We start from the raw sequence: 121,896 nt of genomic DNA on the forward strand, positions 1-121,896 counted from the left end.
AGATGATAAGGATAAACTATGTGTCTTAAATTTAGATGAAGTTATGATTAAGGAAGGTTTATTTTATGATAGATGTAGCGATAGAATATTAGGGTACGTAGTTAGTGGTAATGGTGCATGTGGGAAGGTCAATGCTAAGTGTGCTTTGGTTCTTATGGCTAGAGGACTATGCAAGCATTGGAAACAGCCCATTGGCTTCATCTTTGGTTCTGGAGCTTGTGAAGTTAATGCTGTCCATGGTATTTTAACTGAGGCAATAACAGAGATGGCAAAGGCTGGCTATTCTGTTGTTGCCTCAGTTTGTGACCAAGGCAGCAACTTCATCAAGCTTCAGAGGAAGCTGGGCGTTACTGTTAACAAACCATTCTATTATGATGAGGGACAAAAGATTTATTGCCTGTATGACTACTGCCACCTTCTAAAAGCTACTCGGAACAACCTTCTCAAGTACAATTTTGAGTTTGGAAAATTCAAAGCTAGCTGGAGGGATATTATGATGGTGTACCAGCGAGATATTAAGCGTAAGTTTAGGCAGGCCCCTAAACTTACCCCTGCTTGTGTGTACCCCAACAATTTCCAGAGGATGAAGGTTGCATTCTGCTGTAGGGTCTTCTCACACACTGTAGCTTCCATGTTGGAGGTGGCTAGTGAAGGGCATGACAGTGTTATTGGGACAGCCGAATTCGTTGGCCAGATGGACCAATTATTCGACTGTTTCAATAGCACTGTTAAGCCTTCAACGAAAGTGTTGAGAAGACCCATGGCTGAAGGCACCAACCACCTCAACGTATTAGCACGCTCTCTTTGAAAGCTTGAGAGCATACGACCAGGAGCATAATGATGTGACTGGTCGTATCAAGTGCTTCAGAGGTTGGAAGGTGACCATAAATGCAACCATCATGCTTTGGAATTATCTTCGCAGCAATTGTGGTGTTACTCAACTTAGTCTGAGAAGATTAAATCAAGACTGCCTGGAAAACTTTTTTGGCCAAATTCGCCAAAGAGGTGGTGGCTGCAAAGATCCAACAGCATACCAATTCCAACAGGCATACAAACATCTGAGTTACCGCTCAATGATCATGTCAAGTCCCTCAGGTAACTGTCAGTTAGACCCAGACCACTGTATGCTAGTTTTTAAGGACATTGTGGGTCTGGGTCAGCAGCCTTCATCTGTGTGTTCCTCAAATATCAGTGTTGTTGGACCTGATGATGCTGACAAAGTAGCTGAATTAATGCGATGGGACCTTGGTGAACGGCAAGCTTTTCTATATGTAGTGGGAGTTGTTCTACGGAAACTCTTGCTGTGGCACCACTGTCCACATTGTAGAATGCTGGAGGTATCTGATGATGGACTCATCAATGAGGATCAAACGTTCATCCATGCAAAAGCCTTTGATAAATTTTCTCCATTTGGGAGTCTTGCTGTGCCTTCAACAGTTTTCCTCGACTATATCCTTGCTTGTGAAACTATTTTTGTAAGTGTCAAGGAGGAGAGTGTGGGGGGCATGGGTATTCTTTCCAGTTCCCTTCAAGAAGCACTTACTACATTAAGTTCTCCTACATGTAGTGATGCACCATTGGTTAGAGTTTTAAGTTATTATTTTAGGATTAGGTTGTATTATACTCTTAAGTTTAGCAATAGAGAAAAGAAATAATGTAGTAGATATAAGCTTAGTATTACTGACATGGTTACTTCAAGTGTTCCTTCACATGTCGACTATGCCATATAAATTGATATTTGTCAATATTTATTGTAAATTGATATTTGTCAATATTTATTGTAAATTGATATTTGTCTATGTTTATTGTAAATTGATATTTGTCTATGTTTATTGTAAATTGATATTTGTCTATGTTTATTGTAAATTGATATTTGTCTATGTTTATTGTAAATTGATATTTGTCTACAGCTACCTCACTGTTTCTCTTTTTAAGGGCTACCATCCTGGGGTCAGTTCATCCATTAACCATTCTGTTATATTTCATGTCTTTAGGCTGATGTTAATTTAATATTTGGTAAAGTATAATGTCTATGAGGCCTATTACGAACGGCTTACCGCATGCGGTGAGATACCGCCTGCGGTATCATACCGCCCCGGAGCGCGTTTACCGCCCCCGAGCGATTACGAGTGGCCACCGGTCGGTATCATACCACGGCTTAGGGGTCGGTATGATACCACGGCCAGCTACCCCGGTGGTGAGATACCGACCCCCTAATGGCGGACGTCTGTTTACATTTTTCGGGTCGAGCTGGCGTTTTTAAAACAAAATATCCGACGATAGAAACTCGGAAGCTATCAAATTTTGTGTTATTTATAATATTAATGTCTGAGTAAGCGTATAAAATATAAAACTGGAGCAGTGGCACAAAAAATTTATAATACCCATATAACAATGTTGTAGTCGTCTGAGCCACGGCCGTAGGAGATGGATACGTTGATTGTAAGTTGACCCTCATTCATTTATTTAATTAGAACAATTTGGATGTTTTTTAATGTCCGCTATGTTTTTATATGCAAAAGCTTCTTCCATTTCTTCATAGGTACCGGAAAATTCGTCGTTAAGGACTGCCTGTGCTTGTATTTTATGGTGAATACAGCTGTTGCTCGCCGCTTGGAGATTTCTACGAACATCTTTTGTGGCAAAATATTATTTTTTTCAACGTGACAACTTCATTGTATTGCAAGGTGAATACTACTTTTGCTCGCTGCTTGGAGATTTCTACGAACATATTCTGTGCCAAAGTAGTGTTATTTTCAACGTCATAACTGCTTGAATTGTGAGATGAATGCAACTTTTGCTCGCTGCTTGGAGATTTCTACGAACATCTTTTGTTTCAAGATAGTGTTATTTACAATCACAGTACCAGTGGTTGTAATGCACAAAGTTTGACGAGGTTGACAAATATCTGCCAAGAGCTGCAATTATCACTGTTCCATTGTGGTTGGTTTGTAAACAGTGGTTTACGCTGTCGAGAAGTGTCTGATAGTAATGTAAAAATTGTCAGTGGCGTTTTTACCTTCGTCATTCACCGCAGAGATTACAGTTCACGACCAAGCTATCAAGTTCAAAGCCATGTGTGAAATTTGTTTATACTAGTATATCAATCGTACCAAGGAGTTTTAGTGAGAAATGTCACCTGTGCCACTTGCGTAGGATAATGTGAGGCTTAAAATCAGTGATTAAATAATTGTTTTCATCATAGCGAGCTCTTGATTGTAAGGTTTACGTGATGAATATAAGAATGGTAGTGACTTCCAGTTTTTGATGATCGTATTTGCCTATTTACCATTATTTATAATGGTGTGAGCTTGTATCGATTGTGGATTTTACCTGAAATATTGAAATAAGTTGTAGCCTGTGTGTGTGATTGCCGCGGAACCGATTCGCGATCTCACATGTTTATTGTGGGCAGACTGTTTTGCTGTGGTTGTGTACCCGTGAATAAACCAAAGAAATGGTGAAACTCTGTGACATTATATTGAAATAAAATTTTCTTGTAACCAGTAGTGCATATCTTGTGTTTTTTAATTCTCCATTGCTTTTCATAGATAACAACCAAAAAGTTATTTTTCATTATTTTTAAAAGTGCCTTTCTTGTTCTCTGAATTGGCATTAGGTTTCCAAACCCCGTTACTTACACGAAAGGAATGCAGAGCAACAGATATTTTGTCATTTCACAGATGTTGAGTGTCATATTGTCTGTGATTAAGGGTCTCCAGCAAAGTATATTCGTGGTGGATTTTCATATATTTTTTAAGAATGGGCATTTCGGTCAAAGCTCAAATGGAATTGGTGGTTCACCTTGCCCGTTGGCCCTAAAAGTACTTCTATCGTAATTTTTCGATGGTCTGCCATGCAATTTGTCACTACCTGCGTCTGCTCATACGTGATTTTTTTTATGATATCTTCCGCAAGTCACTGCTAATTATTGTTTTATTCAACTTTTTATCCTATAAGTAAGAATTGAGGAGCAAAATTCGTTCATTTTTCAAACTTTTAAGGCGAATTAACGAAGGACTCATCCTTATTAATCCATATATACCACTAATTGTCTTTATCGACTGCCAACAACTCTTGCCGAAATATTCGTCTGCTAGGAACAGTTGCCGCGGAATTGGAACACCGCACGCCCTTGCCATTGGCTACACCATTTTCGGGCTGAAGGAGCTCAGAATTTTTCATACAAACGTCACTTCCGCCGCATCGCCCCTTACCGACCCCCTGACACGTACTCTCCGCCCGGCGGTGACTTTCCGACCGTCCCATTCGTAATCGCAAGGGACGGTATGATACCGTATACCGAACGAAAACTCCGCCCGGCGGTAGCGTACCGCCCGCTCGTTGGTAATAGGCCCCTATGTCCTCTCATGTTTAGTTGTTCATTTGTTGTCATTGTATGCCTGTGGTCTATGTTGTTTGAAATTAAGAGCTTTGAATGACTATGTGTTTTTGAATGCCCTTCCACTGATGCTGAATGAGTTAGTGCCATGTCTCCACCATCTTTCCTGTGTTGTATGTTCCGTTAGACCTGTGATTAGATATCTTAGTGTTTTTTCATGACTGTTGCACCTTACTGCTACAGTTATTAAGGACTGCTATCATTGTGCAGCTCATTCACCATGCCCTCATATTTCATGTCTATAGGCTTACGTAAATTTAGTATTTGGTAGTTTTTTATGTCGTTGTCTTATGCATGTTTGCTTTTACCTGGCATTCCATTGATACTGTCATGCCATTCCATGTGTACCATATTGCCAGTTTTTGTGTGTTCTTTCATTTTAATATGATTTATGTTGTAGAGTTCCAACTCTTAGCACAAAAATCATCATAGTTTTTAAATGGCACATCGTTTTGTCAATTGGTACACATTTGTGTGTCCTGTCATGCTGTTCTCGTGTCAATGTGTTGTCCTGTGTTCAATCAAGAGTCGTGTGCATGCTTGCTTTTACGTGGCATTCCATTGATGGTATCATGCCATTCTATGTTACCATTGTATGTGTACCATATAACCAGCAGTGTTGTGTGTTCTTTCATTTTAATATGATTTATGTTGTAGAGTACCTACTATTAGCACAAAAATCATCGTAGTTTTTAAAAGGCACATCGTTTTGTCAATTAGTACACATTTGTGTGTCCTGTCATGCTCCTGTTCTCATGTCAATGTGTTGTCCTGTGTTCAGTCAAGAGTCGTGTGCATGTTTGCTTTTACGTGGCATTCCATTGATGGTATCATGCCATTCTATGTTACCATTGTATGTGTACCATATTACCTATGTTGTGTGTTCTGTCGATTTAATTCTCCTGCATTGTCGATTATAATTCTAATGAATGTACTTCTTACATCTACTTGAAATGTCACTTTTTTGTTTCCCTGAATAATAGAATGATGGATGAAATATAAGTTGTTTCATTTTCGTTTTACATCCCAGTCATCCTTACAGTTGTGCTGCAGTATAAAATGGTAATCAAAAGTAAGTTGCATTTTGGAAACAATTCAGGGGCCAGCATCATCAGTCTTGTTGATTGTCTCACTTTCCCGAATAGAAATCAAAATACTGGTCCTAAGTAAAGCTTATGATCCCTGTTACTCGGAATATCTCGCTTATGGTCAGGAGTGAGAGCAACCCAATTCCGCCGAGACTCGTATTTTAAATATCCCGCTCACCAGTACTGCCAACCTTTGCCGGCGAACACCGTACATTTGGTACCCCTGCTTACTCTAGCATCCCTTTGGAGTAGGCTCGCCGGCCAGCTGATGCAGGGACTCGTTTCCCATAGGCTTTATGGAAGTAAGCAGACTGTGGCCCGTATCCAGAAACCTCACTACTGCTAGAAACGTCATCAGATGATGACGTAGCCGCTGTAGCGGCCGAGCATCGCTACGCTCACCGCTGCAAAAGTCTAGTGAGGTCCATGGCATGCTACTCGCTACAAGTAATATGGCCGCCGGGTTTCGTCTGCTTATCGTCTCACATTTATTATTAATAATTATTGATGTTTGGAGGGCTATAAGCTCATGATAATTATTAATTATTACTTAAAAATATAGTAAGAATGCTTCAATAACCAGCTTTTATCCTAATGAGTAAATATTTTACCTAATTTAACTACCAATAAATACTGTCAACAATACTGTGATGAAACCTCTTAGGCTTCACCGTTTTAATTGCAATTAACTTCTAAACGGGCCCTGTCATGCCTTGAAAACCATTTATAATTAAATAAAAACAAATTAGGGACATAGTAATGTCTCGCCTTGATGCTTTTGAAATACTTTTTTACGAAAAATAACCATTGTCAACGCAACTATGCTGAAACCTCGTCGACTTTGCCATTCTAATAGCTATTAACTTTGGTATAGACCGTGGCTTTCCTTGAAAACCACAAATATAATATATATAAGTGCCCAAATAAAGTTGCAATCACCAGCTTTGTGCCTCTGACATCCAAATTTTGCGTAAAATAGGTACTCAAAGCAACAAAGCCGTCTTACAGTCAGCTACGTCCATACTCAGTTACTGCTAGTTTAAGTAATGTCAGTTCGGGGCCATTGAAAACCATGTTCAATTACGTGAAAACTTACCTATAATGATTTATGCCGTCACAAAAATGATGAGGTAAAGTTTAAGGGAAGGGTCGATGGAAATGGCATGTTGCTTCTCAGTCCGTTTACAATAGCACATGATATTCATCTCATAATGAATGTCACGTATATCTTTGGATGTTACAATATAATACATGTATCTATTATATTACCTAAATGTCTAAAATATCCAACTACACCAATACAATCGACAGTTGTACGAGTATATTTGTCAACCACAATGACGAATTGCGCTAGTGACACCAAGGATTATTCAGCAATAAATACCATCACAAGAATTACTGAGTTCACAAACTTTTATTTATTAACGTCGTAAAATTCACTTTCAATTCAAAAAATAAAATGATCACACTTTCACTTGTCCAAGAAAAGTACTCACGAAGAAAATCAACATCAACACGACACGTACTGTTACTTCACAAATCTAATTAACACTTATTGCAAATAAAATTGTCCAGGAAATGTTCACACGAAGAAAATCGGGAGCGAAAACACACTTTAAATTCACAAATCAAATTACACACACATTGCGAACACAAGTAGTAAGTAATTAGTGCGAAACATCGGCAGCGACGACCCATACAACTTAATGACGGCACTATTTTTAAAAAATGCTCACTTTCCTTTCATTTCGCATTGTCAACAATAATTGTAACAGATGAAAACATTTTATTTAAAAAATCATCAATTAAGTCAGCACCGAAACTCGGGTGTCCTGAACAAAACTTGATGAGGTCACTCTTTTCCACCCAGCTTGGTATATTTTCGGGGTGCGAGGCCTAGGGCATCCACCGGCTTTCCCCGGCGGCAGAGCCGAGGCCAGCCGGCAATCATCGGCGATCGACACTGTCGAGACACTTGGTACACATCGCGAGATTTCTGAGCACGCAGATTCATCAGCATGTACCAGCTGGTTCTCAATGATAACTTTGCCGATTTAAAGGGACACTTTTCACACAATGAACGGAACCACATTCACAGAAGAAACTTGAAGGACGAGGAAAATCCCATGGAACGGAGAATAAATTCCGTGTGAGATACCGCATCTCCTTAGACACCATATTTCTATGAACACCACTAAAAAAGAGAAATTTTATCAATAATTTCCATTCAGGTTTTAAGAACAAGACAAGATTTTCCGCTGAAATTTTACAAATCATGGCCTTCTTATGTGCTTACCTTAGTTACGCCATCGTGCCGATTAAATTCAACCTCCACCTTCTTCCATTCCATAATCTTTAAAGGAAGACTCACAGCATCTGTTTTATTGCACTCCAATACAACTTTCCTATCAATAATTAGTTTTAAAATCAAACTCTTTCCTCTCCCAGGGCTACCACCTTATCGTGGTGGAGAGGTTTGAGTGCCCCAATGACCCGGAGAGCTATGCTGGCGGGAGCGTATGCTCCTGGTAGGGGACTGACTAAGGGGCCTATTACGAACGAGCGGGCGGTACGCTACCGCCGGGCGGAGTTTTCGTTCGGTATACGGTATCATACCGCCCCTTGCGATTACGAATGGGACGGTCGGCAAGTCACCGCCGGGTGGAGAGTACGTGTCAGGGGGTCGGTAAGGAGCGATGCGGCGGAAGTGACGTTTGTATGAAAAATTCTGAGCTCCTTCAGCCCGAAAATGGTGTAGCCAATGGCAAGGGCGTGCGGTGTTCCAATTCCGCGGCAACTGTTCCTAGCAGACGAATATTTCGGCAAGAGTTGTTGGCAGTCGATAAAGACAATTAGTGGTATTTATGGAATAATAAGGATGTGTCCTTCGTTAATTCACCTTAAAAGTTTGACAAATGAACGAATTTTGCTCCTCAATTCTTACTTATAGGATAAAAAGTTGAATAAAACAATAATTAGCAGTGACTTGCGGAAGATATCATAAAAAAATCACGTATGAGCAGTCGCTGGTAGTGATAAATTGCATGGCAGACCATCGAAAAATTACGATAGAAGTGCTTTTAAGACCAACGGGCAAGGTGAACCACCAATTCCATTAGAGATTTGACCGAAATGCCCATTATTAAAAAATATATGAAAATCCACCACGAATACTTAGCTGGAGACCCTTAATCACAGACAATATGACACTCAACATCTGTGAAATGACAAAATATCTGTTGTTCTGCATTCCTTTCGTGTAAGTAACGGGGTTTGGAAACCTAATGCAAATTCAGAGAACAAGAAAGGCACTTTTAATAATAACGAAAAATAACTTTTTGGCTGTTATCTATGAAAAGCAATGGAGAATTAAAAAACACAAGATATGCACTACTAATTACAAGAAAATTTTATTTCAATATAAAATCACAGAGTTTCACCATTTCTTTGGTTTATTCACGGGTACACAACCACAGCAAAACAGTTTGCCCACAATAAACATGAGATCGCGAATCGGTTCCGCGGCAATCACACACACAGGCTACAACTTATTTCAATATTTCAGGTAAAATCCACAATCGATACAAGCTCTCACCATTATAAATAATGGTAAATAGGATCATCAAAAACTGGAAGTCACTACCATTCTTATATTCATCACGTAAACCTTACAATGAAGAGCTCGCTATGATGAAAACAACTATTTAATAACTGATTTTAAGCCTCAGATTATCCCACGCAAGTGGCACAGGTAACTTTTCTCACTACAATTCCTTGGTACGATTGATATACTAGTATAAACAAATTTCACACATGGCTTTGAACTTGATGATAGCTTGGTCGTGAAATGTAATCTCTGCGGTGAATGACGAAGGTAAAAACGCCACTGACAATTTTTACATTACTATCAGACACTTTTCGATAGCGTAATACCACTGTTTACAAACCAATCACAATGGAACACTGATAATTACAGATCTTGGCAGATATTTGTCAACCTCGTCAAACCATGGTCAAACTTTGTGCATTACAACCACTGGCACTGTGATGCTCGTAGAAATCTCCAAGCAGCGAGCAAAAGTAGTATTCACCTTGCAATACAAGAAGTTGTCACGTTGAAAAAATAATATTTTGCCACAAAAGATGTTCGTAGAAATCTCCAAGCGGCGAGCAACAGCTGTATTCACCATACAATACAAGCACAGGCAGTCCTTAACGACGAATTTTCCGGTACCTATGAAGAAATGGAAGAGGTTTGTGCATATAAAAACATAGCGGACATGAAAAAACATCCAAATTGTTCTAATTAAATAAATGAATGAGGGTCAACTTACAATCAACGTATCCATCTCCTACGGCCGTGGCTCAGACTGCTACAACGTTGTTATATGGGTATTATAAATTTTTTGTTCAACTGCTCCAGTCGGCTCCAGTTTTATATTTTATACGCTTACTCAGACATTAATATTATAAATAACACAAAATATGATAACTTCCGAGTCTCTATCGTCGGATATTTTGTTTTAAAAACGCCAGCTCGACCCGAAAAAGGTAAACAGACGTCCGCCATTAGGGGGTCGGTATCTCACCACCGGGGTAGCTGGCCGTGGTATCATACCGACCCCTAAGCCGTGGTATGATACCGACCGGTGGCCACTCGTAATCGCTCGGGGGCGGTAAACGCGCTTGGGGGCGGTATCTCACCGCATGCGGTGAGCCGTTCGTAATAGGCCTCTAAGTGTAGCCCACTGGTCCTCCAGGTTGGGGGTTGTGCGACAGGCCGGTAACCTGCCCATGTAAAACCTTCTTTAACTCATAAGCTTCACAGAGAGCCTCGGAATAGGTTAGGATTCAACAGACGACGACTAGGCAAAAGTAAGGACATGAATACGGGTATAACGGATATATTAAACATAGCCACATGGAATGTACAAGGCTTAGGCAATCACGAGTTAGAACTTAACAACACCCTTAGAGAATACAAAGTGAATATGGCGGTCATCACTGAAACAAAGAAGAAACTCAAAGGGACAAAAGACTTGGAAGATTACGTAATGATATACAGTGGAGTTGATCAGAATAAAAGAGCACGTTGTGGAGTGAGTGTTTTAATAGACAAGAAATGGAAAAATAATATCAGGGAATACACTTTCATAAACGAAAGAATAATAACGGTGCGACTCAAATTTGATAGGGGTTATTTAACAATACTTGGAACATATGCACCTGAAGATGGGAAAAAGGAAGAAACGGAGATTTTCTATGAGCAACTGCAAAAAGAAATAGGGAAGTTAAATAACAGGGACTACTTAATAATAGCTGGTGATCTTAACGCTATAATTGGGAAAGAGCCAATTCCACAATTGATTGGAGTACATGGAGAAGACCATCTGAACCAAAATGGAAGTAAATTAAGGGAATTTATAACTTTCAACGAATTAAAAGTAACAAACACATTTTTCAAGAAAAACGATATCAATAAATTCACCTGGTCAGCCAGGGGTCACCGATCCCTAATTGATTACATAATTGTTAACCGAAAATTAGCCTCGAGGATAACTGATACACATGTATATAGAGGAGCAAATATATATAACAACTATGGGCAAGGTGGAAAAAGCATAACACAGAAAAGAAACAATGTCAAGTAAAGAAAATCTTCAAAACATACCTTTTGAAAGAGAGTAGTATTCGAAAACTGTACCAACACAGGATTACACAACTGCTCGAACAGATAAAACCAGAACATGACATCAATAAGGAATGGGAAAATCTTAAGAAAGCTATTTTACAAATAGCTAATGAAGTTTTGGGCACCAGAAATAAAAAGAAACGGAAAAGAGGTTTAAAAATCTGGAGCGAAGAGATAGCACAGGCCATCGAAAATAAAAACAAAGCATACAGAGAATACCTACAGAGAAAAACAGGGGAAACGAAAGAAAAATATCACAGGGTCAGAAACCGCACGAAAGCAATAATAAGGAATGCACATATGATATCATGGGATAGATTTATAAGTGGAGTAGAGGATGATATTCATGGTAGGCAAGAAATAGCATATAAACTGATGAAACAACTCAACAAATCAGAGAAAGATACTGCCCAACTAAATGTTATACCGAAGGAAGAATGGATAGAACACTATAGGAGATTATGATATGATCCAACATTAGATGATACGATCAACACTCCAGAGGAAACAATAGGAGTAGACCCTATTGATTTGAAAGAACTAGAATGTGCTCTGAATAAGACAAAAAATAGGAAAGCTGCTGGCATAGATGGAATTGAATCAGAGCTTATAAAATATGGAGGTACATCCCTACAAATAAGAATCCTCCATCTGTACAACATGTGTTGGAAAAAGCTTGAAATCCCAAAGGATTGGAATGTGGCGAAGGTTGTTTCATTGTTTAAAAAAGGAAAAAGAAATAATCCAGAGAATTACAGAGGTATAAGCCTACTAAATACTGCATACAAAATTTACAGTAGAATAATAAATACTAGACTACAAGCTATCTCTGATACCATTTTATTAGAAGAACAGGCTGGATTTAGGAAGGGAAGACCTTGCATCGACGATGTTTTTACTTTAAAACAAATAATTCAAAAACGAAGAGAGTTCAATCTAGAAACGCATCTGGCATTCATAGATTTTGAAAAAGCATTCGATCGTGTAAATAGAGAAATGTTATGGTCAGTTATGCAAAAAAGAGGGTTTCCTAGACATCTGATAAAAGCTTCCCAGAGTCTATACAGAGACACCAGAATTGTAATTGACACAGGGAAACAGATCACCCAAGAAATTATCATTAACCGTGGAGTTAGACAGGGTTGCAGCCTATCCCCAACCTTGTTTAATCTATACATAGATGACGTTCTAAGAATGTGGAAAGAGAATAATGTATCACCAGGCATAGAAATAGGACCATCTCAATACCTAAATACGATGCTGTTTGCTGACGATCAGGTTATAATACAAGATAAAGAGGACAAACTCCAGATGGCAGTACACAGACTACACGAGTTGAGCAAGCTATACAACCTGAGAATTTCAAAAAACAAAACAAAGACTATGGCATTTTTAGGAAGCAACCCGATAAGAACAAAAATTGTTATTGAGGATCAAGTCCTGGAGCAAGTGTCGCACTTCCAGTACTTAGGATGCGACATAACATATGACGAGGAAAAAGATATTATAAATAAGGTTAACACTTTCCAGAGAATATGTGGCACTATCAGAAGAACTTTTAAGAACAAAACAAGAAAAGAAACACAAATAAAATTTTACAAAGTGATGGCAGTCCCTACTGTACTCTACGGATCAGAATGTTGGGTAACAAAAAAGAAGGAATTAAGGCAGATAGAATCGTCTGAAATGAAATTTTTAAGATCAGTTAAAGGTTGCACAATATTGGATAAAATAAGAAACACTCAAATAAGAGATGAACTGGGTGTCCAAGCAGTCACTGACAAATTAAAAGAATACAAACATAGATGGAAAGAACATTTACTTCGAATGCCAAATGAAAGAATTCCAAAGCAAGCAATGGAATATCAACCATTTGGCAAGAGAAGTATAGGAAGACCAAGGAAAAGATGGTGATGTGGAGCCGGAACAGGCTTAGTAGCCTAATCCTGGAAGGAAGAAGAAGATCAAACTCTTTTCCCACGCCGAGATTCTACTTCCAACACGTTTTCATTTTGCTTGCAAACAAAGTCGCGTTGCGATATTCGTTATTGAATTGTCGCCCTTAGTTCCTCCCAAATGCCGGGTCTACACTAGTAACTTAAGTGACTACTTAAGTTGGCTCTGTATTTAAGTTGGTAGTGTAGGTGTCACCAGCTTCATTTAAGTACACCTCCACTTAAGTCATCTTAGAACCCAACTTAAATTGCGTAGGCAACTGTTTCCGCACGGTTGAAGCTCTTCATGTGTTGTAAATGGCACATAATACCCATCTCACATCATCCCGTTGATTATGTTCTAAGTTGTGCTGTATTGTCTGATGTGGTTATTGAGCGTTCTATTTCGTTAGTTAATTTCTAGTGTTGGGGATATTAATTCGACGAATTTATTTTGTAGTGTTTCTCATCTTATTGTTGCTATGCCTGTTGCTCACGGTGAAACTCGATTTATAAAACTTAGAAACGTTTTAAGGAATTTTAAGACTGACAATGAGACGACGGCAGAGGATCCGGTAAAACAGTTTATTTTCCATGGTGTCATAATCAAAAATAACGTAAACGAATGCACTCAGTAACTTCCCACACACTGTTATTGAAACTATTGCATAGGGCTTTAATGTTAGTCCTAGGGATGCCGAGGGAGATAAGATGTGGCGATTTCATTGGACGTGGGAGGAATTAATGGTTGAATTTAACATCAATGGTTTTAATAAAGCAGTGGAATTTGACTAGCAATAAGTGTTTTTGTTTACGTTATGAATATGTCATTCCACGAAGTCACGCTTAGTAATTCTAAATTCCTCTGGCTCCATCACCTCTCGCCATATAGCGTTCCCTCAGGAACTGAAATCGGTCTTTCCTTTTAACCTTCTGAATCCAAAATGGTTTATTCACGGAGTTTGGAAGTTTATTTCAAATAACAGTCGCTTTGGATCAAAGAATCACTAATTGCTCTCCTAGACCTTCATCTGTCAACATATTTTCCCGATTTAGACAATCACGGTGCTGAAGTCGACTTAAAGCTCAAGTGTAGCTACAGCACCACATTTAAGATTATATTTAAGTGAAGTCACTTAAGTTAAGTGTGTAGTGTAGACAAGGCAAAAGCCCGCATATTAGGGACTCAAAATGTCGCTAAATTCGTCTACGTCATCAATCCAGCCCAAAATAAATGTGGCAACACTGCCCCCACCCATTTGGAGCGTTTTGGGGTAGTGAGGTTTCTGGATACAGCATTCAGTGGAGCGCGCCGCTATAAGCTGAAGCATGGTTTCTGGATACGGTCTACATCTACATCTACATAATACCCTGCAAGCCGCCTAAAAGGCGTGTGGCAGGGGGTGTTAGGACACCAGCCGTTTACAGCTATAAAAAAAAAGTGCTATAACGAGGTTGGGACAAGCGTTTATTAAAGTCCTTTATTGTTCGGGGGAAAAACGAATTCCCATATCTATCCGTTCGGCAAAAAATCTCTCTTAATTTATCGCTTCTGTCGGACCTGGAAATATAGTGTGGCTCTAAGATTATGTTCTCTGTGTCGCTCTTAAAGATATCCATTCTTAATTGTTCAAGCAATCTAAGCCTAGCGCGCAGCCTCCGAGTCTCCAACGGCTCCCAGCCTAATTCGCTTAACATCTGGGTAACACTGTCTGTACGCCCGTAGCGGTTTTTGACGAAACGCGCAACCTTCCTTTGTATCTTATTCAGTTCGCGGATTAAGTCTTTCTGCACTGGATCCCATACACTCGCTGCATATTCAAGGTGCGGTCGGACGAGAGCGAAATAGCACCTTTCTTTTACTTTCTCATCCGAAAATCTTCCCACAATACGCTTGACGAATCCTAATTTCTTCAGGGCTATGCCGCAAATATTCTTTATATGTGTTCCCCACGTGAGGTTCGAGGTTATCGTAACTCCCAGGTACTTCACTTCGTCTGTTGCCTTTATGTTAATGCCATCCACTGCATAAACATTGTTAGTGTTGGATGAATTCCGCAAGAAATGTACCGCCATGCATTTGCTCAGATTGAGTTCGAGTCCCCACTCTTGACTCCACAAATGTACGTTGTTTAAGTCCGATGATAGAATTTCAGAGTCAGAGTGATCACTAATTTCGCGATAGATGACAGCGTCGTCAGCAAATAAACGTATTTTACTGCTAATGCGGGAGCAGAGATCATTAATGTATATAATGAACAACAGGGGGCCGATTACGCTTCCTTGTGGAACACCTGATGTAACTTTTACAACATCAGAGCTAATTCCGTCAAGAACTACTCTTTGTTTACGATCTCTGAGAAAGTCGCGTAAGTCCTGTATGTTTAGACTGTGTGCCCGTGCTTCGACTCCAACTGTGAGTTACTGAGTGAGTCCCTGAGTGCGTCCGAGTCCCAATAGCATCCCCACCGTGCCATTATATAGGGAAGTGGAACCAGGATGTTTTCGTTCAATAGGAAGGGGAAAGGAAGGGGAAGAGGAAGGTTAGGCGTTCTTGAAAGTGAAAAGGTGCAAATCCCGAGGCATAGTTTGTCACAGCTGGCTATTCTGAGACGTCACACCACAACATATTTATGCATATTTTGGAAATGGAAATCTTCCATTTCCGGATCACTACAATACTCCCTTCTTTATTAAAATTGATTGATCTCTCACGAGATCGATCACATTTCAACAAAATATAAAAAACAATTACAAAAGCAATTAACCATTAAAATTTCCCTTAGCACCAAAATAATTCACTGCTAATAAATTTGAAACACGTTAAATTGAAATATTCAACAAAAAATAAAAATATTTATACACAAGGAAACAAAGAAATACCATTATATCGTCCGTAATCCTAATTTTGTTTCACTTCTATATTTTCAATCCTTTTTTTTATCACTAAAATCGGATCAACACAAAAAAGAAATAATTCAATGTAAATTGGAAAAAAGTTTGTAAATGACAAAAATGTCAAGTCCTATGAATTAAAAAAAACCCAAATACATATAAATTTCAATATCACTTCTATTCCACATGTTCACTTCAATTTTTCACTTTTTATCACCCTCCTTTGCTGTGCTCTAAGTCCATCGTTTATTCACACAGATCCAAAGTGACTCTTCCTCGCTGTAACGAATATCAGTTCACTGTTTTCTTGAGGAACCAAGGGGGGGATAAGTTGAATTGGGGACAACATGTGTACTTCACTTTGTCACTAGACACATTACACGCTAAACACCAATTACTGTTTGTGTTATTTTTCAAAGATCATTCTTTCACACTCAATAAAATTATCAAGGATATGTGTTACTAATGCCTTAACCTTATCCCTAGCCGTCGTATGCTATATTATCTATGTGCTCTAATTAAACTTATGTTTTCAATTACCCCTTTTATTTACCTATCAAATGCAAAACTTAGGCCACTTTACGTTTTACACCCGTATACGGATCTCATGGATAAGTAAATTCAACTTTTAAAAATTCCTCACACCCTAGGGACCCATCACTTTTTTATGTCCCCTTTTTAATTTTTAACATATTCCCTCTTTAAAACCACATTTATCTATCCTCTCTCTCGTTTATTCTCTCTTTACATTTCTCCACCCGGGCTCGTTCTCCTGTTCGTACCATATCAACGTTTGATTCCCCCAAAAATCAAGCGTAGGTCAACAACTCCCGACAGGTTACGAGACAGTGCAACTGCATTATAGTGTTTTTACAGGCATGTGTGGGATTTGGAAAATTGTACTCGCTCAATGGAAGTTACCCGCGCCTCACGCTTGCGGATCGGTACTTCAGCGAAAATATCAATTCCAATTTCAATAATCAGCTAACCCATTAAGGCCTTTAAACTAAATATGTAACGAGATACTATATTTAGAACACTAGCAAGAGGCATTCCCTTAGGTGGCGCCGTAGTCTCACCCCGCTTTGTTTAATTACCGGCTGGCGCAAGTGACTACATGTGGCTTGTGGCATTCTAATGAGCCAATACTTGCTTCTAAAGCATGACTGATTTTGAATGCAAAAAAAAGGTTCAATGAAATCGGGGTACCGAAGTACAGGTCAATTACTCTAGAAGTCCCTCAATGTCGCAAACGCAGCGACGGCTTCTCTAGACCATTTCAATTCCAAACCTTAGTTTCAATATGCTCAATTCCCAATATTACTTTAATCGGAAACAATTGTTAGAGCAACAACTACCCAGATTTCGCTCATTACCCGAGCCTTATCTCTAACGGGTTTCAAAGGGACCAATTACTTCACTTGATGAGGATTCCCATACTCCTCGGGACAAATAGGGGCCTCAAAATTACTAATACTAACTATCGACTAAGAAAATTCAGAAAACTAATATATAATTACCGGCCAAGAAAATTCATAAAAAGGCATAGCAATCATTTCCTTGATATTTTCTATTCAAAGTTCTTATTAAGTGTCGTAATCACCAATGTCCTTTGTTGTCGGTGATGATCTTCCTTCTTCTTTCCGCCAACCACTTGCACTGCTTCGGTTGGTGACTCCGCCGCTCTGGAGGCGAAGTGAAAGTATCCCTGGGACTGTTTGTCTCTGCGATGACTCTGGCTCTGTAGGCGTTGGTCAGCGGTCGTTGTCCGTCTGAAAAGGTGCCTCCTCCGAAATACCGCATTGTTATGACAGCTATTTTGGTTGCAGCTCTCCCGGACTTTACCGTTGCTCGCGAAAATATATGGGCGAGCAATTGCCACTCGCATCCACCGTTTACCATCAAGCTCTACTTCCCGAGAAAGTGTTTCATGACATATCAAATATAATTTTTCTGGCGATTTAAAGTATTACGCGGACTTTATTATAAAAAAATTAGGACGCAAAGAATGTAAAGTCAGTGTGATTATCGTTCCGACGCATGTAAGGTGATCATTAATGAGCCTTACACTACCTAGGCAGTAATCCCACAGTCTTTGGGGATGTAATTACCACTCCCTCCCACAGAGGGGGCTTTGGCAAAACAATCCCACCGCTGCCTCGGTGGCTATACGGACTCCCCAAGATACACAAGCAAGGAGTGCCGCTCAGACCTATAGTCAGCCAAATTGACGCGCCGACATATCATCTTGCGAAATACCTGGCTCAATCCCTACAGCCACATGCTGGAAAAACTTCGTCTTATGTGAAGAACTCAGCTCACTTCATTGACATTATAAAAAATGTCTCCATTAAAGAAAGCGATATTTTAGTGAGCTTCGACGTTGTGTCGCTTTTCACCAACATTCCGATTCCAGATGCAGTTGAAGTTGTAAGATCGCTCACATCCGATGGCATTCCAAAGGACTTCCCGGAACTGGTCGAGCACTGCCTAAGGAACTCATTTTTTCTATGGAACGGTTGCCACTACGAACAAACGGAGGGCACGACGATGGGTTCACCACTATCACCAGTAGTAGCCAATCTCTTCATGGAGAAATTCGAAAAGGAGGCACTCGAATCCTGCGAAAAGAAGCCGAAGTTGTGGCTGAGATATGTGGACGACACGTTCGTCATCTGGCCGCATGGTGTACAAGAATTACAAGGGTTCCTTCGACACCTGAACTCACAACATCATGGAATCCAATTTACAATGGACATGGAGAAGGAGCAGTCATTAAATTTTCTGGATGTCCTCGTGACCAAAAAAGACAACGGGAGACTCGGCCATGCTGTCTACAGAAAGTTTACGCACACCGACCGATACCTAAATGCAGCATCTCACCATCATCCCAGTCAGAAGGCCTCACTAGTGGCTACATTAATTAACAGAGCGTATAATATCTCCGACGATATCTCCCTCTCCACGGAGATAAAGCACCTCACTACGGCACTGCAGAGAAATGGCTATAGGAGAGAATTGGTCCTTAAAAGGACCACGAAGGAAGAGGAAAAGCGACGCAAGGCCACCATTGAAAACCAAAGTGATGACGTTGGAGAAGAAGAATCGTCAGGGAAGCTATACGTCACTATCCCTTTCATTGCTGGAACGTCAGAGAGGATCGCCAGAATATTAAAAAAGCATGACGTGGTCACCAGATACAACTGTGTGACCAAGATAAGAGACTTCCTCCCCGGGCCCAAGGATATCATTCCCCAAGAACTGTATGACGGGGGAATACAAGGTGCCCTGCTCCTGCGGAAAATCCTACATAGGGGAAACTTGCCGCTCCATGCATGTGAGGATTAAAGAACATCTAAGGGCGACCAATAACAAGCAGTTTCAGCTCTCTGCCATCGCCGAACATGCATGGTCGGAACCTGGCCACGACATAAAATTTGAGGAGAAGAAACTTTTAGTTAAGGAGTGCCGATACTTCCCTAGACAAATCAGGGAAGCGATAGAAATTCAAAAAACACCTTTGAATTTCAATAGAGAAGACGGATACCTCCTTCACAGCGCATGGAAAAGAGTCATCAAAGAGAGAGCCAATCAGAGAGAAGCACCCAGTCAGACAGCCAATCACAGTGCAGCTCCCATCTAGCCTACAGTATATAAGCGAGGCAGAAACCAACAGCCGACACCTTCGACCTGAAGACGCTGGCAGGACAGCCAGCGAAACTGCTGTCAATCAACCAACAACCTGACGCGGAAGAAAACCCTGGAGAAATGCAGAGATTGGTTATTATCTGCTACTTGCACTCAGGCTCACCTCATTAAATGCAGGCCGGAGCCTGGGATTTGGCAACAGTGCTTTACGAGTGGTCCTTTCCTCTCATCTCATCTGAGGACTCGCTCTCTATCGTGTGACGCTAGTCAATCTTCCGCAAAATTAAAACGTAAAAGTTTAACTTCCGTAAAGTTGAATCATTCGAGGAGTTATTTAACATGTATTTCTTATTTTACTAGCAATCATTAAAGGAAAACGTGAGAATCGATAATGGCAAGGCGTACCAGAGATTACAAACGGACATTTAATTTCTAATTACATTTATCGACGGCCCGAAATTTCAGATCAAGGAGGAAATAAAGTTTAGCTAATTAATTGCTATGTCATCGAAGGTCTGTCCAGAGGAGCACTCTATAAAAGTTATCGGCTTCAAAATATGGAGCGGCATCTTCCATTATCTTATTGCAACTATCGCTCGGGTGTTTTTTTAAAGTATTCTACCGATTAAGGTAGTTTTCCATGGAGTACTTAGAAGAATTCTGTAATCCTCCCTGCCAATCAACCAATTCTCTCTTCAGTTCACAATAAGACCTATCCCCTTTCATTCTATCTAAAATCTATTTTAGTATCCTTCTTCTCCCTCTGCAGGAATATTTCTCGGGTTTCCCTCCGGGTGTTGTATCGGGTTGTAGTTCCCAACGTTTCCATGACTAAGTCCGTCATCGTCATCAGGGGTTAATGTTGAGCCAAGTTTTTTCTCCGGTATTTATACTCATGAGGGCCGTTCAAGTGGGCCCTGATTGGTCCTTTCTGAATTGGGGTGATTTATAGTGATTGATCACTGACTTCCACGTATTACTTAACTGGAAGCCTTTGTCTCTGTTTAGGTTCTTTTGGTGTATGTTGATTTGTATGGCTATCACTATAAATCACCCCAATTCAGAAAGGACCAATCAGGGCCCACTTGAACGGCCCTCATGAGTATAAATACCGGAGAAAAAACTTGGCTCAACATTAACCCCTGATGACGATGACGGACTTAGTCATGGAAACGTTGGGAACTACAACCCGATACGACACCCGGAGGGAAACCCGAGAAATATTCCTGCAGAGCATTCGCCGGGAAAAACTCAGATTCTACTTCTTCTCCCTCGTTTACCTAACATACTACACTGTTTTCAATATCCCCTCTCAGCTAAGTACCCCCTCCATCTATACTTCTGTCTCCTCCGTATCTCATCTAGAAGCTGCCTCTCTTCAACCACCATGTCCAGCACTTCATCGTTCCTCCTGCTCTCCGTCCACTTCACCTTCTCCATTCTTCGCCACACCCACATCTCGAATGCCTCCAGTCTTCTCTCGTCCTCCTTCCTAAGTGTCCACGTTTCTGCACCGTAAAGCGCTGCACTCCAGGTCAGACTCTTCACTAACAATAAGTAACCTTTTCTTTAAATTCTTACATTGCGATCCTCACAGAAGCTCCTTCCTGTTCATGAACGCCTCCTTTGCCAATGCAATTCTATTTCCGATATCCTTACTCTTATTTTCTTTTTCCTCTAATGTGGTGCCTTAATAGTTGAATTGCTTTACCGCCTCAAGTTTTTCACCACCTTCTTTTATCTTGAGTCTTACATTACTCGCACGCGATGCTTTAACCTTGAACCACCACAAGGTTGGTGGGTTGCGCCTCAATTTCTACCACCAGAATCCTATCGCTTGCCTTGTCTATACCTACCACACGCTTACCCTTCTTCCCGTTTAATACTGAAGCTTCCCCTCGCTAGCTTTCCTCCCCACCACTATGTATAACCCTATACCAATCACTCCAATAGTCCCCCCCATCCCTCCACCTCACCTCGCATAATCCTAAGATATCTATCCTCCCTTTATTCATTTCCCTTTTGATATTTTGTAATGTCCCCGCCCTCATCATGGTCCTCACATTCCACGTCCCTACATTTATAGCCGACTTCTTCTTCTCCATCTTCTTGGTCTTTTTTTCTTCTCTCTTCATTGCTGCTGCTGGAGTTGATGATAAGTCTCTGCAAGTATTTCGCATGTGGACGACCCCGAGGACCTTGCCAACCTCGCTGCCGTGAACGACACCCGCCCTTTGCGGACGGGTCCCGGACGATGAAATTCCGAGGCTCATCTGGTTGTACTCCATGTTTTCAGGAAAGAGATAGTTGGTAAGGTTTCCCACTTCCATTCCAACAGTGTTTTTCGCGTGACACCATCACGTGGACTACCTTTCGTCTGGCTCCTACTCTTCGACCTATCTGGCATAGGTGGCCCTACCGGGAATAATTGCGAATTAATCCCGCCAGTGCAGCTCTAGGGGTCATAGGAACGCGCAAGCCTTTCCACCGCGACATGGTGGTAGCCCAAGGAAAGGGATTATAATGACAGGGAGATGTGATAGTCCCTTTGCGGGAAAGGGCAGACCGCGAGGGTATAAGAAACCGTGTGACATTGAACTATGTGTGAAGGTGGTGGCAGTAAGCAGGCAGTAATACATTTAAAAGAAATGCAATTTATTGCCACAAAATGAACTCAAGACAAACCAAAAACCCTGCCAAAAAGACGACCACGGCACACGGAACAAAGGAGAAGGGGTGAAGGGAATAATTTTGAAAGTGGGAAAGAAAGGGCTCCCAAGCTTACGTAGTTTGGCGAATCTGGCGGCGAGGCAGCCCCGGAGCGGCGTTGAGGTGAGAGGGCACAACATACCACAACGGGTGAATCCCGAGAAAAAAGCCAGGATCTTCTTGCTCTCCCAAATATATAGGGAGCCCGCAATTAGATTCCTTCCGCAGCGACGGACTGGGACAGTCGACTTGCTAGGGCTAGTCCGAAAACGCAGTGAGCAGTACTTCCACTGCTTACAATGGCCTGTTCTCGATGTAATAGAAGATTCCCACGGATCGGAGCCCCAGTAGACGGCTCAACATCATGGTGCATCCCTGGTGTTCCTCAGGTGACGCAGGCTGTTGGTGCGGCGATACGGGGAACGAAGTGTTCATGTTGGCGTCAACGACGCCATGGACCGTGGACCCGAGTAGATCCTGCAGTCCTTCAGGGAATTGGACTCCGAAGTGGTGCCGAGAGGGGTCCATGTGTCGCTGGCGATTTGTAGTCTCGTCCCGAGGATGGATCGTGGACCCCTGATTTGGAGCCGAGTGGAAGGCATAAACCAGAGGCTGCGTCGTTTCTGCACGGACATCGGAGCCTCCTTCGTGGACCTAAGGCAGGCAATCTGATCGTGTTGGACCTAGAGCTATGCGAGAGTCTCTTCTCGACGGTCGAGACGAGAATTTCATTTCTCGGCATTGTCGGGACGGGACTGTCGGCGCGGCGAGACTCTCACCTGGGTCGAGAGTCTTGACGAGAGTCGAGAAGTCTCGCCCCTTCGAGATTTCTCGATACTCCCGGGCAAGGAGAGAATTTCCTCTACCTTTTTTATGTATAAATATTGTGTATCTTTTTATTCTCTGTATTTTATATTGTTCACACTTTTTCTAACATAGCCCTGAAGATGATTTAAAAAATAAATCGATACGTTGGCTGAAACTTATTTTATAAATGACCTAAATTCCAAGAAATACTATATTATATAGAACTTTATTGAAATAGATATTTTTTTGAAATGTTTATTTATGGTAACTAAGGTTCATGATTACCAGTCAATTTTGCTTGATTGAATCATAAAATATGCTTAAATTGTCAATGTCGATCTTATATTACAACTATTTTTAGTTTTGGAAATATATTTGATGTCTTAAAATAATCTTTTTGCTAAATTATTTTCAATGTCTAAAATAGAAATAGTGTTATTTTTCCGGGGAGCCGGAAGTCTCGACGGGTGTCGAGAAATCTCGAAGGGGCGAGACCTCACGAGTCTCGTCAAGACTCTCGACCTAGGCGAGACTCTCGGCGCGGCGAGAGACTCGTCCCGACAATGCCGCGAAATGAAATTCTCGTCTCGACCGTCGAGACTCGGGCGGTCGAGAGTCTCGCACAGCCCTAGTCGGACCCCTCTGAACCGTTCGTGAGTCCATTGCACGGCCGAGTCAGCTAGTTATATAGCGAGTAGTATATTAGAGCACTGCACATCTTTTTTAGAATTGTATAGATTGTAGAACTTATAGTGGGTAGAAAATTATGTGGAAAATTCAAACATTTTCAGCAATAAAAATTCGTCCATATATCAGATAGAGTAAAAGAAAGAAAAAGCGGAGTCTCATTGTCAGAATCAGCATCATCAATTTCAACAATAAATTTAGTAATCTTGCGCTTTATAAACGTCAGTGGTCTCTTAATAAATCAATATTTATCATAGTCGTTAATTGCCATGGCATCAAAAAAACAAAATCGCTTATTTTCATCATTGAGCACGGAGGCTGCTGTTGTGATGAGCATTGGGAGGTGGTTCTCGGGTGAAATATAGATGGCGGGATATTTCCTAAATCTTACTCTGTGTACAGAAAAGCCGGACGAAGATAGTAAGTAAGTGGAGGGGTGCTTGCTTATGATATCGAATAGCTCTAAAAAAAGAGATTGCAAGTTGTGTTGAGATTGACCCAGGCAGCGACGTAGAAAGTATGTGGCGTTCCATTCAACACTCATCAAAAAGAATTTTTATAATACTGACCACGTGACTTAATTAAAATCATGCACTTTCACAGTGACATTCACAGGCTAAACATTTCGTGTTATAAATATATATCTCGCCTCATTTGAATTCCAGCCGTCCCACAAGGGGCTAGAATCGAAAAAAGCTGGCCAAAACCTCAAAATCGATTTTTTTCAGCTAGGAAATTGAAACATATAAACAAAATACATATTCTCAAATTAATTGTGCATAACTTTCCAGGTTATTTATTTCCTGTGTTTTCACCTTAAGAACACATGTGAGATCAAAGTTGAACAATTTTAGCGAAAAACGACCAACCTCGATTTTTTCTGAAAATTGCTATTTTTATCCTCGTGCAGTGGTTTCATGAATAGTTTTATCGACAATACTGTTATACCATCTTAATTGACATTTCTTTTTTCTTTCGTGTCAAGGGTTTTTAATGATTTTGTTTCATCAATAACCGTAGATATACGAGTCGTATGTTTTCGGGGTTGTATCGAGAGAACGAAAAGGAGGAAAACCAATGCAAAAGGAAGATACATTGACCATCCTCGGAGGCAAGAAGGACCCTTGCCAAGTGGATAAAATGCAACCCCGAGTCTTATGTGATATCAGATTAAGAGGCCCTCTTACTAAGTAATTGTGTCCATGCAGCTCACAAAATTTCAGTTCAAGCGTCTTCGAAAATCTGAAATGCTATGGATATAATCTTAATCATAACCAGTTATGAGAGAGTGAGTCGAGCATTCGATTCCATTTACGCGAGTGAAATTATTGTAGCAGAGGCTATATATGAAGTTTCCAAATGTGGTTCTGGACCATACCGCGTCTCGAATCACAACGTGCATTTCAACAGATCCAAGTCTCGCGTCGCATATAAAGCGCACTTTAATTTGCAAACACGGCTTTGAGAGCAGTTAGGACATGCTCAATATAATCACATGTTGGAACGAGAGCCTATGTCTCATGAATTCTTGCTCGTGAGCACCCTTGTGCCTTCTTGTTTTGGTAAAAAATGCTCTTCGTTCGGTAAAGGAAATAGGTACGAGTATTCAAAAGCTATCACAATTATTCTAGATTTCCTCTCTAAATGGCCATCACTGACGCTCTAGAAACAATTATTGTACGCCACCGGAAATAAATAATCTGGAAAGTTATGCACAATTTATTTGAGAATATGTATTTTGTTTATATGTTTCAACTCCCTAGCTCAAAAAAATCGATTTTGAGGTTTTGTCCAGCTTTTTTCGATTCTAGCCCACTGTGCGTCCTGGCGAATGACTAGCAGTCACTTCACAGTGACATTAAATATTGTGCCCATGTGTTTAAGTTTTGAGAGCAGTGTGTTGTTTGTGCCAGCAGACACTTAAACCCTAAATTTATGACATTTGAAAACGCCGTAAATCATAACCGAATATTCTCTTTTTACAGTTTTCTAATATTAAACAGACGGTTATAATAAGCTTTATCTGATTGAACTCGCTATCTTTGCCAATGGCGACGGGTAGTGTTTGGTCAGTGCGACTAAAATACCGACAATTTTCAGGTTTCTGGGAGCGGGGAAAAAAGGAGAGGAAGGCGGGTTGTTTAGCGTCATGAAGAGTGGTCGTAGGAGAGGGATTGAGGAATTGAAGTAAGGGAAGAAATGGTCTAAAATATTTACAAGTTTATCCCAATCAGTAGCTTTAACGTTTGATGGAGAAACCGATTTACTGGACAAGAGAATTGAAAAATGAAGCAGCCAATGATCGGAAGTGAATGAATAAGAGAGGGAATGAATTGAATGGGAAAATCCAATAACAATTATGAGAATAGTTAGTTGGGTTTAACGGAGAAAGGGTTAGGAAGATTTATTTATTTAGTTAGTTGATCCAAAAACAGTACGAGGCCAATTACAGAGGACTGGAGAAACAATTTCATAATATTAAGCAACGTAACCAACAATAACAAAAAATATTCAACAGTATTTACAAATAAATAACAAAGAATAGTCATCGGGTGATGCGAGGAATAGGGGGAAAATTACGATAGTGAAGGTGCAAGTTGGATGAGGGATGAAAAAAAGGATCAAAATTTGGAACGCAATTGGCATAGGAGTTAATGGAAGAAGGAAGTCTGAATAGAAAAAGGAACACGAAGCGGAATAAAGGAAAGAAGGTCAGAGGATCTGTATTTGCCATTAATGGTATTTAAGAAGAGTCAATTTAAGAAGGTCATTGAGGATACGACGATCAGCTAAAGTAGCAATACCAAGAGAGGATCTAATCTTATAGAGGGAGAAGTTACGAAAAGGCAAGTGGCGGTAGCGGACAATAGAAAGGAAAAAATCAATGGGCGTTCCAGGAGCTTTAATGAAGAAGGTGGGGCCGTAGACCAGATTTGGCTGCTGTATTCTAGGACCGGAGAGACACAGGAAAGGAAGAAGGTGCGTAGAGCAATTAAATGCAACACCTAACTGTGGCGATACATCATACCCACCAAAGACATAGCACGGGTGGAAATGGATTTAATGTGCTCAAGAAAGAGCAGCTTAGAGTCAAAAATAACCCCTAAATCCTTCTGAGAGGTGACCGAAGGAATATGATGTCCAGATAATCGGTAATTTATACTCAGGATAGACTTGCGTAGAGTGAATGGTAGAATGGTAGACTTGTCTGGATTAATTTTCAGACTCCAAATCTCAGACCATTGGTCTATGGCATCAAGAGCCTTCTGCAGAGCATGGCAGTCTTTATTATTAATGTAGGAATCAGGAGTTTTGCCATTTATATCAATCTTATCACTGTTCCAGTAGAAGTGCTTGGCATTCCACTCGTCGAAATAAATGAACGGAACGGAAAACAGGCGATCCTGATGGTCCGTGGTGATGAGTTTAGTTGGAATGTGATGAGCTGAAGGGACCGGCTTCGCTGATAATAATCGATATACCGAGAGCTCGAAGAGATTTGGAATTGAATGGGGAATGGGAAAGGACGCTGAATGTCAGTGTGGAGAGTAAAAAGAACGGTTGTGCCTTAAATGCATTTCTTGCAAGAGTAAAATGTCGATGTTGTCTTCGACGGCGACCTGAAAGAGTTTGTGTTAATTTATTCAGCACGCCGCTAAACTTCCAAGAAATGACGTTTGGAGTGTTTGTAGTGTAGTGTGTGTTCTTGTAGTGTGCGAATATCGCTTGGCTTGAAGGAGTTGTATTCTGGACAAAAGAAAGATATTCCGCAACAGATCGGAAAGGCCGTAAAGCACGTAAAGCAGCGATTTGCGGGCGGACAGGGGATTTTCAGGTATTTTCAGGTGGGTGGTGGGAATTCGGGATTGTGAATGAACTCCGCTAACTTTCTGCTGATTACTAATAGACTTATTTTACATGATCTCTTAGCACTCTCCCAGTTTATGGTGTGTCATTCTCTTGAGTGCTTGGGCTGTGTGTCAAGCTCACTAGCACGTTTCTGCCTAAGGCCGGGGTGTCACACTACGCATGCCACACACCCTGCTGGTGGCTTGCAGATGTATAATTTCAAAAGAGTATAATTCATTATTCCGACAATTAGCCATAGAAAAACAAATTTTACCGCAGTACTCTCTCCGTCGTAGATCCTCAGCTAATTTACGGTATGGAATCTTTCAATATCAGTCACAACATGCATAGGATGAAAAAGTTGAATTCAATTAGTTAATGTTGAAATATGCTTGGGAATCAAGGTATTTCTGGGTCCAGAGTAGAGTCGAGTGATGGGATAATGGATTTTATTTTCGGCGTCGCCAACTTTTTTCGAATATTTATATTTTATAGTCTTGAAAAATCTTTAGTTACTACTCTGTCAAAGTATCCCATTATCCGTTTCCGAATGAGGGTTATGCTATCTACTTTATACAAAAGTTTCCCTAAAAAGGTCCGTCGTGGTGTGACGTAAATTAAAAAAAAATATTCTCAGAGATATCTAAAACTTGTGCATCGTATAGATTAAGGAGATATACTTATGAGCAATTCTGTGGCAGCATTCGAGAAACATTAAGAATTATACAAGTTCGCACGGATTATTTTACGGGCCATTTCTCTTTCATTTAAAAAATAAATACATTCGTGCATCACCGGCAAAAGGTAAATAAACACTTTCCGATTGATCTAATTGTTTGAACGACCCGCTAAAAATGCATCGGATAAGATGGTATAAAACGCTTATTAGGCCATCAGAAGCGAATGTTTGAAAATGTAATAATAATCATTTAGAAATTTACGGTCCAAAATCAATATTTCCATCCGAAACGACGTCACAAAAGAAAATTTTCATTGTGTATTGTACAAGGACGGATATAAAATCGGGCGTACTCGTTTGAAACAGATGGCAATCGAAATCCGGATACACAATGTAAATCTCGACTTCACACCCATCGTTACACCTTTCTTTGTTTGCGGTGGTTTTGCTGCAAGGAGACGGTCGGACGACATAGCTCACGCACGGAGAGATTTGTTCAGCGAGTCGTAAGTTTACACCTTTTTTAGCTGTGCTCCAGATTTTGCCACGGCCGGTCACTACCATCATTTTGTACGGCACTCGAGTATTATTAGTCGTCGCGGTTTTATATAAGAGGCATGCTTGTGTCATGTACTCCTGCGAACGCACGCTGATCCCGTTGATGAAAAAGCGAAGCTCCAAGCGCTCTTGAGTGATGAGTGGCCCTCTGAGTGCAAAGTGCGCTCTCTGGGTGACTAAGTGTCGCCGCTGCCTTCCATGAATGATATGATATGGTGTGGGGACAAAGGCCGATGCGATTGAGTCGACGGCGTTTCCTCACTCCACTGCTCTCTCTATCTCTCTCGAAATATCGAATGCATCATTTTATAATATATAGGAATGGAGACGGAATGGCTGAGACAGAATCGTTTGTGGCTCGCAGCGCGTCGGACGCAGACGGACCTTGCACAACAGGCGGAGTGAGCACAAGACAGGTAAGCACTCCCACCGGGATTCGAACCCTCGCCCATCAGTGGACATGTTTGTGTTCGTCCAAAAATTGCGCCTTGACCTGTACGAGTGGGTCAACATCGCGATCGGCAAAGTGATCATTGTCATTCAAACGCACCGATGTTCAAGGAAGACTAGGGTGCATACCTGAGGGGGGGGGGGGACTGCAAGAAAAGCCAAAGGCTGCTCCCCAATGAAAGATTTCATGGAAAAATAATTGACTGATGTCCGAGAGCCACTTGTCTACTTGTGTATCAGTCGCATTGTCGCTGGGAGACAAAAAAAGAGCGCGGCCCACCTCAATCCGTCCCGAAATGAGAGAAATAAAAAGTCTAGTAGCGATAAGTTGAATGTGTCGATGAACTCCATCACCATCTATCAAATAGAGCACATTAGGTGGGAGCGAAGGCCAGCGACTGGGACGACAGCATCCGGGTTCGAATCTCGAGTGAATCCCTGCCTTGGCGACCAGTACGCCCATTGCCGGAGAATGAACCCGTGGACTAATGTGGAATTACCTTTAGCCTCCCTCAACCTTAGTGGAGTGATTGAAGGAGGCGATGGAAAAGTGTGCATCAAGAAAGATGTCACAACGGCGCTAGATAAAAGAGCGGCGGACGAAGGCCGATGGAGAGCAGAGCTCAAGTGATTCCCTTTTCTTCAATAGATCACCATTCCTTCTCAATGGATGGCCATGTCTCGACTTGCAGATGATGATGCGTTGCTTATGAATCGTAAGAAATTCAAAAATGTTCATTGCTAAATTAACTTAATTAGCGTAATGATACGGTACACGATGAAGTCAAATACGTGCGGTTAGAGAACTCGGAGCGAATGAAAGATATCGTGAGTGCGATTACTGCGTCGCGAATCTCTTTCAACCGAGGTTAATGCCCGTGGCTTGTCCTCTTTTATTTGCAGTGGTCATTTAAAATTTCCGGCGTTATTGATAGGGACATCGCCTCTCTGGAATTCACCATTGCATGCCCTCATGTGCATGCAGGAGACGCTTATTCCAACAAATTTCAATTATATATATTCAAGGCTATATTTCCCCATTGTAAAAGGAAAAAAAAATGCTCAGAACGTTAATATAACAAATATTCCTAATTACATCGTCAATGTTATATTTAATTACTATTTGAGAACTCACACTTCTTCACAAGGGAACACATAATCATGATATCGCATCCGTGCAGGCAAAGAGAATGCAAGAAATCATCACTTACTAGTATTTCTCTTCTATATTGCGAAATAAAATTGCATGATAATTTTTATTGAAAGTGAAGCGGAAAAAATATTTGGTTTTGCTACGAAAATTGTTCTTCAAATTTCCCTCGAATATCTCTCACAGCCTTGAATGCGATTAGATGCGGAGGGAGAGTGGGTGGGCCTGGTTTCGAACTCGACCTCTAACGAAATCCTCTCCCATTGTATTGAGGAGATTTCTTTCTTTGTTTTGCTGTAAGGAGACGGTCGGACGCCATAGCTCACGCACGGAGAGATTTGTTTAGCGAGTCGTAAGTTTACACCTTTTTTAGCTGTGCTCCAGATTTTGCCACGGCCGGTCACTACCATCATTTTGTACAGCACTCGAATATTATTAGTCGTCGCGGTTTTCATAAGAGGTATGCTTGTGTCATGTACTCCCGCGAACGCACGCTGATCCCGTTATATCGAGCCGAACTTTAGGCTAGTTAACAGTCTCAGGTTCATTCAAAATTAAAAAATGTTTAAAGTACATTTCTAGTGCGGTTCAAATCATCGTGCGATTCACATTCTATATAAACTGAGGCATCTAAGTCCTTCGGAATACGCGAGGAAGAAATTTTAATTAAAATATGGTCACGTTCAAAAAGATATTCCTCATTGGCTTTCGTAATCTTACCTCCCCCTCTCTCCTGGCTCTGATTCGCGGACAACACTCTGCACTCGAAGCGGACATCAAATCAATCCAAACGCGCATCACTCCTCATTATTTTTCCAAAAATCTATCACTCTTATTCCAAATCTTTTTTGCTGATATATTTATAAATTGCTAGATGTAGGTTCTTCAACTATGCGGTTTCTCTGTTTTTCTGCGTGTAGCTTGAGGGGGAAATGAAGCCGGTAATGAATACTGAAGAGTGTTCACATTTTTACCTCTTTCCTCGCATGATTTTTCTTTTCTGTACTGATTAAAATCGCAGTCAATTTACTTTCCAATGACAGACTACACAAATTACTACTAACTTTATTTTTCCTATAAAATTAAAGTAACCTTGCAGTGGAAGAGGTAAGTTAGGAAAATTATCTGCATTTCCACTGAAATTATTGGCAAGAAAAAATATTCTGGGCAACTACACCGTGACTGTCCTTCGGCACACACTTCAACCACGAATACTGAAGGGAGACTGATGATGAGCACTCGACTACGAATGAGCGAGCCAATCAAATATAAACGGCATACTTTGGGAAAACCATTTTTGCAAAATGCACGTGATAAAAGAACAAATGTGGTTGCACAAAGGGGCAGAGGACAAAGGGCGCGCGAACCGTTAGGTTTATTGCCGTCCGAACGCGGCTTCCAAGCAGAGACTCAAGTGTAACACCATCAGAAGAGGGTACATACGATAAAGACACCGCAAATAATGAGAGTTCAATTCACTCAAGATCCAGTCTCTTACAAGGACATCACGCTAAGTTCCCGGGTGCTTGTTCCCATTTGTGGTCAAAGGATGCGAGAACCGCGCGACATCATTTTGATTTGCCACGAAATAATCGGAGGGGGGCGAATTGGGGAAGCATTTTTCGAATGAGAATTAAAGTGAAAATTTTAAATTAAAAAAGAAGAACTTTGTGATTTCACATTAATATTTATTCATGACCATGGTTTCAACGTTAGACGTCATCATCAAGTGATAATGACGTCTAACGTTGAAACCATGGTCGTGAATCGTTAATTTAATTATGAATCGCTTTCACCAAGTTACGCCTCAAACAATCAATTTTATCTAGTGGACATTTTGTTTTATTATGTGGTGTGAAAAACTTTGCGTAGTAAAGAGAAAGTTTTCGTGTACACTGTGTTAAAAATAGTGTTGGCGCCGCGAGACTGGAGACTTACTCGTCTCGGAACCGAGAAGAGATTCGAGACGAGACGTTACTACTGCCACGAGACTCTCGAAAGTCTAAATATAGATTAATATCCTTAGTTAGTAATTAGTGTAGCTTTATCCTTAAAATTATTTCCTTCCTCTGAGGCGAAGTAAATTTTACATTTTTCTTAAATATTAAATTTGAAATATAATTCAACAATAACTTATCGATATATTATCTAACTATGAAATAGAATTTTTACCGGAAAAATAAATTTATGAATGCATGAGCGTGACTTTTGGAGCCAGGTATTAGTTAGCATAGCCAAGGATATAGTTAATTGTAATAGGAGTGACAATGGCTGATTACTTTTCATTGTTTCAAGTTTCCATGCTTGATGGAGATTTCTTTGTTTGTTTGCAGTGGTTTTACTCTAAGGAGACGTTCGGACGCCATAGCTCACGCACGGAGAGATTTGTTTGGAAATTTTATCCAGTAAAAACTGAGGTACTTTCTAAAGTGTTACTAATCAGAGCTCCCTTCCACAAAAAATATCTTGGATCGAACTCGCACACGTGTAAAGTGGCACTCTTTATAGTTTGCATGTTAGGAGAACATGATGGCGCCATTTCGAATTGCGCAGAGCAAATCACCTCGGCGGAAACACGAATGGTAATTGAAGCAACCTCTTCCTGCATTATAGATCTTCAGAGGTGATGTAGTGAGAATATTTAGCATAATGTCGTTGGATTGTTTTGAGGATGTTGCAATAAATACGGATAACTGCACTTTGCTTTCTATTATTTTCTTTCGTTTTCCTTTATTTTGTTAACCAAAAATCCATTTAATCAAAAAGGCCACTACTTTATCATCTGACCGGCATTTATTCATCAGCCACTCAATCTAACTCCATTCATCATATTTTCTCCAGAAACACCTGTTAGCGGCAGCTAATCTTATTTTAGCAGCATACCTACAGCCCATTGTAAAAGGGGACAGAAACCTAGAGAAAAAATATCTTTTTGTAGACTTGTGCGAAATTTGAGAGAGGAAAATTCTTTCGTCATGACCGGGATGCCTCGAATTGCAGCGGCGATCTTCAGCTTGAATGGCACTCGGCCGAAATCCAGTGATCCCGAATGACGCCTATGGAACTAAATCATAGAGCTGGCTAGTCGCCTGTTTTATTCATGGTCGTCTTTTAGCTCGCATAATTAATTAAAGGGATGACATTTTGAGGTGAAATCTCTACTGCCATTTTGCAGAAAAGTTGCTTTATAGATGCAATGCATTTGAACTCCTTTTTTTTTTAATTTTCCTCGTTATCATGATGTTATAAATCTTTGGCCTCCTTCGTAGGTCATGGCTTCCCGCCTGCTATCGCTGCAGGGACCTTGCCTCTTGCTTTATAGCCACTCGTTGATCGTCTTCGAAGTGCATCCTTCTAATATTGCTTATCAAAGATTTTTTTCGTGTCCGTATTCATCTTGCCTAAGGATAGGAAGCACGCTCAATTGAGTCCGCCGCTTTTTTGAGGAGTCAGACCTCCCCAATGATATCATTACGTCGCCATGTGATCGACTATTCGTGAGAACATATTACTTACTTTGCTATCAATTTTGTTTTCAATGACACCTCATCCAGATTCCTCACGAGATTCGTCGGCAGCTTACTCTAGAATATCAACCGTCCCTGTGCTTCCTTCGTCCGTCAATTGTTTGTCTCCTTTGTCATCTCGGTGGAGTTGTTTAGTTCTGGCGCTGTATATATTCCTTCAAGGAGATCCTCTCACATGTTTACCGCAGTTTTATTCCAATAATATTTATTTCCTGTTATTGTATGAAATATGACCCTAATTTTTCAGGGAATGTATCGAATGAAATGCCATCATCTAGCTATGTGCAGTGCATCACGTGTAATGGTTATCAAAATTCTCTGATATCTTCTCACGATTAGTCAGTAGTGACTCACAGCCAAATGTTCTCATATCATTGTGAAGATCATTGTGTTGTCTTCAAACAGGACATCAAAATAAAAATGCTTTTATAAGATGACTCGAGAACCTCTCTGTTGCATTATGGAATGCATTGGGATATGCATCGCTTGGCATTTGTGGCAATTTGGCCCTTGAGACAATGGCCAAAAAAAGCCCAAAGTGTGATTGTAGAATTGACTTGAGGAGGTAAATCTTATTACCAACTGCAGGAATACTGCAGAATCAGGCAGGCAGTAAAGGCTACTGTATCCACTGTATCCGCTGTAATATAAGGCTGGGTAAAGACTAATCAGATTCACGAAATCATTAATGAACATTTTGCTGCCTTCCTATTCGTTAAAACGATCAGGAAATATATTACAACACAAAAACTTTTATAAAAGACAAAGAAAAAAACCCACACGTCTCCAGAACACATTAGCACCCTAAGAACACACATTCTTCCAGTTTACAGGTATCAAATGTAAACTTTCAGAATAGGAAACCCATTAATTCAAATTCAACAACAAGTTTTTCTAATTTTCTGTGACGCAATTATGCTTAGCTAAGTTTTCTATCTTCCTTTTTAGGTTTTCCTTTTCAATGACACTTCATGCATATCGATAGCTAAGTTATAACAACACGTATCTGAAATTCGGCCGCTTTGAGACAGGTATCTTAAACAAAGTGTAATTACATTTTAAAAAATAAAATACAAGCAAAGAACAACTCTTTATTTGCAAATGAATGCTTCTTTTTCAGTTTTATGAACTTTTGGTTTTTAATTTCAGTGTGCAAGGAAAATAAATAAATCGTTTTTTTATCTCTCCTGAAAAGTTGCTATTTTGGAGGTACGCGTTCTTAGAACGTAGCCATGGATATAGAGGCTCCTGTAATTGGGGTCAATTTCAGTGACCTTCGTCTCAAGGGGTCACACACGGCATTAAAATGCCTTAATATTGAACTATTCATGAATTCAGTGGCGAACGGCGGTGAATTTTACATGAATTATCATGAGGTGAAGGGACCGAGAATCGAACCATGGACATCTGGGCCACTTTGCAAACCATCCAAGATCCTTATTTATTGAGGCAATCGTACAAGACTCATTGAATCTACTAGACGTGATGACCTCGCGGTCCATCCGGTATAGCAAGTACAGCTCTTGTTGTTATACTATCCGCAAGAGGATAGGACTTTTCTTTAATAGGACTTATTGTTAGTGAAAGTCATTCATTCAGCGTCGCCCGAGGCTGTGAAAAATATTTTTAACAAAATTATTATAATAAAAAAAAATAATAAATTAACTAAACTCGCTGATTTATTAATCAAATTAATTTTTTAATAAACTTATATTGCATTATAAACATTCTTTAGTCTTCTCTGTATCATTTCAACGTTTGTTTATGCCCATATACAGGATAGTTCGCCTAATTGGGGTAGCCGCTTAATTGGGGCAAAGTGCACAAGTCCTGATATGTCCAAATTAACCGGAATCTACTGTATTTCCATGGAGCCACTATTGTGCACTAGGTTTTATGAACTTTTGGTTTTTAATTTCAGTGTGCAAGTAAAAGAAATCAATCGTTTTTTTCTCTCCTGAAAATTTACTATTTTGGAGGTACGTGTAGCCATCGATATGTGCTTACGAGGTTACAAATTTTTTTATATATTCATTATTATTTCTGTTAGATTCCTTTAAATCTTAAAAGACCTCAATAAACGTTGGTTACTTCCGAAGGGACGTTTCTACCTTATGGGTCACCATCGTCACGATTTCAGTCTACAAAATGCTTTGCGCAAACTTGAAATTTCCCTTGTGAATCGCTTGTTGTAAGGCGCTAAGTTTTTCACGAACCTCGGGGACTCTAAGAAGCGAAACCCCCGAAGTTCACTGTGGTACCACACACGTCTGCGGCAATTCCCATTTTTCAGCATGAATATCAAACGTGAGTATTCTTCCCTATATTCAGCTATTTGCATCCACGTAAAATTGAGGTGGAAAATAAAGAAAACAATGCAGAAAACTAACACACGAGAATACATTTTTTAATCTAAATTAACTGCAAACATAAACATTTCCAATCGCCAGAAGCACACGATTAACGATCAGTAAATGAACATACGCTGTAATGCTTGCCCTTCTGTACGCATGGCGCCGCCCCGACAATCGCGCGGCTGGTTGAGGAAACGACTTCAATAAAAGACCCTGGGCTCCAATGGGTTGGGATTGCGAGTTTCATTGGGCCGGCCTAAAGACTATGTTCAGCTACCAATTGATCCCCTAGTGATGTGAGCATATTTACATAGTGGATGTCAAATGGGACTACTTTTTCGGTGCTATCAAAAATGGCGATAGACTTCCTCAGTATTTTTGCTACATCTGTTGCAGCAGAAAGGTTGTTCACAAGAGCAGCCCATTTTACAATAAGGAAGCATAGAAAGCGCTGCTCAGGTCACAAATCAACGAGAATTTTACTCTGGGTGAACTCGTGGGTGACGCGCAATATGCCCAGTCAAATTAAAAACTCTTGTTAATTAATCTTTTTCAAATCTGAAAATTATTAAACCTACTTTATTAAAGCGAAAATTATGTCTTGTTAATAAATTATAATCTAAACTATCACTCACATTGTTTTTGAGATTATTTTTCTTAAACCTTTTGCAAATTTCTATGCAGTAAATTTGTTTACATTCCCTTTTCAGATTTTTAAAAATTTATGTTTCTAGTTTGTTCTTGGAGTAGTTATAAAAACAATGATTCCACTAGCAGTTTGATGTAATTGGTGTCCAGATCAATTTATATTTTAAATTTATAGTAACGGCTCTCCTATTTCGAGCGTACTGATTCATCGATTAAGTACGCAAAGGAAATGGCTTTTAATGGTGATAAACTTATTTTTGGGGATGTAACTTTTGGGGAAACGAGACGAGAGTCTCGTCCGATACTCGAGACGATACCCGAGTTCGCGGCTACACTAGTTAAAATACGTGAAAAATAGGACATTTTACTTCTTTAATAAAAATAGTTTAAACTATGAATAGAATAAAATTTTTCTCTACAACGGATTCTTAAAATGTTCATTTTAGTAATGACATGCTTTTAATTTAGGCATTTTAAAGCAAAACGCAACTGCTGCAAAATTCTTAAGTCGATTTTTTCAAAAAATAGTCAGGAAAAACTTTCGAGATAATTTTGTATAAACTCCCCAGACGTCTACCACTCTAAAAAAATGACAAAGAAATAAAATTATTTTAGCAATGTGTTCGTTGATTATTCTTTAATTAGAAATATAATTGTTTTTTTCCTAAATTAAAAGTGAAAAATAAATAATTTTTGGCCAGATTTTTTCGATTTCAGCCCACTTTGCGACGCTCATCAATAAATGATTCTGAACGCTACTTCATTCGTGCCTTCATTTACGCCGGGAGGGCTGTCCAATTCGACGCTTATTCCGTGAAAACAAAGAGCATCCGTAATGAGTCGCCCTTTGCCTAAAGCTGAAATATCACTCAGCTGTTGTCCGCCTACCGAGTCTTGCTTCCTTCATGCTCTCGTCCTTAGTGCACCTACGCTTCCTGCTTATTTGTACTCCAATTTAAGTGGGACGTATACATACTATTCTGACGTGAAATAACAGAATTCCGTGAGGAGGCGACTGGCTTGTAATAGCAGCCCTTATTTCAATATAAGACGGGAGAGTGCCGATCGAAGTTGAAAACGCCCGGACCCACATCTCCATCTTTCATCTCAAGCAGTGATCAAGATGGAGGTGTTGTTGACTCACTCACTGATGGCTCCCTGTGTGTGTCAGGGGTGGGAGTCGAACCCAAGGCTGCTAGCCTACATATTCCCTCATGGCAATTAGCAGCTCAACATTTTAATGGTATTCACTTCCACTAAACATTGAATTAGAATTTTCACCATTTTTCATTGATACGGGCCACTTATTTTGACTGTATGTGATGTAATTGGCTGACAGTTGAACAGTGAACTGGAACGTATGCACTGTTTGCACAAGGGAGGAGGACCAATGAGTCTTGCACTTGAATTCGGCCTCTGCTCTGGCTGGAAGCCTCTGTTGACGCCGACGTTTCGGAAAGCGACTCGGTTCAATCACTGGCATCAATGAAGACTTCCGCCCGGTGAGCAGCCCGAGTTCATCATTCCCCGGAAAGGAAGGATATCTTCCTGAGACGCGATTTTATCCGAAATGTCCGTCAATCTAATCTTGCATTTGCATCGGCCTTGCCTGCCTGGGCGTCACACATTTGAGCACTGATAAAGAGCTGCTGTTCCATTTTCAGCTCCCATTGAGAGAACCATTCTTCCGAGAATTCATTCAGGTCATTACTCGCGCTTTCTCCGCCCACCAATCACGTCGCGACACGCGATTGTTGCACGGAGAAAGCGTCGCACAGTGGTCCGGATCGCGAAAAAGTTGGACAAAAATCAGATTTTCGTTGGATGTCTTTGAAAATTGCTCTCGTTAATGTTTTTCGGCATGCTATTTTCATTTCTGCAGTTATTTTCACGAAAAAAAAAACATTATTTTAGGCGATATTGTGGAATTTTAACTTATTAACTGGCCTATTGTAACGCTGACTGCATAGACAAACGCAAATCATGATAAAACATGAAAATAAATGATAATTAGTTATAAAGTATGAGTTAATGATCTTTGAAATTAGTCAATAAACAAAAAAGGCTAAAAGTAGGGTTGTTGGGTTCATTGACTTACTTGAAAGAGGTGCGATTTCCAGATTTCGTGAGGTTCTTCTGTAAGGACTAAAAGTAATTTTTACATAAAAGTCAAAATAGTATTTAAGTGACTCTTTTATTCTCATATAAGCATGGTTAATGCTTTATAACTTTACGAATTATGTATTATAATTATTCATCATCAGATTCTTCTCAATCCCACCCATCCCTCTCCTCTTCGCATTCGCTCGCAGAATTTTGAGACTCTTGCAAGACCAAGAGATCACGAACCTCGTGCGAAAGATCTTTAAGGCCCCGACATTTGTTCAGTCAGTTCCTAATGTGCTAATAAAAGGGTCCGATGTCAGGATCAGTCACCGGAAAATATCCTCATTCGTATGAATTCGAGATATTTTTCTCGCGTGATGCTCGCGGTATTTTCTAATATCTTTATTGCGAGATTCCTGGGCCTTCTGCTATAGTTCTCCAAAAGGAAGAAGAGCCGACTCGATGACATCTGCACCATGTATAAATACTTTGTTCTTTGTAGGTGGCATGTAAAACCATTCATTATGTCTCACAAAATTTTCCACTGTATCCAAGCAGAACTTCTTAAATTTTACTGGATCAATAAAAAATCCGCAAGACAGAGATCTCAAAATTGTTGAGAATTGAAAGATTAACTCTTCTTCTACTCCTGTAAATTAATTGACTTCAAGGAACTTCATTTTCCTAATTTTGGAGCGCGTAGTAACGTCAGTAAATTGTTTATTTGGCCTACCCCTTTTTATATCGGAAGTACCCGTTCAAAAATAAGACCGCTAGAACAATATCCCAGGGGACCCCATGTCACCACTAGGAAAATACGAACCTGAGGTGCTTGGAAGATTGCGAAATAGTTTGTCCTTCTATCATATACTTCCCAACGGGCCTTCCCCTTTTCGATGTTTTTTTTCATCTCCGCATGTATTTTGGGATCAAGCATCAATTTCATTTTATTTCGAATGCGATAGTTCACGAATACATATATATATATATATATATATATAACACATTCTGAGCCTTAGCTATGTGGAACCGCATCGCGATTTATAGAATGAAATCACACTGTCAAGCTCCACAGGTATTTCTTTATTATACCGACCGAGATTTCGATTGCAAGGGTGATTATCACGGACTTTATAGCTAAAATTTTCATAATGTCGTATGTCTACAATTTTACATCCTTATTAACGTGTCCTAAGAAGACTAAGATATTCGTAAGCATACAGAGCCCGTCGTCCTCTTCCCGTAACTAAGTGTTTGTCTTCATCATGTTGGGTACCGACTACATGCTAGTAAGTTGTTCTCCATAAGAAGACTTCCTTTTTCTTCCACCACTCACTCGTGCTATCAATTTCTCTTCATCATCCTTCCACGGCACCGCATTTCGAATCACTCCACTCTTGACTTCAATGCCGTAGTGAACATTTATGTCTCGCCACTCCAATAAAGTAACAAATTGCAGCGACTAATGAATTGTTTCTTTCCTTATATACTTGTAGTCTCAGCCTCAATGACATTCTTCCTCATGTGCAATTCGCCCTGTTGGCGAGCTCTACTCCACAAACAATTTTTTAATTTTCCAAAAATGCTTCTAAATACGTTCCGAACAGACAGGAGGCAGGAGGATTGTCATCGGTCCAAGGACAAGGTCGCATTGGACATTGGATCTCTCTCTCTCTCTCTCCCTCTCTCCGTGTTTATCAAGAGCAACTGCCTCTCTCTCTCTTGCATTATGAGTGAGCCTCGGAACCATCTTATCTCCGCTCTCTTATCCACTATTACGCAACCTTTCAACCTCCACTTCCACTTACTTGTGTCGAGAATCAAATCAAATCCGTGCCTCAGTATCGTTTTTCATTTTCTGAAGCGTCGTGCCGAGAGCCCATCTATTTCGGAATGTATCACGGGGACCGTGACTTGGTAATACAAACACACGCTCTCTTCATGCACTTCCCCGCAAGCTGGCGTGTTGGTGTTGTCAGCCGTTAACAAATGAGAACGAAATGCTCTAACGAAATTTCGCCTAGCATTTATTTAAGTCTATTTATTAAAAAGCGAATTCCCATACATATCCGTTCGGAAAAAATATCTCTTTTAATTTATCGTTTCTGTCGGACATGGATTAATAGTGGGGCTCTAATATTATATTCTCCATCTCGCTGTGAAAGCTATCTATTCTTAACAGCCCAAGCAACCTAAGCGTAGCGCGCAGCCTCCACCGGCTCCTAGCCCAATCGTTTAAAATTTGTGGAACGCTTTATGAACGCCCGGAGCATATTTCGACTATTCGCGTAGCTCTAGCGAGTGCCGTACCAGACCCGTGGGCTATAATATCTACGTAATGCCCTGCAGTGAGAGCCACTCATGGGGTGTTTGGCAGGGGGTGACCAATCGCCATTATATGTACAACTGGATACCCACGCGCACTCCAGGCGGTGATAAAAATGAACGCGCACATCACAGTTATGCGCCACCAAGCACTCACACTTATTGACTCACACTCGATGCACTTCACTAACCGTAACCGTAACTTGTCTCGCTATTGATTGTTCTGAAAAATATACGGAATAGAAGCTTGGCCCGTTGGGAGTTCGCGGTGCACGAGCACAGAGTCGATCGTGAGTCGTGCTATCAGTGTGCATACTTATGATCGGGTTGGTGTGGTGGCTAGAGTGTTGGCTTCCCACCCGCCGGGCTCGGGTTCAAATCCCGGCAGTGGCAGAGAATGTTCAGAGAGTACCCGATCCCTGCTTGAATGTTGTGTGGAGGACATTGCAAGCGCAACACTCCGTCCGTCGGATGGGACGTTTGTGGCGGAGTTGTCGCATGCGAGTGACAGGGGATGAAAACTAGCAATTTGACATCTACATAGAAGCCTCATAGGCCCACCTCTGGTGCGTTTGTTATCTACCTCTAGTATGCAAGAGGATTCCCAAATGCACACACCGCGAGGTCATGAAAATGTCACGCATACCAGAGGCGTGACTAGGAATGTGCCTTTTGGGGGTATGCGATGGCCTGGAGCAGCGACTCCTTCCCCCTCGCAAGTTCCGCTTCCGCCTAATGTTTTATAAAATGACCTGGAAATACATTTTACATCATTTTGGCACAAAAAATTGAACTTTAATCAGATGCAGTTTTTATATGTCAAAACTAGACAATAGTTTAAATTTTTTTTAATTGCTCTGAGGCTTTGAGGTGGGGGTTCTATCTATCTATGGCTATCTATCCCCTCTTTCCCCCATAGTTACGCAACTGACGCATTCTAAAAAACTATACCTCAGCATTCATGCGAAGGCAAAACTTGCTAACTACTCATGAAGGCAATCTGCTTATGAAACTTGGTAATGCTAAACATGCTGTCAGAATTACAAGGAAACTTCATAAACGTGTATTTTACACTGAACGTCAATAGGCTACACTAGACGTCAACAACCTATTAGTAAGTCGTAGCGCTGCCATTATAATCTTATATCGATGGAGGAACAAACGACATTCTGAATGTATCTGTTTCACATTCTATCTCTCTTATTTTATTTATATGATGTGATCTACCGTAGTATGTTGGCGTTCATAAGATATGGCTAACTTTGTCGGAAAATACACTGATCTTGAATTTACCTAATAGATCGAGTTCATTTTTTAGTCTACGGTCTGACAGAGATTCCCATCTGAGTTTATCTAAGAGGTCAGTTACACTAACAAGACTATCGTAACGACCTTTCACATACCTGGCAGCTCTTCTCTGCACGCATTCTAACTCAGTTTTTAAGCCTATTTCATGAGGATCCCAAACACTTGCATCACATTCTAAATGGGGTCTAACGAGGGGAAGTAGCTAATTTCTCCCACTTTGTCGTCGCATTTTCCTAATATTCTTTTGATAAAATCTTATTTATGATTATTCCTCATAATTAAGTCTAACTCCTAAATATTTTACAGATTATACAGTCTATAATTGGGCACCCGGAATGAAATAGCTCTGTTTCGGAGAGTTCTTTTTTTCCAGATATGCATGACTACGCATTTTTTCCAATTTTACTCTAACTCACCATGCTTGGATTGCAGCAACGCCGTTCGTTAATTCATCCCTATCTTTACTGCAACGGATTTCCCAGTAAACTACAGCGTCGTCTGCAAATGATCGAACTTTACCGTCTACCACTTCACCAATTTCGTTTGTATAGATAACAAAGGGCGGATCCAGGATTTTTTCCTGGGGAGTGCACAAAGGCGTGACAGGCTTACGGTCTTCTCATTAGTGACATTAAAAACAACAAATACTTTAGGGGATATTCTATTTATTTTAATGTGAAAGTGCTTGAAATAAACTTAAATGATAGGCTCCGTAACACACAAAACGAAACGATCTTGATGAAAACCGCACGAAGAGTCTTGTCTATTTTTTAATCGTCTGGGGGGAGGGGCACGTTTTCCCCCCCTAAATCCGCCTACGTAGAGAAGGAAGAGTAGTGGGCCTATGACACTAGCCTGAGGGACGCCAGAGGTCACTTAAACCTCGTTGGAGACTTCGCCGACTGATACTAATCTGTGCACGCGACCGCTCAAAAGTTCACTGATCCAGGAAATGACATCATTATCCAGGCCGCAAGATTTCAGTGCCATTAACAACTTTTCGTTGGACACTTTATCAAATGCTTTTATTAAATCAAGAAAATTCGCGTCTACTGGTATGTTGTCCTCTTTGGAGACTAAAATGTCGTGGGCGATAAGCGCTATCAGGGTTTCACAAGATCTACTTTACCTGAATCCATGTTGATTTCTCATTAACAAGTTTTGCGTGACTAGGTTTTTCATTTCGCGCGCGCTGACAATAACATTCAGTTGGCAATTTTGTTTCGATGATATTGATTCAAAGTTTAAAGTTAACTAACTTAGAACTAAAACATGGATATGATGAAAACTTTTTGTAAAAAAAATAATTTTTTCCTGTTCTAGGTACGTGTGCTTTGGGTTGGTGAATCTGAATCTTAGGTTTGGTAGCAAAAATTAGTTACGCAACATGGAAAGAATAAAAATAATTTTTTAATTGTACTTCTTTATTTCCCATGTGTCTATCGAAATGCTAAATTTTAAGGAAACTTTTTAAAGTACATAAAATTTCATGCAGTTTTATTTCACACACTTTAATTTTCCGACGGGCTTCATGTCATTGAATATTCCTAATTCCTAATCCTATACCTCTCCCTTGGCTTTCTTTTCATCAAATACGTATGGTGGAATGATTTTTTATCAACCTTGTTTCAAGGTATTTTCAAGGTATCAAATACAGTCTGTCATTGAAAAAAATCAGGTGCAAAAATTTAGAATTCCAGTGAAACCTTTGGAACAATTATTAATTGAAATTAAATTTGCTTTGAATGCATGTGCTTTATGAATTTGCAAGATTTTTCATAATTATTTTGCGTGAAAGAGCTCGCCAAGAGGGTATAATCCAATTAAAGTTAAATTCCGAGGATGGACTCTGATTTGGAGCAGAGTTGAAGGCATATATCAGAGGCGGCTTCAGTTCTGCAAGGATGTCGGAGCCTCCTTCGTTGATCGGGGGCCGGCAAGCCGATGGTGTCGGAACACTCTTGACCGTTCGGGAGTTCATCAAACAGCCGAGTCAGCTAGGTGTGTGGAGAGAAGAATCTTCGAGCAATGCAGGTCTTTTTTAGGTTAGAGAGTAGGTCAGAGTGTAAGGTTGATATGGGGATAGTTAATCATAGGGTCACGGGTTCCGTTCAAATAACAATAACGTATTAACCCTTGTGAAATTAGAGACAGTGTACCAGAAAAATCAGATATAGCATACACAGAGAACCTTCAATTTTTACAGAAAAGGTCATAAAAGAGCACATGAGAGAAATTTTATCGGTTGTACTTTCAGGAAATAGGATTATAGCGCATAAGAAAAGCTTAATCGACAAGAGTGAATCATGAATACCTACTCCCGAATAGCAATACTAAGTGTTCTGAAATAACAGTCGTGGCAATCGTTAGTTTCCGTAGTTTAAGGAATTAAATTCATGAATTCCACCATTTAATTCTTCTTACGAAGCGTGACGTCATTGTAGGAAGATAGAGGTGGTTAACAGGTGAGGACTCAGTCTTTCTAAAATCGTTCACCATTTCTAGAAGAGGTATAATTAACCGAGATGGAGGCGGAGTGTTCGTAGCTGTAATGAATTCAATCATTAGCCATGCGAAAATCGTAACGGATACATGCGTTGAATCTGTGTAGTGTTCAATTAAATGTCCTAAATCGAAGATCATATTCGTATACTCGTACTATGAACCACCCAACACACATATAGCATCAATTCTGAATTACGAAAGCCTGGTAAACAACAGAGAACCCAAATCTCCTGAAATAAATTTGATCGTAGGCGGAGATTTAAGCGTGCCTTACATAAATGTGAATACTTATAGCTTCACGTCCAGTGGTAGATATTAAGTCATTTGTGCGACGTTACTCAATGCTCGTTAACACATGCATTACTTCAAATAGCCTCGGTTACCAACAGAAGAGAAAGTATTTTTGGATTATTAGCGACAAGTATACCACATCAGGTACCTAATTAAAGTAGGCACGGTGGAAGTAGCAAGTGGCCATGTGGTAATAACAGCTAAGTTTTCTTTAAATATTGCTGAGAATTTTAATCAGGAACGGAAAGTTTTCATTTTTAAAAGAGCTGATTTTGATGGTTTTAAGAGTCATTTGAAAAATGCTCTCCCCGTATTTCAAGAATCAGTAATAGAGTTAAATGTGCCCGGTTAAATTCTCCCTTCGCCCTTTAATTCAGCAAAAACCTCGCTTGCCATGCCAAGATGAAATAATTCCGTTGTGATTTATTCGCTAACGAAGATGAGTTGAGAATCGAATCACCTGTACTATTTATCACGTTGATTGCCATTTGTTATTAAAGTTTCAGGTGATAATTAATTACATATTTCTGAAAGTTATAATGGTGAACATTTATTCTCGAAATGTATTTTCTAGGAGTGACACAATGTTGGTTCCTACTTTGAATATTTTAAAATAACGTAGAAACACTTACAAGGCGCTTTTACTGGAAAGCTAGATTTTCTACACCCTCTTAAAGTTCACAAACTTTGTTATTGGGACAATAAATTGGTTCGAATATCCCCCACGTGGCATTATTCTTAGCATTCGTCCTATGCTTCATATAATTCTTATCTAACTGTTCGTCTCAAGTTATCCAAAAAGTCTGTATTAAATAAAAATGTAACGATATATATTATCCACATAAAATATGTATTAAATAACTAACGTGGTTTCAACGCTCTGCGTCATCCTCAGGCGAGGAGTACATAAGTAAAGCATTATATATACTAAGTCGATATCTAAGTAAATATATTGCTTTTCAGTCATTTTCTTCTTAAAAAAGGTCCCGAGTTTGTGGTGATCAGCACTCGCAGAGTTACATTCAAGACAAGAAAAGTGATCCAAAATATCTTTGATAACACTCACTGGTTAGTTTATCGACTCTTTCACCGAGAATTGTGGAAAAAACGTTTGCTCCTGATGGTCCGCGATCACATTTTGTCATCTTCGATTTCTTTTCTATATCAAAGCTTCATTTAATATGGATTTTCTTGTAAAGTTCCTGGCAAAGTGAAGAAAGTGTGTGTATGTATGTATGTATGTTTTTTCACATAATAACTGAGCATACAGTATTAAAATCTCGAATTCCTTCTTCGTTCTATTAATAAAAACATTTCGTGTAACATCTGGATTGTATATGAAATTTCTTCACGCTGTCATTGAAAGCAAAAACTTCTTCCCACCCAAGAAAACAATATTTCAGAATATGGTATTCGGAGGGGGCGACCGACTGTGGAGGTCATGGCGGAAGGACACGTAAGGAAGGGTGGAGGGGAACCCGGCGCGCTTCCTGGGTCAAATATTGATTAATAGAGTATTTTTGCTCCATCCCAGTGACTTTAGCTTAAATCTAAATGATTACCAGAAGATTACAGTAATATTACTTTTGAAATGCGTCGTTAACTTTCCCAATTGATGCCATTTCAATGCTATAACTATGTATGCCGTGTTCCAATCCACCGTAAATGCACTCTTACGCTCTTACCTGCCCTTTTCGATGGTCTCATTTCGAAAGTGACGTCACGTAGTGCGATTCCAATCCGCCCTACGTTCTGCTCTGAAGAGCGCAATGTCGAAGAGCACGAGAGAGCGCAAGGATTCACCCTAAAGGAAAGTCGGGAATTATGCATGAATTTTTGATCCAACCCGGAATTGTAGAAGCTTTTATATCAAATTCATTTCACGGGTAATTTTTCCAGTTCAGCAACCATTTTTTTTTTGTTAAAATGTGTTTTTTTATAATTCTAAGTGCAATAGCTAAGAAGAATCATTTCAGCCGCAACGAAACGTGCAATGTCATACGAGACAACAGAGCCGAAATATCTATTAATATGTACTCTATCTGAATGTATGTAAATATCTAACTATGTACTCAAGTAAGATTCAAAAACACGAAGAATAGAATGCCAGGTGACGTCGACATATTTTTATGAGTTGAAGCAGCTCGTTAGGCTTGTTTTGAATAAATTCAATACTAACTAACGTATTCAATGTGTTAACTAACGTATTTCTTTTCCTAGTAAATACATGAATAAAATATGATTTAAGATCATTTAAGTGATTTCGAGTGTTTTAAAATTCGCATCTATCGCAGTAATCACGTAAGATTAACCTGGGAATTTGTAAAATTTCCCTGGAGAAGCTGGAATTATGCATGAATTTTTCTGCTTCGCTGGACGCCCTAAATCTGTCAACTTACTGCATTTCGAATATTATGACGGGTAGCTATTTACAGTGATTATTATTTTTCATTTTAACGACATCTTTAATAAATTGTTTTCAGATTTAAAAACTACTTCAATTCGTCTGAATGTTATGCTCACGAAATTAGTCGTCAACAATAAATTCAATCGCGTCAGGTGAAATTAGTCGTCTACAAATATAAATCTGTCGCCTTTGCCGTATTTTATTCCTTATAACTTCTGCAAAAGGGTAGTTTCCTTCATCAAAGAAAACGAAAGGCATTGATTGCGATTCGTTACCCACCATTAGTGTATTCATAATATACAAATTATTTGGTTTTAGAAATACCGGTTTAGACGAATGGCAAGGGTCAATTTTATCCTCATTTGAAAAAGGCCAGGTTGGCGCCCATGCGATGCCACTCCACGTGATGTCACAGGGACCTAGTTTCTATACGAGTAGATGGGAGTTTTACATCGTCTGATATTACCAATGCATGCTTGAGGCACAGAGATCACGGAAACATGTCATAATAATCACCTATTAAAACTGCCTAAGGTCGGAAAGTTTTCTTCGTTTGATAAGGCATTAATTATCATTATTTAAGCCAAGCGCTACCAGCTAGCAGGGTACTCTGCTATGTGCAAGCAGCCTGCGTCGTATTAGCGCTCAAAGCCTCGTCTCAAGGTCACCTCACAGGGCGGCAGCGGGAACCAGAAATACGTCACACGGAGTTTTCCTATCATTCATACTTATAGCCATCGCGTTTTCGCGCGCTTGAAATTTTTCACTTTTAATTTAATCGCTAAAAATAGATGTCGTCAATTAAAAATCTAAAAGCCTGAAATACGTACTCCAGGAGTAATAGTCTTTCGATTTAAGCAATAAAAAATAATAGTAAACCACCCTATTCCATTTATAAGTACATAAAAGCATATATATTAGTACATTTATTTATAGGGCAATAAAATATTGCAACACTCACTTCACAACAATAACAACAACATTGCACTGTTTTCTTACCCTCCAAATTTGCAAATGTTACTCAACTTTTTTCAGTTTCGAAATCTGCCACTTGACAGTGGTGGCACTACTTGCAATCAGAGCATAGATCTTTCATATACGTATAAAAGATCTATAAGATATATATATATATATATATATATATATATATATATATATATATATATATATATATATATATATATATATATATATATATTATGTATAAAAGATCTATGAATCAGAGCAGGAAAGAGCGAAATAGCCGTTTAGAGCGTAGAGTGCACCCTATGAATTGGAACACGGCCTATATGGTGTTAAATCCATTTTACTAATTTTAGCAACTGTTCTCCTTAGTTCCATACCCATTACAAATTCTTTGCTCAATAAATAGATTTACTTTTAATGTGATTAGCCTTGCTGTGGTACAGACTTGGCATTATTTATCGGACTCCAATTCAGAAGTATCTATCATAGAAAGAAGAAGTGATATTTAAGGAGGGACTGTTGCCTTCCAAAGCTCATGTCTACATTTCTAAATGCTGGTAGCATGCGTATCATGTTCACATTCACACAGGGCGTCAAAGACAGGGCGTGAATGTACTGAAATAAATACAAAAAGGTGATGATTTATTTCTGTGTCAATGTGTTCCTATTTCTCTGTTTCATCTTATATTTTTGTATTTATGTTCTTGTTTCGCCTATGATCCGTGTGATACACTCCCGATTTGCGTTATCGAAGGTTTGCAGAGTGAGATGCAGGCGAACTGTATTTTCGCGTTCAATCATTAGCACTTCCTCATCTTACATATCACTTCATCTCTTTTCCTGCACATCTCATTCCACTAGCACAATAATTCACTCCATTACTTCCGTCTCATTGTTGGTTAACTACATCCTCAGGATTTGAATGTAGGCCATTACAAGTAATTTAATATCAGATAATTGCGAACACTCATATCCCGGGTAGCAACTTTTGACCCAGACTGTCAGGTGATCGATCACCCAAGCGTCAGCTGAGGACCGCGATTGGGAAATGAACTGATCGCCTCTTTTCATTCCTCCTCACATTCTCCTCTTGGAGAATGCAACCATTGGCCATTTTCCTATCTGTACATGCCGACTGTTCCGCTTATAGAGCCTGTGAATAGTCTATTCGACAAAAGCAAATCAGAATTATTCCCGAATCGCAATATTACTACTTCCGAAGTTTTAATCGTGGCTGTGGTTAATTGCCGTAGTTTAAGAAATAAGATTCCCGAATTCCACCATTTAATTCATAGTACGAAGTGTAACGTCATTTTTGGAACAGAAAGTTGGCTAACAGATGATGATTGGGACAATGAGATCTTCCCAAAATCGGTCACTGTTTATCGGAAAGATAGAATTAATCGAGTTGGGGGCGGAGTTTTTATAGCTGTAAAGAATTCAATCGTCAGCCAAGCGATAACCGTAACTGAGACCAGCGTTGAATCTGTGTGGTGTTTAATTAAATGTCCAAAATTCAAAACTATTTTATTATGTTCGTATTACAGACCACCTAACTCAGATATAACGTCAATGTTGGATTTTCAAAATCAAATAAACAGCGTAGCATCCAAGTATCCTGAAAGAAACTTGATTGTGGGTGGAGATTTCAACGTACCTTCTATAGATTGGGAGACTTATAGCTTCATTCCTGGTGGGAGGGATAAAGTGATCTGCGAGGCTTTATTACACACCTTCACATCTAATTCATTGTTTCAAATAGCATCCGCACCAAACAGAGGAGAAAATATTCTTGATTTATTAGCGACAAATATACCACATCAGGTAATAAACGTTGGCACTGTCGAAGGAATAAGACACCATAGGGTAGTAACTGCAAAGTTTTCTCTAAATACCGCTGTTAACTTTAAAAAAGAGCGTAAAGTTTTCATTTTTAAAAGAGCTGATTTTGATGGGTTTAAGAGTCACCTGAAAAATGCTTTCCCCGAGTTTCAAGAATCAGTATTAAAGTTAAATGTAGAGAATACTTGGAAAGCTTTTCTTTCGCTCGTAACTTCGGGAATAAATAGCTACATCCCTAGTAAAATAGTAAAAGAAGGCAGCGAACCGAGATGGTACGACGCGGAAGTGAGAAAATCATTGAGGCGACAGAGAGCGTGTCATGCTAAAATGAAAAAAGTCAGCACGGATTTATCCGCTAATGAACGCGAGCTAATAATTAAAAGATATAGTATGACTAAAGCCGCCACGAAGGAAGCGTTCAGGAATGCGTTCACGAATTTTAAAAGAAAAACACTAGTAGAGCAGTTACAGGATAACCCAAAAGCATTTTGGTCATATGTTAGGGAAGTTCAAGGTAAACGATCTACCGTATGTTCGCTGAGAAACGACAATGGAGATGTGTTGACAAGCAGTTACGATAAAGCCAATTTATTAAATTCCTACTTTAAGAGCGTGTTCACGGAGCCTTCCGAAAACTCACCCGAGACCGATGACAATCCCTGTCTACATAAGATGCCAGCTATTGACATTAGTACGCTCGGAATAGAAAATATATTGAAATCGCTTAGTTCAAATAAATCACCTGGTCCAGACGAAATCCCTTCTCGCGTATATAAAGAACTAGCCTCAGAACTTTCCCCCTACTTGCAGTTAATATTCAGTAAATCCATCAAGCAACACGAAGTACCTAATGACTAGAAAATCGCTAATGTAACGCCTATATTTAAAAGTGGAGACAAGGAACAGCCATCTAATTACAGGCCGATATCTTTAACGTCCATCTCTTGCAAAGTCCTTGAACACATCGTAGTCAGCTCGGTAATGAAACACCTAGACGCGCAAAACTTATTAATGGGAAATCAACATGGATTCAGGAAAAGCAGATCGTGCGAAACTCAGTTAGCGCTTTTCGCCCACGATATTTTAGTCTCCGGGGAAGACAACATTCCAGTAGACGCGATTTTTCTTGATTTCAAAAAGGCATTTGATAAAGTACCCCACGGAAAGTTAATAATAAAACTGAAATATTATGGTCTAGACGAAGATGTCATTTCCTGGATTAGAGAATTTTTGAGCGACCGCGTCCAATGAGTAGTATTAGACGGTGCAGTCTCCAATGAGGTTAGAGTGACTTCTGGCGTTCCTCAGGGTAGTGTCATTGGCCGATTCCTATTCCTTCTTTATATAAACGACATTGGCGAAGTAGTGCAGAGTAAGTTACGATTATTTGCAGACGACGCTGTAGTTTACAGAGAAATCCGTTCCAGCAAAGATATAGATGAACTAACGAATGACCTTGCTGCTATCCAAGCTTGGTGCGATGCTTGGCAGTTAGAATTACATTTGGAAAAATGCGTCGTAATGAATTTCTGGAAGAAGAATAACTCCCTACAGCGTAACTATGTCATTCGGGGCACGCAGTTAAAGGCAGTTGAATCTGTGAAATATCTAGGGGTTAGACTCAATAATGATCTATCGTGGAATAAACATATTCGAGAAATAACCGGTCAAGCTAATCGTAAAATGGGTTTTGTTAAAAGAATATTAGGAAAGTGCGACGACAAAGTGAGAGAAATTAGCTACTTTTCCCTCGTTAGACCACATTTGGAATACGCTGCCAGTGTTTGGGACCCTCATGAAAAAGGCTTAATAACAGAGGTAGAACGCGTGCAAAGAAGAGCTGCCAGGTATGTGAAAGGTCGTTACGATAGTCTTGTTAGTGTAACTGACCTCTTACATAAACTCGGATGGGAATCTCTGTCGGACCGTAGATTGAAAAATAGACTAAACCTTTTAGATAAATTCAAGAGCAGTGTCTTTTCTGACGAAGTTAACCATATCTTGCGGACGCCAACGTACTACGGAAGATCAGATCATATAAATAAAATGAGAGAGATAGATTGCAGAACAGACAGAATCCGAATGTCATTTTTTCCACGATCAATAAGAGATTATAACGGCAGCAATAGAACGCGTAAATAGATTGCATGACTTGTAGTGTAGCCTACTAACCTATGTAAAACTGACTGCATGTTTCTGAATTTCTATTCTATATTCTATTTCTAACAGCATATAGTAGTATAGTTTGTTATTATACGGGACGTTTCTTGGACGGTGTGGTGTGCATGTGGGAGTCCAAATGCATGCTGCATGCTGGTGATTGATCACCCCCTGCCAAACACCCTAGAGGTGGCTCGCAGGGTAATTTGTAGATGTAGATGTAGATGAAAGGTACACGGCAGGTCGCGCGGCGTAATTTATACTCCACTGGTGACGGGTTCATCTTGCTGATCTAAAAAAATTAGCTACAATACCTCGAACTTTGAAAACTCGCCATATAGGCAGTCAAAGTACATTGTAGGAATACACGAGACCATTCTAGCCCAGAATGTAAGTACAATTTTGAAATCCTTGGTTTTCAAAGATTGACGTATTTTATACGCCAGCGCGCCCGGTCCAGGGTTATCAACTTTTATTTCATCCTATTTGTTAATTGAAATTATATTTCGGAATGGTTCTTTTAGCACTGCCCCTGAGGTAAACTGGTAGGTACTTCGAGTACAAGGTACTGAGTAAGTAAACTCCCTTTGGAGTTTACTTACTCAGTACCTTGTACTCGAAGTACCCTTTGGAGTTTACTTACTCAGTACTTACCTCAGATTCGAGTGTTCGAGATATATGGCATTTTATATTCGTTTTGTGTTCTTATTAATTATGTCTGTACGCATATGGTTTCTTGCCGCGAGCCTTTAATGGCATGTGCTCTTGCAAGAGTGGTTTTAATTTTTAATGTGGAAGTTGGTCAGTATAAGCAAAGAAAAAATTAACATTTTAGCGCACACCAACCCTTGTAGTCGTCGTATCTCTGCGTTTGTAATGACACTGCTAAAATACCTAAACGCCATTATTATGATAAAAAAATTGTCTCATGTCAATGATTGCTGCTATTGAAATTAATGATAAACTTGGCGCCGTATGATCACAATGAAGACAAAAAAATATAATGCAACGACAGAGTCTTGATCCGTAATCCTCCGGGTGGGAATCGCACACGCTACCACTACCCCAATTGACATATCGGCTTTTGCGGAGATATTTTAAATTTATATATATGACTTGTGAAAAGTAACGCATGAAAATTAATTAATTACAGCCTAACAAAGGCCCTAATTGAAAAAGACGGAGCAAAGTACGTGGTCTCCCCTTGTTAGCCTTAACGCCTCGCATTTCTATGGAGCGTTGAACCTGTCCTCCTTTTTCAAAAATTCAGTGACCGTAAATGCATCAAAGTTTGGTATACCATTTATAAATCGTTGGAATTTTCCTTCTCCCAACCAAGGTTAACTTTTCTTGAACACATGCTGGACAGCGAACCATTGCAACAACCAGCCAGCACGGAAATAAGGCTAACATCCCATGATTCTAGTTGCGAAGGGCGAACCAGGCGAACGTTCCGGCCGGCGTGAATACATACGCAACGAATAAGTCTTGCAGCAAACGTCTGAAATAGGTTTATTAGTTTGACTCAGTTCTTACAAAAAAGTTTTGGCATGATAAACGGCATTGTGCCAAAATATACCCAGCGAAAAATAAATACCATTATCTATTTATTAAAGATTCAATGAGCTATTCGCACTACTCTTTCCAAACTTCAAGTTGACACGTAAATGAATATTAATATATTACGCAATGATGAAGCGTACTCAAAAGAGAAGCAGCCACATATATATTCAAAAGATATTTTATGACAGCAAAAAACGGATTCCCTCAAATTCGGTAATTTTTCTGTGCAATAATAGTGGTAGAACTAAACGGCGTAGAAGCTGCCTTCTGCTACTGCCTTGTGACGTCACGGCCAATATTCAACATGGACACCCGTTTTAGCGGCCTTTGAATTTTTCCATATTTCGGACGGTCTTCTCGAATCAAGTATTCACTATTAGGGTTTAAACTGTGGTTTTACGACATTATGTTATTCTGAACTCTAATATTTAAAATGTCTTTGGTGCATTTGAAACACTAGTGTACTTCCCTATTTCAAGTTTAAATAACTATAAATTGATCTAAAAAACAAATGAATCAAAATAACTTAAAAATACTGAATAACAAACGGAATGCTTCGACCGGAAAGTTCACTCACCACATGCCTTATTAACTTCGAATAGTCAGTTCTTGAAGAAGGTGTACTTGAGAATGACGCCTCAGCGTCGAAACGCGTCGTACCAATAAAAATTTTTACAGTGAAAAGTTACCAAGGTTTTGTATTTTCATTTCAGTCATTTTCTATCTCCCTTTCTCGCTAGCTCAAGCTTTAACCACTGATAATTCATTATCACTACAACAACATTTATAAGATAGGTACCTTGGACTTGCCGTTTAATTTCTTGGACCGTGTGGTGTGTATGTGGGACTCCAATTGCATGCTGCATACTGGTGATTGATCACCCCCTGCCAAACACCCTAGAGGTGGCTCGCAGGGTAGTATGTAGATGCACATGTTACCCACAGCGCATTTAAATGGGTTTACAAAAGCCGCCACTCGCGTCGCTGACCGACAAATTGATCCGTGTTTCACGGTGAAATAACGTATAATAGGGAACTTGCATATATTTCAGATATAATCAATAGCCCCAAAATTATATAAAAATATATATTTGCATACCTCGGTGAAAGTTTTTTTTATTATTTTATGACGTGGTTTGCGATATTTAATGCATCAAAGTTCACGAGAATTTTCAAATGCAAGTGAGAATCGAGAACGCCCGATGATTGGCTGGTAGAAAAGTGACGTCATAGTTCAGTACGAGGAGGCACGGCGGCAAGGCTATAGTGGAGGTTGCATACTTGAATACAAGCGACGGCGTGGTTATGATTCATTTATTGAAGTGCAGACGTATCGGAGTTGTTCATTGTGACTTCAGGGCTATTATTTGATCTACTTCTCCTCCATTGAAAGCGATAGATTGCGTAAAGATGAAGGAATATGGTTATTCCTATGCTGATCCTAGCAAGCTTCCTGTTACTGATTCCATCATGATAACAGGGTATTTTAGTGAAACTGTAGACTTCGTCGGCGCCGAAAGTCGATGCCGAGAAATGGAAAGGTAGCTGATGTGCATCTGAAATGTTTTATAGTTCATAACAAAGTGAGACTTGCAGATAATATTGGCGAAAGCGTATACTCATGTGAAATGTGTATTCTTTTGGCAGTCCGGTAGAGAGTCTTATGGTGAACTTATTTCCACCTCGAAGCTGTCGATGATACTTTCAACTTAAAAATACCTTGCATGGAGGGCGACAGGAAGCTCTGAGGAAGCCAGACTATCAATGTTTCAATTTAGTAGCGATAACATAGACGAACTTCCAACACAATCTACCATCTTGTGACTCAAAAACCCTGAAGCCACTTCCTATTCTGCAGAAAGAATCGGTCAATCGCACTTCGATCAATATAATAAACACAACGTCTTCAGGTGTTAAGAAGTTACTTTTGTAATGAAAGCCTTCCTAAAGTAGCATTAAAATGTGAATATTTTCCAAACAGAGGCTTTAATACATTTTGGTAGCTTTTCTCACGATATATCTGAAACCTACTCTAAAGGCGAGCTCATCGTCATTGCGATCGGTTGTCACTTAAAAATTCCGTATCGGAAATCCTAGAGGGATGACCTTCGACGATGACCGTGATCACTTGCACTCTCACTATCACTGGAACCCGTGGTGAAAATATCATCCCAATCCTATTTCTATTTGGTTTTAACTGGGGAAAGAGCAACATAGAACTGCACATTCTTTGGGCAACTTTGGGTTTGACTTTCCCTCAAACACCCCATTTCCCCTGTGGTGCACATCAGTCCTATCTTTATACGATGGCCTGACAACCTTTAATATGGATCCTTGGTTTATCCTGACAACCAACTAAATGGAAATTGCAGATCCACACGTCTTATCCTCTATCTCCACAGCTTCCAAATCAAGGGCCGCGGAACAATCCTCTTGTGACTCAACTTTTTCTGAAAAGCAAGCAGCGGCGTAGAATAAAATCAAAGAATGCTGCGATTCATTTTTTGTGACCACCTCTGGATTCCATTCTTTTTCCATCTACAACTTCCTTTATCTTTCGGGGTAAACTATGGGACAAGATAATGTTTAAATATTTTCATTAATTTATAACAAAATATAAGTTCTAAAAATACCCAAAAGCCATTTTATTAATCCGCACTGATGAGTGTAAATTAATGTGGAAGATGAATGCTGTAGACGTATTAGTTTTCCCTAGGTTGAGTTGCAAAGTTCATGAAGTTGACAAAACGGCTAATTTTTCGGTGCGCGGAGTCATTTATTGCACTGGCCGTGTCTACATTTTTGAATTTTTTTGTAATAAAATAAATCAGAATTAAGGATAAAATTTCCTTAAAATGACGTATTGTTCATTATTATAGCATGCAGTGAATCCAGGATATAAATTTGCAAAGTACAGCGGCACATCATTTTGACGCCGACAGTAGAAGAAAACGCTGTCTTCTTGGCTGGCACTCGAATGCATGAGGATCAACGTTGCTCTGTATTTTCATATTTCCTCCCTTGATTTTAAACATCATGGAATTTCCTATGTCCTTCCGTAACTAAAATTGAACAAGTACCATAAATAATTTGAGTCCATCGTAACCATCGAGAAACACGTACCTATCTCGATTTTTGTTGAGAAGTTGAGTTTTTATTCTACGGCGGCCGAATTATCGAAAAACCTCAGTTCCAAGTGATTCAGTTGATGAAATATGGAAATATTATTTATATTAAAGTTATCTTCGCTCACATATCACACGGGTTTATCATTCCGTTTATTATACTCTTATTTTTCCCGTAACGCTCATCCCGACAGACGGCATGCATCGAGGCTTTTCTTTTAATTTCCTCCGTGGGAATGCAGACGACAATTTTTTCTGGGGTGTTATTGCACCACTTGTAATTTTTCCTTATTTCAGCCATCTTCTCCTTTAAACGCAACGTGGCTCTTCCAAACCTGCAGTTACTGGGCTTGGATCTTGGACTCCTACTGAACTATGACGTCACGGCCTAAGATTAGTGGGGGCGGTATTTTTTAGCCCGCGAAACTCGGGAGACTTTTGGGAGTCATTTTCTAGTGTACAAACTGAATTTTAAGCGGAAAAAAGTATATTGCGGTACTAAGTGTTTACTGTAGTATATCAGCTTACTGTTTATAAAAAGTATGCAATTTCCCTATTATGGGATTATACAGTATTTATGGATAAATTCAACAACTGGCGCGGATTATGGACTTCCTATGTTTTTTTTCGGCAGGATGAACGGCAAGCTGAGTGCGTTGCCCCGGGAGACATTCGCGGTGCAAGCCGGGAAACCTCTCGACGAGAAAACACAACGCATCGCGCTAGAGGAGCTTCGGGAGACGCCCGAGAGGAGGGAGGAGGCGCTAGTGGCGCTAAGAAAGTTGATTCACGGTGAGCGAGCCCATTGAAGTGGTGGGACGCCTTATTTTTCGTGCTGTTGTGGAGGACGATTTTAACTTTTCTCGTGAATCCGATGATTCGAGGGAAGTCTACGTAGTGCAGACATGTCCTTATTGGTAGCACATGGATTTCCTTTTTATGATTAAGCTGTAATGCGTTTTCTAGATGCCCAGATAATCATTTTCTCATTGTTGTATTATGCCAATCAACTTTAACTAACTCAAAGCTAGGTACAGTACACGTTGCAAACAGCGATACATCCCCCGTGTATCTCGGCCCTCTGCCGGCTATGTCTGGTGTACAAACACTTGACATACTAAATACACATCTTCCTCTTTTACAAATAAAATAGTGATACAAAAGACATAAGAGTACAGTACAGTGCAAAAATTCATAAATTATAACAAAAAATCCTCAAGCCTGCAATGTCTTCTAATCATTCTGCCAAATATGTATAGTCCTATTTACAGGATTACTGATTTGAGTATCTCTCCCCTTGCTGATACCTTTGTTTCATTCCTTTTGTTTATTACCCCTCCCTCCCCACTCCCAATCAAATAAGACCTTTCGAGTTTGGCTCATTTCCAAGATGCTTCCAGGGACCCAGGACCCAGGAGTTCGGCTCCTTTTGAAACATAATTTTCTCGCCAACCCTGTGTTGGACGTGGAATTTAGCAGACCGGTCATAATATGCATTTGAATCATCCTTATTTCCTCTGAGGACGAGACGATCCTTATGAAATGTAATTCTTGGAAGCAGTGTTTTAAAGCTACGAGGTATATCAGTCCGCTGCAGACCCATTAGATTAGACGCAAGAGCTACGTTGCCTTTTGCGGTGTTTCTAAAATTGAGAATCGCTTAGTATGGGTCTCCATTGACATCTAATGCCTTCTTAAAAATCTATTTAATGGACTTAACTCTCAGCTAAGATGTTTCCCTCAAGATAGTGACAGTGGCGGATCCAGGATTTATTTCTGGGGGGTGGGGGCACAAGGGCCTTACAGATCTTCACATATTTGAGATTAAAATCGAAATACATCAATTACTGTAGAAAACATTCTCTTTATTTTGGTATGAAAGTTATTAATATGAGAATAAATGATTGAGATTGCGAAACACACAAAATAAAACGAACGTAACATAACCGTATTTAATCTTGTTTGTTTTTCAACCGTCTGGGGGAAGGGGATTCCACCCCCTCCGCCCCTCCCCCGCCCAAATCCGCCTATGGATAGTGAGGACTTGATAAAATGTGAAGGAAATCCCACTCTTTCGTAAAATTGCAAAAATTTCAGAGTCAATACATAATGCTCCACCTGTATACACCACTAATGGAATTCCATGCTTGGCAAATATTGATTTTAATTTTTCCGCCACCGTAACAGTCCTTCAATTATCTACTGTAGCTACTTCCACATAGTTGGACAGAGCATCTACCATTACCAAGTAATATTTTGATAGAGTTCAAACATATCACACCTCACCTCTGACCAGAGTAATTGGGGTACGTTTCTGTAATTCTGTTTTTTTTTCTGTTTCTGCACCTCTAAACTCTTTATTTTGTTATTCTGAAATTTAAGGCAAGTAGAACAAGACTTAACAAACCTCTTAATGTCTTGACTAATCCCCATCCAGAACATGGATGTTTCTACACGACTCATCATTCTGTCAATGCCAGTGTGACCCGCATGTAATTTATTTAGTATATCATATTTCAACGAAGGAGGAACGGAAATTCTATCACCCCTGAGCACCATTCCTTTTATGAATACCAATTAATCCTTAAATTCAAAATAAGCCTTATAATCAGACACTAAATCTTCATGGTATTGGGGCCACCCATTCCAAATGTAATGCTTGAGATTGCTATAAACTGTATCATCGCGAGCATGTTCTGAAATCAAATCCCAGAGTTCTCGTGTCACAGGAAGATTTTCCAATAAAAGTGCCACTTGCAACTCTACAACATCATCATCATAAGTATCCCTATCACAACATTCAGGACAGAAATCCCCTGACAAGGCTTCAGCTATAAACAAGTACTTCCCTGGTGTATGGATTACTTTTAAACGGCATGGTTGCGGCTTTAGCATCATTCGTTGTAGTTTTGATGGAATTTTGTGAAGTGGTTTGTCAAATAATCCAATTAATGGTTTATGATCACTCTCCACCCGAACATAATCCCTTCCTATTATGTAATGGTTGCATTTTTCTGCACCAAAGCATATGGCTGACAATTCCTTCTCAATCTGGGAATATCTACTTTAAGTGTCTGTCGTAGCCCGAGAAGCGTAGTCTATTGGCTGGCCCTCTTGAAGCAATTTTGCCCCTTTCCTGATTGAACTTGCATTAACACTCAATGTTAGTCCCATTTTAGGATCGTAAAAGCCAAATACTGGTGCTTGAGTTAATGCAGCCTTCTAATCACTTAACGCGTTATCCTGATGCTCACAACAAAGAAAATTAATGCCATTTCTCAATAATTCCCTCAGTGGAGCATTCCTCACGGAAAAAAAACTTTATGTAAATTTGGACAAATAATTGAACATACCTAATATTTTCCGCAATGACTTTTTATCTGTAGGAGGTTTCCAGACATAAATTGCTTATAATTTTTCATTATCACGTGGCATACCTTGACAATCAAAAGTGTGACCCAAGAAAGTGATCTTTTCAGTCAAGAAAACACACTTATTTAGATTGAACATGATACCATTAGAACATGCTGCCTCCAGCACCTTAATCGACACTTACTTAACTTCCTTTTTAGTATCATAACAAAATATCATCTTGGAAAGAAACAACATGATCAATATTATCAAAGGTTCGACAAATAATCCTGTGAAAATTTCAGGTGCTCAATTGAGACCCTAGATAGCTTGTAATGTACATAATTTAGAGCTATCCTTGGGATTATTACGAACGGCTCACCACATGCGGTGAACTCCGCAAACGGTGTCGTAGCGTCCGAAAGCGCGTTTCCTGCCCCTCCGGTGGGAGGCTGCGGGGACGGAGGGACACCACCGCCGGATACCCTGCCTTTGTCTCTCCTACCCGCGGACCTTTGTCGAGCTGGCGTTTTCAAAGCAAAATATCCGACGATAAGGACTCGGAATATGTCTAATATATAACACCGTTGTAGCAGTCTGAGCCACGGCCGTTGGAGATGTGTAAGTTGATGATATCGATGGCACTTCATTAATTTGTGTAATTAGAAACAATTATTGTTTTCTAATTTCCGCGATGCTTTTTATATGCAAAAACTTCATCCATTTCTTCGTAGACACCGGAAAATCCGTCGTTTAGGACTGCCTGTGATTGTATTCTAAGGTGAAAACAACTTTTACTCGGCACTTAGAGATTTATACGAACATCTTTTGCGCCAAAATAGCGTTATTTTCAACGAGGTAACTACCGACAATCTCATTGCCAGTGCTAAAGTTTGACAAATATCTGCCAAGAGTTGTAATTATCAGTTTTCCGTCAGTGATTGGTTTGTAAGCAGTGGTTTTATTCTACCGAGAAATGTTACATTATCGTGATTCTGTCACATTATCGTGAAATAAAATTTTCTTGTAACCAGAAGTGCTTATCTTGTGTTTCTTTAATTCGCTATTTCTTTTCTTAGAAAACACCCTAAAATTTATTTTTCGTTATTTTAAAATGTGCTTTTCTTGTGCTCTCTGAATGGCATTAGATTTCCAAACCCCGTTACTTACACGAAAGGAATGCATAGCAACAGATGTTTTGTCATTTCTCAGATTTTATGTGTTATTGTCCGTGATTAAGGCTCTCCAAATAAGTATTCGTGATGGATTTTCATATATTTTTTAAGAGTGGGCATTTTGGTCTAAGCTTTGATGGAATTGGTGGTTCACCTTGCCCGTTGGCCCTAATAATACTTATATCATTATTTTTTTTCTTGACCTTGTTTAATATACGATATAATATTTCTTCGAGTTCTTGGAGTTTAGGTCATTTTTAAAACAAGTTTCAGCCAACGTTTCGATTTCTTTTTAAATCATCATCAGGGCTATGTAAGAAAAAATTATGAACAATATAAAATACAAATATTAAAACGATATACAATATTTATACATAAAAAAGGTACAATCGGGTTTTCTATACTATAATATGATTTAAAAAATTATATTATTGTATAAAATTAAATTAAAAATTATATTATTGTATTTAATTAAAAAAATTTTAAATTATATTATTGTATTTAATTAATTTTTTTTTAAATTATATTATTGTATAAAAAACCAGATTGTACCTTTTTTAGGTATAAATATTGTATATCGTTTTAATCTTTGTATTTTATATCGTTCATACTTTTTTCTTACATAGCCCTGATGATGATTTAAAAAGAAATCGAAACGTTGGCTGAAACTTGTTTTAAAAATGACCTAAACTCCAAGAACTATTATATCGTAATACTTATATCGCATTTTTGCGATGGTCTGCCATGTAATTTGTCATTACCTGCATCTACGTATATGTGATTTTTAAGATTTCTTTCGCAAGTCATTGCTAATTAATGTTTTATTCAACATTTTCTCATTAAAATGCGAAGAAAGGAGCAAAAAATTGTTAATTTGTTTCATTTATATTACAAATTAACGAATAACATACCCCCATAAATCCATAAATACCGCTATTGTATCTATCGACTTCCAACAACCGTAGCCGAAATATTCTTCTGCTAGAAACAGTTCCCGCGGAACGGGAACACTGCAAGCCCTTGCCTTTGGCAACAGCCGTTTTCGCCTTGAAGGAGCTCAGAATTTTTCGTACAAACGTCACTTCCGCCGCATCGCTTCTCTGCGACGCCCAGAGAAGATTGTTGAGCACTCTTTCAGAATTCTAAGCATTGAATTCCATTCCACGTTATCTAATTTCGTCTCTTAATCGACAATTGCTATGAAATCCGGTTTGTTCTTCTCCATTCTCTTCTCTATGAGCAACCTAATAGCCAAAATTGCATCTCTTGTGCCCTTGCTTTTACTAAATCCGGATTGGTCCTCATCCAGGAACTCTTCTGCTCTTCGTTCTATTCTCCTGTAAATGATTCTTGTTAATAGAATCTTCGACGCATGTGCCGCCAGGCTTATGGTCCTAAAGCCTTCGCACTTCTCTGCTCTCTTCTTTTTGGCTATGGGAACGTTGATGTTCTTCTCGAAGTCACTAGGTGAATGTCCATATAAGTACATATCGTCGATAGTTTTTTATACTTTTGATTTAAGACCTTTTCTCCTACATTTTTTATTAGCTCTGCTGGAATGTCATCTATTCTTGGGGCCTTATTCTTTCGCAGGTCTCATATTGCAGCGTCGAAATCCAATCTTAATGTACTCGCTCCCATGTAGGTAATGCTTTTCTACTTCACTTTACTCTTCGATAATTTTTGAGTAAAGTGTGCTTCCGTTGTACAATTCCTCCAGGTATTCCTTTCATATCTCGCCTTTGTCTTCGTTTTAAATTATAATATTTCCATTCTTGTCCCTTATGATATGTCCGCTTTCCCTTGCACGAGGTTATTTCGCACGTCCTCGCATGTGTTCCTCATCCACGCTTCTCTGGCTTTCCTCCGGCAAAGCTCGTTCTTTATTCTCTTGTAGTAGTAGTCTGTCCTTCCTCAGTATTCGTATTGTTATACTTTCTCCGCGAGCGCCAATACGATGCAGGCTGCTAGCAGATAGCAGAGTACCCTGCTAGCAGGTAGCGCTTGGCTTAAATAAGGATTATTAATACCCTATCAAAGGAAGGAAACTTTCCAACCATAGTCAATATTAATAGATGATTATTAAGAGATGTTTCCCTGAGCTCTGTGCCCCCTGAGAGCATTGGTAACCTCAGATAATGTAAAACTCCTATCTACTCGTATAGAAACTAGGTCCCTGTGACGTCACGTGGAGTGGCATCGCTTGGGGGCTAATCTGGCCTTTTTCAAATGAGGTTAAAATTCGCCATTAATATTCGTCTAAACTTGGATTCCTAAAACCAAATAATTTGTATATTATGAATACACTGATGGTGGGTATCGAATCGCAATCAATGCCTTTCGTTTTCTTTGATGAAGGAAACTGCCCTATTATAAACGTCGAGTTGTTGCCTGGCAAGGCAATCCGAATTCCACGCAATGATACGGTGTTCTATAATTAGAGCTGTTTACCAAAATTTATGCCGGTGATGATGAGATCAATTCTTTGCCATGCTATTCGTCTCCACCCCTTTTGATGCCTGGCCATTTCAGATGGGATGTACGAACACTGCCAAGGCTATTTTTACGCAATTAGCAACTTTTCAGATTTAAAATTTTTTCAGCTACTTATTTTTATTTAATATGTCTAGATTTTTTCCCAATTCTTAAGATGTATTTATATCTTATGACCATAGATAGATTATGGGGGTTGACATGAATTACAGCCGTTGAAAAGGTCACAATCACGAAAAAATAGTGAAATAAATGGGCCCCTGGCGGTTTTCGCTCAACCAGCGAGGGCCGGCAGCAGTAAAAGGGCTACTTCAAATGTTATCGTCTAAATACCTAGAATAAGTGTTGTGCACTCCTCGCAGCGGACAATTTCGAAAACTAATTGCAAAGCGTTTGAAGAGTGAGGTTTGGTTTTGGCTCATTTGTCTTTTCCTCTCCATTGCAGACGAGGAGAAATTCCACTTCCGGGACGATGACGACTTCCTGCTCATCTTCCTCAGGCCAACCAAGTTCTACCCTGAGAGCGCGTTCGCACTCGTAAGTCGCTCGCTCACAGTGTAGCCAACCACGCCAGCCGCCAATGAATGTGTTTGCAGTCACGTGGTCGGAACTCCAATGACGCTGTGATGATCAAGGCTGTTAAACGATGTTTATACGCGTGACGATTTCTCTCTATGGAGATCCCATTCTCCCTATAGAGTCTTTTCAGACTTTACAAGTATCGTTGTGGTCAAACTGCATCAGAGCGAAAGGAATAAAAGTCGAAAAAATCATGCCTTCTCGAGCAATTTCAAAAACCAAAAGGATGTTGGAAGAAAAGTAACTTTGAATACCTTTTTATACTCAACCAATCGAAGAGACTGTCAAAATTCAAGTAATTACTTGTGAAAAGAGTACTTATATATTATTTCCTCACAGAAACACGTATTTGCACTGACAACATTAACACATGCGATATTTAAAAAAAAATCACTTCGTCTTTCAGATTGGATGGTTGGGGAAGCACTCATTGGCCTTCAGTCGATGACGACACTCCCCAATTCCAAACTGTTCTCTGTTATTCCTATTGATTGAAAATACTGATCACGTGAGCTCTCTCCCACGCAACAATCGAGAGTGTGTGTGTGTCGCGAAATCCACCAATTGTTCGGATGAAAGAGGGATTGGAAGCGCAAACATTTTCTCAGAGCGATACACACGGCTGGCGGGTGGGGCCCAGGGGCGATCGACGTTTCCTTGGAAATCACAATCATTTCATAATAAATACAATAATTTTAATCACGGGCTAATGCCCATTTACATTGCTCATTACAAATTGCACAATTTCCAAACATTTAAAATGAACGCTAGTACTCCATTTCAATGGGAGCAACAATAGGATTAATATTACTACGGAGGCTTCCGCGGTTACACAGACAGTGACATTATTTATGCCAATACAAGACAATTAAGTAAAAATTATTTTTTAAATAAATAATGAATATTTGAAAAAGAATGACATGAAAAACGATTGCAGCCAGAGTGGCCATGCGATAAATGTAAGAGCAAATGTTACCCAAAATGAAGCACTATAATGTACGAATTCCACGATTAATATGGGCTCTTATGGAGATTCATTTCCCATGTAGCGTGGGGTTGGCATTAGCAGTATGACAACTATTATCTGTTCATTTTATCTCTGCGGGTCAACTTTCGTGAGATCCCGGACACTCTCGGAGGGCCTCGCTGACGGGGAGGGGCCTCGCTGAAGGGGAAGGGGTAGTACCGAGAGAGAGAGAGCAGGAGCGACCTTAACGTTGCCAAATGTACATAGCCGCCCTTGTGTCTCACTGAAAAGGTGTGACTCACACGTGGCCACAGATATTTTGGGCCCGGCGGCGAAACAATGCATACAATGTATTGAGAATAATCCCATCTCAGAAGCCAGGATATTGTCCGCTAAATGCGAGACCGCTGGTGAAAGGCATACATAGGCGTAACATTCTTAAAAACGGGGAGTGCAAGGGAAAGTATTTAGTAAGCTAATCGGGCGGTATGAGGACGGTTGAGAAGCCGGTTTATTGGATTTTGGAATCATGATGACTTTTGCCAATTTCCATGCAGTTGGAAAATATGAAATTTTTAGTAAACTATTGAAGAGCCGGGCCAAAATTTTAAAGATTCCAAACTATTCGAATCAATTATTCACATCCGTCTACGCAACTTCGTTCACGACAGCAATATTTTGCGTCCTGAGCAAACTGGCTTTCGAAACAACACGTCCACAACTCATCAAGTGCTGCGACTAGTTGAAGACATCACTACTGGCTTCAATTCAAAGCTTATCTCGCACTGCGTGCTGCTCGACCTTGAAGCTGCCTTCGATCGAGTATGGACCCTGGGCCTAATCAAAAAACTTACTGACCTCAACCTTCCTCCTTACCTCACCAAAATCATTCAATCTTTTACCTCAGACCGATCATTCTTTGTCCAAATCAATTCCTCAGCATCCTTTTTCCAACCCATCTCTTCCGGTGTCCCTCAAGGCGCAATCCTTTCCCCAATCCTATTTAACCTTTATGTAAATGATACCCCTTCCCTTCCTCAAACCCGCCTGTATCAATACGCCGATGATACCACTCTACTGGCCCAGGGTTCCGATCCGTGCAAAACGGCTGACATACTTCAAGACCGCCTTGATGACTACGAGGACTGGGCATCTGAATGGAAGCTTAGCGTCAATGCACAAAAATGCAACCACATCATCTTCAGCAGAAGACCAAGAGCCGGCGATTGCCACGATGTCTACTACGGCAACAAACGCATCCCAAAATGCGCCACGGCTAAATACCTAGGCGTTCTGCTTGATAAACGACTCACCTGGGCCAACCATATCCAATCAAGCATCAAGAAATCAAATGGAATATACGCTGCTTTATTCCCGTTGCTGAAGTCTAATTCACCGCTGGCGCTAAAAACCAAACTTCTACTTTACAATTCATCCATCAAACCACTTTTAACATATGCCTCTCCCGTATGGCTCCATGCTGCCGCCACTCATTTAAAACGCATTCAATCTTGCGAAAATAAAATTGTCAGGAAAATTATTGGAGCCCCATGGTTTATTAGTAATAGACAAATACGAAGAGACTTACGAATTACCCCTATTTTAACATTTCTAAAATCTGCAATAGACAAATTTCAATATTCTCTTGGCAAAACAAATAATGAACTAATAATGAATCTCTGAGATTACGTAATTCCGAATAAACCCAAACATAAAACTCCTAAATTTGCCCTTCCCACATCCCTTTACCCTAACCTAATGCAATGCATGGATTGAAACTTCGAAAGAAAAGCAAAATATAGTATATAAACCAACCCCGTTCCTGATTCGCTAAGAAGACAGCTGATTGGCTGGGAGCTTAGAAGAACATATATAAGAAAACTCCGGTGCGGTGCGGTGCGGAGTGCAAGGGAAAAGGATTTGGCAACACAGCTAGCAGATTCACGAAGTTGACACGACGGAGGTCTGAGAGCGACTGACGTTCCGAAGTGCTAGACCACGCCTACTGTCTGCTGATTGGCAGAGGGAAAGTCACGTGTAGATAAACTTTCCCTCCTCTCACCCCAACTCGGTTAAGCCACACCAGCTCACCCGCAAAGATAAAGTGAACAGACTTTAGTATTGCTCTATTCAGAGAAAGTGTAACCACAATTCGCACGGCCTTCATTCCATCTCCACGCCACGCTGCGTCACCCGTATGTTTCTTTCTCTTTCTTTCAAATTCTATTTGTAATTATGCTTGTATGTTCGCCTGTGGCGACTTGTGTAAATGTGAATTTGAAATGTTTGTAACCTCTATGGGTGATTTATTCACTTTTCTTCCTCACTTGAGAAAGATGGACTGCGTCCCATCGAAAATTCGAAGTTCCCTCCTTTCATCTTGCTGTTGCTTTCATCACATCCCATTCGCTCTCCATTTTCAGATCAAGAAGTTGTGCGAGTTCCGCGCGAACAACGGCTCGGTGTTGGACGGGTTGGAGCCCAGTTCGGAGGAGGGTTCGTTCAAGGAGGGGGTGGTCAACGTGCTCATCGATCGCGATCAACTTGGGAGGCGGATCATGGTCTGCAATCTCGGAGGTGAGCTAACACCAATTGCAATGGAGGAAGATTATGCTCTAGTCAGAACTAATCACACCTACACCTCTACACGGTGCTGCGATTTTTTTCTAACACCCAGTAAAAATGGTAAAACCATTCAATATTCATTGGTGCGTGATTATAAATAGTTACGAGAATATTTTACTGAATTTTGTTCGTATTCATTTTAGGATTTTGAAAATAATTTTGATGTACTGCCTATCCCTTGTGGTCCCTGACGTATATTTTACATTGTGTTTTATTATGACAGTAACAATTAAGTTTTCACGAAATAAATGCAAAATTTCAGCTGTATAGCCGCAGGATTTCCCTAACCAACTGCCAAATCCGTAAGATGGATTTAGGGGCTTGTGTTGAAATTATTTCGAAAGGTAATCGCAGCAATACATAGATAGATAAGGGAAAATGGTTCGAAAAATCGAGAAGACTATAGAGGGTTCCACATTTAGTTGACAGTACGGGCCTTTTGGATAACAGTGTTGCCAAGCTTCCGCTCCGCCAGCAGGCATCCTAACAGCGTATGCAACCACACATAATATGGCGCCAAAATGGTATAGTTCAAAAAGGAGTTAGGGATCGCACAAAAGACGGCGTAAATTAAGGAATTTTTTAGCGTAAATTACTATACCTTTACTGCAATAAAAAAGGAAAAGTCTTTTGTTATTTTATGTATGTACTTATCCAATGCACAAGCTGAATAATGAATAATCTGTAAAGTAAAAAATAACAATAAATTGAAGGATAATAAAAATTATCGCCACTCCTGAATGAGACAAAATTTCTATTCCTCCCATATTATGCAATATTTTTTGACTCTGGCTAGTATTACATGAAAGGCGATGTTGTGTAAGACATCATCAATCTTTAATTTTTCAAAATTTTCCCGTACTTGGTTTATTGTAAATTAAAGATCTCTTTTCAAGCTGACATCTTCAAAGCTAATTTCCTTAATGTTCTTTTTCCTCCACCTTGTAGTAGGCAAGGATTCCAATTTCCATGAGTAAGAAGAGGCATTAACTGCCACTATAATTGATCCTTCGGGTAGGTTTACAAGAAGTGAGTGCTCAAACCATCTCTCGTAACACTCGCCACCCACTTCTTCATGCTCATCCATTGACTTCTTTTTGTACAGAAACATATGCGATGCTCCTTTTATGAACCCATTTTCCGTTCCTGCGTGTATAATTGCAAATCGTCCTCCTCGGGAAGTGGGGGCCAAGCCCAGTATTTAGTCCAGCAAGGAAAGCTTGACGCGGGTTTTCTAATTGTTTGTTTCGCATACTAATGTTCACTATTTGTCCAGCATTAATCCAACTTTCGCCTGTGAATATACTCGTCCTGTGTTCGCGACGATATTTTTTTAGCTGCCTTAAATAATTAATGGTGCCACCAACGAATAATATCATCCCTTTCGATAAGGACGATTCTTTTCCCCCTGCGCTCGTACACGAAGCCTATGTCCAAAAGAAGACATAAAGTTGAAGATATAGTGTTGTCCTTTTGTAATATGGGAGAATACTATCCATATATACCGAGTCTAAGATGGATTTTAAAGTCGGAGGAATATTTTTCACGAAGGATTCATGTACCTTCCTTCTAATTCCCGATCTCACAAAATCGTCGAAAATCACTGCTCTCGAATTTTTGTAAGGCTGTCTAATTTCTTTAGTTTTTGAAGGAGTTAGCAATGGACCACGAGAGCTTTCCTTTCTCACTCTGTAAACAGTAGACTCCGAGCACCGAGTAGCCTTCGAAGTTTCTCGGCAGGCCTCACTACTGCTGAGAGATTCCCTTAAGTACGAGAAAACTTTAAGCACCGTCTTTCGCGGCTTATGAGCTTCTCACCTTTTCTCCTCTTCTTTGCATCGGACATATTGATTGGGCGTGTTACAGCAGAGATAAGTGTAAAATACATTTCACAATTCTCAAATTCAGCAGACCACACAACACTTGTTCACTCCAAAAAATGCAACGACAAACTGAACGCCTTCGTAAATTCTTCCCACGGCCCCTTCGGCTAGGGTCGCTTCTGGTGGTACCCTATGAAAGGAACTTCAGGAAAAACCCAAGCCCCCTTTTGTAAAAGGCGTGCACTGGATGGGGTAATGTTTCGCACAGATTATGAAATATTCTCTTTCTTGGTTTCCGCGGTGGGACTGAAACACCCAAGGCGAAAGCGTCTTATTTCCAAGCCGCTTGCTTACTTTCGTGTATCAATGTATTCAGATAAAAACACTGCTGTTACGACGTATGAGTATTCTCTGTTTAGGATATCAAACGAATATATACATATACATTTGATAGTATGCATTGACAAAAAAACTCCTTTTCCGCCCGAGAATTTTCCCCCTGCGCGCAAGAAAAAGCAAGAAGCCCGGCCCAGCGGCGCCATAAAACTTATTCTTAAGATTAAAACCTTGTAACTCGCTTCAGAACTGATGGAAGTTAATTATTTTTTCACCAAAAATAACTTAAACTGGAGATTAACATGGGAAACGATTCTCCATAAGAGCCCATACTGTCAACTAAATGTGGAACGCTGTATAGCTATTAACCGCAAGGGTTGCCGGGGACTATGATCGTCCGTAGCCAATCAAGTCCGTTCAATTTCTCAGTTGTTCGAGATATCGGTCGGACAAACAAGTCGATATAAATCGAACCTGGTCAACAATCTTCTAAATAACGTCGCTGCGACCACGGCGGACCAAAGGATTTGAGGAAGGCATTTCTTTCGTTTTATGACGTCCGTGGGTATGCATAAGAAAATGAAAGCTCCTACGTTTGAGTCGAATCACTTCCATGAAGTCCCTAATAACTAGGCGGACCACAAACTGCCAGTGTTTGGGACCCTCATGAAAAAGGCTTAATAACAGAGGTAGAACGCGTGCAAAGAAGAGCTGCCAGGTATGTGAAAGGTCGTTACGATAGTCTTGTTAGTGTAACTGACCTCTTACATAAACTCGGATGGGAATCTCTGTCGGACCGTAGATTGAAAAATAGACTAAACCTTTTAGATAAATTCAAGAGCAGTGTCTTTTCTGACGAAGTTAACCATATCTTGCGGACGCCAACGTACTACGGAAGATCAGATCATATAAATAAAATGAGAGAGATAGATTGCAGAACAGACAGATTCCGAATGTCATTTTTTCCACGATCAATAAGAGATTATAACGGCAGCAATAGAACTCGTAAATAGATTGCATGACTTGTAGTGTAGCCTACTAACCTATGTAAAACTTAATGCATGTTTCTGAATTTCTATTCTATATTCTATTTCTAACAGCATATAGTAGTATAGTTTGTTATTATACGGGACGTTTCTTGGACGGTGTGGTGTGCATGTGGGAGTCCAAATGCATGCTGCATGCTGGTGATTGATCACCCCCTGCCAAACACCCTAGAGGTGGCTCGCAGGGTAATTTGTAGATGTAGATGTAGATGAAACTATACCCTGGGTTCTCCGTAGGGTCCTTAATCCTCAACCCTTTCCTCGACGCGTTCGCCCTCGCTGGCCCGTGTTTGGACCCTCCCAGCGGGGGGCCTCCCTCCCGAAAAGTGACCGCTATGACTGCAATTTGGAAATCAATCAATCAATCCAATAATCAAAAAATAACTGTTTGCATAGTACTCCAGTCAATCGTGCGATCAAGTACGTCTTTGAAGCGTGATTCTGCGATGAAAAATAACGATTTTGTTAACTTTGCTAAACACGTGGCTGTGGACCACCGGAAAATGGCAACAGCGCTTTGGAATGGGCAAAGTAGCGGGCTGTTTGAATGAGTTACGAGCATGATTTGCCATCTGGTACCGCTCATTTGCACGCCAAAGCTTCAGTTAATTTACCTTCAGTTCCACATAGTCTCCGATTAGATAACCTGCGTCGAGATAAAGGGTCAATTATTCCCTAAGTCGGATATTGAAGGGTTAAAGCAGTCGAACTACTTCAAAAAGTCAAAAGACACCCGAAAGGTGGATAGGTTGTGTGAGTTTTAGACGGTGACTGCGAGTCCCTTTACGTATTATATTATTATGCAAAATACACCTACCAGGGGTAACAACAACCTCGACCTCTTGGCAGCGAGTGCGAATTCAGAACTGAGGCTGTTATTATTGACCACAAGGCACATATTCCATACCTCATGGTTCATCTACATCTACATAATACCCCGCAAGCTGCCTAAAAGGCGTGTGGAATGGGGTGTCAGGATACCAGCCGTCTACGTATAAAAAATGAAGTGCTCTACAAAGTTGTGACTAGCATTTATTTAAGTCTTTTATGGTCCGGGGGAAAAACGAATTCCTATATCTATCCGTTCGGCAAAACATCTCTCTTAATTTATCGCTTCTATCGGGCCTGGAAATATAGTTTGTCCTTGATATTTTGTTCTACGTGTCGCCCTTAAAGAAATCTATTCTCAATTGTTAAAGCAATCTAAGCTTAGTGCGCAGCCTACGAGTCTCCAGCGGGTCCCAGCCTAATTCGCTTAACTTCTGCGAAACGCTGTCTGTACGCCCGTAGCAGTTTTTGACGAAATGCGCAGCGTTCCTTTGTATTTTATTCAGTTCGCGCGTTGAGTCTTTCGGTACCGGATCCCATACACTCGCTGCATATTCAAGTTGCGGACGTACAATTGCGAAATAGCACCTTTCTTTCACTTGCTCATCCGAAAATATTCCCACAATACGCTTGACGAATCCTAATGTCTTCCGGGCCATGCCTCAGATATTCCTTAAACGTGTTCCCCACGAGAGGTTCAAGGTTATGGTAACTCGCAGGTAATTCAATTCGTCTGTTGTCTCTAGGTTAATACCATGCACAGAATAAAAATGGTTATAGTTGGTCAAATTCCGCAAGAAATGTACCGACATGCATTTGTTCAGATTAAGTTAAAATCTAGAAAAAATGCGTCAACTTGTCTTTTCGATTCACCAGATTTTAGAATATCGTTATGAAATAGCGCGAGCTGTGTTTCGCATGATCTACCTTTTCTGAATCCGTGCTGACAGTCATGGAGGAAGTTACGTCTGTCCAAGAAAGTCATGATATTGCTAACGACGATATGCTCAAGTATATTGCCTATGATCGATGTTATTGAAATTGGACGGTAGTTGCCTGGGTCATGTCTGTTACCCTTTTTAAATATGGGTGTAACGCTTGCAATGTTCCAGTTTAGCGATAACTTTCCTTCTGATAGTGACTTCTTGATATTATCTCTTAGTAAGGAGTGATCTGTGGAGCTAACTCCTTAGTTATTGAGCGTTGTGGAGCGTAATTTTCTTTAGCTTCAAGTTCCTTCAATTTATTACAGACGTAATGGACTTTCTGTACACATTGTATAAATTGCTCTGCTTCCTAAGTTCCCTTCTGAAATCGTTGTTGAATTTATTATTTAATAAATGTATTTTTGATTTTGAATTTCAGTGTACAATTAAAAATATGAATACTTTCTTTTGCTCTCCCGAAAGGTTGCTATTTTTGAGATAATTGTTTTTAGAACCTAGCCATCGCTCTACATAAGCAACAATACAAGTCATCTAATCATTTTGTGAGTTTTAACACTGCCGTTATAGTCTCTATTTGATCGTGGAAAAGAAGATATTCTGAATCAGACTGGTCTACAGCCTATCTCACTTAATTTATTTATATAATGTGATTTCCTGTAGTATGTTGGCGCTCGTAATATATGGCTAACTTCTTCGGAAAATACACTGCTCTTTAATTTATCATATATTATTATAGTATTCTACCGATTAAGGTAGGTTTCCATGGAGTACTAAAGAAGTGATTTGGAAGCCTCACTTTCCGTCGAGCGCTACCTTCTTCAATTCACTGTATGGCTTACTCCCGTTTAATCTATCTAAAAATCCTTTTCTTTTCCTTCCTCCCTCGTTTCCCTAGCATTCTACCCTCTAACACCATTTTCAACATCCCCTCCCCGCTAAGCACCAACTCCATCCATACCTTCTGTCTCCTCCGTACCTCATCTAAAAGCTGTCTCTTCTCGCCAACCATATCCAGCACTTCGTTGTTCCTTTTACCCTCCGTCCATCTTACCTTCTCCATTCTTCTCCATATCCACATCGTATGTGAAGTATGCAACAGTCACCCAAGACTATCCCAATGATTTTTTACGTACCTGGTAGCTCCTCTTTGCACGCGTTCTAACTCTGTTTTTTAAGCCTATTTCACGAGGATCCCAGACACTGGCAGCGTATTCTAAATGGAGTCTAATGAGGGAGAAGTAGCTAATTTCTCTCGCAAAAATGAAAAAGACACGTGTAGATCTTTCTTGTGTGAAAATAAAATAAATGCGGGACAGTTATTAAAATCGAAAAATGATACAAAGGAAACTCTTCTGGGGGCATCGAATGAATTCAAACGAAAAATAACGGGCAAATATGCCCTAATGCTTTCTGATTATTCGTAGGAGAGGTACAGTTAAATAGCGCTGTAATAATATCGCTATAGCAAATAATTGTTGAAAACCACATGCCAAACACCCTAGAGGTGGTTAGGCTGAGTGAGTTTTAGACGGTGATTGCGAGGCACTTTATATATTCTCCCCAGAGAAAGGAAAGAAATCTTTTTAAGAATACGTTAACCTCTTCCCTACGCAGGGCGTTATTTCACGGCCTGAATTTTCTGATGCTAAAGAAGGAAGGCCGGATTATCACGGCTTGACGTTTTCGAAGCAAAAGTCCAAAGGCCGTGTTTTCACGATTTCGCGGTCAAGAATGCCAAGTGGGTCCCAACCGCCATTAGGGTCTCTCGGCGTGAGAGGTCCGACCCTTTCCTATTGTCCGCGTGGGGATTATCTCGGCCCATCCCGGCACTTAGTGACCCACTCAAGGAAGGTGCTCATGGTCACTTATTTGTTTATAAGTTAAAATAACTAAAAACGTTCATGTTGCATTTATTGAAAATCAATGCAAAGAATTACATTCTGTATGTTCTGCTGATTGGTTCCAAATTTTAAACGGAATTCTAGCGTTCATATTAACGGAGTTGAAAATCACCTAGAACAATTTTTGGAGACGCTAAGGTTAAATGTTTAATTGTTATTTTTATAACTCACTAGCAAGTTTGTAGGAGCGATATTGTAATGATTTACATCTAAAAAAATACGTTATTTTGTTAGCTACATTCTAGATGTACATTTGCGGTGAAATTCAATAGAATATTCGATTTAACTTCTATGAAAAAAAGCCCTCGTAATGTAATAAAATATGATTCTCTCAGTTCTTTGTCGTGAGCCAAAATTACAGCGACTATTTTTAATAACCTCTTACCAACCTTTGAATGCAAAGGTATTATAAACGAATTTCGCTATAAATACTGATTAATGCATATCCTAAAAATTCGTAAATTTAATGTACGATAATGTATGATAAGGAATGTTTTACGTAGACACATGTTGTGAGAAGCATTCCATACCATTGCAGGAAAGACAACTGCTCTACCCAGGTAGTTACTCTCATATCTTGGATCTCTGGTCAGGTTGCACCTCACAGAGTTAGTTCGGGACACATTAGCGCATTAATGTTTTCTTGAAAAAACTTATTATCCTCCAACTGGAAGACCCAAGAGTATATTGGTGTAAGTATTCTCCTACTGAAATATGTACGTGGAAGGTGATAGCCTCACTCTTCTCGGAATAGGTCATTTTCTTTTCAAAATTTTCTTGGCGTGTATTCAAATTTAGCCGTTAACTATCTGTACGCATTCCGCTACCTATTGTGATGGTTTCTGTGGAACCCTGTTGTGCGATGCAGCCCATACCATGAATGAAAGAGAACTGCACCACCCAGGTAATTACTCTCATATCTTGCTTCTCTGGTCAGGATCCGGGTGGTCTGCTTTGTGCCCCTCACGGGCTTATTTCGGGACACATTAGCGCATTAATGTTTTCTAGGAAAAACTTATCATCCTCCAACTGGAAGACCCAAGAGTATATTGGTGTAAGTATTCTCCTACGGAAATATGTACGTGGAAGATGATAACCTCACCCTTCTCGGAAAAGCTAATTTTCTTTTGAAAATTTTCTTGGCGTGTATTCAAATTTAACCGTAAATGTTATGTATGCATTCCCCTTTCTCCTCCTGCAAGGATTTTTTTTTCAAATGATGTTTCGGTGGAATTACATTTTTTCTTGGAATTATACAGCCAGGATTTTTTTCTTGAAGTGCCTTTCGTTTCGCTTTCGTTAGTTTTGCTTACGTTCTCGACCTGTTCGGGGTTGCTTGGCCGAGAGGAGCGTTAGGCAAATTTCCTGGACTTAACTTGCACTGGGAAAATGTCCCGGCTAGTAACGGATCAATCGATCCTGGAAATACTCACACAAACAGACAGTGAAGACGAGGATGGTGGCTCGGATAGCGATGTGTCTGAAACTTCGCCGGTCCAAAGCCCGGATGCAAAAGAAGGATGGGAAATTTATTCTGTTTTGTATTTTTTCTTATTTCGTGCGTAATATGAATTTATATTTATGCAAGCAAATTTGCTTTAAAATAATAGATATTGAAAGGAACATTGAAAGATTTCATTCCCTTTAAAGTATTTGTTGGTCCATGATGTAATGCCGTTTTGCTGAAAACCATAAAAATAACCGTAGAACTTCGTTTAAAAGTTCTACAGGCATTGCAAAATGAAAGGAATACATTGATGAACTGACATTTAATGCAACAGTAACAATTTAAAAAAATTTAAATTGCACTGGTAACAATTAACTGACCGCAAAAGTACGCCGGGATGGGCCGCTCTCGGGGAAAAGGGTTGAGGATTATCCCCACTAGGAAAGGTCATTAAGGGGAGGAAGCGACTACCTGGTCAGTCCCGAGCCGAAAAAAAACTCCGTACGGGGCGAAAGAGAAAATCTCAAACCCTTCGTAGAGCCAGAAGCAACTTCCCGCGAAGGAGCTCGGCTCGAAAAGGTTAACTATGGCACTGACAAGTATTCTTTGAATTTGTCACACATAAATGCTCACATCTACTACTCAGTCCTCTTTCAGCCATTGCAGCAAAGTTCTTTGTAGATATGGACTCTAAAGCCCTAAAAAAAATTAATGACCATCCAAAATGTCGTGCAATTTGCATTATACATGGAGGGTAGCAGGAATGAAGGCGATGTCGGAAATTCCGATCTGGACTCTCAGCCTAATGAAATTCGGTCAAGACTAGCTTGGGTTTCGAGCAGGTAGCAAAAAATTAGCTAGTCTAAAGGATAACTCCAAAACAAACATAATTTTTCCATGGACATATGAGACAGCAATTCATACAATGAACTTAATCCGTTTTTGCCGAAATTCTGAGCATTAATCGGAACAGTACAATAGTATCAATATGTACTGTACATTGATACTAACCAATGTTGGCCGGATCTTGGTAAGATTTCGATCGAATAAAAATCTAGCTGGAGGAATCGAGCTGGAGGTGGAGTATTTATAGCTGTAAACAATTCAATCGTCAGCCAAGCGATAACCGTAACAGAGACCAGGGTTGAATCTTTAATCGTTGAGTTAATAAATGAACAATATAGTTGTCCCAAGCCGCCACGGAGGAAGCGTTCAGGAATGCATTCACGAATTTTAAAAGAAAAATTATAGTCTTCTTTTATCAATATAAATTTGTCAAGCATTTTTTCAAGGATTTTGAGCCGTCTTGAAAATTTAGAAACATGCATTAATGTTTAAGTAAGTTATAAGCTACAATATAACTCATGTAATCTATTTTTGAGTTCTAATTCTGTCTGTACAGTCTCTTATAAATTGTGGAAAAAATTCTGAATCTGTCTGTTCCACAGTCTATCTCTCATATATTATTTTTATGATTCGATCTACGTAGTATGCTGGCGTTGGTAAGATATGTCTACCTTCGCCAGAAAATACATGTCTCTTGAATTTATGAATTAGGCTAAGTTTATTTTTCAGTCTGCGGTCTTATAGAGATTTCCATTCGAGTTTATCGATGAGGTATTAACACTAACAAGATTAACAAGAAGTAAAGCACGGACATCGGAGCCTCCTTCGTGGACCTTAGGCCGGCAATCCGATCGTGTCGGATCCCTCTGAACCGTTCGGGAGTCCATTACACGGCCGAGTCGGCTAGTCGTGTAGCGAGTAGCATATTTGAGCACTGTAGGTCTTTTTTAGAGTAGAGAGTAGGGCAGAGTGTAGATATATTAATGGGTTGAAAAATAAAGGGGTAAGTTCAAAACTTTTCACAGACAAAAATTCTTCCAGGTATGAGAATAGAGAAGTAGAAAGAAAAATCAGCGTTTCAGGTATTACATTTAAGCACGCGAAGCGTCAGTCGAGCAATACGTTCAAAGGCAGTCAAGGCTCAAGTCATTTTGATAGTGAGACAATAAGACATGCATTTCCATTTATCAGCGGTATAGAGCCTGTGAATAGTGTATTCGACAAAAGCAAATCAGAATTATTTCCGAATTGCAATAATACTACTTCCGAAGTTTTAATCGTGGCTGTGGTTAATGGCCGTAGTTTAAGAAATAAGATTCCCGAATTCCACCATTTAATTCATAGTACGAAGTGTAACGTCATTTTTGGAACAGAAAGTTGGCTAACAGATGATGATTTGGACAATGAGATCTTCCCAAAATCGGTCACTGTTTATCGGAAAGATAGAATTAATCGAGTTGGGGGCGGAGTTTTTATAGCTGTAAAGAATTCAATCGTCAGCCAAGCGATAACCGTAACTGAGACCAGCGTTGAATCTGTGTGGTGTTTAATTAAATGTCCAAAATTCAAAACTATTTTATTATGTTCGTATTACAGACCACCTAACTCAGATATAACGTCAATGTTGGATTTTCAAAATCAAATAAACAGCGTAGCATCCAAGTATCCTGAAAGAAACTTGATTGTGGGTGGAGATTTCAACGTACCTTCTATAGATTGGGAGACTTATAGCTTCATTCCTGGTGGGAGGGATAAAGTGATCTGCGAGGCTTTATTACACACCTTCACATCTAATTCATTGTTTCAAATAGCATCCGCACCAAACAGAGGAGAAAATATTCTTGATTTATTAGCGACAAATATACCACATCAGGTAATAAACGTTGGCACTGTCGAAGGAATAAGACACCATAGGGTAGTAACTGCAAAGTTTTCTCTAAATACCGCTGTTAACTTTAAAAAAGAGCGTAAAGTTTTCATTTTTAAAAGAGCTGATTTTGATGGGTTTAAGAGTCACCTGAAAAATGCTTTCCCCGAGTTTCAAGAATCAGTATTAAAGTTAAATGTAGAGAATACTTGGAAAGCTTTTCTTTCGCTCGTAACTTCGGGAATAAATAGCTACATCCCTAGTAAAATAGTAAAAGAAGGCAGCGAACCGAGATGGTACGACGCGGAAGTGAGAAAATCATTGAGGCGACAGAGAGCGTGTCATGCTAAAATGAAAAAAGTCAGCACGGATTTATCCGCTAATGAACGCGAGCTAATAATTAAAAAATATAGGATGACTAAAGCCGCCACGAAGGAAGCGTTCAGGAATGAGTTCACGAATTTTAAAAGAAAAACACTAGTAGAGCAGTTACAGGATAACCCAAAAGCATTTTGGTCATATGTTAGGGAAGTTCAAGGTAAACGATCTACCGTATGTTCGCTGAGAAACGACAATGGAGATGTGTTGACAAGCAGTTACGATAAAGCCAATTTATTAAATTCCTACTTTAAGAGCGTGTTCACGGAGCCTTCCGAAAACTCACCCGAGACCGATGACAATCCCTGTCTTCATAAGATGCCAGCTATTGACATTAGTACGCTCGGAATAGAAAATATATTGAAATCGCTTAGTCCAAATAAATCACCTGGTCCAGACGAAATCCCTTCTCGCGTATATAAAGAACTGGCCTCAGAACTTGCCCCCTACTTGCAGTTAATATTCAGTAAATCCATCAAGCAACACGAAGTACCTAATGACTGGAAAATCGCTAATGTAACGCCTATATTTAAAAGTGGAGACAAGGAACAGCCATCTAATTACAGGCCGATATCTTTAACGTCCATCTCTTGAAAAGTCCTTGAACACATCGTAGTCAGCTCGGTAATGAAACACCTAGACGCGCAAAACTTATTAATGGGAACTCAACATGGATTCAGGAAAAGCAGATCGTGCGAAACTCAGTTAGCGCTTTTCGCCCACGATTTAGTCTCCGGGGAAGACAACATTCCAGTAGACGCGATTTTTCTTGATTTCAAAAAGGCATTTGATAAAGTACCCCACGGAAAGCTAATGATAAAACTGAGATATTATGGTCTAGACGAAGATGTCATTTCCTGGATTAGAGAATTTTTGAGCGACCGCGTCCAAAGAGTAGTATTAGACGGTGCAGTCTCCAATGAGGTTAGAGTGACTTCTGGCGTTCCTCAGGGTAGTGTCATTGGCCCACGCCTATTCCTTCTTTATATAAACGACATTGGCGAAGTAGTGCAGAGTAAGTTACGATTATTTGCAGACGACGCTGTAGTTTACAGAGAAATCCGTTCCAGCAAAGATATAGATGAACTAACGAATGACCTTGCTGCTATCCAAGCTTGGTGCGATGCTTGGCAGTTAGAATTAAATTTGGAAAAATGCGTCGTAATGAATTTCTGGAAGAAGAATAACTCCCTACAGCGTAACTATATCATTCGGGGCACCCAGTTAAAGGCAGTTGAATCCGTGAAATATCTAGGGGTTAGACTCAATAATGATCTATCGTGGAATAAACATATTCGAGAAATAACCGGTCAAGCTAATCGTAAAATGGGTTTTGTTAAAACAATATTAGGAAAGTGCGACGACAAAGTGAGAGAAATTAGCTACTTTTCCCTCGTTAGACCACATTTGGAATACGCTGCTAGTGTTTGGGACCCTCATGAGAAAGGCTTAATAACAAAGTTAGAACGCGTGCAAAGAAGATCTGCCAGGTATGTGAAAGGTCGTTACGATAGTCTTGTTAGTGTAACTGACCTCTTACATAAACTCGGATGGGAATCTCTGTCGGACCGTAGATTGAAAAATAGACTAAACCTTTTAGATAAATTCAAGGGCAGTGTCTTTTCTGACGAAGTTAACCATATCTTGCGGACGCCAACGTACTACGGAAGATCAGATCATATAAATAAAATAAAATAGATAGATTGTAGAACCGACAGATTCAGAATATCTTTTTTCCACGATCAATACGAGATTATAACAGCAGCGATAGAACTCATAGATTGGTTAGATGACTTGTAGTAGCCTACTAACCTATGTAAAACTGAATGCATATTTCTTAAATTTTATTATTACATATTACTAATAACATATGGTAGTATAGTTTGTTATTATACGGGACGTTTCTTGGACGGTGTGGTGTGCATGTGGGAGTCCAAATGCATGCTGCATGCTGGTGATTGATCACCCCCTGCCAAACACCCTAGAGGTGGCTCGCAGGGTATTATGTAGATGTAGAGGTAAAGAATTTTACCGTACCTGGCAGCGCCTCTTTGAATGAATGGTCATTAATGGGGTGCATTTTTGTCAGCAGTTAAGATTCCTTACATACAAAGAACTTTGCCGCAATTTTACTCCATTTCTCTGGAGAAAATAGGTAAAGGGACTCGCAGTCACCGTCTAAAACTCACACAACCTATCCACCTTTCGGGTGTCTTTTGACTTTTTGAAGTAGTTCGACTGCTTTAACCCTTCAATATCCGACTTAGGGAATAATTGACCCTTTATCTCGACGCAGGTTATCTAATCGGAGACTATGTGGAACTGAAGGTAAATTAACTGAAGCTTTGGCGTGCAAATGAGCGGTACCAGATGGCAAATCATGCTCGTAACTCATTCAAACAGCCCGCTACTTTGCCCATTCCAAAGCGCTGTTGCCATTTTCCGGTGGTCCACAGCCACGTGTTTAGCAAAGTTAACAAAATCGTTATTTTTCATCGCAGAATCACGCTTCAAAGACGTACTTGATCGCACGATTGACTGGAGTACTATGCAAACAGTTATTTTTTGATTATTGGATTGATTGATTGATTTCCAAATTGCAGTCATAGCGGCCACTTTTCGGGAGGGAGGCCCCCCGCTGGGAGGGTCCAAACACGGGCCAGCGAGGGCGAACGCGTCGAGGAAAGGGTTGAGGATTAAGGACCCTACGGAGGGTGTACCGCGCCCATCTTCGGACTACCTGCTCCATGTCCCCACCAAACGCACCTTAACCGGATTTTCTTATTTAGTTCGAGGCAGAGCTAATGCCATCAGGTGTTCACGTCCTGAAACAGGCTGAATTTCACCGGACGCCGCGCAGCAAACCATCTGCGAAGATTGATTAAATATGTCGTTTTCAAGCTAAAATACTCACTATTCAACCGAGATAATAATGAACCATTAAGAGCTCTATGGAAACTGCAAGGAGTTGTAAATACACTGGAGGCGCATTATTCGAGTTTTAAGCGTGGTCAGAATTCCGCCATCTTGGTTTGCCCATTTTCGGACTTACATTAGTCTCAAACCGTGAACTTATATAATCAAGTATTCTATTCATTATATCGCCTCTGATTTATAAAATGAAAATGCAAAAATTAATTCTTCACTTTCGCCGGAGTTTTTCGATCGTTCGTCATACTACTGTGCATATTAAATTGCCCATATATTAGTCAAATCTTGGTGATAATATAACGTCGTGAACATGCTTTCGCACTACCTATTATTGCAACCGGGTCGCTATCGTAAGATTTCCATTGACTGTAATCTTACTAATTACAGGTAGAAGTGAAGGTGAATGGATATTTTACACTTGTAAAATGTTATTTTCGGCTAAGCTAGTTGCACAGCCGCACCGTGGTGATTGACAATAATGTTTCCCTGGGAAAAGATATTCGAGGCATATTTTCACGAAGCCTTCCCGTAATGATAGAAAAAAGGTTTACTGCGTTCGTTTGCGATAGTTCATTTTAACATAACAAAGACCATGACCGAATATTTCACCAAATAGTTAGCAATGACTCTTATGTCAATGTTTTGGTCGAAGTAGGCGTGGCTATCCTACCCAAGCACGCCCATTCCTGCCACACTGCGCTCAACGCTCGGAACCAGTGCTGCCCCCCTTACACTTGTTAGTATATTTACAACCTCCTTAGTGCCGGGTCTACACTAGTAACTTAAGTGACTACTTAAGTTGGCTCTGTACTTAAGTGGGTAGTGTAGGTGTCACCAGCTTCACTTAAGTACACCTCCACTTAAGTCATCTTAGAACCCAACTTAAATTGCGTTGGCAACTGTTTCCGCACAGTTGAAGCTCTTCAAGTGTTGTAAATGGCACATAATACCCATCTCACTTCTGAATCATCCCGTTGATTATGTTCTAAGTTGTGCTCTATTCTATGATGTGGTTATTGAGCGTTCTGTTTCGTTAGTTAATTTCTAGTGTTGGGGTTATTAATTCGACGAATTTATTTTGTGGTGTTTCTCATCTTATTGTTGGTTTTATTTCCGTGAAAACTAATTGCTATGCCTGTTGCTCACGGTGAAACTCGATTTATAAAACTTAGAAACGTTTAGGAATTTTAAGACTGACAATGAGACGACGGCAGAGGATCCGGTAAAACAGTTTATTTTCCATGGTGTCATAATCGAAAATAACGTAAACGAATGCACTCAGTAACTTCCCACACACTGTTATTGAAACTATTGCATAGGGCTTTAATTTTAGTCCTAGGGATGCCGAGGGAGATAAGATGTGGCGATTTCATTGAACGTGGGTGGAATTAATGGTTGAAATTTAAATCAATGGTTTTAATAAAGCAGTGGAATTTGACTAGCAATAAGTTTTTTGTTTACGTTATGAATATGTCATTCCACGAAGTCACGCCAGTCACGCTTAGTAATTCTAAATTCCTCTGGCTCCATCACCTCTCGCCATATAGCGTTCCCTCAGGAACTGAAATCGATCTTTCCTTTTAACCTTCTGAATCCAAAATGGTTAATTCACGGAGTTTGGAAGTTTATTTCAAATAACAGTCGCTTTGGATCAAAGAATCACTAGTTGCTCTCCTAGACCTTCATCTGTCAACATAACTGTTTCCCGATATCACCGACAATCACGGTGCTGAAGTCGACTTAAAGCTCAAGTGTAGCTACAGCACCACATTTAAGATTATATTTAAGTGAAGTCACTTAAGTTAGTCTGGGTGCTTTCCATTCGTGCGACTCACGCGTCGACTTGTGTCGACTCGCGGCATTTGTTTATAACTCTCCTATTCCTGTGCGTTACCGTAGGTTGACTTGTGTCACAACAGTCGGCGACACACACCGAATGGAACACGAAATCCGCGATGCAAGTTGACTTGTGTCGACGTGTGTCAATGAATGGAAAGCACCCTCTGTAGTGTAGACAAGGCATAGGAGAATGAAATCTCGGATTTTGATGCTATTTTGTTTTTCTTGCGCTCACAGCATGCTGGGAGCCCAAGAGGATCAACGTGGATCAGATCTTTCGGCTGTTCTACCTCATCCACCAGATGGCAGTGCTGGAGCCGCAGTCGCAAGTGAGCGGCGTGGTCGTCATCTTGGACTTTGACGGAATGGGGATGAAGCAAGTGGGTGCATTCTCCATCGCATTCTCTAGAAGACTGCTGTCCTTCATACAGGTATTTAAATTCCTCCCCTCACTGACTGCTTCTCATTCACACGGGAATTTACATTTTTCCAATCATTATCTACTCTCATTCATACTGGAATTTACTTTCCCTTTCATTTAAATATCAATTTTAGTCCTAAGTTGGAAACAAATGTTGTTACCCGTTAGAATGTGTGGGTAATGGACCCCAGACGGCGGAGGAGCAATTCATTGCAACAGAATTGGTGATCATAGAATACCAATACCTTATTCGTAAAATGAGGAGCCAAGGATTAGTTACTGGCAGGCAGGCAGTTGACGGTAAACTAAATTAGGAATAATTAGACCAAATATGTATCTTAGCAGAAGGATATTCTAAGCGCACGAATTATTTCTTTCGCTTCAAGTGAAATAATCCTACCGAAGCAAATTGGTGAAAAAAGAGGTACCCATTCAGAAGAGCAGTACAAGACGAAGCCAAGTCTTGAATAGCATGTTCAATATTTATTTGGCAGACTAGAATTTTATTAAGAGGACATTTTACAACGATGTAGCACATTAATATCTTCATTTTACGGATACGATCAAGGTTCTCATCGCCCAAGATTTGTTCCATTTGATGTACATTTATATTTCCATATTTTTTCCAAATCAGACGTAAGTAAAATATTCTCTCAAGGGAGGTGTACGATAAAACATAAACCAGAAGAGATCCAAAATGCAAAGTCTACTATATATGTACATAAGTTGTAAGAAAGACGGTGAATGCTCTCTCTTATGAGCGATGTTTAGCCAATTAGAGCGAGCGCAAGTGCTGTTAGTGCAGCGTCTTGCCAAACCGGAAGTGGGTGCTGTGTGGTTCAGTTGCTCACAGCCCAAGAAAGGTAAAGGAGCATACCAGCGCAATGGATACCAGCAACCACATAAAATCTATGGCATGGAGAAAGCATCATCATCCATAACAATCCTAAGATTAATCTCCACTCGATTTTCTCATCAGCTAACCTTTTCACACCGACCTCTTTCCCCTTCTTTTTATTTCCTTTTTTTTCCTATTTCATGAATTCAATCGAGGTCTTCCTTGCCATTCGCTTGTCCTTCGACGATTGTCTTCATCAGGCCATCGTGTCTCAAGATGTGGCCTATAAGGTTGTTCCGTCTTCTTGTTAAGGTTTCCATGAGGCTTCTCTTCTCTCCTACCCTTCTTAGGACTTCCACGTTACTAACTCGGTCGATCCATTTGATTTTCATCATTCTTCTGTAGCACCACATTTCGAAGGCCTCTATCCTTGCTTTCTCCGCTGCGGTCATTATCCATGCCTCACTTCGTATAGGTGAATACTTCAAATGTATGTTCTTATAAATTGTTTCTTTACTTCTATATTTAAGTTTCCCGCTGTAAGCAGGTCTCTCTTTTGGTGGAATGCTCTCTTCGCTTGGGCTATTCTGCTGATAATTTCTCTCTTACTTCTTCCGTCGCTAGTGATCCTGCGGCCCAAATAGCAGAATTCATCTAACTTTACCAGTTTTTGATTCCCTATTTTAATGCTGGCATTGACTTTTTCTTTTCCGATGCACTCTAATATTCTCTTCTGCTGTATGCTAATGTCTTGTTTTCTTTGGGTTTATTGTTTTCTTGGGTTTGTTGTTATTATTGTTTTCTTTTTCTTTTCAATTGGTATTTACCCAACACCCTACCCATGTTAACCAAACATTTTTCAAATCCTCTGTCACTGCTTTGACGGCTATGTCATCGGAAAATCCAAGCATGCTAATTTTTCTCCATGCATAAGGCCTCTGCACTCTGTTGTAAAGAAAAAAGTCCTACCATATTTCACTACTTATTCTTATTCACACTGATTTAACTCCAGGCGGACGGCAAATGTTCATACACTTCTAAAGACTAGATACAATCTATGGCCTGGAAAAAGCATCATCATCATCATCCATAACAATCCTAAGATTGGTCTCCACTCGATTTTCTCATCAGCTAACCTTTTCACACCGACTTCTTTCCTATATCTTCAACACATTACACTGCCTAAATGACTTACTCGCCTAAGAGTGTTCATACATCTTAACCTTCTTCTGATCACAGTTTATTACAAGTATTGTTTTTGTTTAAACTTTCAATGTCAAATTTTTCATAACTCATCCAGTTTTCCTTCAAGGAATGAGAAGAACCACAAGAGAGAAGGAAAAAGAGAAACAAATATTACGAATAAATGAATAAACTTCGCAATAGCGAATTCTATTGAAAATAAAAATAAAATAGCAAATGGGAAAAATTGAAATAATCATTACGACCGATCATTTACTGAAGGAAAATTTGTAAATCTATTTCAAATCACCATATTTTAAATCGATGAAGTGCTGCAGAGGAGAGGCAGCTCTTAGAAGGGATACGGAGGAGACAGAAGGTATGGATGGAGAGGGTAATGAGGGGGGGGGGAAGGGGATGTTGCAAAGCGGCGTTGGAGGGGAGAATGTTAGGTAAGAGAGGGAGAGGAAGGAAATGAATAGGATTTTTAGATAGAATGAATGGAAGGAGGTCGGCCTTAATGTGAATTGAAGAGGGGAGTGGGTGATGGGGAGGGAGGTTCCCAGAATTCTTCTCAAGGAATCCATGGAAACCTACCTTCATCGGTAGAGTACTTTAATAATAATTGTTTAAGTTTATTTTTGTAAACTGGGGGGTGGGGTTGAGTTGTGACTAATTTCCACAGCTAATTATAGTTAATTATAATTAATAGGTACAGCTTATTGCCTCGGCCATACTGTGAAATGGCTGTCATAAGAATAAAATATATCTATGCGTCTCCATTAGCGTTTTTTTTATACAATACCCTATATAAAATGCAGAGACATATAAAAATTTTTGGAATTATATTTATAATGTTTAACCACCGAGTCCGCATTTATCGACTTTTATAATATTCACGTAGTTTTTGAACACTCTCATTGACATGCTTATCACGTATTAGCTAGAGCGTCATGCATGAAAACTTTATCGCCATGTGTCTTGCCCATCGCGCACTACTGTGGGACAAAAAATAAATTTCACCGCAAACCACAACAATGAATCACTCGCAGTCCACCTGCTAAAACACACCTTAGTGGCAAGATACACAGCAAACTTCTATGACCTTCCTATACCATCGTCAACTGCTGTTCACAATGTTATTTTACATGTATCGCCTTCTGAATAGCACTAACATATAGTGTATTTAATTTTTAACTTTTTTATACTAAATACTATCTGGCAAATATTGTGAATAAATGGATCGCTTTGCAACCAATTACAATTCGGTGACGTAAATCCTCAATGAGAGTGAAGTGTTACCATCCGCTGATTTCATCCGTCTCCCTAATGAAGGAAAGTCACCGTTTGTCTTTTGACGGACCTTACAGGAAAGTCAGTCGAGGAGGAAAAGCAACATTTGAACGATAGGAGCAGGCCACGCTCTCTCCATTCGTGCATATCAAGGACTGAAGGCAAGATCTGTGCACACCCAGGAAAAGACCAAAATATCAACACTTTCCTTCTCTGTCACCTAATAAGTAAGAAGGCAGCGGTGATTATTCCTGCAGCTGCAAATATTTGAAATGCGGAGGATTAATTTTCTTATTGACGATACCTGTTTTTCGAAATGCTCTCGCAATTCACCGAATTGGTTTTCTAAACGAGGATATCCTAATCGTACTCCTTATGTCCAGGCTACGAGCCAGGCGCCTTGTTCCTCCCCCGTGAGGGACTTCAATTGCTTAATTAAGGGGTGGTGTCGTCCACTGGCAAGGCACGCGGCCAAGGGAAAATGTACGCGGGACAATTATTGACAATACAAGTGTGTAAGGGACCAATGTAACCTTTCCAGTGTTAGTGAAGGAGAATGAGAAAAGCAGTGAGCGCGTGCAAAAGCGCTCTCAAATTAACAGCACTAAACCTAACCGACATCGGAAGCCGGGAACGGCCCTGATTGGCCCAAAACACGACAATACCAAAATTACAATTTTTTGATGATTTTTCATAATTATTTCATTTTTTTGATGAAAACGAATTGTCGGGAAATTTATGCGCAACAATTCTCTCCATTCCAGTATGTCACTTCCGAAGTCGACGACGAAAATAATGACCAACTTATTCCTGGCTAATGTGTGCCGACATTGTATCGCAGCCATTGATTGGTCTGCCTTCCGCTCACGTCATGGCGTTTCATTCCATAGTCCTCTAGATTCCTCTCTCAACACTACTGCATAACCAAGTTGAGTCATCTTATACGCTTCCGCCATTTTGAGGCTAAACGCCTCATAGAGTCTTGTGAAGAAATGGGAACGTAACATGTTTTTCAAGATTTTTGAACATATTTCCCAGCGTAATTCTTCTAGATTTATAGCAAGGAATGCTAAGCACAGATTTTGCCTCTAGAAGAAGCGTAAAAAGGATCAATGGGCATTCCGGAAGAGTTGAGATGCTCGGCAGAGCCTGTAATAACTACGGCTCAAACATTTTAAGTGCGACAAATATGGGAAATTAGGTGAAACTCATTTATGGAGAGATTAGATACGAGTATCGTATGTTTATTGTCGTAATTTTCAGTGTGGAAATTGGAAAGAAATCAACTCCACATGTCTCAACGCCGATTCTTCAACACAGTCCGCCATTGGCAATGTGCAAAATAATAAATGGTGGGCTGCCACGACGAATCCCTTCCCTAGTTGCTAGAAGGCAATCTTATTTATTCAAACACACAGAGTCCTCGCATTTCTTTCTCAAAACTACTATTGAAGCTATCTATAGGGATCTTGACTGAATTTGATGGGTGCAAATAGCCTAGGAGCCGATATGTCAGCGCCCAAGATTTACCATGTGAATGCGGGCGAGCGCCATGTTGCATTGATAACTACCTTGCTTTCTTTTATGCAGGACGCAATGCCGTTGCGGCTAAAGAATATCCACATCGTGAAGCAGCCCTACGTTTTCAACATCGTCTTCAACATGTTCAAGCCGTTCATCCGGGAGAAGCTGAAGAGCAGGGTGAGTATGCACACAAAAACAACCCAAAGTACATAACCACGTTTTCCAAAGCAAAGCCGATTCAATGTTTAAGGATTTATTCTCGCAAATGTTATGGTAACTTTGGCAAAAGTTAAGGCGTACCATGATGTCACCTTTTATTTGAAACGAAATGTAGAATTTGTAAATTACATTTCATTCTTGAAAAAGAAATTAGTGAAAAGTTCGAAGAAAGCTACCATCAGGCTAATGATTCTCTAAAAGCATATCTAACCTTGGTAAAGAGTTCTCGGGATCGCCACCGGGTCAAGAACTCCATATCTGCCAACGTTTCGATGTCCGACTCGGTCATCGAAACGTTGGCAGATATGGAGTTCCTGACCCGGTGGCGATCCCGACAACTCTTTACCAAGTCCATTCGCCGGGAAAGCACGAAATCTTTCTTCATATCTAACCTTTTTGTGGTGTTATATGTATTACTGTATCGATTCAAAAACTGATGAAAATTATAAAATATGCTCCTTAATTTAGATTCTTAGAATAAGAAGTCAAAAGTGGTCCTTACAAAAGGAATGATATAAGGTAATCTGAAATATCTGAATAATCTCGTCTGATTTGATTCTTGGAAACTATAAACTTCCACTCTTGGAGTGCAATGATAACAACTCACTTAGCTACATTTGGAGTGAGCATTCTGTGCTGGATCTGAAGCTGTCCCCCGCTTGTTTAGTTGAGATTGGTAGGAAAGATGCTTTCCTCCTGATATTCACCTCCATGACGCTTTCGATCGAAGTCTCCACGTGAGGAGGGACGCCGTCGCTTGCCGTTAAGTGGTGGGATCTCTCTCTGCTCTACAGTGGACCACTGGGCACATAACCATGGGCACATTTGCACCTCCATGACGTTGCTTAGAGAGATATGATGAATTTAACCGATTCTGGCGTGATGTAGTGGAAGTTCGTCCTATTAAAATGAAGTGGAATTGCACTGTTCCAATGCCTACCCACGCACAGTGGCAAGAGATCGAAAAAACCCATACAGCACAGGGAGAAATTTACTCGTGTATATTGAGTCGAAATTTGGTGTAAGGAATAAGTCGAGAATTCGCCCATTTTTACACGTGTAATTGCTGTGTAAATTTGGTCCAACTCCCTTGACCCTTATATACAAAAATATGAAGCAAAATGTGGTAATGCAGATGCTAATATGAGCAGTAATCTGAACATGATTAAAGTTTCAAGATAGACGATTCAATAAAGTCGTCAACCTTAGTACCAGCAAAATTTTCCCAACGAAATCTATTTAAATAATTTTACGAATCATCTTGCGGCATATATTTTATAGGTGTATATTTTATTATGATTACATATATGCTCCTATCAAGATACAAACGAGTTAACCATTAATATCAACTAGAATGATGCTGTTTATTAATTTAAAATTCTCAGAAATTTCGAATTACTTCCGTTAATGCCTCGCACCACGCGAATTGAACGCTGGGAGAACAATCACATAACGATATAACTTGTGTGCCTCGAACTGGAAGCATGAACGACATCAACAATTCGCTAATTCTCTTTATCCTGGTGTGCTTGTGCTCAGTGAAACTACTTGCGGTTTTACCAAGGTTTTGTTGTTTTTTAAACTATTCGGCAGTACTTTTAAGATTCATCCATCATCTCGTATTCGCTATTATCCTATCCATTATGTCATTCACATTATTTTTTACATCATCACCACTTTTTTGTCACATCATCACCACTCGTGTTTTGTCCTGTACGTATTTCCTGATGAATTATTTTATACAGAGGAACCCTTTATTGACGTAATAAATGAAAATTTTTGAACGAATATGTTGACTATGTCTTATTACATGTTTAGTATTAGTAAAGTGCTACTGTTTGCGTGCTCACTGCCATTTTCCGGTCATCAACAAGAAACCCTAACCCTGGTGGAGAAAGGAATAACTACAATGGTCCCGTTATTGGGTTCCTTGTGCATACACGTGTAATATCCGGTTTGTGGCGGACATAAGACCATATATACACCAGATTTATTCCAGTTTTACTCGGGTAATAACGGTTTTTACACGAGATAAAACACGTGAAATATACGACCTATATGCCAGCTTGCGACCGTTTGTGCTGTATGGGAAGTTCATAAAAAACGATCACAACATTTTTTCCCAATTTTTTGAGAAAATTGACTTAAGTATTTAGCTGTAGTTGCGTTTCCTTTTAAAATGCCTAAGTGAAAAGCATGTCCTATTAAAATGAACATTTTTATAATCCGTTGTAGTAAACAATTTAATCTATTCGTAGTTTTAACTACTTTTTATCAAACGATTAAAATGTACATTTTTAGTCAACTGTGATTTAAAAAATAAAAATCCTCCCCCAATTCGCCCCCCTCCGATTATTTCGTGGCAAATCAAAATGATGTCGCGCGGTTCTCGCATCCTTTGACCACCAATGGGAACAAGCACCCGGGAACTTAGCGTGATGTCCTTGTAAGAGACTGGATCTTGAGTGAATTGAACTCTCATTATTTGCGGTGTCTTTATCGTATGTACCCTCTTCTGATGGTGTTACACTTGAGTCTCTGCTTGGAAGCCGCGTTCGGACGGCAATAAACCTAACGGTTCGCGCGCCCTTTGTCCTCTGCCCCTTTGTGCAACCACATTTGTTCTTTTATCACGTGCAAATGCTTCCATTTTGCAAATTTCCCAAAGTATGCCGTCCATACGATTGGCTCGCTCATTCGTAGCCGAGTGCTCAACAGTACATATTCTTTGTTGAAGTGTGTGCCGGAAGCCGTTCACAGCGTAGTAGCCCGCTAATGGATACAACGGAAGTGACTCACAAAGATTGACATAGTATGAATTTGGCAAATGGAGGGGGTCCATGAAGCAGAGGAAATCATTTGTAGTAGAGTTTTTACTCAGAAACGTTTATTGGAAGGAGGCGAGAAATTGAACAAAAATTGCAATTGCGGCCTTCATTCGAAAACTGTTTTTTCATCGATGTTTTCTGAAGTGGGATGAGTGCTCCAAAGTGAATTATAGTAGATTTCTGAAGTTTAATAAAATTTGATTAAAACAGCCGATAACACTTCCTGCTTGTGTTAAATTATCTCTCAAACGTCTTCTAAATAGTTAATAATTATTAATCGACAATCCTAATAGAGTTTGGAATCATTGTCCATGAATTTCAAACGACCTAATTACCCACTTCATAGTAATTTCAAGATCTAAACCCTAGGTAAACCTTCATCCATGCTATCACATGCCACCGACTATTCTCAAAGTTAGTGGAGTTGTGAAAAGTTGTGAAACATGCCAATATTCCTTTTGGACAGCTTTCCACTGCGGCGTTGGAAGAATGACACAAGGATATAAAAAGATAACTTGAAATATGTGCCAAAAAAGTGTCCAGGATTGCCACTAACGATGACCTTTTCAATAGGCTGCTGCTTACATCATATACTTTTATTCATTGTTCTGTTCCATTACCCTTAATGTAAAAAAATCAGAGGAGATGAAAAATCCTTTGATGTAAGATGAAAATATTTTGGAATGTGAGCAGTCTTCATCTTCTGACTCAGAATAGAAATGAAAACGGCACACCTCAATTTTTGAGCAGTTAGCAATAAACATATTTGCTAATGTTTTTTTTTAGATTACTACTTTACCATTCAATGTCCCAAATTTAGACATTATAGACCTAATAGCATTATTTAATCATTATTTACCTTATAAGCAGCTATTCTATAGCTTTAAAATTGTTATTAAAAGAAGAAATTCCCTCTTTCCCCGGATATTCCCGTAGCAAAAGTTCGACTTGTCCCTGGCAGCTATGCCTCCCACAACACTTTTCCATATTTCTTAAATTGTAATTGGCATTCTAATATATTTTGGACAGTGTTATCCCAAAATAAGTTTCATTGCATATTAGCAAAACGCAAATCGCTAAAAGTTTCATTAATTTATCAATTACTAGCTGACCCGGCGAACTTCGTACCGCCTAACATTCAATGAACTTATAGTTTAGTTGCACCATTTATAAATAAAGAGCGGCTGTATCGTTTTAATCATATTTGATTTTTTATAAATTAAATGAGAAAATATTGATGAAATAAAAATTTTACGCATTCAGTTGTTGGCTATTTGTGTTATTAACCGTAAAAAAATGTTTTTAGGTCTAAGTCCGTAGCGTAAACTTGGCTCGCTCACGGGGCAGGTTAACGCAACGCTAGACCGACGCTTGACTGATGCTCAAAATAGTGTAAAGGCCTGGTTACACGGTACATTAGAATGTACAAGAATCTGTACATTTTTCTGAATGGTTTTCTGAACAGATTCTTGTACATTCTCATGGACAAGATCCACGAGTAGGTGGTTACACGGTACATTTTTTCGGACATTTTTTCGTACATTTTTAAATGCGCAACAAATTATTTCAACTTCAAATATAAACCAATGGGGAACATGCAAACTTTTTTAAAAGTACTAGAATAATAAGACCCTTACCTCAAATGTACTTGCCGAAAATTTTGCGGATGAATAATGTTTTATAGCTGAGATATGAGTCTTTAAAAATAATCTTCATCGACTGTTTAAAAACACGTGACGGAGCGTGCGCGCGTTACATCACGGCCTGGAATCCACTGATGGCAGACTGAGGAAGTGGATAGAAAAACTGTCTATGTAGGGACTCAAACGCAAATTTGGCGAATATAATTGCTGCTTTAATGTCAAACTTCGGATTGTGAATATATTGGGTTGCCAAGGCGTTGTTGAAATAAATAAAGGCGATTGTTTGGGGGGGCTTTGGAAAGATTAAATTAAAATAAGTTGATTGCAGATTGTGATCTACGTTACACACCTACATCGTTTGCTTAATGCAGTAAGTATATTGCAGCAAGGACATTCAATAGAAAAACGTGTGAAAATCATATAAATCATGTATCCCATGAAACCATATAAAGTGCCCCGACGTCTAGTACCTCTATTTACTCGCCGGAGAAGTTTTTTGCTTGTGTCCGAAGGGACAAAAATAAGGGGAATAAGTGGTTGATGATCCACAGAATGGAGTCAAATATATTATCTATATTGTCAACGGGATATCCTCAACGTAAGTACACTCTTAAATCAGGGTTACCGCAGGATTTTATCAAGTTACTTATTTCACTTTGTAAACAACTCTATAAAAATACCTATCATTCTACCCATTGTAGGATCAAATTATAAGGAAAGTGGCTGTTTACGAGAATAAATACTGATTACGATTAAACCACGGTGAAAAATAAGGAATGTAATGGGCGGCCGGCCTCTCGTCACAAGGAGCCCCTAACAAGGAATATTCACGAAGTATCTTTCGCCGATATCGTTAAAATTTTGTTGGATAGTAGTGTTCCATAATAAAAACACATTTTCAAAATGTCTCGTGCCCTTAAGCCTTGTCATACAATAAACATGACATAATAAAGGCAGTTGAATTTTAGACTTGAAAGCGAGTGTGTCGTGATTTCTCTCCATCCTTCTCCTGTGAATCGGCGCACGCTACAGGAATATACGAGAAATATGAGGCTTTTGGCAAGGTAAATTCAATATTTATTACTGCGATGCCCATAACGCATGTCAAAGCAACACCTAAAATTTCGACTCGTTTTGCAGTCGGTCTCGATGCAAAAACAGGAACTTGAGTAAATACAGCGTAAATAGTACTTGAATCTTATTTCTTTGCCTATCACATACGATTTTATGACCTTTTAACGATCATTTGGATCTCAATCTTGGACAAATCTCGCGGTTCATACATTCAGCGCCTTTCCATCTGATCCTTCCTTTTACCCATCCCCTTTTCTTGTGTTCCATTCTTTCGCTACCCATATCCAATCAGTGAGATATCCAAGTCAAGCAAGATAATATCAAATCGAAATAACTATCGGGGCCGTACGTAAACAAAGAAGTCGCCTATACAAGCCAGATGAAATGAATGTGTAGTTTTCGTAGTCTGCCACCAGGTGACTCTGAGTTCAAATTGTATGATTGTCTGAACGAAATTAGAGCAGGCGTTCAGAAATTCATACATTCTTACATTTTGCGTGGTTGCACGGTGCATTTTCGCGTTCATTCTGAGATTCAGACATTCTCACATTTTCTTGTACATTCTCATGTACCGTGTAACCAGGCCTTAAGAAAAGCTCCTATGAAGCAGCATTCGTATCAAATGGCTTTAGGCGCGCCAGTTATAGTATCTCTGTTTGGAAAAAATACACTGCGTAAACGTGCTGCATGCGTAGACGCACCACGGTGTGCCCTACACATTCGGGTGCCCCACACATGTCTTTCGTCAAGCGCCTTCTGATAAACAACAGTTTTTGTTTTGTTATCACGCGCAAGATAAAGCGAATGAAGCTAAATAAAAATAGCGAAGCGAAGCAGGGACGCAGCGAGGGGGGTTTTTGGGGGATAAAACTTCCCCAAAAGTTCAGAGAATCTTTTTATAAAACATTTGGTTATTAATATTAGGGGTACGGATGAGTCACAAAATATTTAACTGTTCACACAGCCGCAAAACCTACCATTTTGAACCTTTTATCCTAAAAAATGTCTGGGGAGGGCCCCCACACCTCTCGCTTACCTTGCCGAGTTTTCTATACCCTACAGACCCGCCAGTATTAACTGCGCCTATCCTTAATTCCTAGCTGCGCCCTTGAAGCGAAGGAAGAAATACAGCGGATGGTTTACCGACTCGTAAACATACCACATATTATTTACCATGAGAAAATCATGGGTTTTCACTGACACATGAGAACAAACATCACAAAAACTGAAAGACTGACCATGCGATTTGTTAATCGTTATCACGAATGCAACACGAATTGGAGATTGAATAAGTTTAAGCTCAAAAGGGCATATAAGTTGGGATCATGGAATCTTCGGATAGAGAACTTCCTCATCTTTGAATTTTACTTTGAGTATAGTGGCGTGAATCACTTTCATTATCAGTTTTTTTAATTACCAAACACGTTCCGTTGGATAGTTTTGGTTGGTTTAGGTTTCGAAAGATCATGAACACAGAGCCTACCTTTAGCTGTAAATCTAAATTTAGCTGTGTAAATCGTGCCATGGTGAGCCAGGTGCGTCCAAAGACTTTAAATATTCAGATAGATAGTTGGTGACTTCGTCTTCGTTTATTACTAAAGGTACGTTTTCATGAACGCGTTTCAGGCGAACCGACGCGAAAGCGAAATTTTCAGCCAATCAGAAGCCCGGATTTCTTCGTGTGATATCGCGTACGTTCGCCTAGCTTCGCGTCTCCCGAGATGAAATTTGTTCAACTTTCGACGCGTGGGACGCGTAGAATCACGTAGAATCTCAAACATGGCCGACCAGCGAGGTTTCGTTGATGAAGCTATCATTTCGGAAATCCGGGTAATTTGGTAGAAATGATTTTGTTTTTATTATTTGTGATGGCGATAAAGTTTTAATTTTATTTACGTTCATTTTTCTGTTTATTTCTGCTTTACATTGCAATGTTATCCGTAAGCCGGTGCATCAAAGACAATGATTAAACAGCGTATTATCATGGATATTAAAGCTGTTAGGAGATGTTTGTGTATTTCGACACATAAAAACCTTAATTGGAGGTATTCCTGAGGCATAATAATTCGCGTTCATGTTGAATGACGTGATTAAAGTCGTCATACTAGACGCAATCCAATCTAAGGATATCACCCAGCACGTTAATATCACCTCTAGATCGATGTAAAAAGCGTACAAACAAAGTTTTCTTGCGCATATGCACTAGATATGGATATGGAGTAACTACTTAGTGCAATTGTGTGCATCAAGTATTACTCTTAAGCTTACAAAGGGAAAGTTTAATCACATCTTATTCACATTTCAACACAAAGGTTGATTATGAACATTAATAAAATATTACTGTGTTTGTGTAAGTGATTGACTTGGCAACCGATTTAGCCCAGTAGTTAGCGCCCGACGCTATCATGCGGTGGGCCCACGTTCGATGCTGCTAGCAGGTATATTTTTTTGTATGTATATTTTTGGCATAAACTTACGTTAAACTATTAATTTTATGATTTTAAATCATAAGAGTGTTTTCTGGATTGAAAATATTTCACATGTGCACGCTACGTATGTTTTATTATCTTTTGATTTTGATAGTTTTTATCGAACTGCTGTGGTCATTTCGGTATCAATTACCAAACCAGTTTGATATAATTTATCAAATTGGTTTGGTAATTGTTACTAAATTTTTCAATGAGCCATATGACGACCGAAAATTTTGATAAATTTCATTAGAATTCGATAGTTCTAACTAAACCATTTCTGGGGACATTCTTAAGTAATTAAAAAATGACTCACGGTCGTTAAGCCTCATCTCTTGGAGGAGATTATGGTAGTCTCCCTGCCTTCTGCGTTCCTCAAATATTGGGCGAACCCACCACCTTTTTCTTGCATATCGCCGTCTTCTTAGTAAAACAAGGCCCAATAAGGCATTAAACCTCCATTCTATTTGTACAGGATTCAATGGCAGTACTGCATCCATTTCTTCCCTTCAAATATGCTCGCAGAAATACACTCCAACTCATATATCTGAAAGTTAGTTTGCAACAATCACACACGGTCGTGTCGTTTCTTTTTTTTATGATTTCTTCTTTGCCGTAGATGTCGCGCAAGCACATCCTACGCGCAGGTTCGCTTTCGCTTGCATGTGAACGGTTCACGCGAATACGTGACGCGTATCGTCGCGCGCGTGCGCCTCTGACGCGGCTATGAAAACGTACCTTAAGTTAAAAGATTTGAATTCATGCAGAGTACACGGGCATTACTGATAATCAACAATTGCTTGGAGATTTGTTTACACACACGGTAGTTATGTGTTTGTTGGCAACTCAATTCGAGCTGAGCTTACCTCTAATTCAATTATTTTAATACTATTTTAATATTACTTTAATATTTTAATATGTTTGAACATTTTAATTTTTTAATATTGTTAAAAAGATCAGTCAATACATTAGTAAAAACGAAAAAAAAATCTTATTTTTTTGACCGTCTCAACAATCAACTCCTAAAAACATATCTCTAAGATAAAGTTGAAATTTTTTTGCGAACTTTTCCTATTTAATAATGTCCTATATGTTATCCGGGGCTGAGACGAATCCAAAGAGCCTAATGTCACTAAAATCGGTGCAGCCGTTCTCGAGTTATAAGTGTTCTAACTAACACGATTTTCGACTTTCTTTTATATATATAGATTAAGACTACAGCGACTTTTGGCCAGCTTTTTTCGATTTCAGCCAACTGTGCGATGCGTTATGGGCCTCCAGCAGAACCACTCACTCCTTCACGCTCCGTACGCCTTGAAATAACAACGGAAAAATTCAATTGCATTCTTTTTCTATATATTATGAGATGTGACGAGTTTTCGAGTTGTCAAAAATACTATTTATGAGGTCTATACGCCTGTTAAATTCGAGTCATAAAATTCGGACCAACTGAACATCGGCTGGAAGGTAATTTTTCGGAGTATATCTATTTATTATTATTATTAAAGTATTCTACCGATTTAGTTAGGTTTCCATAGAGAACTAAGAAAATCATCCTGGGAGCCTCCCTTTCTTTGAAGCACTCTTAAGTTAACAATAAGACCTACCCCCTTCCATTCATACTATCTAAAACTCCTATTCTTTTCCTTCCTCTCCCTCGTTTACCCAACATTCTACCCTATAACACCATTTTCAACATCCCCTCCCCGCTAAGTACTCGCTCCATCCATACCATCTGTCTCCTCCGTATCTCATCTAAAAGCTGCCTCTCCTCACCCACCATGTCCAGCACTTCGTCGTTCCTCCTCCTCTCCGTCCACTTCACCTTATCCATTCTTCGCCACACCCATATCTCGAATGCCTCGAGTCTTCTCTCGTCCTTCTTCCTAAGTGTCACGTTTCCGCACCGTAGAGATCTACAATCCAGATCAGACTCTTCACTGACCTTTTCTTTAAATTCTTACATAGCGAACCTCTCAGAAACTCCTTCCTGTTCATGAACGCCTCCTTTGCTTATGCGATTCACTTCCTGATGTCCTTACTACTGTATCCGTATTCCTCTAACGTACTGTCTAAATAGTTGAGTTGGTCTACCTTTTCAAGTTTTTCCCCACCCACCATTATCTTGAGTCTCACATTCCTCGCTCGCGATGCTTCACAAAACCGCATAACCTTAGTCTTCTTGTGATTATTCCTCAGCCCATACTCCTCGTATCGCTCGTTTAACGCATTCACTAGAGCCTGAAGACCCCTGGCCGACTGGCTAATCAACGCCTGATCATCCGCGAACCTCACTAAATTGAGTTCACTAATTAATCATTCCTCCCACTTTCACTCCGGCTTCCAAGTCGTCCCACGCTTCCCTTACCATCTCCTCAGCGTACACGTTAAAAAGCAGCGGCGATAGAGGACAGCCTTGCCTCACTCCTCGGCCAATACTTGCCAACTCAGATTCTCCCTCCGCTATCCTCACTTGCGCAGTCTGGGCCATATAAAGATTACGAATCAGTCGTCTATCCCTCCAATTTTCTTTAGAATTTCCTATTTTCTTTACCTATTTTCTTTAGAATATCCATTAAATTACCCTATCAAACGCTTTCTCAAAATCTACGAAACAGGCATGTAGGTCACGGTCATATTCTAGGTTCCTCTCCACGAGGGACCTCATTATTGCTATTGCATCACGAGTTGACTTCTCTTTTCTGAAACCAAACTGATCTTCGCCCAAATATTCGTTTGCCCTCGCCTCCATTCGTCTGTTCAATATCCTCAGTAACACTTTCGCCGCATGCGATATTAGGCTGATAGTCCTATAATCTCCGCAATCCACAGCTTTCTTCTTTTTCGGAAGCGGAATTAAAACCGTCTTCACGAAATCTTCCGGCCAACATCCCTCCTCGTAGATCCTGCGCACTAGTTCGAAAAACCTTTTCTTACCTTCCCTCCCTAGATTCTTTAGAAGCTCACACGGGATATTGTCCACGCCTACTGCTTTCCTAGCCTTCATATCACGAAGTGCTCTCTCTATTTCCGAATCTAATATCTCCGGTCCAAGATTATCCTCCTCCACTGCACTTTCCTCCTCTAGAGTCAATCTCTCCGGTCTGTTCGTTCCGTCATTGAGATCCTCCACGTGTTCCATCCTTCTACTCCGTACCTCTTCACGCTCGGTTAGCATCTTTTCACCTTCAGCCTTAATTTTAGATATGTGTTATAATTTTGTTAACTATGGTTTTATATAATTTAGGCTTGACCTCTTTTGCCGTCCGATGGCGGAGTACAACACGCCTACCTCTGCCGTGAATCGGGATCATTTGAGAAATGCAGCGTAATTAATATCTAGTTTCAAATGAGATGGGGCTCCAAATTGAAACGGGAAGCTATTTTGAGGGCTTAGTACAAATCACTATCACTCATGTATATGAATAACTTTTCAAATGTGGCTCCGCTTCAATGAGTCCCACAGATCCCATGTGAGGAATTCCCATTGGAAAGGATATTATTAAAATGTGAAATGAGCACAGTAAAATGGCGACATGAAACTTCATGAACTTTAAAGAGCAAACACTTGTTTAGCTGACTTTCAGGAATGAAAAGTGACAAAGCCACTCGAAATACTTCGTAGCAAATATAATCACGCTGTCCGTCGTCCCTCTCTCTGTACATTGGCAGATGTTCTTCCACGGCAAGGACATGCCTTCGCTGCACAAGTTCATCTCCCCGGAGTGCCTGCCTGAGGATTACGGAGGCTCCAGGCCCAAGATCGCATACAGCGGCGCCGACTGGTACGAGACCATCAAAAGCGAAGTGGATTACATCAAACGTGAGTCAACTCTTTGTTCGTTTGTTTGTTTCCAGACCAAGTTTGTCGCGCCCGAGGAGGTTGCAAATATAGTAATGGAGGGGGCGTTAACAGGTTCCAAGCGTGTGACAGGAATGGGGGTGGGAAGGATAGCCACGCCCACTTTGACACCAATACTTTGACAATGCCATAAGAGTTTGAAAATTTGGTGAAATATTCGGTTTTGGCTAATATACTGCGCTGTTTGAGACTAAGCCCGAAAATGGTCTAACCATGATGGCGGAATTCTGACCACGCTCAAAACTCGAACACAGCGCCTCCAGTGTTGGTATTTACAACCTCCTTGGTCGCGCCACCGCCCCACCGGTGGGCATCGGTCACCGTCCTTGGGCCGAAGAGGCGATTAGTGCCCGGATTGGTGGCGTCGTATACGCCTTGTTAGAAGCGACCTTTGACCCCCAGGACACAAGGTGATGCCTCTGCCGCCATTGGTATCAACTTGAACTATTTGCATATTCTGATTTACGATTGCGTGAAATACGAGAAAATAGCAGTCAGAGAACCAGGTTTGGGGGCTAAAACCCTCACCCCCGAAATTATTATGACTATCTGCTTAGGAGAACTCCAGCCCAGGGATAGATGGGTTCATGGATTCTTAATTTTCTTCTCCGCAATGTTTCTATATTTATACTCGATGGAGGTGCTCAGCTCTCTATATGTTGATTTACGTTGAAGGAAAACTCGCACTGCAGATAATTTTTCTCACTAAATATCAAAATTTCATCAGCTTTCAGCTGTAGGTATGTATGCGGCTCAGCCGATTGCAACTCCCCATCCCTGGTAATGCTAATACCCCGTTTACACTACGCACGTATCAACGTTGATCCGTACGCGCGTAACCTCAAAACGTCGTGTAAACGCGGAGAGTTACCATCGTAGGCCTTAGTACCTAACACTGCCGAACTTACCATAATTAGCGCTAGTGCGCCGAGAAAAAAGAGTCAGGAGATAAAGATCGATGCATATACAATTCTTTCGCGCTGTTGCAACCTTGATACGATAGTTGATATTTCATAAATAACTCTAGTAGGTATATCAAAGGTATATGGCAACGATTGAAGACTTTACTGAGCTAAGGTAATGTAAGGACATAAGAAGAAAGTTTTTTTCTGATGTTCTATTTAGCAAATATTCTATATAGATATTCTACATATTATTATTCTATATATTCTATATATCTACAGGCGGTCCCCGACTTTCGCACACAATGCGTTCCCGAAAACTTGTACGAAAGTCGAACTGTACGAAAGTCGAACCATTGACTTCCATACTAATTAGGGGTTACGTTCCAAAAGAGCGGAATATACGTACAACAACCTTTTTTTCACGGAATTCATTTCAATTGACTTAATTTTAATAATATGTTAATAAAACTCCTCAAATCATCTAATTTCTTTCGAAAATACGCAGAAAGTGCAAATAAAAGTTTAAAAAACAAGAACTCCGTTGGCTATCGAGTAAAACTTCCTCTTGGCGTTTAAGTTGACGTTCCACTTATTACGTCCACTATAAATAAAAATACATATCAAGAAGCATAACAAAATGTAGTTGTTGAACCCGCACTCTGGATACCTTTTAATTTTTACACCAAAATTCGACATTTGGCAGGTGACATTCGTGATCGCGTATATTTCGCATGTTATTCAAAAAAGACAAAAGACAAACGGAATTCGGGTGATATTTCGTGCAATATCGTTGCTGAAGGTGTACATGAATTAAACAGCACTCAAACGAAAAAACACAATTAGAAAGAAGATCTTACTAGTTTTATTGAAAGCTATTTGATGATGTCTGGTCAACTTCTTTTGAAAAATATCTTCAATGAAGGCTTTCTTCTTCTCTTGATAAAGGAGCCTATAGCAGCCAGTCTCTCTCCCAAATAAATCACCTGTCAACTACCAACAATTCCCTTCATTATATACGTTCGTATTGTTCGCATATATGGCCATTTGAAACAATTTAATGTTGGGATGCGCAATAAACATCGCGGGAATTTAAAAAAATTACAGACCAACATCCGAAAGTCCGAGTTTAGCGTACGAAAGTCAAGTAATTGGTGTCAATTTTGAGCGTACGAAAGTGCGAATTGTACGAAAGTCGAGTGTACGAAAGTCGAGGACCGCCTGTATATAGAATATCTATATAGATATTCTATATAGATACAATATATATTCTATACCAAACCAGTTTTATGTATTTCTGTATGTACAAGCTAACCTATAACCATATATCCTTACATTATACTTCACAGATGGTGGAAAAGAACGAACATACATATAGTATAAATCAATAAAAATCTTTGTATACTGGATTTCACGATAAAATTCGCCACAAATAACTATGACATTTATATGAAGACATGGAGAAATCAATACTTGTGCTTTTTCTAGTTAAATAATAAGAGCAATATGTAGGTACTCTCTTTGATGCATGAATATTCTTAAATTTTTTGAAATATTCTCTCGATAAATCCTAGACTCTTAAAGGCTATTACGGACAGCTATGGCTAGTTTTAGTTTTACATCATCATTCTGGATAGATGGGAGTTGAAGGCATAATTTGCTCTATGGTAATTTAAAAAAATCAGGTGAGGATTTGTATAGTTATGACAGGATCCATTAAAATTAACAAATAAGGAAAGGAACAATCTAAATAGGAATTGATAATTTTGTAGAGGGATGGGGCATTGTTGGAGGATCGTCTGTCGTGCAAGGGTTTTTAAATTGACAAGAGATTAAAAATATGAAGTGCTGTAATCAGATGTGAGATTCCTAAATAGTAATTATTTAATTTGATAAATTTATTTTGGACACGTTCAAGCGGGATTGAGCCAATACTATAATAAGGTGAGAAGTTAACAACATACTCTAATTTGGATAGATATGGAAATGTCAACGAAGTTAATTCTACTGCAATGAATTTGTTCTTTCTATCGAAAGAATCCAAACACTTCGTCGAGAAAAAATTCCCTATACAATCCTCTCTGTATCTTAAGAAAAGTCATCGTTCCAAAGCAGCTTCTATATTTGAAAGAATGCTAAAAAAGATCTCTCCCGTACAATCTACGTAAAACTCCTTAGATGTTTCGGGCTAGCTATAGTGCTGCCATCTACGCGAATAATATCTCTTCAGCGACAATGGGTGCTTTCCATTCGTCGACGTTGACGTGAAGCTAACTTGCGTCGACACAAGTAGTGTTTTCTGCTTTCCATTCATTGGAGTTGCCGGCGCAGGCGGACTCACACCTCTGACTAATGACTCTGACGAAAAGATGAGTTAGAGACAGCGGACAGAGGAGTTGCGCATGCATAGTTGTTTTGGCGCCTTTCATCTGCATTGGAGATAACACTATTTCTATAAGACATCAATTTTTGTACTGGAGTTGAAACATTTTTTTAATAAATTATTGGCAAGTGTGCGATATGTTCAAGGTATGACGTTTTAAATAAATAGGTTATATGCAGAGATAATAACGCATTTTTTAATATTTGCAGTAGTTTATTTATAAAATTGTGAGATGATTCTTATTGTTATTTTAAAATTTTGTAATTTTTAGTGATGTTATTTTTAAATATACCTGCCGTAAGTCGAATTATTTGCGTAAATTGCATCATTATTGTCACCGTAAAAATTCTACCCATTTTATGAGGAGTAAATTCCTTTAAAGGAAAGTAATTGCTTTTTACTCGTGTTTTACTAAATTTCCCGGTGTTCTAAACTCGTGTTCTACCACGTTGTACGCGCATCAACCACTGCGCATACGGTCCTTTCCATTCGTGGCTGGCTAGGAGTTGACGCAAGGTGACACGAGAGTCGCCTGAATGGATGTCAACACATTACGTTGGAGCGATTCCGTAAGTTCGTGGCTCTCATCGCATCACGGACTTAGAATAATCAGGCCTGGGCACTTAAAGCTTCATCTGTCGTCGCTATTGGGTGCTTTCCATTCAGGCGTTATCGTCGTAATTCCTGTTATGACGGGCTTCTGAAATTTACAGAATGGATTCGCCGATGATGGTTGCACTTACAATATTATTCTTTCCTTTTCAGAGTGGCACAACTTCGGATACACGAAGGAATGAGCGGGGAGATTGGTATCGCTGCGATTGGCTCGGAGGTGCTGCCCTCGCCCACCAGACGGGCATCGCCAGCACTACTCTCGTGATTCCTAGCGTGTGCAGTGCAGTGCAAGTGACAGACAGCGAAAGACGAAGCAAGATTTGTGATCACGATATGTGTCTTCCCTCAATAAAAACAACTCTTTTTAATGTTGATTAGTGGAGTGCATTCTTGCTGTGAATTTGTGAGACGAGATTTTTGGGGCAACTCGCACGATGTTCGTCAGATGTTCGTCCTCATCGCAGCGCATCGATTCGGGCATCATCAGGTCGCAATCCTTGACGCGAAGGCGAGAAAGGACGCTACCTTTACAATTGCGACGGAGTTTTTGGCGTAAGCATAAGGTGGTTAGGCTAATCTGTCGTGCCTCCACGGTCGTAGGACGGAGTTTTTCTTTTTTTCAACTACCCCGCAAACAGCACAGAGAAGCCTTAGCAACGGAGGAATTAAAAGAGCACGACACGAACATTCATACCCTGGATAGGGATCACCTACCCAGGCGGGATGCGAACCCCGACCTACGGTTTGGCAGGCGAGGACTTTACCCCACCGCCACCGGGCTGGCCAGTTGAAAGTTTGTTTTTGTTTGATTTTGAAATAGTTAAAATGAAAATGAATATGTGAATACAAATATCCGATTCGTCGAAGTGCACGTGTAAGTAAATTATTTACACTCTTTAATTTTAATTGGTCTCAAAAAATGCATTATTTCGTAGATAATTTCATTTTTTAAATTGCAAACGTGGCATTTTTTAACTATAATTTTGATTTTGTATTCGACATTTTTAAAATTCTCGAAACTTAAACGTGTTATAATGAAAATATAATTCCAATAGCCACTTATTACGGAGCGTTTATAATTTAGCAACTCTTCAAAATAACTATATAAATTTTTTCCATGGTAATATAAGAATTGTAAAATCTTTGTTAAATCTCGCTGGTGTATCGTTTGAAGGTACGTAGCAAATTAGTCGCTGTTTTGGAAAACGTTTATTAGCTAATTAAAATGCGAAACTAACGTCAATGCAAGTGAATTTGCTCAATGCCAACATTATTTTCCTCTGCTACACAGATTAGTTCACCTCGAGAAACTGAACATTCAGGATAATCCTGCGGTGGTTTTGCAATGATATTCTACTTCGAATTTCAAATCCGACTCTATAGCGATGATAAAATGAAGTAAATTTTACTAGCCACCGTATCGTTTCAAAATATTTGATATAATGTACGTATACGGCGTTGTAATTTACCGCAAGTGTAACCTTAAACCATGTGCCTTCGGTTGCTATGAATTTTCAACATTCATCGGTGCTTTAATGAATTTACAACATAACAGTACACTTTTCGTTTCATGTATTTTTATACATTTTTCACTACAAAGCACGCTAGCACGTGACTTGCCGGCCTTGTGCAAAATATGTCTTGATAAAATTAAATATTATGTATTTTACCAATATTTTTTAAATATTTTCAATATACAAGAACTATGTTATTATTATTAAGAGTTTATTAAGCTGATAAACATGTCTCGCTTCCAACTTAGGATCGCGACAAGTAGGAGATGCAGTTTACTGATTGATTTTCAAACTTCATGTTGTTTAACTTCTGTTCCACCAGCAAAATAATCAATCGAATCGCTTTTGTGAAAATTTAATCGAGCTTTTGAATATTTTTTTACGATTTTTATGAAAAAAATTGTTTCTAAGTCGCATTACTTTCGAACAACCACAGATTCGTGTTTCGAAATTTAATCTACCTTAGTTTACAAAAATCATCTCTCCGAAATAATTTCACCGGTAAGCTCGCAGATGGAGGAGATATGCATTACACTACGCTTCTTTGTTGACCGTTTCTGGAGTAAGCTGCAAAAATTCCAGTCAATTCGCTCAGTCTATCACGGTTAAAGCCTTCAGCCTCTTCAGCCCCCTCCGAATTTTTTCCCTCGTGGCGACTTCATGCACTACATACGGAGTACACTACTACCACACTAATATTTCAGGGGCGCCTTCCCTATGACAATTCATTTTTCAATTTAGATACATTTCATATCCTCTGCAAATCACAAGCGATTGCTTGAACTCTCCGCAAATGAAATGTATTGCTGATTTAGTGAAATTTATGGTTTGCCGGTGCGTATCGCAAGTACGGGCAACACGAAGCAAATTTATGGCCTAGTGTCTGTCTGGATAGGGTAAGTATTAGTGAACAAACGATTCTGACGAAAGGTTGTTTTCAGGTAAGTTTCTATTTTTCTAGTGCTTATCTGAGAGCTCATCAAAAATATCGTCCAAATACCGAAATCATTTCACACCGAAGGCTATTCCCGTCCAATGAAAACCCATGCTGGGATGGCAGCTAATGCTACAATATCATTGAGTACGCATATTGGCCAAATGATTGTTTCTGATGCCTGCCTTCGGATGCCATAATGTCCAAGTATTCCCATATCGTTAGGCCCGTCGCGGTCGATATGATATCGTTGTCGTAAATGTACGTAGAATATGTCGTATTGCCTACGGACGGGCATCACCGCCTGCGACATTTGCAGTCTAATGGCTCCATTCTGACGATATTCCCGTTGTAGAGGCAGAGGCTCCTCTCGTCGAATGGGGACCTACGGAATCAGTTACGGAGAATAGCACTTACTTACAATTAGACTGCTGTGGCCAAGATTCCACCTAGTGAGTAGAGAAGGAACTATTAGGGAGGAAGGCCGCCATTTGCCGGGAGAGTAAAGCAGACTACTCATAGCTAAAGCACCAAAATAGTTTGTCTTGGCTCATTACATCTCTTTTCTTCGGAAGTTGTCTACTTTTTATATCTCAAGTAGTTTTTATTAATGATCAGTCGCGGCCAACTTACCCCTCTTACGGTCATTGGAGTTTTATTCATTTCCCAGTTAACCTTGAGGCCGTAGGGCTCATCTTTTTATCTATAAGATTTAAATTTTAAACTACTGGTGGGTATTGCTATAGTAAAAAATGTCACTATCTGCGTGCATTTGCGGCTGTTTGAATCCCGGAACACATCACACCCAACCAGTTGAATGCCGTGAAGGTGATGCGGAAAAACTATCCTCGAGTATTTGCCACAGTTCCGTTCTGAATACGAATTTAACGAACCTTGAGGAAACCAATAATGTAATATTTAGGTCTTTAGGATGTATCCCCGTGTTCTTGGTGATTAAGATTGTGGTATTCTTTAGATAAATTTATCAAAATACCTGCGGTATTGGGAAAAATCAGGAAACATTCCTCACTCATTCATAATTTAGGAAATAGGTCCGTGCATGGTTGATTGAAGGATTGAGGGTTAAAATACATCATTTAACCCGAAAAAAACCGGCAATTGATGGAGGAATTCAATGAATTACAAGAGGTGACGCGTGCAATTCACATTTTTTGTACAAATTCATAATTATTTTCTAACAATCCCTGATTTATTAGTTCATGTTAATAACAATTAAAAAAATTACCGTTGTGCCAGGCGATTCAGCCTCCCCAGATATATGTAGAGCGACTGAGGTGTGACGGAAAATGTCCACCTGGGCCTGATTTAAGTGCCTTCAGAGAGCTCATATGGGTGCGGAGATCCTTAAACCTTCCCATTGTGGCTTAGAGTTGTCTTCTTTTATTACCCGGAATTTATTTTCTATTTCATCTTGGCAACGATTTCGAAGGCATGGTTTCTCCGTGAGATCTTTAATATTCGCATGGGACCTCCATTAGCGTTTCGTGTGTTTACCACAGATGAATCTTAGGCTCAAAGGCCATGACATCTTTTGTTCACTTGAATGCCTTTTCCGACCTTAAATTCGTCCCTTAGCTGAATCAGCATTAGTGGACGACGGCATCTCTTGACTACTCCCTCTAGTAACGGCAAGATTCTCGGAAAGAACGCAATGAAATGAGTTCACACAAGATATCCGAGGAGTTAACTGTTTGTAATCTGCATTCATTTGTCGAAGAGGATGTTTCTCAGTGCTGCGTGTACAAGTACATTCAAGAAGATACTTTTGAAGTAATCAACAGGGCTCGTTTTTTTATTGAAAGTGACACAAATATTTGATAGACATCGGAAACTTAGTGCAACCTTCGGCTCTGTTGTTTCCAGCATTCCAATCATAATTCAAAACGTAATTCAGAATTAATGGTTTGGACTACCTATGTTTAAATTTGTAACGCATTTTGCCGAATGTTAATTTCTTTGTGCTATCTATACCCGACTATATAGCTGTTGTACTGAGGGTGGTATTTCGAAACAGGGGTTGGAATAACAAAGTTGCTGGGAAGTTTTTCTGCATTATGTTATGTGGCTTCTTCCCTATGTTACGAGGCACTAGTACTTGTTACATGGAAGAAAGAAAAGGAATCTCGTGATTGCGTTCAATGAATAAACTACAGGTGACACAAAATTGGCTGTCGAAAAATCCGAACAAAAATCACAGGGTGCTTGGACACAGAATTGGGAAAAAATTTCCCCGTTAACTTCTAACGTAAACGAAAACGAGACAAGACTCGAGATTAGACCACATTTTGACGAGACTCTCGAAAGTCTCGAAATGCAATGTATGAAAAGTTGGCCCTCGTATAATTTTGCGTACAGCTGGTCAAGGGAATATTTTATAAATATGCAACTCCATACGGACAGTTTGTACAAGGCCGTCACTCCATGGACAATTTAGTACCAATACTCACAGAAGGACATTTCCTATGGAGAATTCCTGTAGCTGGGAAGAAATCAATGCACCAAAGGAGATGTGCAGTTTGCGCCAAGCATGGGAAAAGAAGAAACAGCGTGTACTAGTGTGAACGACGTGCAGTGGGCTGATGATTGCATTGTATGATCTCATGTTTTCCCGTTTTATCAGTTGCAGAAAAGTTTTTCAGGTATTCCATCGGTTAATGTTAGTCCAAGACATTTCGAACAACGACTTGGATGACAAGAGCGACGAGACGTTCATCGTCAGAGGATCTTCTGAATGGCTACTGTGACGTTACGTCGTAAATCTAGTTGATTTTTCACGTAGGCCCAGACAAGGGAAATATTCCAACCGTCGGTCACAAGCTGGGTCAGGGAAAAACTCCACAAACAAGAAAAACAGCTCACAAGAAAAAGGTAGCAAAAAATAATTTACGAGTTATTACCGTTCGATATCTATTCAAAATAGAGTATTCAAAAATCAGAAGTATTACAGAAAACAATGATAGTAATTCATGATCCCAAAGGAAACATTACCAGCTAAATACCAGCAGAATAATTGCTCTAAATTTGTCATGTCTCACTAGACATGTGTCCTCGACCAGGGCACGAGCAGAAGAGAGTTGCCTATGCAAGACAAGACACGATTTGAGGGGAGGGGTTTTTCCAGGGAGTGGAGGGGTAGCCAGGCGAATTCATCTGCTGCGCCACTGCCCCTGTTGACAGGCTGCTCCGCAAAACCTCGTCCCTGGGTTTGAGTTAACCGCATACCAGCCAGAATTTTCCCCTCAACTTCTGGGTTGGAGACATCAGTAGAATCAGAGGAATATTCATTGGAACACATGGAGGGGAAGGAGATACTGGGGTGAGGTGTTGGAGGGAGAGAGTGTTGTGATAGGACAATGGTAAAACTTCTCACTCCAAAATGCAATACTAAGGCCTTAGCACCGATTTCCCCTTGCTTGCCAAGGAGTAAATATTCCTCCGCAGTAGTCCTATATAAGTCTTGGATTGCAGGTAGGCTGGTTCGGTGCTGTTTCGGGGCTGTTTCGGGGCTGTTTCAGAGGCTGTTTCCAGAGGCTGAGTTTCCAGAGGCAGGGTTTCCAGAGGCAGGATTTTGCGAGACAGGGCCTTTTTGCTACAGGCCTTTTGCGCGCGCTAAGTTCTGCGGATAAGTTCGGAGGAAGTTCGAGGAATTTCTGGGGGGGGGGGACACTAAAAAATGCCACACTACGATGCTTGTATTGCTTCGATAGATGTCACACAAAGCAGAATTCTAAGGTAAAATCATTTGAATATTACCATATTCATGGGCGTAAACAGCGAGGGGCGGTAGGGGGCGGCTGCCCCCCTAGAAGCAAAGGGAAATTTAGTTCAAAACGAAAGTTTTTTAAACCCAAAAAAAGTGATGTTAGCATAAAACATGTAGTGTAAAAACAAATCAAAGTTTCGAGTGAATAATTTTTAATTCTAATAAAGCGCTGTTATAATTTATTTTTAAATTTTGGTTTCCTCGACCTTTTCTGTGTTAAAACTTGAACGACCACGGCTTATATCACGGCTAAGCTGTGAAGTTCCTACTTTTCATTATATTGTTTATTACAAAATTTTATCTTGTTTTTTGAGTCAGAATATCGTCAAAACCCATTACCGCGAATGCAAAATCCTAAATTTTTCCGTAGGGGAGGGGGAAGGCGGGTGAACCCTCCACTGAGGGTGGGCATCATGAGCGCCAGCCGAGGGCCCCCAATCACCCCAGACCGCCCCTGGATTCAGTTAAATGCTTGCCGCTCTTGAGAAGTTAAACGCTATAGTACCTTTTTTCCTGCGATAATAACCTTAGAAAATATCTCCAGAAAAAATTGGACTATTTTCTTGAGTGGAAGTTGTCAGTACTTACTTCTACGATACTTCTTTGTATTTCATTTGAAGGGTTTTAAAAGATTTTGTTTCATCAACAACCATAGATATATAACAAATGGCGGAGCCTGTTTTCAGCATTTTTTACATAAACGTAGAGAAAAAGTAGATATTACCCCAGACTTCCGCCAAGTGACTGATACCACGTCATTCTATGAAGCTTCTACACTGTGGATCTAAAGTAAAACCTAACACCAACTCGCAACCCCGAATTTTAAATCGTTTTTTCGAGCGTGCGGTCGACTCTGGTTCTGGCCGGCGGCGGCGCGGCGGAGAGTACGGCGACGCGGCAAGCTTGTGGATGCAATATGGTCTCATTCCCCATTATACGTGGATAATAGATATAAAAGTAACACAAAATAATCACCAGAAAGAAAAATTTATATATATTGCTACGAATGACTCTTATTACGCAATCGCTGGGCACTGCAAGAGGTGCACTAAAAGGTGCACAACAAATTTTTTGCCGAAATATCAAGTACTGTCTTGGTGCTTGAAGGGTACATTATTCTTATCCAGTAAGTTTATTTAGTTTATATCCTTGATTTAAAGTAATTAAAAAGTATTCCTTATTCAGCATTATGTACAAGTTGCTTTAGTTTAGCCAGTGCAGGTAGACGTCAAGTCATATGTTTTCAGGGCTGTGTCGAGAGAACGAAAAGGAGGAAAACGAATGCAAAAGAAAGATACAGTGACCATCTTCGGAGGCAAGAATGACCCTTGCCAAGTGGATAAAATGCAATCCCGAGTCTTATGTTCGAAAATCTGAAATGCTATGGATATAATCTTAATCATAACCAGTTATGAGAGAGTGAGTCGAGCATACGATTCCATTTACGCGAGTGAAATTATTGCAGCAGAGGCTATATATGAAGTTTCCAAATATGATTCTGGACCATACCGCGTCTCGAATCACAACGTGAATTTCAACAGATCCATGTCTCGCGTCGCATATAAAATGCACTTTAATTTGCAAACACGGCTTTGACAGCAGTTAGGACATGCGCAATATAATCACATGTGGGAACTAGAGCCTATGTCTCATTCGTGAGCACCCTAGTGCCTTCTTGTTTTGGTCAAAGATGCTCTACATTTGGTAAAGCAGGAAACAGGTACGAGAATTAAAAAATCATCAAAATTATTCTAGATTTCCTCTCTAAATAGCCATCACTGACGCTTTAAAAACAATTATTGTATGCCACCGGCGACCGTACATATGGTCTTCATTCACGGAGCTGACATTGCAAAAGAGTCCATTCTTAATCGGGACAACTGTCAGGGGAAGCAATAGAGGCGCGCAATTAGGACGTGAGAAAGTTCCGTGAACGGTTGACTAGAAAAATATCACGAGTTGCCTCAAATCAGGATTTATTCCGAAGACAACTCCTAACGTCATATTTGATAATTACAAAAATTACGCCAATTAAACTGGAAGAAACATACAGCTTGCCGAAAAATGTAATGGATCTGTTTTTGAAAAATGAAAACAATGCTTGAGCTCGATAGTGAAAGTGATAAGGACTCGTCAGATAGTGAATGAAAAACAGTAACTTTATATCAACTGAAAGTGCTAATTGCAGTATTTTAGTTGGGAAAAGTGTAAATTGTGTTTTTTTTGTGTATTGTTTGTAGGGTATATATTTCTAAGAAATAACGATTTTGTCAGCAGGGTAGTTTATCAAGAATAATGACGTTGATATGTAGGTCAGAGATTTAAATCAATACTTTAAATTGAGCATAAGGCATAAATTAAAATCAACTGTATTTCTTTGAAAGCATGCATCATCCGATGTGAGTAATATGCCTTTCGAAAGCAGCAGTCCATACCAAAAACAAGGTCAAAGGCCTCCGCACTACAACAATACTATAAAATGACCGTTGTCAGCAGGCCTTTAAATATGTATGGGAGGTTAGGAAGTGGAGGCCATGGATCATCGACGTCTCTTGCCTAGAAATAGGGTTTGTTAGTTAATAAAAGAGTCCGTTTCCCTACGCGCACGATCTAAGTCCATTCTCCGTAGTAGTATATGGAATGCACTCAAAGAATGCACCTTTCAGTGCACCTCTTACAGTGCCCAGCGATTGGATAAAAAGAGTCATTCGTAGCAATATATATTAATTGTTTTTCTGTTGAATATTTTATATTACTTTTATATCTATTATCCACGTATAAAAGTGAACGAGACCATATTGCATTCACAAGCTTGCCGCGTCGCCGTACTCTCCGCCGCGCCGCCGCCGCGCCGGCCAGAACCAGAGTCGACCGCACGCTCGAAAAAACGATTTAAAATTTGGGGTTGCAAGTTGGTGCAAGGTTTTACTTTAGATCCACAATGTAGAAGCTTCATAGAATGACGTGGTATCAGTCACTTGGCGGAAGTCTGGGGTAATATCTACTTTTTCTCTACGTTTATGTAAAAAATGCTGAAAACAGGCTCCGCCATTTGTTATATATATGGTTACTGATGAAACCAAATCTTTTGAAACCCTTCAAATGAAATAAAAAGAAGTGTCAATTAAGATGGTATAGCAGTTTTTTCCATAAAAATATTCATGAAACCAGTGCACGAGGATAAAGTTGGCAATTTTCAGAAAAAAATCGAGGTTGGTCGTTTTTCGCTAAATTTGTTCAAATTTGACCTCACATATATTGTTAACGTGAAAACACAGGAAATAAATAATCTGGAAAGTTATGCACAATTTATTTGACAATAGGTATGTGAAGTTTCAACTTCCTAGCTCAAAAAAATCGATTTTGAGGTTTTGGTCAGCTTTTTTTCTAATCTAGCCCAATGTGCGGCGTGTCATTAGAAATGGGGAGGTGGGAGTAAGTAGCAAAGCAGGAAAGAGGCGGGGGAGAGGATTAGCAGCAGGGGTGCTGGGAAGGGAATGCAGGCGGAAGAAAATGGTCAACACAATATGGGGAGAGGCTGGGTGGACGGAAAAACACTGTGGAGGTTGGGGTCAGTTGAGGAGTGGGTGAAGAGAGAATTTGACCATTTGTTTTCGGGAAGGGAGAGGAGATGAGAGTGGGCGTCAAACACTAGCTCATTCATGAGAACATTTGTATCACTCTGCACAATTTCAAATTACTAGTAGTAGTATGCCATCAGCAGACCAAGAGACAGAGGAGGAAGAAGATGAAAGCTCAAGTGGTTCGTCATTTGTCTCGGATAACACAGTGGAAGTTAAAGAAGATGTTTTAACTTTGGAACATTGCTCAGTCGTTTACTTCGCTGGATATCTCCTTGAGAGACTCTTAGCGAAAATTGGGTGCAATAACTGCAAGAATAATATTTCTGGGAAGAAAACAATTGAGGACTGGTGCCAAATATTAATCATGGAAAGAACATTTCCAAGAATAACCAAGAATGTTGAGGGTTTGCTGTGTCCATAAAAGAGGTTTATCAGAACTTGTAAAAAAAGCTCTGTTAATTTTCAGAAATCAATTTTGTGACACACCTCATAAAAGGAAATTGAGAAAGTCGATGCTTTCAAAAGCAGAGAGGCTCCTTAAGTTAGAGATGGAATATGAGCCTAAGGTTTGTAATGAACATTTAATATTCACTCTAAATTTAGTACTTTTTCAATGTGTGATAAAAAGGAGTTGTACGTGGTTGTCCTCAGTGGCTTCACAGGAGAAACAAAAAAATTAATATTTTCTCAAACTTACAGTAAATATATGCAACTGAATCTTAATACGTAAGTACGTAAATAAAGCAGAAAAAAATCATTTTAATTATCAATTCGTTTCTGAATTTCGATATAAACAAGCCCTGACCGCAGCATTTACTCAGTAATTAACTGATGATCACAAAAGGAAGAGAATCTCAGCTGCTGGATGAAATAGTGTAGAAGTAAGTATGGGGAGCTCATGGCAATCAATGAATCAAAGGATTAAACGTGTCGACCTAAGGTTTGTCCTATTTCAGCAGTTCATGGCCTACATTGCTATATCCATACACAATAGATTGTCGTTATGGTGAAATATTCTGTAAAGTCCAAAGAATTAATTGCAATAAACATGAGGTAAATGTAATATTTCCATGTGCATTCATTCACAAATAGTTTGAATTTTTTAGATCTGCAAGTCTGCTCACCATTTCTGGAGAACTACTTTAATGATCAATACATATCTCTTAATAGCTAATTTATAACAACAATTTTTAATCAGCAGTTATTTTATTGAAGGCGCCTGGTTTTCTGATTTAGACACCGAAAACTAACCTTTACCACTCGTTAGTATTACATCGCATGTAATGCTAACGAGTGTTATCTTAATCACATATATATCACGCATATTTCGACGCTTTTGCATACACCTACTAGTGTTATAGCCTAGCAGTAAGTGATTAACACTCTTGATCGCGGTGCATTACTGTCATCTAGAGGAAGGCGAGGCAGTTTTCATCTAAAATATTGGCCCCGCGTGTTTATAACGCCTGAGATTCAGATAATAGCTGGCACACTTGCATGACAGCAGCCCATCGGTGTACGATTCATCCGATAGGCTGGAAGAGAGTGCAGATCAAGGCATTCCACTGGCGACTGCAGAATTAGGTTCTTGAAAACGTTTTTGAACAATCAAAAGCTATGAATTGCCATATTTTTGTAGTGCCGCGACAGCTTACAATCGGAACATGCTAAAATTACTCCGTTTGATATTACTGTATAAATGCTCACCGCGTAACATATATCTTTGGATATTTCGTTTTTCGGCCCCTGGCAGAAGGGATTCATATCCCGACAGCAAGAATTCAAGCAATGAGTGAACCTGGGCCCAGCTGGAGCCGCTATTTGTTTTACTTTTCAGAACCTCAACTAATGTAAACCGACTTACGCTTAAAACAAAACTTATTTCAAACAACAATCTGCCATGTTATTGACGAGACGACGATTATCACAACTATGATCAAAATAAGGTCTAATAAGGAAAGACAAAATCATACGTTAGATGATCCCCGCCCCCATACGTAAGACCCGAAGTTTAAGTAGAGCCAAAAGAACCCTTTTCATTTTCGACGCGGTAACAGAATGGGCCATTACTCATCCCGCTATCATGCAAACAAATCAAGGTCACCGACCACCCCTATTCCCAAAAATATAATGCTACTGCTAAAGCAGACCTCTTAATTGTGTTCGCTTACAGCGTCGCGCTTAAGAATTCATTACCAAATACTTTTCAAGCTTAATTAGTTACCAACTGTGGTGAAGAGGCTATGACCGTTAGCGACAAGCAAACAGTGCATTTTTTTTCAGTGTAGGAATTCAATTTCGCATTCCTATTTTATTGTAATATTCCGGCACTTAATGTTGCAAATAACATGTACACTTCATCAAAGTGAGGTATTTCCTAACTGAAGTTCAGAAGCACACTACGCGAAATGTATTTCATTCAATATGTTGATCGTTCAACGAAGCGATGAACATCAGTAGGATTTATATTGTCTCCTGAAGCGAAAAAATCTTCCCTCACGGAAAATCTCTTCCTCGTCAGAAGAAAGCCTCACTTCGCCAACTTATCTAATGGCAAAACCGTCTCCTTAGGAGGTGGGAACTTTCAGCACAGACTCAGGCCAGCATGGAAAGCCTGACGAGGTGCGGCCATTAAAAATTCATAACTCCCCTTGTAGTCGAGATAAAGTTACAATTCTTTCACCAAAAACAACTTTATAGTTTATCCAACTTTCATACGCAACATGCATGGACCTTTATCATCAGATAAGTAAGTTAGCAGGCGATTGATTTGTACCCTGCAAAATTGCATATTTTTCGTCCGAAAGATATATTAACAAACATAAGAACAATAAAACTGAGTTATGAACAAATTAAATTTTACCAGTATGGAAAAAAATGTACAATAAATGTTTGCTGCAAGTTTCAACTGAATACTAAGAACAGTCTGCCGGAAATGGTCTAGGAATAAAAACTCGGAAAAGTCAAGTTATTAGCCAAAATTCGAGGGAATATTTTTTATAACAAATGTTATAAACAAAATCGAATAACTATTGTCTCTACTCAAACAGGTTGCTATCCAGGAAAATTTACTAGCATGATGCTCCCTGAATCTTCTTATGTCCTTATTCCTCGCCTCCATTGCTTCCTCGGACGAGTGGCCAATACGAAGGGCAGCTTCTTTAGATGTCCGTCGGAGGAGCAAGTACTGATGTTTCGTGAAATTACCAGAAATAATCGTGGAAAGGGCTTCTTCCTGGGACTTTGCCTCACCTCCTTGGCTCTCCATTTCGATAACACTCGCCGCGCTCTTGAGAGATTGGTTGTTCTCACCTCTTTCATTATTTGAACTCATCACCTTTGCTTCGATAACTCATGGATGCTCTGCTGGCGATGTGCTGGCTCGAAGATCCTTCGTTTTCCTTCTCTTGGCCCTTTCACTGGACTTCTCAAATTGTTGGTCGACCAACTTCATTAAACATGATGAACCTTCAAAAGTAGCAATTTTGATTAACATATTGAATTAAGAAGAATGAATATCACTCTAAATTCATCACCAATTCCACATTAAATACTTACTGGTTGTAATGGTTTGACGTTTAAATAAAGGCGGAGGAAATTTCAACTTCTCATTTAGGCAATCAGCGAACTTTCTTCTAAAAAAAACCTGTCATTTCTTTTGCTTTCCTTCCACCGGCGAAGATAATTTAAGGGGAAAAAACACTTTTCCGCAAATTTTTTAGGATAACTTTTGAATTAACGTCCTCATCTAACTCTAACTTGTTGCTCCAGTAATCCAATAAGTATTGTTTTTTAAACGATACGGACCCTTTTCCACTTTCAAGAAATTTTTCATGCATCTGAAGACGCGTGAAAATTTTCATATCCACTGAGGTCTTAGCCGAAGGCACTAACAACGACAGCTAAATCAAATACCCTTATTGCACCAAAAGTAATAACAGAATTGTTTGGCAGGGGGTTATCGAACTAAAACGCTATGGGCACTCTTCTTCAACCCTACAAGTCTTCTTTACAAAAGTTCGAGGATACTCGACTTTTTCAAGACTCGATCTTCACGCTTGAGGAAACTCACTTTCACGTCTTTCGTTTGGAAAAATCTGAGTAAAACTGAGTTTTGGCGAGAAATTTTCGGGCAAGCGGTGTCCAGAAGTAACATGGGTTTTCCACAGTGTGAGGTTCGCGATGCTATTATCTCCATTTTCTAGGAAATATCACATTTGAAAGGCGAAAAGGCTTACTCCGTTCATTCCCGGTGGCCTAAGTGCAATTCATTACAAGTGTACAGAGAGCGGTGGTTGGGTTTTCCCGGTGGACGTAATAAATAGCCTAGGCCTTTTCGGCAGTCGTTTGCCCTGCATGCGGTTGAGGAGGCCGCCAAGGAGGCGACAGAGGGATAATGTGCCGCGTGAGGGCGAAAACTAATCTATTTAACGGAAGGAAAGGGTGGAGTAGCATTTGAAGGTTTCTTCTTTGTTCTGAATGCATTCATGTTTTTGAGGATTACTACAGGCACAGCTGCGAACTTTTGTTCCATAAATATATCCTTCCGCTTGAGTCCTTAAGCAAATTTTATGAGAGCATAGGCACGCGTAAATAAAAGGTAAGGTCAACTGGAAACTATTAATGATAAAAAGTTCTACGTATGACAAGAGATGTTAATTCATAGGGTAAATATTTTTTATAGAAATAAAGTATCCAACAATGTTGAATAACACCCATAAATACTGGATCTCCTCGAGCCCTACCACGCGCCAGCCAGGCCGCCGCCCGCGTCAGCGCATTGCATCATTATAGTTGAATCAATGCTGAGGTCGGAGTAGCGACTAGTAGCAAAACTTTTCTTCACTACTGCGTTGCATATTCTTTTCCCTTTGTATTGGTGCAAAAGATACCGCGTAGGAACGTGGCGCTCTAAACGATATTGTACATTTTATTTGAAAACTCGGGTAAAAAACACTAAAAGTTAAAAAAATATATATAAAAAAGTAAACATAGTAAAATCCGAATAAAATGTATGTCCCACTATGTAATAATGTTTATATTTGTAGTTAAAAATGTTTTTTGGCTAAATATATCGCGTTAAGGTTGTCCTGCATGACGCTGAACTTCCTCAAAATTCGACCGATTTCACGCAACCCTCATTTTTACGGTGAATGCTCCATGTTTGACAGATCACTGCAGCCGCTCTGATGAACAAAAATACTAACTTAGTAGTGTATTTTGTAGACCATTTCCTGTAGAATCCGAATATAAGGTCCAAAAATTCCTTGAAAATTTTCGAAAAAACGACTTTTGGCCAGCTTTTTTTGATTTGGGACCACTGTGCGCTGGTTCTGATGTCATCATTACGCTGGTTGACGGTATGTAGTGTGAACGGGACAGTGCGCGACTCAAATCAAGGTTTTCAACACCTACACTGGGATTATTTAAAAGTTAAATTTGGTTATTTCCTAAGCATAAAACCGAAATAAATTTTTCGGTAGAATTTCGTAGTCCTAGACTGCCACTATGGCTGAAAATAAGTCATTATTATGAATACAGTTGTTAGTGTAAATCATCCGTATCGATAGGTAGCTGGAACAGCTGGGAAACGCCTTATGAACGGCTTATTTGAACTATCCGTCACACCTCGTTTGGGTTAAAATAAATTATGAAAAATATGGTGTATTACAGCTGTAATGCATGTATACTCCATGAAATATTAAATCGTGTAAATTATAAACCAATAATACATTATGAATGACGATATTGTAAATTGCAGTCAGAGCGGTCAC

General features: G+C 39.7%; 1 protein-coding gene across 1 annotated transcript; it reads left to right on the forward strand.

Annotated features, from left to right (window-relative positions):
* The first annotated feature begins 29,262 nt into the window (after window positions 1-29,262).
* LOC124167679 (retinaldehyde-binding protein 1) lies at window positions 29,263-106,680 on the forward strand. The gene is made up of 8 exons (XM_046545664.1): window positions 29,263-29,364; window positions 58,310-58,467; window positions 65,140-65,231; window positions 68,664-68,817; window positions 85,292-85,485; window positions 90,379-90,489; window positions 102,217-102,367; window positions 106,457-106,680. Exons 2-8 carry the CDS (start codon window positions 58,311-58,313, stop codon window positions 106,486-106,488), a joined length of 891 nt encoding a protein of 296 aa, XP_046401620.1. The 5' UTR covers window positions 29,263-29,364; window position 58,310; the 3' UTR covers window positions 106,489-106,680.
* The last annotated feature ends 15,216 nt before the right edge of the window (window positions 106,681-121,896 follow it).

This window comes from Ischnura elegans, chromosome 11 (genome assembly GCF_921293095.1).
Source record: "Ischnura elegans chromosome 11, ioIscEleg1.1, whole genome shotgun sequence".
In the NCBI taxonomy this organism is placed as follows: Eukaryota; Metazoa; Arthropoda; class Insecta; order Odonata; family Coenagrionidae; genus Ischnura; species Ischnura elegans.

Excerpts from the sequence above, each read along its gene's own strand:
- LOC124167679 (XM_046545664.1), top strand. The coding sequence starts at position 58,311 with ATGAACGGCAAGCTGAGTGCGTTGCCCCGGGAGACATTCGCGGTGCAA. Across the intron at positions 58,468-65,139 it reads GCTAAGAAAGTTGATTCACG|ACGAGGAGAAATTCCACTTC; the intron begins GTGAGCGAGCCC and ends TCTCCATTGCAG. Across the intron at positions 85,486-90,378 it reads GACTGCTGTCCTTCATACAG|GACGCAATGCCGTTGCGGCT; the intron begins GTATTTAAATTC and ends TCTTTTATGCAG.